Genomic DNA, 143,854 nt, shown 5'->3' with positions numbered 1-143,854 from the left:
CTTTGGAGTACTATGCACCTGCACTCTCAACTGCGTGGAACAAGGAAGAGATGGAAAAAATACATTTAACTGGTAAGAAGGAAATGCTGAATAGCGTGAAAGCATCTACTTCATTTTATCTCCACTTTTTTATTTCATACTTTTGTATCTGTATTGTTTCTTCTGTTTTAGCTTGCATTTTTTGCCTGAATAATAATTTATGGCCGTCTTTTCTCTTTCTTCACCTCTAAAGGGTAGATCCCATACCCAGCAGTAGAAGGACAACACAAAGTGAACTCTGCAGCGTCTTTGGAGGTATTTTAGTCTCATAATGTTGTCAGGGCTTTTTTCACATTATAAGCCCTTTGCATATATATGACAACTTCTGGGTTTGTGTTTTTCTGAGATTCCTGTGGGAATTTGTGTACCTCTATGCCTATATGTGTTTCTTGGGCTTCTTCTTTGGCCCTCTTTCTTGTTTGGTTGTTTGGTCCTATAACAATGTATTTGGTTTTATCTTATTTTATTATTATTCTGTAGATGCCTGTTTGTTTTCTATCAAGAGACAGAAAGGGTATGGGTCTGGGTGGGATGGTGGTGGTGAGGATCTGGGAGGAGTGGGGGGGGACAATCATAACCAGAATACATTATATGAAAACACCTATTTTCAATAAAAGAAAAACAGAATAAAACAGGAAATGGAGCAATATATCAAATTAAAACAAACACCGACAAAGGTATCATCTTTTGTTGACACAACAATAGAGATGGATAGAGACACAACAATAGAGATGTCTCTCTCCAGCAATAAAGAGATAGGTGAACATGCCCACATGTGCAAGAACTTTGGAATATATTCAATAAAACAAATATAAGAATCCGTAAAGTATCCTGTGCCACAGCACTCCATACCCAAATACCACCGAGAGAGACCAGGTCTTCCAAGAGTGCTGTCAATCTGTGAGCAGAGGTAAAACCACCACTTCTGCTCTGAGGAACCCACCCAGAGACCACAGGACACAGGAACCAAGGAGCAACCTGGAACAGGATCCTTCTTGTTTCTGTCTGTGCCCAGAGCTGACCCTGTGCCACAGCACCCCATACCCAAATACCGCTGGGAGAGAGATGGTCTCCCAGAAGTGCTGTCATACCTGTAAGCACAGGTAAAACCACCACTTCCACTCAAATTTCTGGCCCAAGAGTGACCAGCCCAGAGTCATCAGGACACAGGACCAAAGGAACAGCCAGGGACAGGATCCTTCCAGTTTCCATCTGCACCCTGGAGCTGACCCTGTACCACAGCTCTCCATACCCAAATTTATCCCAGAGAGAACTGGTCTCCCGGGAGTACTGACACACAGGCTTGCTGGAGGGACAAGACACAGTCAGAGACAGCAAGACCAGCTAACACCAGAGATAACTAGATGGCAAGAGGCAAGGGCAAAAACATAAGCGACAGAAATCAAAGCTACTTTGCATCATCAGAACCCAGTTCTCCCACCACAGCAAGCCCTGGATACCCTGACACACCAGAAAACTAACACTCTGATTTGAAGTCACATCTGATGATGATGATGATGATGATAGAGAACTTTAAGAAGGATATAAATAACTCCCTCAAAGAAATACATGAGAACACAGGCAAACAGATAGAAGCCCTTAAAGAGGAAACACAAAAATCCCTTAAAGAATTACAGGAAAACACAATCAAACAGGTGAAGGAAATGAACAAAAACACCCAGGACCTAAAAATGGAAATAGGATCAATAAAGAAATCACAAAGGTAGACAACTCTAGAGATAGAAAACCTAGAAAAGAGATCAGAAGTCATAGATGCAAGCATCATCAACCAAATACAAGAGATAGAAGAAAGAATCTTAGGTGCTGAAGATACCATAGAAAACAATGGCACGACAGTCGAAAAATGCAAAATGCAAAAGGCTCCTAACCAAAAATATCCAGGAAATCCAGGACACAATGAGAAGGCCAAACCTTAGGATAATAGGTATAGAGAGGAGAGTGAAGATCCCCAACTTAAAGGGCTAGTAAATATCTTCAACAAAATGATAGAAGAAAACTTCCCTAACCTAAAGAAACCCATAAACATATAAGAAGCCTACAGAATTCCAAACAGACTGAACCAGAAAGGAAATTCCTCCTGTCACATACTAGTCAAAACACCAAGTGCACAAAACAAAGAAAGAATATTAAAAGCGGTAAGGGGAAAATGTCAAGTAACATATAAAGGCAGACCTATCAGAATTACACCAGACTTTTCACCAGAGACCATGAAAGCTAGAAGATCTTGGGCAGATGTCATACAGACCCTAAGGGAACACAAATGCTAGCCCAGGCTGCTATATCCAGCAAAACTCTCAGCATAGATGGAGAGACCAAGATATTAAATGACAAAACCAAATTTATACAATATCTTTCCACAAATCAGCCCTACAAAGAATAATAAACGGAAAACTCCAACATAAGGAAGGAAACTACCCCCTAGAAAAATCAAGAAAGTAATCTTCTTTCAACAAACCTAAAGAAAGAAAATAGCCACACAAACATAATTCCAACTCTAACAACAAAAATAACAGGTAGCAACAATAACTATTCCTTAATATCTCTTAACATCAATGGACTCAATTCCCCCAATAATGCGTAAACAGGACGCAGCATTTTGCTGCATACAGGAAATGCACCTCAGTATCAAAGACAGACACTACCTCAGAGTAAAAGTCAATTTTCCAAGCAAATGGTCCCAAGTAGCCTTGGTTTCTGTTTCTTATGTTCTTGCCCTTGCCTCTTGCCATCTGGTTGTCTCTGGTGTAAGCTGGTCTTGCTGTCTCTGACTGTGGCTTGTCCCTCCTGTAAACCTGTGTGTCAGCACTCCTGAGAGACCAGTTCTCTCCAGAGGGAATTTGGATATGGAGAGCTATGACACAGGGTCAGCTCTAGGGTGCAGACAGAAATCGGAAGGATCCTGTCCCCAGCTGTTTCTTAGTTCTTGTGTCCTGATGGCTCTGGGCTGGTCCCTCTTGGGCCAGGAATATGAACAGAAGTGGTGGTCTCACCTGTGCTCTCAGGTGTGTTAGCACTCTTGGGAGACCATCTCTCTCCTGGTGGGATTTTGGTATGAAGAGCTGTAGCACAGTCATCTCTATGTGTAGACAGAAACCAGAAGGCCACCCTCTGTTTTTGTTTGATATCTTAGCTAGAGCAGTAAGGCGACAGAGAAATAAAAGAGAAAGAAGGAGAAAACTAAGTCAAATTATCCATATCTTCATGACAGAAATCCTATATTAGAGCAGTGGTTTTCAATCTTCCTAGTGCTGTGACTCTTCAATACAGTTCCTCATGTTGTTATAACCCCCAACCACAAAATTATTGTCATTGCAACTTTATAACTATAAACTTGCTACAGTTATGACTAGCAATATAAATATCTGTGTTTTCTGATGGTCTTAGGTGACCCCTGTGAAAGGGTCACTCTACCCACATGTTAAGAGCCTTTGCCCTAGAGACTCTACAAGAAAACTCTTAAATATAGCAAAATCAGCATATAAAAATCAATTGCCTTTCTATGTAGCCATAATAAACACATAAAGAAAAAAACAAAAAAACACCTCTCAATAACTTTTTCTTTATAAATGCTAAGGAATATATCTTTCCAAGAAGGTCAAAGATTTCTATAACAGTGAACTTAAAGCACTGGCAAAGACATTGAAGAAGACACCATAAGACTAAAAGTGTTTCATCCTTGTGGGTCAGTAAAATTAATATTGTAGTAGTGTCTAGAAGTGTCTGAATACTAAAAGTTATCTACAGATTCAACATGACCTTCATCAAAATTCCAATAAAATTTCTCACAAAAATAGTAAAACAATACTAAGACTCATTCAGGATCACAGAAGACTCCAGATAATCAAAGCAATTTTAGGCAGAAAGGGCAAAACTGAAGCATTTATAATAATAATCTTAAATTATATGGAAAGTCATAGTAATATAAATAATACAGTGCTGGCACAGAGGCAGAAATGCTGATCATGGAATAAACCCAGAGAGCTACAGATACCTCAATTAACAAAAATGCCAACTTTCCAACAAAATAAAGACTCTTCAGGAAAGGATGCTGGGAAAACTAGATGTCTGAGAGTAGAAGATTAAAACTAGATATGCTTCCCTCACCTGTACAAAAATCAACAAAACATGGATCAAAGATCGTCATGTAAGATATGAAACTGAAGCTACAGAAGAAAAATATGCAAAACACTCCTGCATTAAACAAAGGCCAAGACTCCCTTACAAAGTACCCTACTCTCAAAGGAGATAATCCCCCAGATTAATAAACGACGTTACAGGAAATTAAAACTCTCCTGCACAGCCAAGGAAACAACCAACCAGAATGAAAGTTTCATTTATACAGTAGTAAAACTTGTCGCCAACTATGCATCAGACAAGAAGTTGATGTCTAGAACCCATAAAAATTTAATTCCAAAAATAAAAGAGAAAAATCATCTATTTAACAAGTAGACCAATGAACTAAACAGATCATCCTCTAAAGAAAAATCGCAAATGGCTGATAACCATTTGGGAAAAGTGCTCATCATCTTTAGGCACCAGGGAAATGCAAATCAAAATTGCTTCAAAAGTCTGTCTTACTCCAGGCAGAATGATTATCATAAATGAGATGAATGGCCACAAATATTCGATGAGGAAGCAAGGGAGAGAGGCTGTAATGTAGAGTGATACAGTCACTGTGTATGTGGTCCCTCCAAACATGCTTATGTATGGATATCCTTCTAACACCTAGACTTGGGAGACTTCTCAAACACCATATGACCCAGCTGCACTCCTCCTGGGTACAGGCTGAAGGGCCTTCTGTTGGTAGATCACAGAAATATTTGGGATTCCAAAGCAGAGAATATTCCAACCCTTTTCTTAGATCTATCACAGACCTAATATTTATACAATTTTTTGATTAGTCAATGCAACATAAACAATTCATTACTAGGGGTTTTTTGTTTGTGTTATGGATATATGTTTCATTCATTTCTGTTTTGTTTTATCTTGTAGCAGCAAGGAGGATGTGGGCTGGTTTTTGTTGATGCAGATGTTTTTGCTTTGAGACAGAATCTCACGATTTAGACTTAAGGCTGGCCTTAAAGTCACTGTTCTCCTGCCTCAGCCTCCCAAGATGATGTAAACTGTGTTTACAAGTATGTACTACTTCACCCAATTTATTGCCATAAAAAAATACTTCCCTAAAACCATAAGGCTTCTGATGATATGTGATAAAGTTAACAGAATCCAGTGAAAGAATCCACTATGGAGGCCATCTGTGCTTATGCACGTCCATATTCCCTGAGCTCAGGACCCTGAAGCAGGAGGGTGAAGGGTTCAAGACCAGCCTGGTCTGCAAGTAAGACCTGTCATGAAACCAAGACAAAATAAAATCCAAAACAAACAACAACAAAAAAAAGCCCAGAACTGTTATTTTAATCAGAAGAAGTGACGGGCCACAGTCTCTTCGACGAGGTGGAGACTGTGCTGTAGCACTGGGGACTGTCTGGCAGGCATCCATTCTTGAGCATGGGCGAGTTGGGGTGGGTGTTCTGGGCAAGCGTTTGCCAGACTGAAATATTTTCACCCTTTAGTCTGAATCCGTCTCATCACTCTCAGAGGAAAAACAACACACTACAAGTGTTTCACCTTCCGTCTTTTAGCAGCATCTCTCAAATATCTTATAAATCAACAATTTCATTTCAAACCTACAAAAGGCTATCATTTGCTTTCATTTTATTTTTTAATTGGTTTACGATGTACCCAGTTTCTTACTCAGTTCGGTTGTTGTCTTTTACTTGAAATGGTGCCTGTGTTCTATGAGCGAGCCTCAATAAGATTAATTAGTCATAAACATGTCTTGTCTCTTCAACAGATTTTAAAACCAAAACATCTTGTCATCACTTCTCATTGTCTGCTGTGCTATTTTTAAAATCCCCTGTAATGTAGTCTTCACAAGGTGGTTATAGGAAATGATGTAGAAAGTTCAATCCTAATAAAAATCAAAATGAGACCAAGCAGGATAAAATTAAAACTCTCTCTCCCTGGGGTCCGTCACAGACGGTTTTTCAGTTGCTCACTGCTGTCGGTCTTTATATTGTCATGGTCACACATTACGCAACCTCCCCTCAGTTATTTAGTCATGTATGATACAAGAGTGCACCGTACCATGTATACGTTGTACTACATCTGACAGCTATAGCGTAAAACCCACCAGTTTTGCCTGGATTTATGTCTGCTATTCTGTGTATTTCCCAAAAAACATATGTCTATGAAATAGTTCTTGATTAGAATAAATTTAAGTTGTTCCAGTCAGAACAATGATTCAAAAGGCAAGTATATACTGTGTGCTCAAATAACAACAACAATCCCATCTGGCCTTAGTTGAAGTGCTCTGAATACACAACATTATACATATGGTCACAGAAGATCTTCAAGTAGCACCCGAGGCTTTCCCTCACCCTTACCAGAGCCACTAACTGATTTACATTACGATGTAGAATTTACAGCTCTGTGAGGATGTAAATATCACCCAACCAAGCTCTGGTGTATGTGGTTTGGGGTGTGTGTGAACACACTGTGTGGAAGCCGGGAGCTGATTTCAGGTGTCCTTCCTCGGTTTCTTCCCACATTATTTTTGATGCAGGGCCTCTCACTGAACAGGAAGCTCGCCGAATAAGCGAGGTTGGCACTCACTGGACAGGAAGCTCGCCGATTGGGCTAGGTTGGCACTCACTGGGCAGGAAGCTCGCCGATTGGGCTAGGTTGGCACTCACTGGGCAGGAAGCTCGCCGATTGGGCTAGGTTGGCACTCACTGGACAGGAAGCTCGCCGATTGGGCTAGGTTGGCACTCACTGGGCAGGAAGCTCGCCGATTGGGCTAGGTTGGCACTCACTGGACAGGAAGCTCGCCGATTGGGCTAGGTTGCTGGCCAATGAGTTTCAGGCATCCATTGCCTCTCGCCTCAGCAGAGCTTGTGTAGATGGTGGCTAGATGGTGACGCTGGGACCGCCTTTTCCATGGATGCTGGCCATCTGAACCCAGATCCTGAGGTTGAGCTGCAGACACTCTATCAGCCTGACCTATCTCGGTAGCCTCCCATAATTCATTTTGAGGATAAGAAATAAACAAAATCCGAAATTTTAGTCTTTTTAAATATTTCTGCCATCACAGAAATATTTCGGAGATGCAGTACGTATTTCTAAGGATTCTTTCCACTTGGAAAGAGGCTTGTGAAGTGGCTTATTTTTGTCTGTCTGCAACAGGGAGTGTGACCCAAAAAGAGTAAGATGCCAGGAATGCTTCAAATAAGTCAATTATATCCGAACATCTTCGTACATTCAATGATGATCATAACAAACATTAAAGAGCATGAAAAGTTATGTGTGAGGTATACCAAATTAAACAAGAATAAAAGTTTTTATTCCACATGTGAGATAAGCCAAAGACTAGTGCTTCTCATCCTATTTCAAGAAATATTTATCAGCTCTTCCACAAAATTTTCCCCGCTCAAGGGCTCATCAGCAGTTTCCAAATTGCACACATAAATTAAATGATATGAAGATATTCTTAAGGCTGGCAAAAGGGCTTAGTAGGTAAGCGTGCTTGTTGCACAGACTGGACAACCTGAGTTTGATCCAAGGACCTACTGTGGTATTAATAATAATAATAATAATAATACCAACATGCAGGAGACAGAGGCAGGCAGATTATTCTGAGTTCAAGGCCAGACTGACCTATATATCAAGTTTCAGGCCAGCTGACTAGATAGTATAACTTTGTCTCAAAGAAGGAAGGAAGGAGGAAAAGGGAAGGAAAGAGGGAAGGAGGGAGGGAAGGAGGGAGAAAGGAAAGGAAGGAAAGGAGGGAGGGAGAAAAAAAGGAAAAACTGCTCAGCAGTTAAGACCTCTGCCTTCTTTCCCAAAGGACCTGAGTCCAATTTCCAGCACCCACATCAGATACCTCACAATCACCTGTGACTCCAACTCCAGGATGTCTGACTCCTGCAGAAATTTTCTTGTAAAACACACACACTCACACACACACACTTAAACTAAAATTAAATCTTTTTAAAATTTTTTAAAGTATTTTTAGCATCTCTGGTGGCTTGAATAAGGATGTCCCCCAAAGCCTCATATCTTTGAATGCTCAGTTATCAGAAAGTGATGACTCTTTGCTAGGATTAGAAGGATTAGGAGGTGTGGCCTTGTTGGAGGATATGTGTCACTGGGGGAGGGCTTTGAGGTTTCAAAAGCCTAAGCCAGACTCAGGTTCTCTATCTATCTATCTATCTATCTATCTATCTATCTATCTATCTATCTATCTATCTATCTCTATCTCTATCTCTCTATCTATCTATCTCCCTCTCCCTCTCCCTCTATCTATCTATCTCCCTCTCCCTCTCCCTCTCTCTCTATTTTCCTCTCCCTCTCCCCCCTCCCCCTCTCCCCCTCCCCCTCTCCCTCCCTCCCTCCCTCTCTCTCTCTCTCTCTCTCTCTCTCTCTCTCTCTCCCCCTCCCTCTCTCTCTCTCTGCCTACAGATCAGGATAGAGCTCTCATCTGCTGCTCCAGTGCCTGCATGTACACCACTATGCTTCCCACCATGGTGATCATATGCTAAACCTCTGAAACTGTAAGCCAGTTCCAACTAAACGCTTTCCGTTACAGGAGTTACTGAGGTCATTTCATGAAGCTGTTCAGGTGAAGCCTGGATTGCCTTGGAAACACCAAGACGTTGGAGATGCAAGAGTTATGGGATACCTACCAAGGAACGGTGTAGACCCAGCCCAAGAGAGAAGTGTGTTGCAGTCAACAAAGCTGAAAGGAGTTAGAGATCTGAAGACCACTCTGACGTTAGACATTAGAAGCAGAGTTGGAATTTGCCCTGCTGGTTCTAGGTCTGGCTTTGTTCCAGCATTTCCTCAGTTTGCCCCTTTCTTCCCTTTAGGAATAGTAGTGTGTGTTCTCTACCATTGTATGTTGGAAGTATGTGATATGCTTGTAGATTTTTCATGCTTGTACATTTAAGAGATTTCTGTGAGAGATTTGGGACTTTGAACTTTTAAACAGTGTTGAGACTTGTAGGCTATGGCTACTTTTGAAGTTAAACTGGATGCATTTTTGTGTTATGATATGGCTACAAGTCTATTGGAAGTAGGCGATGAATGGAGTGTGATGGTTTGAATAGGAATGGCCTCTATGAGCTCATATATTTGAATGTTTGATCATTGGGGGGGGGCGATGCTCTTTAATGGGGATTAGGAGGTATGGTCTTGTTGGAGTATTAGGATCTGAAAATTCAATATAACCCAAGCAGGCATGAGAATCCACACAAAGTAAGGCCAGGAAACCTCTTCAAAAAGAGGGTTGTGTAAGACATAAAGGATCATGACTATGAGGGACAGCACCCAGGACAGAGTGGGATAGAATTCAGAAAGATACCATCACCTTTTAGAACTGAAACTGTCAAGGTGAACCAAGCCAGAATGTTAAAGAGTTTTTATGCTTGAAAACCATAAACATCTGCAGCAAATTACAGTCACAATTTTTTCATTAATCATAATCATTTGTTCTTTCAAGATTAGAAACAACCATTATGTTTTGAGGAACAGAAGAAATTGAGGAAGAAATTGGCTAGTCATCTGAAAAGCACCCCTAGAGCCTGGGGACTTGAAGTTAATTTCACCTTATGATCAAAATGGAGTCTGAAAACAAAACGGCAGTACTTGGGATAAGTATCATTTGTTTGATCCCAACAGGAGGAGATATAGTCATATTGAAGTAAATGTATCACTGGAGGTGGACTTTGGGGTTTTCATAAACCCAAGCCAGGCTCTATGTCTCTTCCTCTTTATACATACATACATACATACATACATACATACATACATACATAATCACTGACAACTTCAAAAAGAAACTTCTCTGACAAAGCTGACAGATAGATAGATAGATGATAGATAGATGATAGATAGATAGATAGATAGATAGATAGATAGATAGATAGATAGATTAGATAGCCCTAACCCTAGCTCTAACTTCCTGTTGCCTGCAGATCTGAACATAGAACTCTTAGTTCCTTCTCTACCACCAGGTCTGCCCAACCTGACATGCTGATAACAGACCAAACCTCTGAATTTGTAAGCCAGCCCCAATTAAATGATTTATTTTATGAGTTGCCTTGGTCATGGTGTCTCTTCACAGCAATAGAACATTGACTAAAACAGTGTCCCCAATGGTTAAATATTGGCAAGTCTGTTGTGGGAGAAGACAACCACTTTTTTTTTATTAGATTTGATTTCTGTTATTCACATATAGTACTGTCAATCTGGCCAAAAGCCCATGGCTCGGGATATCATAGACTATAATTGTGAAGCTATTGCCTTCATATTGCTAAAGGGACATGATGTGCACATCAAATTACCTCCTCAATAACTATGTTTATTTAAAAGGCCCACCGATTAGTCAGCACGTTTATCAGCCTTTGTCAGAGAGCTTCCCTGTGAAGTTGCCAGTGGGTACTATAAAGACTCAGAACAGGCTATTTGGGGAATAAATGACTGTTGAACACTCAGTCACAAATGGGACATCCAAGCCACCCCCCTCCAAGGCATAGAGAACATCACTGAAGAAAGGACAAAAGGAGTGTAAGAGGGAAAGGGAGAGCAGCATGGAACCCCGACCTCTGTGCATGGCATGGCATGCCTGCGGCACTCTCTTTTCCCCCCCACAATATTTTTATTGATTGTTTGGTATTTTCACATCATGAACCCTGATCACACTCACCTTCCAGTCCACCCAGGTCTGACCCGTAACCCTTGACATCTCTCCATCCCAAGAAGAAGGAGAAGGAGAAGGAGGAAGAGAAGAAAGAAAAGAAGGAGAAGGAGGAGGGAATTGGAGGAGGAGGAGGAGGGGAGAAGGGAAAGAAGAGGAAGCAAAGGAGGACGAGGGGGAGGAGGAGAGAAGAAGAAGAAGAGGAAGCAAAGGAGGAGGGGGGAGGAGGAGAGAAGAAGGAGGAGGAGGAGGAGGAGGAGGAGGAGGAGGAGGAGGAGGAGGAGGAGAAGAAGAAGAAGAAGAAGAAGAAGAAGAAGAAGAAGAAGAAGAAGAAGAAGAAGAAGAAGAAGAAGTTGTTGTTCATTAGTGTTGTCATATATTCAACTGGAGCATAGTCAAACCCCTTGTGGCCAGCCCCTTAAATAAAACTGAGTCCTTCCCCACCCACAGCCACCATCAATGGACAGCTACACTTTAGCATTTTTATCACGTTTTATAAGAGTTCTCTTTGATGGCTTTCTATATAAACTGTTACTTTAAGGAGGGATGTGGATGATAGATGTTGTCACAGAAGTCTTCTATGTCCCTGTGAGTCTGAAGTTATCAACACCATGGCAAGAGTAGTTTTGTTCTGTTTTTGCTCTTTACAGTCAGCAGGAATACAGATCATGGACATCCACATGATCTCCAGTGTCAGCTCCTGCCATGGACCTCAACACTATTTCCAGTGGAAGCACAGACCATGTTCATCAATGTGGCCCACTGCTGCTGCCATTGGACATCATTACAGCCCCCAGCAGCAGCACAGCCCAATGTCATCGTCAATAAGGGTTCAGGCTACAGGACAGACCAAGGACATCCACATGGACTTTGGTAGTAACATAGGCCATGAGCATCCACACAGACTCTTAAGTCAACTACGTCAGGTAGGAACATAGACCTAGACATAGCCCTGGGTAGCAGTGTGAACCCAGACATCATGAACTCAGGTGGCAGCACAGGCTACTCACATCAATATGGCCCAGGGCAGCAGCACAGCCCATGAACATAAGGCTGTTATATTCTTGAACTCACAGTAGCTATTTACTAAAATCTTTATAGGACTGAGTCATATGCCTAGAAACTGTCTGAAGGCTTAAGGAATGATGGGGCAAGGTGAGATATTTTCTTCAGTTGTCTAGGGGCTGACCAGAAACCCTCACCTATTTTCTATAAACTACATAAACAAAGCTCATAGAGTCACACACACATAAGACATAAACCAAGAAGGCAGGCTAGTGGGGAAGAAAGATCAGCAGGAGAGGGAGAGAAAGAAAATAATGAGTTAATATAATTGAAATACATTTTGTAGCTGTATGAAAATATCATAAATGCATTAGTATATAATTATTTTCTACCAATAAGACATTTTAAAACTAAAACTCACATAATAAAGATAAGGAGGAAAAGTACAACGAATGTAGCAAATAGAACTTCTGAGGCTCTATGTACTTATAAAATAAAATGTAAAATTCATGATAAGTGTAAAACCCATGCCAAGTTTCTGTAAATGTTTAGATCCAGAAAAAATGATAAATATCAAAATAGTTATCTGTAACAGTCTGTGGTGGTTTGAATAGGAATGGCCCCAACAAACACATGTGTTTGAATGCTTGGCCCATAGGGAGTGCCACTATTAGGAGATGCGGCCTTATTGGAATTGGTGTGGCCTTGTTGGAGGAAGTATGTCACTGTGAGGGTGGGCTTAGGGGCTTCAGATGCTCAAGTTAGGCCTAGTTTGGCATTCACTTCTGCTGCCTGCAGATTAAGATGTAGAACTCTCAGCTACCTTTCCCACACCATGACTGCCTGCACGCCACCATATTCCCACCATGACGAAAATAGACTAAACCTCTGGAACTGTACGCCAGCCCCAATTAAATGTTTTCCTTTATAAGAGTTGCCATGGTTATAGTGTCTCTTCATGGCAATAGAAACCCTAAGACACTGTCACCAGAAAAAAACCGAAGCTTTCTGTCCTCTAGTAATGGCTATTACAATAGAACTCATTTAAGACTAACCACAAAACTAGCAAAGAAATTCTATACCCAATAATAATTATAAAAATCCTTTTTAAAAAGGAGAAAATTTTAACCTACTTCCTGAAATTTGGCATGTAAGTACTGCATCAATTCTTTATTTCTAACGAGTAATGAAGGGGAATCCCTCATGGACCAGCTGATCATATTATCCATGCACTGTTCTTGGCACTTTTCCCTTGGAATCTTCAAATTCTATCTACTTGCCCAGAGACTTTATCCTCCCTCTGTATAAAGGCTTCCTCAACTTCATCCATTCCCCTTGCTCAATTATCAAGTGTTCTCTTTTTGTACAAAAAAATATGAGTTAAGCTTACCACACTGTCCTGCATACTTAACAGAAGACCCTGAGGCTCCAGGACCCAGATCCAGGGCTTTGACTTGACCTACTCCAACATCTACCCCAACTGATAAAATGTTAGAGCACAGGAAGGAGCTGGTCCTGAGGATACAAAGCTGCAAGATCCCTATGACACAGGGCAACGACAGGATATCCAAGAGGAGTTCTGATGAGGATCCAGTATTGATAGTGTAATAGAACCCAGAGGCCTCAAACCACACCAATGATTCATTGCAGTGAACATTCCCAAGTAAAGATGTGTGCACAGAAGAGTGTACTATGTGACACCCTATAGCGTCCACAATGAGTTTCTTTTTGTTGTTGTTCTCTTAGAGGGGAGGTTGCAAGGGTAGAAGGTGAGTACAATGGAAAGGATAGATGAATAGGATTGGGATATATGATGTGTAATTCACAGATAGTTTATATAAAGTTAAATATAACTTTTTTAATTTTTTAAAATTTAAAAAATTAAGATTTATTTATTTACTTATTTTATGTATGTGAGTGCACTGTCACTCTCTCAGTCATGCCAGAAGAGGGTATCAGATCCCATTACAGATGGTTATGAGCCACTATGTGGTTGCTGGGAATTAAACTCAGGACCTCTAAAAACACAGTCAGTGCTCTTAACCGCTGAGCGATCTCTCCAGCCCCTAAGTCATAATTTCTTATTTTGATACAAAATTTATTTTGAAACACAATCAAGGTTTCCATTGGTATAAATTTCTTCTATTAATACAAACTTTTTAAAAGTACAAGGCTTAGACCCAGTCCTTCTATAACTGCCATTACAAACTGATCTGAGATGTCTAAACCTGTGAGTTAAGGGCCAGATAGCAAATTCATGGCTCTAAGTTTATTGTTAAGATGTTTTCAGATATTTTAATTAGAAATAGCTGAGAGTAGTTAATGGACAAGAGTCCAAATTACTTTACATAAATAGTTGGTTTTCAAAAACATCAAAAATCCACAAAATGTGACATTTAATGTTATTTATTCTTTTGTTAAGACATATCTGCTCCTAGCAGCTCCCCTTTTGTAGATTCAAGGAAAAAAAATAAACATCTCTACCTCCAGGTGAGGTAGTCCATTGTGGCTAAGTAGCCACTGGACAAAAAAAATGCCTATTCATCTTCAGACAAAATACTGTCCAAAAAAAAAAAGACACACTATACAAAATAGTCAACTGATAGTCTCTGCCAAGTCAGGGTAATTAGTCCTTTAAAATTCTGTTCTACAAAGGTCTGTAAGATGGTCCTGGGCCAGAAGGCTGAAGACTGATGCTCCAACTTCATGATATACAGGAGCTATATGGGTAAATAACTGTCTCTACAACTTGTCTCAGTTCTAGAAACTATGTTAGGTTTCCTATATTTTCAGATAATATTGGCCATTCTCAGATTTCTGACTAGGATTGAAGACTAGTTATAGTCTCATAGCCAACCCAGGCCATTTAACATTGAAAAATGCATTTTAAAAACTAATTTTCAGGGCCAGGCAGTGGTGGCACACACCTGTAATCCCAGCACTCTGGGAGGCAGAGGCAGGTGGATTTCTGAGTTCAGGCCAGCCTGGTCTACAGAGTGAGTTCCAGGACAGCGAGGGCTACACAGAGAAACCCTGTCTCAAAAAAAAAAAAAAAAAAAAAAAAAAAAAAAAAAAAAAAAAAAACCCTAGTTTTCAGATAATACACAAGCTAAACAAGGGCATAACAAATATAGATTTATAAGCCTTTTTAATCTAGGATAGATAACAGTGTTCTATTTAACTGTCAAAAATGAAGGACTAAATGTTAGGTGGATCTTATAATTTGTAATTTACAAAATAGTAATAGTTGTGCTCAATTTATATTTAAGAGAAGTGTTTTTTTTTTATTTAGACAGAAAGGGTGAAGTGTAGCAGAATTTTCCCCCAAATTAATTTAAATATTAATACAAGAAGCCTGTGATTGGACAGGGAAAAGGGGAGTGGAGCTAAGAGTTTCAGAGACGGGGACAAGAAGAGAGGAGGAGGACAGAGATGGATGAAGAAGAGGATGACCCTTATCCACGAGGCTTTAAATAGCCACAGGTAGCTATGATTATCATAACGGACAGAATGATTGGGAGGACTTGTCTAACCTAGGTGGGCAACTTGTATCATTATCAATTGGCTCTAAAATTAGTGCATGGGCATCTTATGAATTGAGAATTTATTGATATAAAAGCCTGACTAATAATTATAAGCTTCTAGAGTCTTGATTTATGGGTTAAGGGAATTTGGGACCACTAGCCACAGGGGGTGTATGACTGGGAAGGTTCAAGCAGCTCTGAGGCAGGTGAACAGAAGCTGAGAAGACCACCATCTGAACGTAACCATGGAGGCAGCAAGACCACTGTGGCAGACAGTAGCTGGCAGTATCACGGGATGGTGCCTTTTATAATGTTTTCTGCAACAGGGTGGGGAGGAAATCTTGCAAAAGCCAGAAGTAGGGGAGGGACTTGGGTGAAATTGTGTCTTCTGGACATGACATGGCCACTGCATTCATGAAATCACAACAGCTAAAGTGACCTGCATAAGACCAAACCAGTCACATCCCAGCATAGATGGGAGAGGAGCTCACAAGACTAACATTAGCAAAGAACCTATTGACACTTGATATCTGATGGAGAAGGAATAGTTTATTTTCTTTTAAAGTATAACCTCCAGTGAATCACCATATTCTGGTAAATTTCCCTATATGGGTAATTGTCTTAGTCAGGGTTTCTATTCTTTTTTTTTAAGATTTATTTATTTTTATTTATACTAGTACACTGTAGCTGTCTTCAGACACACACCTGATAAGTGCATCAGACCCCATGACAGATGGTTGTGAGCCACCATATGGTTACTGGGAATTGAACTCAGGACCTCAGACCCCATGACAGATGGTTGTGAGCCACCATGTGGTTACTGGGAATTGAACTCAGGACCTCTGGAAGAGCAATCAGTGTTCTTAACTGCTGAGCCATTTCTCCAGCCCATCTTGGATCAGGATTTAAGTTTCAGTTGCTATTCCATTTTTCTGCTTGCATGCCTTCTTTGTCCCTACAACAGTGACAATGGACTAAACTTTTTTTTAAAGATATATTATTATACATAAGTACACTGTAGCTGTCTTCAGACACTACAGAAGAGGGAGTCATATCTCTTTACGGATGGTTGTGAGCCACCATGTGGTTGCTGGGATTTGAACTCAGGACCTTCGGAAGAGCAGTCAGTGCTCTTAACCGCTGAGCCATCTCTCCAACTCCAGGGTTTCTATTCTTACACAAGCAATATAACCAAGAAGCAAGTTGGGAAGGAAAGGATTTATTCAGCTTACACTTTCACATTGCTGTTCATCATCAAAGGAAGTCAGAACAGGAACTCAAGCAGGTCAGGAGCTAATACAGAGGCCATGGAGGGATGTTACTTACTAGCTTGCTTCCCCTTTTTTTTTAATCAAATAAGTTTAATTCATTTCCTTTTCACATCACATTTACATTTCTGTTTGGAGACATCATTACATCCACTTTGTTACTTTGAAGCATTTTATAGTTATACATTACTATATAATAAAACAAAATTGGAATCATTCTAGATGGTACAGAGAATCCACCACCCTCTGGTGGACTGGAACTGACAGAGAGCTTATAGACTGGTTGCAACTACAAGGATGGATGCAAATACAATAGAAAAGGTAAAATTCTAAATTTAAGTATTCTTATGATATTATTGAAAAGCTGCTTATCCAGGACCACCAGCCCAGGGATGGCCCCACCCACAATGGGCTGGGCCCTTTCCCCTTGATCACTAATTCAGAAAATGCCCCACAGCTGGATCTCATGGAGGCATTTCCTCAACTGAAGCTCTTTTCTCTGTGATAACTCTAGCCTGTGTCAAGTTGACACAAAACCAGCCAGCACAACTGACCCCTTGTCAACTTGACACACAAACACATCACTGTTAAGCCTCAACCCTTACTTTCTTATTCATCCCCAAGTTCTAAATAACTTTAAAAGTCCCACAGTCTTTACAAATTCAAATATATTAATTTTTCAATCCCTTTAAAAATATCCAATTCTCTTTTGAAATACAAATTCTTACTGTGGGCTCCACTAAAATCCTTTCTTACTTGCAAGAAGGGAAAAATATCAGGGCAAGGTCACAATCAGACTCTAACTATTCAATGTCTGGGCTCTTCCCAAGGGCTTGGGTCACTTCTCCAGCTCTGCCTTATGAGGCACACAACTTGTCTTCTAGGCTCCAGCTGCCTCCATCCACTTCACTGCTGCTGCTGTCCTTGATGGCTATCCCATGGCAACCACCATAGGAAATCTCCAATTCTGCTGCAACTGGACTACACCTTCACAAGCACTTCTCATCAGCTCTTTTAACAGTGACAAGCCTCAACTTCTCCGCACGACCCCTTCAGTCCTGGGTCTTTAACTGCCACTGAAGCTGCACCTTCACCAATGGCCTCTCCTGGCCTCTCACAGTGCCAAGCATTAGCTGCTGCCCCTTCATAGTTTCAAAACCAGAACCCCCCTAGGTAACTCTTATAAATTACCAAGTCCGGTTGCATAGTGAATTCCAGGACAGCCATGGCAGCACAGAGAATCTCTGTCCTGAAAAGAAATAGTGAATCTATAAGGCTTCTGCTTACACATGGCTGTAGAGACACTTTAAAATATTTTTTTAAACCAGAAAATCTGTATGTGCTTATAATTCCATCATTCAGGAAAATGAGCCGGTAGAATGAGTTCAGTGCCAACCTAGGGTCTTGCATAACACTCTCTCAAAACACAGACAAATAAAAATTATAATTTTTCTAAGTTGAGAGTCATAAGGACCAATTGTTTGTTTAGAAGCAACAGCTCAGAATGTGTAAGAACCAGATTTTTCCCCCATGGGTCTCTTACCGATGAAAAAATGCTACTACAAATCTAGATAGGAATCATTAAAATAGGTCTCGCTAAATTCCTACCTAGACTTAATAGCAAGTTCTTCCTAGATTGGAGCCTTAGCCTGAAAAAACACAAAGGGAAGCCTTTCATGTGAGTGTGGGCTCCGTGGCACTAATGACAAGCTTGGCTGACACACTGGTATATCTCAGTGGAAAAGAGAGCATCTTGATAAAGCCATCTGAAGTCATCTGTTATTCCTAAGACAGACTCAGATCTCTGGATCCCAGCCTCCTGGGAGTGAGTCCCATAGGACCCTAGGTTGGCACTGAACTCATTCTACTGGCTTATTTTCCTGAGTGATGGAATTACAACCACATACAGATTTTCTGGTTTAAAAAAATATTTTTAAAGTGTCTCTACAGCCATGTGTAAGCAGAATCCTTGTAAATTCAGTTTTCTCCTCCCATGCTATTACATTGGCTCTTACTTATCCTTTCTGCTCAGTCCTCTTTCCACATGCTTCAATCATCCCAGGCTGGACAACAAAGGTCCATAAGACTCCTGAGGGACTGAGTCACAGGAGCCGAGCCCTCAACTATGTGGTCCTGATGCACAGTGTCAGGACGAATTCAATTCGCTATCACCACCCATGTCTACTGCAAAATCAACTGTTTGCTTACTAGTGGGTGGAAATTTTCAAATTTTTCAGAATGTGATGTGTGTTGAGAATATTCACTAAAGTAAATGGATTACAGGTTGGCTTTATCCTCTGCTTGCACATCCTTTTTATAAAACATCGCTAGAGAGATCAGTATCTAACCAAGCTGAAACATTTTACCCTATATGAAGATTTCAAAGGAAAATTGGTTAAATACATAGTTTACTATAAGTTACAAATCCAAGATGATAAAATCCATAAACACAAAAAGATGTGGTCAGTGGGTAGAATGCTAGTCTAGCATGGATGGACCCCGGATTCAGTCCTCAGTCACCTAGAGTTCAGCCCTCGAGAAGTGGAGACAAGAGGAGGGGAAGTGTAAGGTCCTTTCAGCTATATAATTAGTTTGAGGCAAGACTACATGAGTCCCTGTCTCAAAGAGAAAAAAGCAAATGACCGGAAATATTTAAATGTAACCAAAAACAGCACATGGAAATAATTAATATTAATAATAATAATAATAATAATAAGTAATCAAAGCCAGACACTCTGAAGTTAATAGAAAAGAAACTGGGGAAGACCCTTGACATCGGTACAGGGAGAAAGTTTCTGACCAGAACACCAATAGCATATGCTCTAAGATCAAGAATTGACAAATGGGACCTCATAAAATTACAAAGTTTCTGTAAGGCAAAGGACACCATCAAGAGAACAAATCGGCAACCAACAAATTGGGAAAAGATCTTCACCAATCCTACATCAGACAGAGGGCTAATATCCAATATATATAAAGAACTCAAGAAGTTAGACTCCAGAAAACCAAACAACCCTATTAAAAAATGGGGTACAGAGTTAAACAAAGAATTCTCACCTGAAGAACATCGGATGGCGGAGAAGCATCTTTAAAAATGCTCAACTTCATTAGTCATTAGGGAAATGCAAATCAAAACAACACTGAGATTTCACCTTACACCAGTCAGAATGGCTAAGATAAAAAAAAACAGGAGACAGCAGGTGTTGGAGAGGGTGTGGAGAAAGAGGTACACTCCTCCACTGCTGGTGGGGTTGCAAATTGGTACAACCACTCTGGAAATCAGTCTGGCGGTTCCTCCGAAAACTGGGCACCTCACTTCCAGAAGATCCTGCTATACCACTCCTGGGCATATACCCAGAGGATTCCCCACCATGTAATAAGGATACATGCTCTACTATGTTCATAGCAGCCCTATTTATAATTGCCAGATGCTGGAAAGAACCCAGGTATCCCTCAACAGAAGAGTGGATGCAAAAAATGTGGTATATCTACACAATGGAGTACTATTCAGCCATTAGAAACAATGAATTCATGAAATTCTTAGGCAAATGGATGGACCTAGAGAACATCATACTAAGTGAGGTAACCCAGACCCAAAAGATGAATCATGGTATGCACTCACTAATAAGTGGATATTAACCTAGAAACCTGGATTACCCAAAACATAATCTACACATCAAATGAGGTACAAGAAGAAAGGAAGAGTGGCCCCTTGTTCTGGAAAGACTCAATGAAGCAGTATTCAGCAAAACCAGAACGGGGAAGTGGGAAGGGGTGGGTGGGAGGACAGGGGGAGAGAAGGGGGCTTACGGGACTTTCTGGGAGTGGGGGGGCTAGGAAAGGGGAAATCATTTGAAATGTAAATAAAAAATATATCGAATAAAAAATAATAACAATAATAATAATAAGTAATGTAGAAGAATAGAGATGCTAATTTTGGAGGATGCTTTTTAGTTTCTGAAATACTTTAAAATTCAAGGTTTTATTATCTTGGCATACACACATATACCACATATCATTTTTTCAGTGGGTGAAATATGCTTGTTGAGTTCATGTTAGAATAACTAACGATACTTGTGAGACAACCATCAGCTTATCATCCAAATCCTTTTCCTGTGAATCGGTGCTGAGCCATGAATCCTTCAACGTGAACAATGAGTTTATTTTCTGATTTGCTTCTACCCCATGTACTTTTCATCTTGTTAGACTGCTTTCACTCATCCTGTCTTACTTATTTCTAAACTAATCATTATTTGGTGTGCCTATGTATGTAATAACCTAGGGCTTATATCAGGATAAAGCAAATAACATACTTATTTAGGGCACAGATTCCGAAGGACACCAAAACATTCAGGAATCAAACAATGACATTTCAACATAGTATTTTAAAAATTAAAAAATCAATGCAAATAAAATCCATGATAAAATTATCAAGATTGTAAATGTAATGTTTCTTTGATTGTTTCATGACCTTGCACCATCATTCTCAAAAGGTTAAAAATAAATCTGACCATGTGACCCAGCTATGCCACTCCTTGGCATTTACCTAAGAGACTCACCATCCTGCTCCACTGGTTCTTCCATGTTTATTGTGGCTCTTTTTATAATAGTTGGAGAGTGGAAACAGCCTCAATGTCCTTCAACCAACAAATAGAGAATGGAAATGTAGTACATATATAGACCACGAAATACTATTCAAATGTAAAGAGAAATGAAATCAGGTGGAGCAGAGTCTGAGGGAAAGACCATCCAAGGGCTACCCCACCTAGGGGTCCATCCCATATACAGTTACAAAACTCACAAGTGCTTTGCTGACCTGAGCCGGATATAGCTGTCACCTGGGAGGCTCTGCTAGTGCATGAGAAAAACGGCCAACCATTGAACTAAGCACAGCGTCCCCAATGGAGGAGCTAGAGAAAGGACCCACAGAGCTGAAGGGGTTTGCAGCGCCACAGGAGGAACAACGATATGAGTCACCCAGTACTCCTAGACTTTGCAGGGACAAAACCATCAACCAAAGATTGCACATGGAGTTACCCATGGCTCCAGACACAGGCAGCAGAGGATGGCCTTGTTGGACATCAAAGAGAGGAGAGGCCCTTGGTCCTGGAAAGGCTTGATGCCACAGTGTAGAGAAATACCAGGACAGGGAAGTAGGAGAGGGTTGATTGGGGAACAGGGGGAGGAGAGATGGCTTATGGGAGTTTTAGGGGGGACCAGAAAAAGGGGCAACATTTGAAATGTAAATAAAGAGTATATCAAAAAAAAAGAAGAAATGTTAAATCCTCGATTAACATGGAATACAAACATGGGAACAGATTTCCACATACACAGGGGATTAATAAGGAGAATTATATAAGGGGGATTTAAAATCGATTTATATAATAATTGCAATTTCTAACCAGTCAGCAACTGTCTCCTCTTCCTCAGGTCCCACCATTTGGTCTGCTAGTTTGTTTATGGGACATTCTAAAACAAAAGGACTCTGGAAGTTTTCTGATAAATTGCCACAATAAGATACAAATTACACTTCTTTATGATAATACGAAGGTTCCCTTTGATACGGCCATATAATAATGTATTTAGTCTAAAACATATAATTTCGTGCTCTTTTAGCCAGAATCCCATTCCTGCTTCATTTTTGTAACATTTAACTTAGATATCTCCATATATGGCCCAGCTAAAATAGAATATGGCATCTTTCATATGGTAGGAGCCAAAAAGGAAAACATCCCTTTAACTCCCCCCTTTTTTTTTTGCTTTATGGTAAGTATCATGAGTAGAATGCATTTGAAGATCATTTCTAGGCAAACTGCGGTGCTAACAGCCAACCTGTTACCACCTATACTCACTTTGTTTTACTAGATACGTGAATCATTGCCTCTTGAAGGAGAAAAAGTCATCATTCTGCATTTAGCTGCATCCATATGTTGCGTACCTGCATTTTTTGGTGGCGTTGTAAAAAACAAATCAAAGAGTAAACAATGTTGTGACATAACAGGAAAAGAAAAGAAAAGAAAAGAAAAGAAAAGAAAAGAAAAGAAAAGAATAGAAAGTAACCAAGACACTTGCCAATGTGAAAAATGAAATATCTTAGTAGTACTACAATTTTGGTTGTAAGATTCATATATTGCAGAATTTATAGCTCTGACGGGATTCATCCACAGGATGCTGAAGTGACCTGCTGTTCCCAGCTCCCTGCTTACTGATGCTGTCCAGAGACTTGCTTCCAGGGCAGCTTCAGGAATTACTGCTGATTCCTGGTGGACTTTAATCCAGTCAGACCTTAAACAAATGCTGAGCCTTCTAAGCATACAGAGACTGGATAACAGATGCTACAACTAGCTTTCTTAACTCTAACCAATTTTCTAATTTTCCTATCCCTTCTCGCCCCTTTAAAGAATTTTCATCGCCCCTATTTAGCAGGAAGAAGTAGAGACTCATCATCCTGATCCCTTATATTTGAGGATCTTGTTATGGTTATTTTACAAGTGATAGATAGGTTGTCATTTTAAGGGATAATTTGGAAATGGTCATAATTTTGAACAGAGAGGAAATACATGAGATAGATTACCATATTCATTATTTTTTAAGATTTATTTATTTCATGTGTGTGGGTACACTGTCACTCTCTTCAGACACACCAGAAGAGGGCATCAGATGCCCATTACAGACGGTTGTGAGCCACCATGTGGTTGCTGGGAATTGAACTCAGGACCTCTGGAAGAGCAGTCAGTGCTCTTAACTGCTGAGCCATTTCTCCAGCCCCATTATATTTATTCTTAAACAATGCACTTAAACAGCCACAATCTTACATTGGTAGAAATCTTCATAATTGATGCAAATTGAAGTTATAATTTTTATATTGGTACAGAATTTACAAAATGATGCAGATTTAAGGTTCATTGGTATAAATTTCTTATATTGATACAAAAATTGAAATTAATATTGTTACTCTTAGATAGGCATTGGGCCTATGCAACTCATTTAAGAATACAAGGCTTAGACCCAGTCCTAATAACTGCCATTGCAAACTGTTTATAGGATGATTAAGTAAGGCAAGTTAAGAACCAGATAACAAACTCATGGCTATATTAGATTCTTATCTAATTATATTAAGTTGCTTCTACAATATTCAAATAGAAATGGCTAAGAGTAGCCAAAGTTTAAAAGTTCAGATACACTTTATATAGTCTTCAAAAACATCAGAAATTCACAAAATATGACATTTAACATTAACTCATTCTTAAAGATCATCTGACTAGAGACATGTCTGCGCCTGACCGTACCCACTTCACAGTTCAAAGAAGAAAATGAGCATCAAAACTAGAAGAAGAGTTGCTCCAGTTATGGTAAAATAGCCACTGGATAAAAACTACCCTAGTTCATCTGCAGACAAAAAAATACTGTCCGGGAAAGGACACAAGATGCAGGAGAGGAGACAACTTATCTCTGACAGGACAGAGTGAGCTGGTCCTTCATAGTTCCTGCCTCATTCAAGGTCTGTTAGATGGTTCTGGGCCAGAAGACTGAAGATAGATGCTCCAACATTTTGAGTGATTCGGTACTGTCCAGGTAGTCAGCTGTCTCTACAAGTTGCTTAAGTTTTGGAGGCTATGTTTTTGTGTTCCTATATATTCGGGTAATATTTAATTCATTCTAGGATTTCTGATGTGGTTGAAGACTAATTATAGTCTCACAATCAAACTGAAGTTGCTTAGCATTGAGGAAGATGATCTAGATTTAAAGGGATGGTTTTCATACAGTAATACAAATTAAAGTCAGAACATGATTCAGGTGTAGAATTTTAAACTCTTTAAGTCAGGATAGATGATAAAGTACTTTATCTAAATTGACATATATGATAGACTAGATGTTTATTATATATCATACTTGTAATTTACATAATTGTTATGGTTGTGCTCAATTTATGTCTGAGAGAAAAAAAGCCCTTTTTATTGGACACGAGGGTGAGATGTTTGGGGTTTGATTTGTCTTTATGTGGGAATTCACATGTTCACTGCAGGTCCCTTCCAACAGCTGGGTTTTTTGTTTTTTTGTTTGTTTGTTTGGTTGGTTTTGGTTTTTTTTTTTTTTTGATGGGTCAATAAAGAACCAGCAGCCAATGGCTGGGCACAGGAAAAGAGGTGGAAGTTTTAGGATTCTCAGGTAAGAAATGCAGGGGAGAGAAAAAAGGGATTCCACCATGAGAAGGACATAGGACATGAAGGGGCAGGGGAGTGAGATAGCCAAAATGTAGGTGTAAAAAAAAGAGGCCCCAGGGGAGGGTTGCCCAGGAGGAAACAGGGCAGCAAAGACAAAATAGAGATTTTGAAAGTGTTAACTCAGGAATACTAGAGAGGAATGTGTGCGAGCTGCAGGAAGGTTTGGAAGCATCCAGCCATTGACCTAGTTACAGCTATTAAATATAAAGGTGGCACGTGCGTGTCTTTCATTGGTGAATCCAGAGCTCTTGGGAAGGTCCAGAACCGTGCGCACACCCACCAGGCTTTTAAATGTTTACTGCAACGCTACTGTTCATCACCAAAGAAGTCAGAACAGGAACTTAAGTGGGCAGGAGCCTCAAGGCAGGAACTGATGCAGAGGCCAAGGAGGAGCTGCTTGCTGCCCATGGCTTGCTCAGCCTGCTTTCTTATAGAACTCAGAACCACCAACCCAGAGTTAGCACCACCCACAAGGGGCTGGGACCGCCTCCATCAATCTTTAATTAAGATAATGCCTTATAAACAGAAACTTATGGAGGCATTTTCTAAACTGAGCATCTCTCCTCTCTGATGACTCCAGCTTGTGTCAAGTTGACTTAAAACTAATCAGTATAGGACATGTCTACTGTTTGAGTGTTACGACCCTGTTAGTTGATATAATTACAAAGAAGTTCATAGTACGAAGTCTGTTTGCTGAATGAAATATTTTTAAAATTATCTGAAAGCACCAATCTCTGGGAGCTACCCCTCCACCTTATTAACTTTCCTGAATGAAGGAGACTATTATAACATAATCATGCCATCTCTCTCCGTGAGAGTCTATTTGGCAGCCTGTCTAAGCATTCCCAGTTTGCTGATCCAACAAAGCCTGGAACATCAATACTTAAAATTAAGCCTCTGAATTAAATTCTCAAGTGAAGTAGAAAGACATGAAAGGAAAAATCCCACCCTACTCCTGTGGTGTGACAGGAGTGGTAATTGTAAAATCATTTTCCATCTCGAATTCAAGACAAAGATTTCCCTGCTTTATCTTGATCCCTCTACTGCATCCCATCTTTTTTTTCCTGTCAATAAATCTCATCAACTAAGTTTCTCCAAAGGTCTCAATTCTGTCCTCTACAGTGCATCCTCAATATCAGTATAACCCCATTGTTATATTTATAAGCCAAATGTAAGCAAATATCTATTTTTAAGATTGCATGATCTTCCATATATAAATACAGGTTCATTTATAAATAGATATGAATTGTATTATACTTATACATCTATATGATTTTTCATGTATTTGCTTTATATCTTTAAATTTATTTTTTATTTTTTGTATTTTGTGCAGTGAGAATTATGTTAACTGTATAAGTAACTAGAGGATTTTATAAACCCACATAGCTTGAAGTTTGCACCGATTTTTCTTATATGCTGTGTCAGATACCTGCTGGCATGCATTATTTTCAGATACTCGAAAGTACACAAGTCTACACTAACAGTGATTTTTCTGCCCTCTCTGTTTTTATCAGTAATGAAATTGTATGCTAGTTTTTAAGAGAAGCCATTATTTTGTTATGTTAAACAAAAAATAAGAGTGACAATATAAGATGTCATGAGGGCTTTTAGGCACAGTCTAAATTACATGTATAAGCCCTGAGTGTCCATGATCTGCAACACTAGTGATTAGAAGGATTTAAAACGTCAGAGTTTAGTCGGACTATGACAGTCAGACAGAAAGGATTCATATGCATAATGAGGCCATTAGGGAATGGAACTCAAGTCTAAACATCACACACACACACACACACACACACACACATCATATATATATATATATATATATATATATATATATATATATATATATATATATCACATAGCCTCAAGGATATTCTATGTAATATTTTCAGTAATTTTGTACACAAAACAAACTTCCATAATGCAGAATTTTCAGCTGAGGTCATCATGTTGGTACCCAGAAAGCTTCAACTTTGGGAGCACTTTGAATTTGAGATTTCAGATTAAAGGTCTTTTACTCGTATCAAGTCTAAAATCCTCACCAAGATGGTTAGACTAAAGAATACGAGGAAAGATAGGAGAGTGGTACTGAACTCAAAGTCAAATGTAGCCACTTAAAATCTTGGTGTATTGTCGACAGCCCTTCCGCATTTCCTACTGACCAGTGTTCCAAACAGTCCACTACACTCTCCTTCCTCCAAATTCTTCAGATGTTGCTTATGCAACACATTCAAAACTCAATCCAATATGTGCCTATGCTGGTATGTTCTTGTCATATGTGTTAGACCTTTTCCAAAGAGAAATTAAACAAAGCAAAGTCAGATAATATTATGCATGAGCTCCTGACACAATGCTGTGTGCAGAGCTAACCAGTTCCCTGGACACAAGCGTGAGAAGATGGTATCTTCACACTGGAACATGTTCAGTTACACTCAAATCGTGAGACATCCAGCTTCCTAATAACTTTTGCAGTCAATGTTACTGAGCAACCTTGCACTACTCCTGCACTTACACCTTTCAGTCCTCAGTCACAGCATGTTTGACAACGACAGTGATGTGCAGAATCCATTGTTATGTACAACAATTGTGTCGTACCTGATAACCATAGGCATGTTGCTTGATTAAGCATGAGATGCTTTATTTAGGAAGTACATATGAAAAATCAAAACTAAAAGTTACATTTAGAGCAGGCTTCCTTGACATTTGTTTTGAATAATAAGGAGTTATTAAAATACTCTGTTTAGAAAGCAGACGGGAGGGCTAGAAGATAGAGTGCTTGTCTGAGGTCCAATTGAGGTCCAAGGGTTCAATTACCAAAATCACAAAAAAGGGACAGGGTGAATCCTTGGCTCAGCAAGTAAAAAGTACCTGGCTAGAAAGCCTCGTCACGTGAATTTGATCCCCACAAACCACATGGTAGAAGGAAAGGACCATGAAGTGGAAATTTCTGGTTTTGTCAGAGACTCAATTGTGTCATGTGATGTTTTTCTGGAAGCTGCCTTGTGAGAGGATGTTTTATGGAAACTGACACACGAGAGGATGTTTTGATGATAACAGACAGGTGGTGTTTTCCTGAAAGCTGTCTAGTGAAAGGGCGTGTGGTGATTTTGCTAGAGCAGACGGACGCTTGAGAGGACACATGAGGTTTGGAAAGAATATAAGTATAACCCAACAGACAGTGGACGACATTGGTTCACCTTGCTGGTCTTCCGTTGGGCTCTCCTAATGCTGGACTTCACTGATGGATGACACTAGTAGTTTGGCTCGCCAGCCTTCTTCACTGATATCCACTTGTTATGACTTCATAGAGAGGAGTACACCGAAGAACTTGTTCCGGGTGCTTCATGCCACTTTGGCAGGCCAATTAGTGGAGTCTCTTGGTTTCTTCTGGACCGAGACACTGCTGCTGATTCATGTTTGGTGTTTTGCTAGTAGCCTGGACTATAGACAACAAAATTGGAATCGCCCCAAGGAATTTCTTCTAAACAGGTCCACATCTCCTTGTCCTTTGGTCAGTGGGCTATAAGGGAGGTTAAAGCACTCAAGAACACTTATTAAAGTAGGTTTTAAAAAATATAAACCTACAGAACCAACATCTGAAAGTTGTCCTTTGACCACTACACATGTGCACACATGTGAACCCACACTTAATTTTTTTCAAGAAGAAGATGACTGTGATGATGATTTCCATGAGAGAATAAGAATGAAAATATTTCAGCAACTCTTGGGGATTAACATTGAGGCATTGAGCTGAATTTTTACTAGTTTAGCATTTCTCAACAAAATTATCTTGTCTTGTGACATTTAATCTCATCTTTCAAACATACTTTAGGGAATGCAGATTGTGAAACTCATAATTCCATTCCCTCATTCTTAAAAGTCATATTAAACATAACACTTTGTTGGTAGATTACTACCATATGGTTTAGGGGTTAATTAGAACACCTAAAACTTCTAAATCTTTTGTGTCTACAGTTATCCTTTGGTATCTGTTGTGCAGGTCTTACTAAACCTTCATAGTCTAGGGAACCAACTATACAACCTACATATACTGAAGTTCTTAACTGAGAGTCATTTCATTTTGGCTGGAAACCCTCCACTGACTCATATGTTCCTCATATGCTGTTGCTTTTCTCTGGCTCAAGAATGGTAATACTTAAAATATTCTACCCAAGAATGCATCTATCAACACCCAAGGATGCTGTGGATTACGCAGCAATACTACATACACACAAGGGATGGGGGGGGGAGCAATAGAAAAGAACATCTATTTTGATAAAGAACAAAACCTCCTGGCCATACTTAAAATATTAAAATCTGATTTGCAGCTGCCTCTATTGCTCTAGGAAAAAAAAACAGAAAGACAGTAAAAACATAGAGCTGGAATAGGGTTCTGGATGCCATAGCAACGGTATATTCCACCGTGGCATTATGTACCACCTGGCATGCTCCTAACTAAAGTGTGATAGTTTGTCTCAGGATTCGCCAAAATGGAACAAAGCATAGACATTATATAGACAACAATCACATTAAAGCAACCTAGCAGTTGGAGCATAAAGCATCCATCATTTTTATTTTCCTAATAATGCCTTTTGTGCTACCAGGTGTTAGCACCATATCAAGATTTATGAGTAGAGCCAAACTTTGAAGTATTTGAAAAGTAAAAGAAAAATGTGTGCTATAAATGTGCTAAGAAGACCTCACGGAAATGTATTTCAGTAAGAAATTCTAGCTAAACCTTCCGTTTATGTAATCCACAGAAGGGATGAAACAGAGAAACCATAAAGGAAGACTGGCTATGACCTTGAGCTAGACAGTGTGTCAGTATTCCCCTACCCCCAAACACAGGGCTCTTATGACAGAGATACATGGAATTTCACAGCATTAGTATGAACCGTTCACAAGCTAAAGGTCTTGATAATTTTCTATCTTCAGAACAAAATTAGCCCTTTTATGATTTAGACAATTTAGAAAATTGTAGGCTTAAAATTCAACCCCCGAAATATTGATAGGTATTCACTGAGAATGTGTTGTATATAGAAATACTACAGATGTCATGAGCCATATATGCATTGTCAATCAACAAACATCTGCAGCACTCTCCTTTAGGAATACATAGCGTTCACTCCACTTGCTTATTTTGAAATTAAGCATGGACATGTGCTTTGCTTGGAACAAGAGAATGTGAGTAAGAGGGAAGTGTGTCACTGTTGGGCAGACATCATAAGAGCAGCATCATTTGCCAAATTGCTTCTCTACTGCTCCTATGATCAGAGAAGCACATGTGGAAGTGGGCCACATCACTTGGTGTTCTTGAGTCAGTCCATTAAACGTTAGCCAATGTTAGACATGAAATCCAAAAGGAAAAATCCTGGTACGTGCCAGGGAGTTGGGCTGTTGATTACCATAGCATAATTTTGCCTCTCTTGTCTGATTAAAAAAAAATTATAATCACCTTAAGCACAGATTCCATGCCACATTAAATGCTATTCTACCTTTGCTTCAGCACAATTTCACCATCAAATGTCTAATTTTGCTTATAAGAGAGAAAATTGTGTGTCAGAAAGGTAAAACAACTTGTCCAAGAAGAAGCAGATGGAAAATGACTGAGCCTCAAGTCAAACCAAGTTCTGAATCAATGCTTTTCCACCACTCATAGAGCCTACTCTTGAGAAAAATTGTAGTCACATTAAAATTTTAAAATATGTAACACAAAATTGTGATAAAGCAACTACTTAATTTCTACCCCAAAAAAAAACACTTTATAAAAAATCCTTCCATAAATACAAGTATAAAAAACAATTTCTTGGTCATCTGTGACCTTTTGTTGTCTCCTATGAGCTCTTGGCTTGGTTTTTCTACATATGTGTAACATGCCACGAGAACCTTGGTGAGCAGGTCCTGGAATCTGTCGATTAAATTTGGTAGTATACTCATTTTCACAATATTAATTCTGTCAATCCAGGCGAATGAAAGTTCTTTCCATAGTCCTGAGTCTTTCTTAACATTATATTACAATATCTTGAAGTTGTGTCATAAAAGTCTCTTCACTTCTTTAGGCCGATTTATTCATTGTTACTTTGTATATTTATTACAGCTATTATGAATGACTTATGCTTTCCTAATTCCTTTCACTGAGAGCTCATTGTTGGTATATATATTGATTTTATATCCTGAAACTTCACTGTAATTAGTTATTAGATGCAAGTGTTTCTAAGCAGGAAGAACATATCTGTGAACATGACAGTACCTGACCTTAAGTTATACTACAAAGCTAATAATGACAAAGACATTATGATAGTGACATAAAAATAGATCAGTGTACAGAACAACCCAGAAGTAAACTGACAAGCCTGGCTCCACTAACTCTTTGATAAAGATGGCAAAAAACATATAGTGGGATAGAGATTCAACAAATGCTGCTGGTAAACCGGAAAACTGAGTATCTACCTACAGAAAAATCTAATTGGATCCGTATCTTTCACTGTGTACAAAACCCATATCTTCACTCAAAGAAGATCAAAGACCTTAATTTAAAACCAAAATTATTGAAACTTCTACCGGGAGCATTCCTCAAGATGGCGGGCTAGGAAAACACTCTGAAAAGAACGTGGGAGCCGCCATGCTTGTGAGATGCTCATTCCTCTCCCACAGGCCCAGCTCCGGAACCATGGCTTTGAAGACATCTTTTCCTCGACCAATTAAATGGCTCACTCACCAGCTTTGTCCCACCCAGCTCTAAACATGCAGCTCCTACACTGGCCCAACCTGTGGAAGGACAGATTCTCATACCCGGCACGCCGCTGATTAAACGAAGTACACATTCCCAGGTCAAGTTATAAAAGCAAAAACAGCATTAGTGATGAAGTCAGCATGTCTTCCATCAAAGTGTTTCCTAATAAGAACTACCAAGATGAACCCCAGGACACAAAATTTAAAAGAAAAATTTATTTAAAAAAAGAATTCAAGGAATTTAGGAGGACATAAACAAACACTTCATTTAATTCCAAGAACATAACCAGAAATGCATTTGTGATGTTTAGGAAAACATAAATATTGGGCTCAGCAGTTAAAAGCACTGACTGCCCTTCCAGAGGTCATGAGTTCAATTCCCAGCAACCACATGGTGACTCACAAACATCTGTCATGTGATCCAATGCCCTCTTCTGGTGTGTCTGAAGAGAGTGACAGTGTGCTCATAGACATTAAATAAATAGATAATTCTTTTTTAAAAAGAAAGAGAAAAAGCACAAATACACAGCCAAGTTAAATGACACTTGAAAACCACATTCAATAAATAGATAAAAAAAAATCCAAGAGACTATAAGATGAAATGAGAAACTTAATATTCCAGTTAGAAAACTTAGTTGAACGAATCAAGCAGAATATAGAATATGAAGATTTGAAGATAAAGCTAAGAAGATTTAAACCAAATAAGCAGAGAATGTTTTTTAAAGTGTTTAAAGCATGGGGAAAGAACATTGAGAAAATGTGGAACACCATCCAAAAATATCAAATCTTTGTAATCTCAGAGGCTACACCAATATAAAGTCTCACCAACATGACTGTCCAAACATGAGGGGAACAGGAGAACCAGACAAGACATGCCAGAGTGAACAGAGGAAGACGAGGAGGTCTCATCCCTATACAAGGAACTACAAGGAGCCAAGGAAGGCTGGGGTGGGACACGTAGTGCATCCCCTAGGGAAGTGCACATCAATGGGGTAACCATGGCCAAGGGGTCATTGATGAAAACATACATCTGAGATTGGCGCCTGGCCCAAACGCCATCAGAGAGGCTTCCTCGGGCAGCTGATGGGAGCAGATGCGGAGAACCACAGCTAAACATCAGGCAGAGCCAGGGGAACCCTTTAGAAGAAGACTGTCAGAGCCAAATGGGTCAAGGGCACCAGGAGAACACAGCCTAGAGAATTAACTAAGCAGGACTCATAGGAGCTCACAGAGACTGAAGCAGCAACCACGGAGCCAACATGGGTCCACACTAAGTCTTCTACATATATGATGGTTAGCCTTGGTGTTTTTGTACGGCTCCTAACGGTGGGAGTTGGGGGTGTCTCTGACTCTTTCATCTGCTCTTGGGACCCTTTTCCTCCTATTGGGCTGCCTCACCCAGCTCTGATATGATTGATGGTTTATTGTCTTATTGTGACTTGTTATACCTTATTCAGTTAATATCCCTGGGAGGCCTGCTCTATTCTGAAGGGAAATGGAGAAATGGATCTGGGGAAATGGTGGGGGTGGGGCAGGGGAGACTGGAAAAAGTGGAGAGGGGAAAAATGGCAGTCTGGTTGTATTGTATAAGAGAAGAATAAAGCTTTTAAAATAAAAATATATACAAGTAACATTATACAGATTGAGAAGGTCAAACTTAGGAATATTATGTGTTTAAACATTATATATGCATGTAACTACAATAATGAAAAATAGGCTAATATTTGAAAGAAAGCAGAGAGGAATATATAGGAGGGCTTTGGTGGAAGACAAGGGAGGGGTAAATGATGTAATTATAGTATAATCTCAAAAGTAAAATAATAAAATAAAATAAAATCTTTGAAATGAAGACATAGAAGAGGGAAAAGAATCCCAGGACAATGGCAACAAGATGATAGGTGACACCTTCCCCCAAACTAAAGAAAGAAACACCCATAGAGGTACCAGAGGAACACAGAATCCCAACCTGACAAGACCAGAAAAAGGTCTCCCCAGGACGTATTATAGCTAAAACACTAAATATACAAAACAAAGAAAAAACACTGGCAGCTGAGAAGAAAATATTACTAGTCTGACCCTACACAAACACTGTGGTGCACACAGGTCCATTCTCACACCCTCACACAAAGAAGTGCTTTGTTCAAAGTCTATCTTCACCTCAAAACAACATGTGTGCAAGAGACAGCTGTATTTTGACTTAGTGGAAAAGTAAGAAAAGTGCTGTCATGTTCACTTTGAATCTGTGACCTTCAACTCTGAGTGCAGTCTATGCACAGAGAGTCAGATTCGTTCTCAGGAACCACCACAACACAGGTTGTCCTTATCTGTCGACATGACCTCCCTTTGGTCTTCAATGGTATTTTGAAGATATTTTTGTTTCATGATGCTTTAAGCATTTTTTTTACCTTATTGGTCTTTTGTTTATATATGCTATGTTTTTTATTTTATGTTTGTGTATGTGTTTGTGTGTGCGTACACATGTGCGTGCACACACACATGCATCTTACTGTCTGCATGTATAAGTGTTTCTCATGCTTTTTTTCCCATTTATTTTATTTTATTATTCTTATTATTTGATTGTTTTATTTGTCGGTTTGTTTTCTAAAGAGAGAGGAAGCACTGTGGAGTTGGATGAGTAAAGAGGTGGGGAATTTGATGAGAAAAGGGAAACTAATCAGAATATACGGTATGAAAAAAAAATCCATTTAGAACCAAAGGCTGTTCCTATTTAGCTTGAAATCCACTCCAGGACACAGGATGTGGTACTGCTGGCACCTAGTGTCAGAAGGAAAACTTCCCCGTGTCCTGAGTCACTGTCATCAGGCTAAGAAGTGCACTGTATAGAGACTTGCAGAACCTGGAAGCTCTTCTTCCTATGAAAGTGAGTCTCCTCTGCCCTCTGGTGGCAGAGATCTACATCACACCTGCTATTAACAGTGGCAGGTGAAGGCTATTTTGATACAGTGTCGGGGACAAACCTTGGGGCAGAGTGATGTCCCTAGGGAGCTGTCATTTGAGGAGAGAGTCTGAGATGCACAGTTCTTCTTGTGTTTGTGAAACAATGGCAGGAAATCCTAGAAAGAGGCAAAATGACCCTGTGTAACAGAGAGAGACAAGGGAAAGGCGCGGTGACTAGGGGGATATTTCCAGAGTGTATATTTTCTCTTCTTTAGAACTTAGAATGGAGCTAGAGAGATGGCTCCATAGTTTAAGAGCAAGCACTTGTTGCTCTTGCAAGGGACCCAGGTTCAAGTCCCAGCAACCACATGGTGGTGCACAGCCGTCTATAGCTCCAGTGGACACGAAAAATAAAATAGGTTTTTAGTTGTAATTTACAAATACACAAAAGCAAAATGCATTTAGTTATATTTGCCAGTGTCAGCCTGAAGCAACCTTTCTACATGGAGAGAGAGTAGCTCAGTGCATTCGCCATGTCAGGGCCACCAGGAACAACACCTTGGAAGAACAGAGCTCTCTGCGCAGGTGGTACACACAGGGTCGGAGGGGGGGGGCGGGCAGGGGCAGGGAGAGAGATAACTAATACAAATAAATTTAAAAATAAAAATGGATGCTTTCCAACCATATGCAGCTAAATATGATTTACCTTTTTTTTCTGCTCTTGTGTCTCTGTATTAGGAAGTATTAAATAAAGATTTCAATATAACATTGTACGATAGAATAGGGTCCCCATGCCAACTTCTGATTCGTGCTTAGTTACAGGGCTTAACACATCCCCTTCCTCCACTCTGACTACAGCTCTGTGCTGTGAATAAAGATGGGTCTCATGGAATAGGTGAGGGCCTGGAGGATGGCGTTTCTGCGACCTCTCCTGGTAAAAGGTATTTATGTCCTTGTGCTGGGGAATGAGGATATACCTATCAGGCCTGGTGTGCCACCTTGTGGGGGTAAGAATGTAGTGCATCTGAACACGTGCTAACAACTTCCGGGCCCACCAGAGTCGCCCTCACCCTCACCGCAGGCACATTTCTTCTCTCAGAAAGAAAGTCAACCCCAGTCAAGAAGGAAAGGCACGTTCACTCTCCAGTGAGATCCATGCTACCCCTCAATCTGGCAAAACTCTGAAGGCCTTTCAGACCCAGGATATGGCTAAGGAGTCCCAGGGCACGATATCATCGGACAACTCAAGCCAGTGTCTTCCGTCTCACCCTTTGTCCTGCCCAGGGTCTGATGTGCTCTTTACTGAAAGAGGCTTACTCTTTTAATGGTTATATTCGGGAGACCATCTCCCATTCTCCCCAAACTCTGAGATATTTCCCAAGCAGAAATGTCTAACCACGTCCATCTCAAGTTTTTACAGGCTCCGCAAGAATCTTGCCAGGCCTCTGGCCAGACTGTCAAGGGAATCCTGCTATCTCCCACCTCCGAACATGGCGGCCAGTTCCAGCCAGGAGACTTGGTTTGGATAAAGAGTATCCCTCTCTAGTCCACCACCCCAACTGCTGTGAAAGTGATTGGTGTCATCCTCTGGATCCATCATTCCCAATTAAGAATAATTATTAAGAATAATAGACACAGTGGTGGTGCACTTAATCCCAGTGCCTTTAATCCCAGCACTTGGGAGGCAGAGGCAGGCGGATTTCTGAGTTCGAGGCCAGCCCGGTCTACAGAGTGAGTTCCAGGACAGGCAGGACTATACAGAGAAACCCTGTCTTGAAAAACCAATAAAGAAAGAAAGAAAGAAAGAAAGAAAGAAAGAAAGAAAGAAAGAAAGAAAGAAAGAAAGAAAGAAAGAAAGAAAGAAAGAAAGAAAGAAAGAAAGAAAGAAAGAAAGAAAGAAAGAAAGAAAAGACACAGAGAAGAAGAAGGCTCCAGTTGTTAGGATGAAGCACCTTGGCCATTGGGGCCAAGGTGTGCCACCAAGAGATCACACCACACAACAGAGCTAATGCAAGAGGTTTACTGGGGAGGGGGGAGCAAAAAACTGTCCCAGAGTGAGGACATGAGAGACAGATAGAGACAGACACTCAGAGTGACACACAGACAGACCAGGAGATGGAGAAAACAAGAGAGGGGGGGAAGGGAAGGAGGGAAAGAGGGAAGGAGGGAGGGAGGGAGGGAGAGAGGGAGGGAGGGAGGGAGGGAGGGAGGGAGGGAGGGAGGGAGGGAGGGAGAGAGGGGAGGACTTGCCTTTCTTATGCCTGCAATTGCTGCAGATCCTGTTGAAAACAGGGGAATGTGAGGCTGGGGAGATGGGCAGATGGATCGGTGGATAAAGTGCTTTCTGTGCACATAAGGACCCCCAACACCGAGTTTTAAAAAACAAAAAAAGCTGGACTTGTCTCTAACCTATATCCACAGATAAATCCAGTGAAGTGTGGGATGGCAAATGCTTCCTTTGAACTCAGCACTCAGGAGGAAGAAGCAGGAGGGTCTGGGAGCTCTGGGGTGCTCTGCTCTACACAGTGGGTTTCAGTCAGCCACAAAACAAAACAGGGGAAGGAGGTGAGGAAGAGGGGGGACCCTGACCTGCTCGGTTCACTTGACTCCTGCTTGGTTATCGAATGCTGCCTCCGCATCTGTTCTATACTGTGTTGGGGTGGAGCCCAGCCAGGGCTTCTTCATGCATGCTCCTGAATGAGCGAAAGCTCTCTCTACCTGACGATGTCTTGTTTGTTTTTTTAATCGTGGCATCCACCACGTCATGCTATAGAATATGTTTACATTTATCTTACTTCTTAAAAACAAAAAAATAATGAGTTTAGGGGCTGGAAAGTTTGCTTAGTGGTTAGATCACTTGCTGCACTTAGAGACAGTCTGGATTTAATTCCCAGCATTCACAAGACAGCTTAAAATTGACTGTAACTCCAGTTCCAAAGGACACGACAGCTTCTTCTGGCCTCACCAGGCACAGCACACACATAGTACAATTACACACATGAAGGTAAAATATTCATAAATACATGCATAAAAATAATGTGTACCTATATTATATATACATATGGAAATTTTTGAAAACACTAAATACATTTAAATGCAAAAAAACTAAATACAAAAATGTATTTACACAAACATAAAAATAACATTTTATTTTATTGAAGTGTGTGTGTGAGATGTGTGTGTACACATGCAAAGTTAAAGGATTAATTTTAAGAACTGATTCTGTCCTTCCAGTGTGGATTTTGGGGGCCACACTCAGGTCCTTGACCTCTGCCATAGCACATAAAACTTATGTTGCCAGTTGAACCATCCTGCCCACCATTTTTTGCTTCCTGCAAAGTTAGTTCTAAGCCATCCAGGATTACACAGGGAGACCCTATCTCAAAACAAAAATCCAACAACCAAGGGTGTTGTGCACGCCTGTGTTCCCAGCACTCAAGAGGCAAAGGCCAGGAGTTTAAGATCAGCCTAAGCTACACCTCAAGTTCTAAGCAAGCCTGGGCTACAAGAGATTTTTCTCTCAAAATCGAGCAGGAAAATATCTACAATGTTTACTATTTAGTGGAGTACTAAACCATAAATAGAACTGTACTGGCTGGTTTTTGTGTATCAACTTGACCTAAGGTGGAATTATCACAGAGAAAGGAACTTCCCTTGAGGAAATGCCTCCATGAGATCCAGCTGTAAGGCATTTTATCAATCAGTGATCAAGGGGAAAGGGCCCAGTCCCTTGTGGGTGGTGCCATCCCTGGGTTGGTAGTCCTGGGTTTTATAAGAAAGCAAGCTAAGCAAGCCAGGGGAAGCAAGGCAGTAAATAACATCCCTCCATGGCCTCTGCATCAGCTCCTGCTTCCTGACCTGCTTGAGTTCCAGTCCTGACTTCCTTTGGAGATAAACAGCAGTGTGGAAATTGTAAGCTGAATAAATCTTTTCCTTCCAAACTTGCTTCTTGGTCATGATGTTTTGTGCAGGAATAGAAACCCTGACTAAGACAAGAATGAATCATGTTTCTTTAGAAGAAAAAATGCCAATGACCACTCTGCAACACTGGCCTCAGTATCACGTTCTCTTGTTGGCAGATGGAAGAGAGCTTCTCTTGTGTTCTGCTTCCTCAACCTCAGCCTCAGCCTCAACCTCAATGCTGACCCGGGTGCACACCCATTTAGATTCCCAGACCTCAGAAGAACGGTGAATGAAATGGCTGGAGAAGAATTGGCTTAATGCCAGAACATTTGGACAGAAACCCTGTTGGGCAAGTATCAAATGTATTGAGGCTTTTTTATCCTAGGCATCAGAATTGACAGATTTATTTATAACCAGGGTTATAATCAAACTGGGGCCATCTGGCCAGAGTTGTAACAACTCTGATGGCACAAGTTCCCATTCCTCTATTAGGATGTCAAAGCCAGCATAGTGGCACCCATCCGCAGTCCTACTAGGGAGGGTGAAGCAGGAAGATCAGAAGTTCAAGGTCGTACTCAGCTACAACGAGTCTAAGACTGGAATATTGAAGACCCAGGGGAAAGGGTTAACATCAGAGTATAAATCCCTGAATTATTTTGTACTTTTATCAATCTGTAAAGGCAGTTCTTAGGCTCTGCCGCCACCTAGTGGTCCACCGCTGTCGTCTTGAGACCCTGTAGTCCTCAAGGTATCTATTGCCTTGCCAAAAGGGAAAAGAAATGGTGAGTATTACTTACATTTCCATACCCATGAACCACCAATGAAGAGATGCTGTACAGCATTGTCTACAGCCCACTCTACTGGAGGTATTTGTTTCCTCCTTGAAGATGATTGTAGCTTTATGTCAAGTTGACATAAAACTAGTCATCACAGAACCTAAATGGGCAATCTTGCCCTCCATCTGTGGTAACTGCCACAGTGTCCCCATTTCAGTCCCTACTTCAGAGAATCATCAGATCTCATCCACACACCATTTTTGTGTCTTTCCTTTTCATTGCTAAGAATATTACAGCTGCCATGTTCATCCCATCAAAAAAAAAAAAAAAAAAAAAAAAAGAGGACTTGAGTTGTCTTCACTGAGGAACCATTTAGTTATCCACACTCTCGGGCCTTGATTATCTCCAATTTTGGATAAGAATAGTAACAGCTGCCTAGTAGAGTTATTATCATTAAATTGATTAATGAGATCTGGGGAGATGACCCATTGGGTAAAGTGTTTGCCTTACAAGCATGAACTCAGATTGACAGCTAGGTGTGACAGCACATGCCTAAAATCCCAGCACTTGGAAACTGTGATGGTTTGTATGTGCTTGGCCCAGGGAGTGGCACTCTTGGTAGGTGTGGCCTTGTTGGAGTAGGTGTATCACTGGTGGGGGGGGGGAGGGCTTTAATACCCTTGTCCTAGCGACCTAGGAGTCAGTCTTCTGCCAGCAGCCTTCAGATGAAGATGTAGAACTCTCAGCTCCTCCTGCACCATGCCTGCCTAGATGCTCCCGTGCTCCTGCCTTGATGATAATGGACTGAACCTTTGAACCTATAAGCCAACCCCAATTAAGTGCTGTCCTCATAAGAGTTGCTTTGGTCATGGTGTCTGTTCACAGCAGTAAAACCCTAACTAAAACAGGAACCAAGACAGGTAGATCCTGGTGACTCACTGGCATCCAGTCTAGCTAAAATGCTGAGCTCCAGGTTCAGCAAGAAAGTCTGTCTCAAAAAATAAAATTGATAGCTAGAGAGATGGCTTAGCAGGGAGAAGTGCTTATCTTACAAGTCTCTGAGTTCTCTTGTTCTCTCTTTCTCTCTCTCTCTCTCTCTCTCTCTCTCTCTCTCACACACACACACACGCACACACACACACACACACACACACACACAGTTTTAGAAGCTACTAATGACAATATCTGGACTCCACTACCCCCAACCCTTTGAGTGGGCAAGCACACACACAATCATCCAATACACACACACACACACACAGAGGGCAGGGTAGAAGAAAGGAGAGAGAGTGGTGGAAAGAAAGGGAGATAGAAGGATAAAAGGGCAAAGATAGAGACAGTGTGAGAGACAAAGGAAAAGTTATTTAAATGTTTAACAAGCTTACAATAGTACCCAACACACACAAACATTAAACAGCACAAAACACTATGAATTACTGTCTCATATTTCCTATTACACGAGAGCACTGGTGCTTTGGCGGAAACCCAAGGGTTCAACTACTTCTTACTAGTTTCCTTTTTTCTTTCTTTAATGTTTTAGTAAATTCTCCACTGCAACTCACTGTTGGTACCAGGACCTCCGAAACCTGTGACATCACATAGGTGACAGCACAACCTATATGCCTGTTGCCAAGGCAACGGCCACTATATTCCCAGAATTTGCTGGGCTCACCTTTACTTGCAACCACGTCATCATCCATCCGTGTATATACATAAGAGAAGCACCCACTTCCCCTCTTCTCTTTCCACCATCGTCACCTTTGCCCTTTCCCTTCTCAATAAACTTCACGTGGAACTGTTTGGCCTGGTATGGTTTCTCTGGAGCTGCCGCTGCTGCCGCCCACTGACCCCAGCACTCGCTATATAACTAAGGATAACCTTGAACTCCAAATCCTCATGCCTCCACTGTGCACAACCATGACAGGTTTTTGTGGCGCTCAGGGTGGTGCCCAAGGATTCAAGCGTGCCAGACAGGCACACTTCCAAGATAATTAATCTCCAGTCTGTTTTCCATTTTTGTTTTGAAAAGGATTCTTCTCTATAACCCTCAAAACTGACCTCAAAACTCTCCATCCTTCTACCGCAGCTTTCTGGGAACTACAGATGTGCAGCACCCAGCCCAGCACTAAGGAACCAAAACTTGCTTTATGGTGTCACAGTAAAGCATTGCGATATAGTATTCGAAGATCGTGACATCAGAAGAAAACATGGGATGTTACAATCTGGTTCTCCTATATCACGATCATGATTTAAGATCTCCCAGTTCAGTTGTTAGGATAATGGTGTGTGTAGCGTCCAGCAGCTACATTCTAAAGGCAGGTTCTCTGGAAGGAGAGATGGGAATTGGACTGGATGGCAAAAGAAAACACATGGAGACAGACATGGCTTCTGGTTCAAGTCTCAACCTTTACAAAGGCAGGCCAGGCCCCTCCCCTGAAGGCTGGAAACCAATTCTGCTTGTTCTGCTAGCTGCTATTCTTTGAGGACAACGGGCTGGAGGAGATCACAGGTGCACTGCGATATCATAATTTAAGATTGGGATGACAAACTCGGTATTGTTGTGCTACAATCACATGGTGATGATGCAATGGGGTATTGTAACTTTATTATTTTCAAAACCTTATTTTTAGTGATGGTTCTTAAATGCTTTAACCTCCCTTGTAGCCCATCACCCACCAGAGGTAGTGGGAAAGAAAGGATATGGGCTGGGAAGTGGGACTGTTTAGAAAGGTTCTTTCAAGCAGCTCCTGTCTTTATTGTCTGGAAATTGGCAGTTTAGTTCACAGGTTAGCAGGTAGCAGCAGCTCAATCCACTTGCAAACACTTTGCATATTCACCAGTAGTCCAGTTCAATAGAGTCAGGATAGCAGACATGAATTGACAGCAGTGGCATGGCCTATCTATCAGCAGGAGAGACCAGGAGAGATGATGCCAGGAGAAGTTCTCACTGCACCTCTCCCAGGGAAGACTTGAGACCCACAGGCGTTGCACAGCTGTACCAGCAATCCCAGCTCTGTTTCCATCACTGTCTGTGCAGTCCTATCCATACCCTCCAAACATCGTGCATCCTTCATGGGTAACCACGTGCCTTATCTCAGTACCTGCCTCTGTCTCGGCTGCCAATCAGCCCAAGTCCACAGAAGCAGCAAGAAACTGCAGCACACCACCAAAAGGTTTTTGGTGTGTTTCTCTCTACAGAGTCCAGACAAATGCAGCTCAACTACACAATGTAAGGCAGACTAATACATGCATGTTGTTTGCAAAGAATCCTTCATCACGTGTCCTTTCACGTGCTTGCTTTAGCAGAACATCCTTTTTCCTGTGTCTGCTTCAGCTAAACATTCCTTCGAGAGTCTGCCTTAGCCTTCCACCTGTGTCCACTTCAGAAAAACACACCTTCACGTGATTGCCCAAGCAAAACACCACCCAACATAACTGACTTTCCAAAGAACCCTTAAGTTTCCACTTCAGGGTATTGTACTGGAACAATGGAGCATAGTATTGGTCCAATGGAACAATGGGGCATTATGATGATATGACGCATGTGTTGATGCACACAATAGCACATTGTGAGGCACTATACTGTCATAGTGGACATTCTGGTGTCCATGCGGCATTGTGGTATCACAATATCACATGATGGTACAATGGAGCCTTGAATTATCTCACTTTACCTTCTTGACATCACAAGGAGTCCTGTGACATCACATGGGAGTGCTGTTGTGACACAATGATACAATGCAATTGCCCAATGCAGTGCCGTGATGGCATGCAGATATGAGTCCACCATTCACATCATGGTGTTCCTGCTTAATTTTTACACGTATGAGCAGTTTGCCTGCACGTATGTCTCTATCCCACATGTATACCCAGTACACTCAGAGGATTCCCCCCTGAAACTGGACAATTGTAGGGTGTCATGTTTGCGCTAGGACTCGAACCCAGGTCCTGAAGAAGAGCAAGTACTCTTATCCTCTGAGCCATCTCTTCATCTCCCCTTGTTGTTTTTTACAGTAGATGCTATAAATACTAGCATTTTAGTTTTTGTAGGTGCGAAAGCATTTCTTGTTATCCAAATCATTGGCAAATATTAGCCTGTTGATATCTGTGGTGGTTTGAATAAGAATGTCCCCCATGGGTTATATATTTTGAACGCTTAGTCACTAAGGAGTGGGACTACTTGAGAGGATATTAGAAGATATGTCCACCTGAGAGATACGGGACAGAGAGCATAGCTACCATGTAGAAGCCAGGGGAACACAGCCCAAGAGGACTGCAAGTCTGGTCCAGGGCAGCCAAGATGGTAGATAGGTTTTAGTAAGTAAGATGTGTTTATCAAAAGATAAAGAAGTATGAGATATGTTCTATGAGGTGTGGTGAGGCGTGGGGGAAAGGGGATATCTCAACGGGGCCATGCGCAGGCATCCTTCCCCCTGAGGGACCAGCCACATGATGGTATAATATAGAATAGAGTTTATTCAGGACATGGGAGGGGAGTTAAGAGGGTAGCAGAGGCAGAAAGAGGGAGAGAGTAGAGAAATAGAGGCCATGACCACGTGGAGGGAGGAGGGAAGGGAACGGGGAGAGAGGGAGCAAGACAGAGAGGCAAGAGGACAGGAGAGGGAGGAGGGGCAAGCAGCCCCTCTTAGAGTGGGTCAGGCCTACCTGGCTGTTGCCAGGTAACTGTGGGGAGGAGCTTACCGGGCAACGGCGAGGTAACTGTGGGGTGGGGTTCAGACAGAGTGCTAACAAGTAAATAACTCAGGAATATTGGACGGAGGTGGATTAGCCACCTAGAGGTTAAGAAGTGGCCTAGCCATTGAGCCGTTTAAGGCATGTCAGAATATAAAGGCTGTGTGTGTGTGTGTGTGTGTGTGTGTGTGTGTGTGTGTGTGTGTGTTTCGTTCGGGAACGCAGAACATTGGGACACCTCCCTCTAATGTTACAAGTAGCAAGTAACCAGAAAGCAAGTATGATATTTACCAGATGTCCACAATCATCCTCGACATCACACCTCCCTGGAAATTTTACCTTTAAACATTTTTCAATCCAGCAGCTTCTAATAGGACCCAAAACAGACCTGGTCATAGGCTCCCTCCCTTAATCTCTAAGGGAGATCTTTTTTCCTGATCTCAGGATAAAAATGGAGCCACTGGGTGGTCAGGTGTTTCTTCTGACTCAGTTGAAACTATCTCCCTCTTTCTCTCAAGCTGTTTATTACGAAGGCTTTCTGGCCCAGATGTCCATGTATGCTGTGTGCTCTGCCCTGTCGCATCTGGTCCAGTCCTCCAACCTTCTCTGGGACCTGACAGCAATCTTACACCCCTGTCAGTTACTCTAGGAGGACTCAGTAGTAGTAATGAGGGAGTACATACTGTAAGGACTACTTTCACAAATATCTGCCAGGTAAACCCATAACTGCTCTGGGGCAGGATGGGGGTCTTCTCCTAATTTCTGCTCACATGAGGTCGTCTAGGCCAAAGCTTCTTAAATTCTTTCTGCTCATGGCCCCTTTCACCCCAGAAATTTTAGGTGAGCCCAGACATATAGGTATATAATATAGGTAAATAACTCAAACATTTACCCATGATAAACCATATAGAATTTTATTGTAATTTTTATTGTATAACAATTCTTTGATATTCTTCTAATTTTAGAAGCATAACTGGAGGTGGGAAGGGGGGGCTATCCCTAAAGCTGATGCTTGTCTGTGGAATCCATTCCTCTGGCTAGGCTGCCTTATCTGGCCTCAATGGGAAAGGATTCACCCAGCCCTGAAGAGACTTGGTGTGCCAGGGTTGGGGACTACCCAAGGTCGGGGAGTGAGGGCGGGGTGCTCCACCCTCCCAGAAAAAAGGAGGAGATGGGGGAAGGAACTGTGTGATTGGGAGTCGGGTGGGAGGGGCAGCGACCGGTATGGAAAGTGAATAAATAAATTAATAGAGAAAAGAAGTCGAGAAAGTTGCTTAGGTTTATCCTATCAAAGCATCATATACTGCAGCAACCTATTGCTGGTCAGATGCCTCTCCAGCCTGCGGTTCCCACTCCCACCCCAGGCCGGTAGCCCAATGCACCATTACGTCATCCCCTGGTCAGTGGAACAGATGTGCATCCTGGAAAGTGCCAGACAGACAGGCACTTCGCTAGCCAGCCCGCGCCTCACTGGGGTCCTTCGGGCCATTGCCGGACAGCCCAGCTCGGGGTCCTGGTGCGGTCGCGTAGCAGCGGCAGAGACGCGGCCGAGCCGCCACCGGACTACGGTCGCCTGTAAGCGGGTAAGCCGGCTTGCGTTTGCGGTCCAGGGACTGTGGCGGGCGAGCGCACCTGCGGTGTCCCGGGTCCCTCTAAGTCTTCACGAAGCCGAAAGTGCCTGGGGAACCCGACCGAGAGGTGGGGCGGAGGGAAGGCCGCGACCCAACCTCAGATCTCGAGTCCTTTACTCCCGGAAAGATGGTTAGGCCTAGTGGGCTCCCGAAAACGTTTGTCACACGAGAGAGCCTGACCCCGTAAGCGTAAAGACATTGACAGTCACTGAGGGGTTTCATTGTGAGTCGATAATCGGGGTTTGACTTTCGAACGGACCACTCCCTGTATAGGCTGTAGTGTCTTTGCAGTGCGCCCTGCTGGCGAAGAATCTGGATTATTGTACATTCGAAGCAGTGTTTGCCGAGATGTGTTTGGGTGTGCGGCGAGTGGATCAGGCTAGAGATGATGTTATGCACCAGTGTAGACACTGGGTAGTAGTCATGTCTTACACTTGTGGAAATACGAGCGAGAAGTGTGCACAGAACTAACGTACTGTTTATGTTTAGCGTGTAGCATTCCAATATGCCCTAGTCTCCTATTGGGAAGGCTGAAAACCGCTGTACTCGAAGTTTAAAAAGAAGACCCACAAAAAAAAAGTTTTAAGGACTTACCAAGGCAAAGGGACTGTGAGGCAGATGCTGATGGCAACAGGGGGCAGAGAAGGGGAAGGTGGTCATGAATATGGGTCAGGCATCGTAGACTGTGTGGTTAATGTCGACTTGTTTTTACCAAATATCAGATTTCCCGTGTGACTTGGGTACTCTTTGTTGTTGTTTGTAGTTTGTGTTTTACAAGTAAGAAAATGTGTATGTTGAACTTGTAAATCTAGTATGGTGGAAAGAGAGGTGTGATCCAAACACATCTGCAGTGGGAAGTGACAGGAGATTCCAGAGACAGAGATAGAGCCTTCGGGCTCAGCTTGTGGTGACCAAGTCATCAGGATGTGTGTCCTTGGGTTCGTTCTCTCTCTCTCTCTCTCTCTCTCTCTCTCTCTCTCTCTCTCTCTCTCTCTCTCTCTCTCTCTCTCTCTCTCTCTCTCTCATCAGCTGTTCAGAAAAAAGAAAGTAGATTTAGTTGAGAAGAGTCCTCACCTCTAACAGTGGACTCTTGCCCGCTTTTCCAGACGGTGACAAGACCCTAAGACTGGCACTTGTCTGCGGACAAGAGCTGATGGCAGGGGACAGAAACAAGCACTGTGAGTTGGACCAAGAGAAGTATGATGCTCATGAGAACGTGAAGATCATCTGCCTGGGGGACAGCGCAGTGGGCAAGTCCAAGTACGTCAGAGAATCAGGGAAGAGACACAATCCCAGAATGGCTCTGGGTAGATGAGAAAGGTCCTCCAGAGATGGAGAGAGCGTATGTGGTGTCTGAGCTGGTGAGAGGGAGCCGAGACTGGAGCCCGGGTGTGCTGCATGGACAAACATCAGAATCATGGCCGCAACTGTGTTCGGGAGGAAATGGGAGAGAGTCAAAGAGATAGAAATCAGGGAGCCTTCTGAGTCCTTACAGGAGCTGTTGAGTGGATCACCCTGGAAATTACTGGTATAGTAGAGGGGTAGCAAGTGGGCTATTACTACCTGTGTGAGGTTGAGGCAGTGGGATGGAGAGGAACAGGACAGGTAAGAATAAAGGCAGGAAAGATGCTTCCTTGGAGGGACTCCCCGAGGTTGAGCAGTAATCATGTGAACGACTGGATTATTCCGCCTGTGCAGGTAGAGAACTCTCCACCTGGAGATCTGCACTCCTTTCAGCGTCTCGCCCATTCAGGGTGGGGCGCTGAGGATGCACTCTCATTTCTGCTTTCAAAGGATGAGGGGAGAGTTGCTCCTATGTGAATGTCCTCTTTAGTGTCCCATCCCTCAAGTCCTCAGATCACTCACACTCTGCATCAGACTGAGAGAGCGATGAGTAGTCCCCAGGAGCCTTGCTAGCTTGGGGCCAGCTTCCTGAACTGACTCCCGTTTCTCCACCCTACATTGAAGCTCAGCTGACGTATTTTACAGACGCTCTAACCTCAACAATATCCCACGCAATAAAAGTAAGGATTGGGAAGACTACCCAGTAAATAGCAGCCCTTTGTCCACACAGAGAGCAGAAGTGTCAGGCAAGGGAGACCAGTTGTTGGCTTAATAATTGATAGGCCTTTGGGGAAGCGTGCACTAGCGAGAAGCCCAGAGAAAGCCTAAGTCAGCACTAGCCTGCCTAATGCAGTTTTTTAAAAAATCTAAGTAGCTAACAGAACATCCAAAGACTAACACAGTTCTGGCCTCCAGGACATTTAAGGACATAGAAAAGTTGCCACCCTTTTCATATCCTAAGCAGAATGTTAGAGACCACGATAGAATCTGTGTCTGGAGGAAGGTTGGTGGGTGAGGAGACCTTGTTGAGTTTCAGTGGGGCTGACGAGTTCTCTCCAGTTTCCAGTCGATGCCCAGAGGCCCCTCTCCCCAGTGAGTCTAACCCTCATTGTGTTGACGTTTGACATTATCCACCATAGGAGTGTTATAATCTGGTTTCTCTCTTATTTAAAATGTATGTGTGCTATTTTATACATATGATTTTAATGTCCTTTGGGGTTTGTTGTGTTGTTTTGTGTGTGTGTGTGTGTGTGTAGATTTGCTGTATAGACTGGTTGGTAGTGATTATAATAGCAAGAAAAGGTTTCAAAGCTGCCCCGTGGCTGCAAAATATGTACTAAATTAAGTTTATTAGCTGCTCACACTCATGAGTCCAAATTCCAGCTGGCGGCCAGCGCCCTGCCGTGGACATGGGGACATAGCATAGACTAAAGATTCACAAACTGCTGCACCATGCACTTTGTTCTGATTGATAGCGTCACTACAGTAATTTAATGTTCGTGTTGAACTCTGTCCAGGACAGAGAGGGAAGAAGGAGTACAGGCGGGGTGGGACTTCATACCTGTCACAGAGTCACCATCCTGCTCAGATGACATCTGAGCAGAGCCCTAAGGAGCAGCATAGCCATGAGAAAAATGAATATTGGATGAAGAATACAGTCTTCCAGGCCTCAGTTTCCCCATGCACTGGCAGGGGTGATTCTATGTGTAGCATATGTGAGGTGGATGTGATGGACTGGAGAGCCCCAGGCACACTGACCGCTGGGATGACGCCAGTAGTTTAGCTCTGTGGACTTGGTAACGGTGGTTCCCATGTACAGGCTTGGCCAGAAACTGTGACAGAGATTGAAAGAGACAGGAAGCCTCAGGTGGCTTCCAAATTGTTAGCCTGGGGGTGACAAAGTAGGGACAAGAAGCTGGAGATGGATGGTATGTGACCTGTGACCGCACACATTTCCCTTACAGACTCATGGAGAGATTTCTCATGGATGGATTGTATCCTTGAAGACTGCAGTGTCCTTTGTCCCTGTGGCCTTTCCCACTCTCAGCAGCGTAACCTCCAGTCCAGCAGCCCAGGGAAGACCGTGGCTTTCCGCCACACTGGCTCCCCATGGGTTGACCCAAACCATGTCATACAGTCCAGGCTGCTGCTGTCAGACATTACTCACATGTGATTTCTACCAGGAAGGCAGGAGAACAGCAGACAGCACTTTAGTCTGCATCAAATGCCTGGGTACAAATTTTGCCTCCTCATTACTGGTTCTGACCTTGGGTGAATTATTTAACCTCTTTCCTCAGAGCCTAAGATGTTTTCAGTCAGAATATGCTTTATAAATCATGGGGTATCGGCTTTTCCTTCATCCTGTGAGCTGTTGTGTCGTGCAGATTTGGAATAAGGGGCTGCAACTTAGAGCTTCTTTTAAAGTTCCCCAAGCAGACCCCTGAGGGCTACATTTGAGAACTGCAGAGCTGTCTGGACCTTAGCCCCGGACACTGGTGCCACATTGCCAAGCCCACTGTGTTGCTACAGCGTGCCTCATTAGGCTGCTGTCCAGCATATTCCAGCCCAAGATGCTGCTCCCCAGGTGTTTTGTTAGTGTTTCTCACACACACACACACACACACACACACACACACACACGAGCTTCCATTTGTGATGCTTTGTCAGTTGCCAGGTTTTTACCATGGGGCAGTTGTGATGCTCTAGCCTATTAGAACTCTGTCTGTGAAAGTCTTAAAGCACCCACAGTTACACTTTAGAGCATCGTGACACCACTTCTCTGTAAAATCCTGCTTCTTGTGACCTCACACTCGCGTATCCAGGACATTCTCCCAGCCCCCTCCTTAGACCTTGTGCCTGAAGCTGCCTCTGTCTGTAGAATTCATTCAACTTGAAACTTAACTTCTTAACAAAGAGGACAAAGTCAGGATATCCACAGTTGAGGCTACACTGGAAAACCTATCTCAACAAAAAAGGGCCAGACATGATGGCACACACCTTTAATCCCAGGCAGAGCTCTGTGAGTTTGAGGCCAGCGTGATCTACATAGTCAATGCCAGGCCAGCCAAGACTACATAGTGAGACCTGCCTCAAAAATTTAAGAAAAACTAAGGAGAGGACCCATCCCCTACCCCATCCTCTTGCCTCTCCGTAGCCACCTTTGCTCCTTAGCCTGCCTCCAGCCAGCCCCAGCAGCTGTCCACATATGCTCTGACTCTGTACAAGCACACGGCCACAGTGGACGGCAAGACCATCCTCGTGGGTGAGCAGCACGGGCCCTCGGGCCTCACTGAGTGGGGGCAGGGTGGGAGGTTCATGGGAGAGAGTGGGGAAGTAAAACTGGAAGTTGGGGAGCCGAAAAGGAGGTGCTCATGGGCACGCAGTCTCACAGCACCCAGGCCAGGGCTAGCGTGCAGGGCGAGCTTTAGGAAGGCAGACCCTGGAAGACTGTTCTGCCAGAGGGAAAGGAACACAGGCCTTTGACAGGGAGTGAATTTCTCATTGCAGGGGTTAACATTTGGCTAATATAAATAGATACATCTGAGGCCTAACCACTTCTCAAATGTAGGACATGACCTTCCCTTGGGGTCACCAGGCCATATATCCTGACTGCCCACCATCTGTGGAAATTTAGATCTTGAAGGGTCCCATCTTCAATTTGAGGACAAGGGGCACCTATGCTCTGCCTCATGGGATTCCCTATCTGCACTGTCCTACCTTCTGGTTCTGTCTTCCTCCACATACCACTGCATACACACACCTCACGATACGCTCATGTTTCTGCATAGAGACCTGCATGGAAATGCTTGACACAGATAGGGGGTCTTCCTGCCCCTCAACCCCACTGGGCAGACAGAGTTGTGTTTTTGTTGCAGACTTCTGGGATACAGCAGGCCAGGAGCGTTTCCAGAGCATGCATGCCTCCTACTACCACAAGGCTCACGCCTGCATCATGGTATGAAACCAGCGGGAGTTTAAAAAAAATGGCACTGGGCACTCTGGCCTGAGGGGTAAGGAGACAAGGGATCAATGGTCCTCAGCCCACTGCTAAATATAGATGTGTAGGAGATGTGTTCAAGACCACCCAGCTGTTCACCCCATAGCTTCTGAACAAGCATAAGCCAGAGGAGCTGCCCTCAGACGGACAGATAAACAAAAACGCAGACGCTGGGCTCCCCTAGCCATGCGCTGTTGTTCAAAGGAAACATGGCTGAGACAGGGCCACCACCGGTTACTAAGGAAGCACACCCGCAGGGAAACTTCAAGGGCACCTCGGCTATTACCCACAGCTTCTGAAAGATCGTTCCCTCTCAGACCAGCCCTCACCTCCCTCACAGGCTCTCACTGTGCTCTCTAGGATAGTTACCATGAGTCCACGCAATAATGGCTTCGGGTAATAGGCTGCACAAAAGTCCCCAAAAGTCACTTGTGCATAGGGCTCTAGCAAGACTAAAAATCTGTCTCCTGGGAGTTCCTGCCTCTGAGCTCCCGCACTCATTTTCTAGGCCACCACTCTTACATGCTGAGAAGGAATATGTTTTTCTTTTAATCCACAGATAGAACATTTTCATGACTACCAGGCATCTGTGACACATGAGTCAGTAGGCTGATTTGAGGTTTGCTTCAGTTTGGTTTTGATTGGGTTTGGTACTAGGGAATAAACAGGACTGATATTTGTGCATAGGTGTACGTGTTCTACCCTGAACTGAACACCAGTCCCCGTAGGCTCATTCTTTGAATTAGGAACCTAGGGACTGTCACCAAGTGAGGACACTTTGTCAGTAAGAGCCGATGTGGATAGCTCACAGAACGGCAGCTAGACCTCAAGACTGAGTCTATAAACAGACCCAGGTAGATATTGTATTGTTGTGACAGCTCTGTAAGTCATTCTGGCCCTAATCACAAAGGAAGGAAACACAAGTTGACACCATTGTTGTGAGTCTGCCTACAAAATATGTTTGCCCTGGCGCATTATAGCATTTGACAGCACCTACCCCTCCTAGCCCTACCTCCTCCAATATGCACACCATTGCTCTCATTATGGGTGGGTACCGTCTCCATTGAATGAGTCTACACTGCAGAGAGTTAAGGGGAGCACAAGTGGGGAATGGTGAGCAGATGGACCAGCCTCTGTGTATCCCTTTTGTGCCACTCCTTACGGATGAGACATGCCACTGTCTGTGCAGCCTCCTCTGATGTGTTATCGTTACATTTTCCTGTGTGCATGCACAGGACTCTGAGTACTGGTAGCACATAGCGGTAGTCAGATAGTGCTGTGTGCACATAAAGGCCGCCTGGAGGGGCTTGCCAGCTGGCGGATGAGAGCAGTGAAGGGGTCAGGGAAGGGACTTGTCACCTGTTCCTCCACAGTTCTTTAAGCTCAAAAAGCCCTTGAGAACTTAAAAAGTCTTAATTCCAATAACCAAGGGTACCAAATAAAAGAGTGTGAAATAAGGCAAATGAAGCAGTGTAACCAGAAGTCTACACACACACACACACCACACACACACACACACACACACACACACACACACACACACAGCAGGTAGGGAGTGGCCATTTTTGTTTCAGTCCTGCTCTGGCATTTGTATTTGAACTTGACCTCTTTTCTGTCTGGGACTGACTTCCGCTTGTGATGCATGCCCATTAGTTTCTCTCTGACTCTGTTCCGAAGGTGCTGGTCTGAGTTCGTATACACCTGTTTGGGTGTGTGTTGTGCGGAACTGATAAAGTACTTTGACGCATCTAAACTGTCTTCTACCCTCTGTAGGTATTTGACGTCCAGAGGAAAATCACCTATAAGAACCTGGGTACCTGGTATGCAGAACTTCGGGAGTTCAGGCCGGAGATCCCGTGCATCCTGGTGGCCAATAAAATTGATGGTGGGGCCCTCCCTGCCCCTGGGTGACAGTATCCTGGGGACTGAGCACCACACCTTTCCTTCTTTCAAAAAATGGGCAGACTTTGTTTTTCCTTCCCAAGATACTCTCTTTCTAATAGGGAGTCCAGCAGCAAGACCCTGTCCTGCCAAGACACAGACCCCTATTACCCATTTCGAGGGCAGTCCCTGACAGTCCCTTCCGCAATGATCCTGCCTCCAAACTCTTCCCTTTGCCTGGGTGAACAAGCCAATGTCCTGCTTCTCTCTGCAGCAGACATACAGATGACTCAAAAGAATTTCAGTTTTGCCAAGAAGTTCTCCCTACCCCTGTACTTTGTCTCGGCTGCTGATGGTACCAATGTTGTGAAGGTAATGACAGCCCAGAGGCAGTCTGCTGACTCCTGGCTTAGGAGTCCTGGAGTCACAGGGAGGAGAGTAGGGAAGGAGGAGGCGAGGATAGGGTGTGGCTGAGTGCAGCAGAGGAGAGAGGTTGGGAGGACCGCACTTGGTGACACAGTCACCTGTGGGACCAAGGTGAGGAAGGGGCCAGTGAGGGGTGAGACTGCGGGGTCCAGGGTCCTATCCACAGCTACACTTTCACCATTTCTGCCTCATCTTCAGCTCTTCAATGATGCTATTCGATTAGCTGTGGCTTACAAAGAAAGTTCCCAGGACTTCATGGATGAGGTTTTACAGGAGCTTGAGGTAAGTCAGGCTGTTTCAGGTATGATAGAAAAAATCAACGATTTCTTCAGATCTTACACATGGGGTTTTGCCTGCCTTTGCAACCCTAACTGCCTCAGAACTGTAATTGGATAAATGCAGGGTCAGGCTTCACCTATGACCTTGTTCACAGAACTTCAAGTTGGAGCAGAAAGAAGAGGATACACCAGGCCAAGAGCAGGGTGACATGACTAAGAGCCCATCTCCTTCTTAACCAGAGGACATCTACACATGGCAGAGCTGGGGTTGGGGAGCTATTTGGAACACCCTACATCTCTGGAGAACCTCTCTAGGCTACCCTGCTCAACTTCCTGCAAACCCACTGTTCTGTGGTACATGATGAGGTCAACACAAACTAGACGGGTGTGATACCCACCAGCTTCCTGCATCAGGATGAGGGATCCGTGTCTTTCACATTCCCCCTCCCCCACCCCAGCAGCCTGACAATGCAGAAACAGTGAACACGCTCATGTCTTCTTAGCAGACATTTAGGTGTTTGTTGTCTTTCTTCCCAAACTGACCTCAGGGACTGTCCCTTCACTTCTGCAGAGAGAATGATGCTAACCCTTGAGGACTATGTGTCCCTACAGAACCCATCTGGGATACCTCTGTCCCTGTCTCCCAGCCAACTTTCTCAACAATATGTTTGACCGACAACTATTAATTCCAGATTTGTTTTCAGCACCGACTGTTTCAGGAGCTCTTCCAGGTGTGTTGAGAGCACTGGAGCAGGACTCTGTTACAGTGCAGTGAAGACAAGTCTACCCATATCTGCTCATACACACCTTCCCGTTCCCCACCACGTGAACAAAAACTTCTTTTAAGGCCTCCATCTCAGGGTAGAAAGCTTTCTTCCACCTCTCTAGGGTGAGTTAAACACTGCGTCTTCTGTGGGTGGCAGCAAACAGCAGAGAAGAGCCCCCTTCTTTTCTGCAGCTTGCTAGATTATTTTTATGATTGTCCTGAGCATCATTTGCATTATCATTATTTTGTTTATATTATTTCCTTTTTTTACAATAAAGATAAAGTTTCATAAACACTGTCTTAATTACCTTTCTATTGCCATAACAAAATGCTGTGGCCAAGGCTACTTACTTTCTAGAAGAAAGCATTTAATCGGACTCAGTTTAGAGGGTGAGTCCAGGACCATCATCCCAGGAGGGGAGCGTGGCAGTAGGCAGACAGGAAGGCATGGAGCTGGGGCAGAAGTTGGGGGTTCACATTTGCCAAAGCTGAGAGAACCAGTGGGCGTGGTGAATGGCAAGGTCTTCGGAGCCTCAGTGACCCACCTCCAGCAGAGCCGCACCTCCTGATCCTTCCGCAACAGTTATGCCAGCTCAAGCACGGAAACTTGAACTAATGGGAGCCATTCTCATTCAGACCAGCACACTGAGTATCTGTGCTTTGTACTCTGAAGTAGACAAAACCATCGGCCACAAGATGGAGGAAGACTGCCTTGATCTGCTACCATGCCGTAGTCCAAATTAGCCTTTGGTTGCCTATAGAGACATTTCAGTAGAACTGTTTGTAGGGTTTGTTTGTTTTTTTTTTTAACTATAGATTTGAGATCTCAGGAACAAGTGTGTTTCACCTTTAAGTAGGTGATGCTCAGAGGTTCAACTTTGATTTCTGATCAGGGATGCATTACTCAGATGAGGTAAGATTTTTAGAAGAAAAATAAAAACTTCTTACTAAGCATAGTGGTGCATACCGTTAAGTCCTAGCAGTTGGAGGGGGCAGAGGTAGGTGGGTGAATTCAAGGCCAGCCTGGTCTACAGAGTGAGTTCCAGGCTATCCATAGCTACGAAGTGAGACTCTTTCTAAAGAGAAAAGCAATAGTTACTGTAAATGATTAACAGTCTGGGAGCGCGTGTGTGTGTGTGTGTGCGCGCGCGCGCGCGCGCATGTATATACTGCAATTTTGAGCACTGGACCCAGGACCTCATGAGCTAGCTGAGTAAGTGACCTACCTCAGAACTACACTCCTGCCAGTAGGTATTTCTCTTTATGCAAATACCTTTGTTGAGATAGATTTCATGTACTCAAAACTGCATCATTATTGGCTTTGCCACATCTGTTCTGTATTAGGTTTCCTTGAGCAGAGCCTGAGAAGACACTTTTTAGATGGTCTACTGCAGCTGCTTTATCAGCCAATGTGAGGGGAACAATGAGGTGAGAAACCAAAGAAGTTATCTCAGCTAGAGGCCAACTTTACTACCACCTCCAACACACACACACACACACACACACACACACACACACATGTGGAAGGACAAACTGTAGCAGATTTGGTCCTGCCTGAAGACCAAAGGACTGTCAGCAAGTGCACACATGAGGCACAGGAGATAGTCTATCCTCTAGGGCAAAGCAGCTCCTACTTGAGCTCAGACACTTCTCTGAGGAAAGGGAAAACTGCATTTCTCCATCAGCACTGGTATTGGGGTCAGAGGGCTTATAGATAACTACTGCACAACAGCTGTCATTAAACCACGTCTTTTATAAGTTTTAGGGGGTCCATTACTACACTTTATAATTTAATCGATTTTTGTGGAGACTTTCTCAAATAGACTAAATAGGGATGCAATGTCTGAGGTGAAATGCACATGACTAAGCTTCCGGTGCAGTTCATAGAGCCACAATGTGGTACACCCGCCAATTCTATGTGGTCCCATCCCTCCAAAGTGAAGTCCGTACTGGTGGTGTCTGTGTTCTCTCTGTGTGGATTTATTAATTCTGAATATTTCATATAAGCAAATTCATATAATGTGAATTTTTTTTGTCTAACTTTCTTCCACTTTCAAGATTCATCCAGAGTAGAGCACAGTGGCACATGCCTTTAATCCCAGCACCCAGGCAAAGGCCAGCCTGGGCTACATAGTGAGTCCCAAGACAGTCAGGACTATGAAGAGAGACCCTGTCTCTGAGAGAGAGAGAGAGAGAGAGAGAGAGAGAGAGAGAGAGAGAGAGAGAGAGAGAGAGAGAGAGAGAGAGAAGACAGTCAGAGGGAGACTGAATCACCCATGCATCATGTACATTGTTTCTTTCATAGCTGGACTGTGTTCCCTCGGGTATATATTCAACAATTTGTTTATTCATTCACTGATAGTTGACCTGTTTGCAACTTTTATCCATTGAGAGTACCATGGAGCGGGGGGTGGCGGCGCTCAGGAGTCAGAGGTGAGCAGATCACTGAGAGATCGGGTCGGTCTGGACCACATACGGAGTTCCAGGATAGCTATGGCTACAGAGTGAACCCCTGTCTCAAAACTCTTAACAAGAAAAAAATGCAAATTTTACAAGTAGATCAGTATAAACTTGAGTTTTCATAACTTTATCATCAAACATATCACCCTCAAGTCCCATTCTCCACAAACCTTATACAATATATTCACACCTTCTGTGACTTGGCTTTAACTTTGTTTTGATCTTTGTGGTTTGAATGAGAACAGCCTCCCTACACTCAAATATTTGAAAGCATGGTTCCCAGTTGGTAGAACTGCTTGGGAAGGGTTAAGAGGTGTGGCCTCGTTGGAGGAGGTAGATCACTGGAGGTGGGTGTTGAGATTTCAACAGCCCAGGTACCCTTCTCTCTGTGAGCCTCCTACTTGACAAAAAGTATATAAGCTCTTATTTACTGGCCTAATACCATGCCTGCCTGCCTGCCTGCTGCCATGCTCCCCACTGTGATGGTCATGAACTCACTATCTTGGTTATTATTTCTGTGATGAAACACCATGACCAAAGGAACTTGGGGATTAAAGGGTTTATTAGGCCTATGCTTGCATATCACAGTTCATCATCAAAGGAAGTCAGGGCAGGAAGTCAAGAAGGGCAGGAACCTGGAGGGAGGAGCTGATGCAGAGGCCCTGGAGGGGTGCTGCTTACTGGCTTGCTCCTTATGACTTGCTCAGCCTCCTTATAGAACCTGAGACCACCAGCCCAGGCATGGCACCACCCACAATGGGCTGGGCTCCCCCCATCAATCAATCACTAGGTAAGAAAATGCCCAACTGCTGGATCTTATGGAGGTGTTTTCTCAGTTGGGGCTCCCTCCTTTTCGATGACTCTAGCTTGTGTCAAGTTGACACAAGAGCAGCCAGCACAGTCACCCTCTAAAACTGTAAGCCCCGAATAAAGTCTTCCTCCTTCAAGGTTGCCTCAGTCATGGTGTCTCTCCATAGTAATAAAATAGTAACTAAACTTTAATTTTTCATTCTTAGGACAAAAATCTTGTTTTATTATATAAAATCATCAAAAATATGAACTCATACTTACATCCTTCTCAATAATTCTCTCACACACATTTACTATTTCTTTCCCTAAATAAGAGTCCAATCCAAACACATGGCACATTATAGAGAATTAAGATTACCTGTACCCATAGTTTTATTATCAAGCTCATGTCCTATTGCAGACATCAAGCAAGCATTTAATTCCCTTGGAACCTTTTTATTTTCCTTCCTATGGTTAGAAAAAAAATATTTTAACAAGTGCCTTAGCACATTATCAAAATGACCCTGGATGTGAGGGAATCATCCCTGAAACAAGAAAAGGCACAAAAGAAAACCCAGACAGAGCTAAACTCTCCATGTTAGCCCTGGGATTTCAGTTTGAGGTGACAAAAGGTATTTTATTAATGTCTTCTAATCCTCAGCAAAAGTCATGCAGGGTGTTATTTCTTATTGTCATTTTAAGATAGGGAATTAATTCCCTCTTGAAATGTCCCCTCTCCCCTCATTTCTGTCTCTAGAATCTTCTTCCTTTCAAACCTATTGTAACTTTTCACTGTGTTTGGCCAGCTGTTCCTTATAAAGTGTGGCTTCACCATCTTTAATGGTTAACCCCAAACACTTTTTTTTTCATCTGAACCTTTTGCCTTTCTAGAAACACTGTAGGCTCTTTTCCCTGTTGCATATTAATTTCCCTATTGTATATTAAATGTTTTACTCGTATCCAGTCTAAGACTAGAGTGCTGATTCCCCAGTCCCCTTTATGGCCAAGTTTCAAGATTCCTCACATGCCCTTGATGAGCCTCACTGTTATTATTCTGTTAAGTTGTTGGTTGGAATCTTTTTACCTCCATCATTGTTCCCCATCGAGCCATGACATTCCTTTTTTGTTGTTCATTTTGTGGTGGTAGTAGTGTTGTTTGTTGTTGTTGTTTTAAGATTACACGTATGAATACCTTGCCGGAGACCAAATCCAGGTCATCCACAAAAGCAACGGTGCTTTTAACTGTTGCGGTATTCTCCAGTCTCAAAGAGATTGTGACCTCCGCTTAAGCAGAAACCTTGAATTTTTTTAATATTTTATGTGTGTTTCACCTACATGTATGTATGTGGTGACAACTACTCTTATCATCCCCTATGTGCACTAGAGAAAGTAATAATGTCAACATCAACTCAAGCCAGGTACAGAGTTAAGGCCCAAGATATTGATGCATTAGAGCAAACGTGGTGTATGGTGTTTTCTCAAAGGCCTCAGTCCCCTTTGTAATGTAAGACCTCTGAACGGGGAAGGGGGGATGCTGACAAATGGAGAACATCCCTTCATGGGAACATCCATTAAGAGGATTCCTCCATAGATATAAAAGATTTTGGATGCCCTTCTGCCATTGTTCAAGGTTCATTCTTAGACTAGAGACTAAGATATACAAAAGAACTGGAACTTGAACTGACAGTTCAGAACTGGGGCTCCCAGCACAGAGACAGGAAGTGATCCAGAGGATCCCCCTTAGAAGGTGGCTCTCTTTTCTCTCCTTTACTCTGTTGCTGTTGTATCAGAGTAAAGAGAATCCTGGGTCCTTTCTCCAGCAAGGATCATAATTGTCTCCCTGAGCACCCTTCGCCTTTTATCATTAACATGTTCTGTAAGTTCACACACACAGTATGCTAGTCCTCAACCTGACACAACGCTATTCATTGCTGAGAAGAGAGAATCATGAGAAACACCTCCATAAAATTAGGCTGGGGTAAGCCTAGATGCTATTGTCTTAATGATTGGTGTGGAAGAACCCAGTTCACTGTGGGTGATGCCACCCCTGGTGGTCCAGGTTGGTATAAGAAAGCAGGCTGAGCAAGCCATGAGGAGCAAGCCAGGAAGCAGCACCCCTCCATGGCCTCCACTTCAGTTTCTGCCTCCAGGATCCTGCCCTGCTCTGACTCCCTCGATGATGAAATACCAACCTGAAAATTAGAAGCTAAAATAAGCCTTTTCCTGCCTGTGGAAAACTCCGTGGCCATGGTGTTTCATCACAGCAATAGAAATCCTAAGACATCCAGCCTTAATCGGTTTTCTTTTCCCTTCCCCCCCCCAATACTGTAGCATGTGCTTTGAGAGACAGATTACTCTGATTGGTCTCAGATCTTTTAACCCTCTGCTTACCCAAAGGGAGCCTGGTTCCCCATCCTTAGAACTGTGATATCTGGATGAGAGAGAGGTTCAACCTTCTCTTTTCCTATGGTGATAACCCTTGAAGAGCAACGGAGGCCCTTTAACTATTGCAGTTGGTGTGGACCCTCTATACCATCCAGATTCTATCCAAACTGCTTTTTCCCTCACAGGAAACTGGAACTGCAGATCGGGAGTCCACACTCACTTCTCATCGGATTAAACATGTCAGTTGCGCTCAAACGACCTTCCAGATGTCTCACCCACCAAAGCAGTTTTCGCATTTCCAAGTTTCGTTTTGCTGTTTTTCTTCTCTTGGTTCAGAAGTTGTCTTCCCAAAAACCTCAAAATTCATCCTAACAGACTAAATGGGGAGCATCAGACAAAGGATCTTCATTCCTCCCTCCCCAAGTCCTCCAGGGAGATACTCAACTGCTCTGTACTAGTTTCATGTGTTATCCCTCTGGACCTTTTGTTTTCCACTTCCAAGTAGCCTGTGACCAACATCTCAGTCACAAAGCCCAACCATATCAGAACTCTAGAGCTCAATTTTCTTGCTTTGGTTTTTGCTTGGACGTTACCTAGTTGCTGCCACACTCCTTCAATGCCCTTATCTCAACCGCTGCCAATTCAATTTTCAGATTTGGGGTTCCTGTTAGTTCAGGACCCTGAGATATTTGTCCAATACGCAGGACTGTGGCAACCAGGCAACAGTGTGCACCTCCCAGGATGGGACTCAGTTCGCAGGAGCCTTAGTCACAGAGAGCTCTCACACTGGGTGCCAAGCTTTCAGAGATAGGTCTAGGGTCCCAGGAGAGGGACCACACCATACAAAATACGCTAGTAAGGCAAAGTGTTACTTCTGCACACTGAGCAGGCATGGCCAAATCAAGCCAGGTTGGTGCCCAAGTCCTGCTGGGTTTTTTTATCCCTAACACAAAGGGATTCTTGTGCCTCCCTCTGAGTGGTCAGAGAGGCCTTACACACCTCTGGACCCAAAGCAGCACAACTGGAGAGAGAGCAAAGTGCAACTTTTGGGAATACATGCATCCCTTGAATACATTTTGATTTCAGGAAATGGTGCTTCTCTCTGCCCTACTATCTTTAATAATCACAGTGGTTAATCCAAACACCAGACTTGATTTCCTTTCTTGGCCAGAATGAACAGCTAAACAGAGCCCATCAGGGCGTCCTTCTCAGGACCAAGCAAACAAATGTAGTCAGGCTGAGGGCTGACCCCAGCCTCAAGCAGTGTGGGGCGAGGCTGGTGACCTAGACCGAGTGCCCAGCCGCCAGTCTGCGGAAACTTCAGAGCATTCCCGTACCTTGCTGGGACCACTGCCCCTTGAGAATGCTTCTGACCCGTTTCTATTGGTCCTGCATGTCTTTGTATCATTAAAAATGTTCAGACTGATTTCTGTTCCTTACAATGGAAACTCTTTTGTTTTGTTTTGTTTCGTTTGTTTTGTTTTGCTTTGTTTTGTTTTTTTTTTGAGACAGGGTTTCTCTGTATAACCCTGGCTGTCCTGGAACTCATTCTGTACACCAGGCTGGCTGGCCTCAAACTCAGAAACTGCCTGCCTCTGCCTCTGCCTCTGCCTCTGCCTCTGCCTCTGCCTCTGCCTCTGCCTCTGCCTCTGCCTCTCTGCCTCTCTGCCTCTCTGCCTCTCTGCCTCCCTGCCTCCCTGCCTCCCTGCCTCCCTGCCTCCCTGCCTCCCTGCCTCCCTGCCTCCCTGCCTCCCTGCCTCCCTGCCTCCCAAGTGCTGGGATTAAAGGTATGCACCACCACTGCCTGGCTACAATGAATATTCTTAAACATCTAATGATTATAAAAACCATTCCAGACTCGGGTGCAAGTCTGTAAGATACCCTTTCCCCGGCTAGTATCTTGGAAAGCTTTAGCAAATGAGTTCTTATGGGCTTGAATCCCAGAACTAGTAGATTTAGCTACAGGCCAGTAATAACCCTGAACAGGTAATGCTTGATCAGCCACATGTAAAGACTGTTTATGTGGTGGCAGACACTTCTTGTGGCTACCAAGCAGCCTGATCATCCCTTGTCCTCTGAGGATCCAGGCCTTTGACACAGATGCATCTCTCTGGGCCAGTCTCATGGTAGCATCAAGAGAATGGCCTCCTAGGGGGAGCCCACCCCCTTCTTTTCTGATCAGCGTAGCTGATAGAGCGAACTCTCTCACCCCATCCTTTAGCTACACATACAGAGGCCTTTAACACCTACCAGTATCAAAGTATGAAGTAAAACAATGAAGGAAGGACCATGGTTGCCCTATGGTCCAAGTTCGCTTATTCAAGCATTAAAATTCAACGTTTTAAAAAAAAACAATGAGCAATTCCATTTTATTGGAGCTGAGGAGGGAGGGTGTAAATTTGACGGAGGAAGATTTGGGTTGCGTTGGAGAAAATATTAGTCCAGAAAGCATGTCCCCACCTGTATAATATATATTTATATACAAATATATGCTTTATTCCACTCATCTTTCTTTTCTCAGGAATGGAGGAGGGAGTCAATAGGTTTGCTGGAAAGGGGCTCAAACGTGGAGAAGCGGTGGTGGTAGTTCATTGGTCCACTGTACCGGGAGGGATATTTCATAGGGTAAGTTCTCATCTTCAGGGTTTCTATGAGATGCTGTAGACGTCGAGCAAAAGACAGCGTTGTGCGTTGTCTCATGTGCTGTGTAGCAACAGTAAAGGATATAGGTTGGGCTGGGGAGGTGAGTGGGACTAGCGTTACGAGTGATGGGGTTTGGGCTGAAGACGGCCGATGGAGCAGAGGCCGAGGCGGTCGTAGGTGAGGTGGTCGAGGAGGCAGGTGTTGGAAATACCAAGGAGGACGAAGAGAAGGAGACTGGAAAGAGACCACCGGTTGGCCGGTAGTAGGCGGGTGAGGGGTAGCTGGCTGAATCAAGTGCAAGGCGTTAGGGCCGATCTTGGAAGCAATCCAGTCCAGGTAGTCCCAGGTTGCCGTGTAGACTCCAGGACGCTTAGCACGGGCACAGCCTACCCCCCAGCTCGTGATTCCCACGACCACAAAGGGGCTGTCGACGTTGTCTCTGCACATGAGAGGCCCACCACTGTCCCCCTGTCCAGAAGGACAGAGGGGTCACTTTCAGCCTGAACCACTCTCCCTTCCCAGAAGGCTCACGGGGCTATGGGAGAACACATGTCTATAGCCACATAGTTTCCTGCTGCCTTGGACACAACTGGTAAGGTTAAGAGCTGCAAATATCCATTGGGATGTGGAGGGCGGGTGGGGGAAGGGCCCTGAGATGCCTTGCAATAAAAATGAGTCCACAAATACAAGCATGTGGCTTTACCTGGTGGCTTCTGGGTGCTTGGTGTTATGGGAAAGAGAAAAGCACTATCTTCAAGGACTGGGTTTGGGCAATGTGTTCTGTATGCTAATGTTGGCGTCAAATGCTACATGTGTTCTCAGTAAGAACAGATGGTAGACACCATCCCCATTCTAGTTGTAATAGTGGATGTTAAGGAAAGGTACCAGGGAACAAGTCACTGGAGTTGTTGGCCCTTGGGCAAGGGGAGGAGAGGATGGAGATCCGGGACCTAAAATGAGGTCTTTCTCAGGGGCTAGGATCCCTGGAGGGACCCAGAAGGTCTGGGGTACCAGAAGGAAGTTACCTGGCAGGTGTCAATCTTGCCTTCAGGATACCCTGCGCACACATTAGTTGATGTGACACGCCCATTGTACCACTGGGTTGAGTTACACAGGTCGAGGTCAAGGAGATCCACACGTGCCTCCATCAGGACAGGTGATGGTCTGGGGGCTGCAGCCAGGCCACACAGTCAGTGGTCAGTGCTGGGGAGGAGCCGGAGAAAGCCCTGCCTCCTCCCCCACGTGAACTTCCATCCATCCTACGCAGTGCTCTGGTTAAACAAAGATCCCCTCAGGCTCACCTCACACTCCTGAGGGGAAGAAAGGCACAGTGAAAGGACAGGTGGGAGTAGAGGTAAAAGAATTTTGCCTGGAGGAAGAAAGGAAGGAGAGATGACGTCTATCTTACACGATGGAGGAGGAATTGTGTAGGCTAGCTGTCGCTCTAACAAGCACAACTAGTGTATGCCAAGCGCTAAGTCTGTGGTCCTTTTCCTCCTGTTTTTGGATCAGGGACTGGAGTGCTGCCCACCTACTTCAACAATTTGGCCAGGCCTGCCCGCTCCGCACCCACACTGAGACACACCTTTCGCTCTCCACTGTGTGTCTAGAAGTCACCCTCCCCGCTTTTTAAATCCTCCATTACGACTCCTCCACCCGGCTTCAGACAGGACCCTCCCATGAGTCTCAGATCTGCTTTGAGGAGAGTTTTGGAAGAGGAAAGCTGGGTCGAGGCCTCATTCACACCACAGACGCTACCGTGGGGTGGGGGTTGGGAAAGACGAGTTATGCTTCAGTTCAGGCGGCTCAGGCGTGCACCTGACTTAAGACACCACCTCGGAGCCCGCACGCCCCGTGCCTCTTCGTCACATGCCTCGGCTGGGACAGCCCCCTTCCATGGCACCGTAGGTTTGGATGTCACGGGCAGTGCAGAGGATAAGACAGGAAAAGCATGGGGCCAGTTATGCAGGGCTAAGCATTCAGCAGGCAGGCAGGCGGTATCTGCCTAGTACATGTTTCCTGAACTTTGGGTAATTAAAAGATTTTTTTTTCCAAACAGGGATTGTCTTATTTCGTTTTCTGTTTTCAGTAGAGCTGTCCCCTGCCCTCACACCCCAGCATCAGTGAAAGGTTTGTACAAGCACTGTCCCTGGGGTGGGAATGACACTTAAATAACACTAACAACCCGAATTTGCTGGCCATTATGATAAGTAACCTTTTTAGGTCTATGGCTAAGGTCATAGTCTTGAAAATCATAAACCTCTGGGCTGGAGAGATGGCTCAGTGGTTAAGAGCGCTTACTGCTCTTCTGAAGGTCCTGAGTTCAAATCCCAGCAACCACATGGTGGCTCACAACCATCCATAATGAGATCTGACTCCCTCTTCTGAAGTGTCTGAACACAGCTACAATGTTAAATAAAAAGAAAGTCATAAACCTCACTGTGAAAAACCAGGTGTCCTGCAGCAGAATAGTCTTGATATCAGACCACTGAAGTAAGAGGCCTATAAGAACTCAAAGTCCCAGCTAAAGGAACAGTATCCGGGTAGTGCTTCCAACCCCAAAGCAGACAAACTCAAAATGGGGGCAAAAACCAAGCATATATAAACAGGTCATGGGAGTTTGGGGCCTAGGGATTTTTTTAAAGACTGAGGTCTTTATATAGGCAACATGTGTTTGCAGGACAAAAATGACACCCCCACCGATTTAAGAGGATTGTGGAACCGGAGACCAGCTACCCAAGGTCTACAAGAACACAGGCTGTGTGTATGATCAGAGAGCAGACAGACAGAGCTGCGTCATGTGTGTGCTCACGCTTAGGCAGAGCCAGCGGCACCAGCAGAGGGCATGTCCACCCCTGTCAGACGCTGCCGCTGCAAGCTGGAAAGAGCAATGGAAAACCAAAGTGGCGAGGGTAAGGCCCCTCCCTTCCCCTGAAGGCTGGAGGGGGTCAGGTCACACACCTCTAAAAACGGTGGTTCTCAGCCTTCCTAAACACTGCAACCCTTTAGTACAGTTCCTCTGCTGTGCTAACCCCCAACCATAAAATTATTTCCCTTGCTACTTCATAACCATAATTTTGCTACTGTTATGAATCATAATGTAAACATTTTTAAGAGTCACTGCTTTAAAGACTTAGATCACCTCTAGGAAAGGAGCGTGAGAAGATAAGGGATTTAAAAAAAAAAAAAAAAAAAAAAAAACCTCGGCCTTGAAAGCCCCAAATGACCAAATTGTCTCAAGTACAGAAGCCCAAAGTTTCCAAAAATCAAAGAAGAAAATGATGTCTCCATTAATTTCAGTCACATTTCTCATCCCTAATGAAGCAATAAAAACATGTACTCATAAAGCTGAAAGCACTGTTCGTGAGCAGGGAACAAGTTCTCTTTGGTCCTGTTCCACGGATGCCCTGCTGCCTACTGTTGGGACTTAAGAGGGTGACCTGTTACTTCTGGTATTGACAGTGGCCCTAGACTTTAAGGACGCGGGAAGGTTGTCTGGGACTCCAGGTATAACTGTGGAGTCATCAATGGCTCTAGAACACTTCCTGTATCCCTGTGTCAGCTCTACTACAGAAGACATCCCTCCTCACCTGGTGCTGTGCGGGCCAGGGAGCAGTGATACATGGATAAAGACAGAGCTCGAAAGGCGGCTATACTCATCTTGAACGGCAAAAGACCTACTGGTCCATCCCAGGAGTCTTGAACTAACCGACCCAAAGGAAAATATACTCACCGACTACATCCCTCCCAGATTACAAAAAGGACGTCAAGTCATTTGGAAAGAAAGGTGAGTCTTGGTGCTACGACTGTCCTGTCCGTGGAAGGGAAAACGCCTGGGTACCCACGGCTGATGGTGAATTAAGACATCCCTGAGATCTCAGAAGTCGGAGATGCTTCAACCCCGGAGGCCAGCACAAGTGAGGGAAACGCCTTATGTTTCTCGTGGCAACAAAGCCAGATCCCGGGGTCTTTTGCAAACGGTGCTTCGGTTTAAGTTTCCAGTGTCCAGAGGCCATCAGCTGGGCCTCCAGCTGAGACACAGGCACAATTTGGCTACATTCTAAAACTTGTCAAGGTTCTACTTGTCCCTGCCATTCAGCCTTTCCATGGGTAGCCAGGCTACCGGCGGCCATGCCCTCCGACAAGCCGGACACGGCGACCTTAGACACAGGACTCAGCTTCTCTCACACTGAATTCTCCGGTCATGAAAGGGTCTGTGCCAGACTCTACTCATGATCCCGTGAGGAGGACTGACACAGTCCAGCCACACACATCATGACCCCTGCCACGGAAAGACAGCCAGCAAGGAGAAGGGGCGCAGGCCGCCCGCCCACCGAGGAGCGCCCCCACATACTCACCCTTCTCTTTTATGTATCCCCACCCGGTCACGTAGCAGGTGTGGGGGATTTTGGGAGGACCCGCCTTAAAATGAGGTAGGCAGCTGGGCCCGATGAAGTTCCCGCAGTTAACAGGAGGAGTGATTTTCAAGAGGGCAATGTCGTTGCCCTCCGTCACAACGTTGTATTTCTCGTGGATGACAATTTTCTGCACGAATCTCTCCTGCTGGGGCTCTTTCACTGGCTTGTTTCTTCCGTATTCGATCTCATGGGCTCCGAAAACCAGTCTCCAGTCATAGACTTTCCTGCAGAGACAAAGGTGCTCCAGTCGGACTCAATCACAGACTGGCCCGAGGAAAGCTTGTGGTGAGCGGGACCCTCAAAGCCCTGTCAGAGTCTGGTCCCAGAGCTCCACAGAGACCCTGGCTCTGGTCACAGCCCCCTGGGGGATTCCCCTTTCCATTAGGCGTACCCTAGAGACCTCCCTGTCTGAGCCCCACACGCACCGCACGTACTTTTTGTTATCGAAGCAGTGAGCGGCTGTGAGCACCCAGTGGGAGTTCAGTAGGCTGCCTCCGCAGGCGTGGTACCTGCGGCTGTTATGGGACGTGAAGATCTGTAAGCTGACCATCCAGGGCCAGGCCCCGGGCTGCGCAGTCTGCCCTCCGACAATCCGGATACCTGCTTGTGGGTTCTGCCTGAATCGTAACCCACAGGGGCCACTGAGGAGAGACCAGGAAACTGCTCAAACCAAGAGGAGGCATCCAGTCTTTGTACCTCCACACCTGGGGGGAGGCAGGGATACAGGGTTGGGAAAGATGGGGAGGAACTTTGGGGACAGAGGGGCAGCCTAGGGTATGCAGGAGGTCACAGTCTCCAGGAACTAGATGGGTATTGAGGGAAACCCTGGTCATAGTGAAAGCTGAACGGGCTAAGGAGGGGTATAATAGTTTTCGAACCAATCCTGGTTGGGAGATTCAAGCAACCATTACATGACTAAGAAACTGCAAATAACTGCAAGCTACTACTGTGTCTCATAAGCACCGGGGTCACACTAGAAGCATAGGGGATCCTGAGCTGGAAGTTCTGTACCTAGAGTTTTGGAGTTGTTTGCATTGTGAGTCCCTCGGGGTTGAGAGTCTTCAGATGGAGATGCAAAGAAAGGCATATGAGGCCTTTGAATTCACACCCAGGTGATTTACCTCAGTTGTCCAGAGGAGAACAGGGGCTCCTAAAGTTTAGGCCCCAATACCTGACAGGCAATGAAGCCAGCCACTGACATAGAAGAAAAAGATCTAGGAATAATGGGTCATCCCTCTCCCCTGGCTCCCCTTTCTGGGAAGTCATGGGCAGCTGGAAACCTATGATTCTAGGATTACAGGTTCTGGAAGCAGGAAGGATCTGAGTTGGGGGTGTGGGTCACAGGAACTGTGAAACTATCCAGAGCCTGCTAAGGCTCAGTTTACTACTCATTCTAACCCTGGACAAAGGGAGTCTAGATAGGACCTGTTATTCATGAGGAGCCTTACCCTACCAAGGTGCCCAACACTTACTCACACGAGGTGTTATCCTTGGCAACCACGGAGGCTACCAAGACCAGCACAGCGACAGTTGGCAGCATCTCTACCATACTCCTGCCCTAACCTGGCCTGCAAGCTGTGACCTCACAAAGTTCCTCGGCCTTCTGGCCAATCAGCAGAGTGATTTCCCACCCCCACTCCAGCAGTTAGGCCTGGCAGGCCTCCTCAATTAACTGATCCATGCTGAGGTGCCATCCGAACTTCCTGCGTACGTTCTTCTGACCTCGGGGTGGTGAGGCACTCGGGTGCAACCAACCCATTTCCCCTGTCCGAAGACCTTCATTCATCCTTGGTGAGCCTTCTGAAGTCTCACTTTGTGAATGCCTGGGGTATGCTCTTTGGGGGATGACACCTCAACAGGCTCATGGACTGAAGAGCAGCGTGGCCCTTCTGTACTAAGGTAGTACATATGATATGTTCACAGCTAAAAAAAAAAAAAACAACAACAACAACAACAACACAGGTTCTGCTGGCTAATAGATCCTCAGTACATGGTTGGTGGGTTGGGAGGGTGGGAGAAATATATGTCACCAGAACACTTTCAAGAAGCCATTTTGAAGTTTCTTGACTTATGACTTCAAAGCCTACCTTCTTGCCCACTGCTGAGTTTCACGTGCTTCTTGAAGTTCTCCGGGTCTCCTCTTTTGAACCTAAGTACAGTCACATATTTGAGCAGAAGGAATTCTTGTCACGGCTATCTGCATATCAAAAGTCTTTTTTTAAATATCTGATTATCGGAAGATAGTATGACAGATGTGTGTCACATGCTATGATGTTCCTCCTTCCCTGAAACGATGTGAGAAGGTCTCACCTCCTCTGACTAAATCCCCACCAGCCTGCTATAGTATGGAAAGGTTACATTTTCTCCAGGGGGGTGTCACAAGATGCCGACGCTCCTACCCATCCAGACACTTTTATTTTCCCCTGTATGTTGAGTTTTATGGGATGACCTTGATTTCTCTGGGTACCTTTAACTGAATGTCATACTTTATTATATAACTTTCAGGAGGTCACATCTCCCAAAGCTGGCCAATAAGGGCTTGAATAACCTACCTAAACATCAGAAAGCTGACTTCCTTTCTCCATATGTGAGAACAACTGTTCTTTTCCACATCGGGGCCCGAGGTCTCATTTCTTCCATCTGAGTGGTACCTTGTCACATGTTCTATACCAGAATCAAGAGATCTTATATCCTCTGCCCGAGTAAAGACCGTACCTTAACTATATGAATGTTCTGTGAGTCTCAACTCCTATAATGAAGTGTCAGAAGTATTCATTTCTCCTTAAAAAAAAAAGTCTCCTCTCCCTGCTTGAGTATAGTCTCATCTCCCTACCTAAATGTCAAATACTTTCCCTCTTTTCCAAGAATATCATCTCAACTTCATTTCTGTCTTAGTCCCTACTGCCTAAGGGCCGCAAAATTCCCTACCCTCTGAGTGTGAGGAGGTCTTACATACCCTCTCAGAGTGTCACAGAGCATTAGAACATCTTGTCTCTATCCGACAATCAGGACCCATTACCTCAGCCATGCACCTGGAGCAGTGTGTTTTAACCTATGTTCTGTAAACCCTTTTTTGGGGGTCGCATCATCAGATAGCCTGGTTATCAGATATCTATATTACAAACCGTAACAGCAGCAAAATTACAGTTATGAAGTAGCAATGAAATAATGTTATTGTTTGGGGTCACCACAACATGAGGAGCTGTATTAAAGGGTCACAGCATTAGGAAGGTTGAGAACCACTGCTTTGGCGGTTTTGTCTTTTCTCTGTAAGCGACTAGGTCTTATCCTCCCTCTTTGGCTACAAGCATATCTCCACAATTAGAATGCTAAGTCTTATCTTTCCTACCTCAGCACCAAGCATTCTCATCTTCCAATGAACAATCAGAACATCTCCCCCTGCCTGCCTCCCTCTCAGGATGTGTTCTAATGTCTCAACTTGTAGTTTCAATGCTTTTTCTAAATTACTCTTTTTGTTTAATTTTTTAAATTTTTATCTTTACTTATGTGTATCTGTGTGAAGACAGGCTATGTGTGTGAGAACCCCGAGGCCAGAAGAAAGTACTAGAACCACTAAAGCTAGGGTCGCAGGCATTTTCGACTGCCAACATGGAAACTGGGAATTGAACTCAGGTCCTCTGGAACAGCAAGTACTCTTAGTCACTGAGCCATCTCTCTATGTCAGCCCTCATGCTGTGAGTGTCTTGGTGCCTATTCCCCATCCGGGTCAAATGGCCTGGGCCAAGGCATCGCGTCTACCTTTACCAGGAACTCATAAGACCTCATCACCACCATCTGAGTGGCAGGATGATGTAACTCTTACCTCAGTGTTGAATCATGTTCTCTCCCTAGATTCTAACAAGAGGTCTTATTTCTCCTAAATAAAAAGATCTTAGTTTCTAAAGCAAGTCAGTGGGCCATGACCTCAGGGGCCTGAAGAACCTCCTCCCTAATGCATGCACTTTCACTTTCTCAGAGTAATATGTACCTGATCAACTGCTAATGGGACTGAGAAGGCATTATATAACTTTAGATAGCTAACATGAAGAATGAATATGATCTCTGGCCACGATTAACATCCCTTCTAACATCCCTCATTAATGTGTAGAAATACTGAATGTTCATTTTCCAAATTTACATCTCCAAGGAAAAATGGGAAGCAATGCCCAGCCTTCAGACAGCAAATTCCTCAGGTTCTCTTACTCACGGCTCTGCTCTTATCCTACTTGTTAGGAACTAAATCTTACGATATAAATCAAAACGTCATCTGTAACATAAATATCCGAATGCTAGTAGAGCTTCACGCAGAAGGTTCGTAGGTCCAGTTACTCAGGAGACCGGGGCAAGAAGAAGAGCACAGGTTCAAATCCTGCCTGGGCTACAGAATGAGTTCAAGACCAGAAAGGGGTTTGGGGTTCAGGATAACTTTACCTGAGGGCCATGAGATTTGTATCTCTGCTCCCTGCATGTCATAAAGTGGTCCCTCCTCTACCTGAATATACAGGAGTACTTAAGTCAATTTCAGGCCTCTCAAGTACTTCTAACCATCATCAGGAGCTTTTTTTATCTGAATCACAAAGATATTTTTCTTCTATGTATCAGGAGGGTTCTTGCATCAGCGTGTAAGGCCCCTCTTTCTTATCCTTAGGTTAGATAGTAAGTCTTATTTTCTCTATATGGAGGCTTAAAAAGTTCTTTTTCACCAACCTGAGAGTTATTAGTAAGGTTCGGCCTGACCACCAAGTATTAGAAGGCCGACTGTAAGTGGGTGCCAGCTTGTACCTGATAAACAGCCCAAGGCTTGGGCAATAGTCAAGAAAGGGGGACCAGAAAGGAGAATCAGCATGGAAAGGTACCTACCACCAAGTCTGACGAACTGAGGCCAATCCCAGAACCCACACGATGGTAGGAGAAGAAAACCAACTCCCACAAGTTGTCTTCTGACCTCCACTTGTGCAACATGACACACATGCTCACACACAAACACACAAAACAAATAAAAAATGCAATGATATACTTTAAAAACCAGAGATGTCACCGGGATGGGGGTAGTGCACATCTCTAATCCCAGCACTCCAGGGGCAGAGGCAGGCAGATCTCTGAGTCTGAAGTCAGCCTGGTCTACAGAGTGAATTCCAGAACAGCCAGGGCTATCCCAGGAAAACCCTGTTTCAAAAAAAACCCCATAAACAAATCAAAAAACAAAAACAAAAAAGGGCTGGAGAGATGGCTCAGTGATTAAGAGCACCAAGTGTTCTTTCAGAGGTCCTGAGTACAATTCCCAGCAACTACCTGATGGCTCACAACCATCTGTAATGGGATCTGATGCCCTCTTCTGGTGTGTCTGAAGAGAACAACAGTGAAATCACATATATTTTTAAAAATAAATAAATAAATAATATTTTTTAAAATATGGCAAGATGAATTCAAAAAGTGACATTAAACTTCAGTTTTGAATGTTAAGGCTGTGTATATAGCTCAGTTACAGAGCACTTGCCTGACATGCTCAGGGCCTTGGGCCATCTCCACAACTGCAACATCAATAATTAGAATAACAAACATCCGCCTGGTGTGGTGGTTCACACCCTTAATCCCAGCACTCGGGACGTAGAGGCAGATGGATCTCTGAGTTTGAGGCCACCCTAGTCACAAAGTGAGTTCAAGGACAACCAGGGCTACACAGAGAAACCCTGTCTTGAAAAAAAACAAAATAGGGCTGGAGAGATGGCTCAGCAGTAGGAACACTAACTACTCTTCCGAATGTCCTGAGTTCAAATCCCAGTAACCACATGGTGGCTCACAACCATCTGTAACAAGCTCTGATGCCCTCTTCTGGAGTGTCTGAACACAGCTACGGTGTACTTAGATATAGTAAATAAATAAATCTTTAAGAAAAAGAAAAAAGAATGAACCCCGTTCGTATAGCACATAGCAGATAACAATAATAAGACTACCCAGGCATTTTTAAAGATTTTTAATGGGCATAAAGTTACAAATTTAACAAACATTTAGAAGCTGTCTTTTTGCTAAAAAGCACTGACTCCTCTCTTAGCCCTACAAAGTAACTTAAAGCAGAATGGAAGCCTAGCATATCTGCCTTTGTTTTCTGTGTCTGTTCAATTTAGGTCAGACACCTGCCTATCTCTGCCCATAGGGATGTCAGAGTATCTAAGAACCTCTGATAGCTTCCTATCTCACATCAGCCTTTAAGGCTGAAGGCACAAATACTCACTGAGACGTGTGTGTGCGTGTGTGTGTGTGTGTGTGTGTGTGAGAGAGAGAGAGAGAGAGAGAGAGAGAGAGAGAGAGAGAGAGAGAGAGCGCCTGAATAGTTCCTTTGTGTATGGCCACTCAAATGTCCCATCGTATGTCTCAGCATCAGAGGACAATCCCAGGCAGCAACCCTCACCCTCTCCCTTGTCTGAGAGTCTTTCTGTTGTCCGCTGCTGTGTACGCTAGGGAACTAGCTGGCCAACAGGCTTCTAGGACATCACGTGTCTCTGCCTCCCATTTCTCATTACAGAAGAACTGGCATTACAAGCTCATGCCACTTTGCATGGGTTCTGGAGTTTGGAACTCAGGTCTTTCCTGCTCTCAAGTCATAAACTTTACCCAGCGGCCCATCTTCCCAGCCTCTTGATGTCAGTTTTATGGTGTCCTGCTATGGACCCCAGAAAGGGTCCCTTAGGGTCTCCGGCCATCGCTGTAAACCTACAGCCACTTTGGATGCCCCAAAGAGCAGAGCACTGCAGACAGATCAGTCATGAAGGGAAGACATTTGTCTGTGGTGGCAAAGGCTTCACCCTAAAGCTGGAATGGCCTTAATGTGAGAATCTTTACACTGCTTCTCTCACTCAGTAAGGACTTGTTTTGCCACCACAGAAAAATTAGAGACAGTGATCCAGTAGAGCCACACTTGACCTGGACTGCTTCATATACATGTTTCTTCCCTCCCGCCCTATTTAAAGCTCATGTCAGGCTTGATTCCCCTTCCCAGTATACCACGTGATTAAATCTGCTTTCTCTAGTTTCCACCACTACCCATCTCTTTGATTGGCATATGGGGGCAAGCAGCCCAACCCTGCCTGACGGGCCTCCTGGAGCTGGGGTTTCTGCTCTATATCATTATTGAAAATGTTTATTTTAAATGTTTGTGTATACCATTTTGTGGCATCACGGCCTTGTTGACTCAAGTGTGTATGGTCATGTGCTGAATCAAAATCAAAGACCAGTTACTTAGTTGAAACTATTCAGCAAGTGTGTAAGGACTGAGGCTGGAGACCCAGTATCTACTCTCCAGGTGACCGCAAGAAGTCATCGATGAATGAGCCCTCTCCGACCAGACCGCCAGACCTCACCTGCTCCTTGAAGCCCCCTGAGGCACCTGCCTTCCCTAGGTGAAGAGGCCAAAGGCATCCCTTGCTATCCAGGATTACTTCTGCTCCCTTCCTAACCGGCTCCTCCCTGGCCCCATCCCGGACTCCAGGATAGACTCTGTGGTCTGTATCCCTGATGCCAGAGCCACTCACCAGATTGCCTTCTCAGAAGCTCCTCCCTTCAGGCTTGTCTTGATCCCTTGACTCTCTCCAACTTCCTGTTGGGCAGGAATTCCGCCTGCCTGCTCACCTGACTGTGCTCTGGCTAGCCACCCCTCCCAAGGCCACAGTGTGGGTCCCCTCCCCTCCCCCCCACGCCCCATCCCCCTCTATGTGATTGGCTGGCGCCAGCTGGCCGCTGGCCTTGTCTGTAAATGTGCTCTTGAAGGTCCAGTGTGTGTTTTAGTGCAGGGCTCAGAGGAACAGAAAAAGGTAAACCTTGAGTCTTTGAGAAGCTAGCTCTCTCTGACCCTTAAGGGAGCAGACACAGTGAGAGGCACCGTTCTCCTCTAATTTGAGACAACACTTGGAACCCAGAGGATCCAACCCGGACCTGAGAGAAGCAGAGCAAGGAAGGCTCCCTGGGAGAAGGGACATTGAAGGGCTGGGGTGGGGGAGGTTACAGCAAAGCTGGGAACAGCAGGGGAGAAAGTATAGGAGGGGCTAGGAGGACATAAGGGGACCCCCTCACTTGTCTGGTGGGGGAGGAGCAGAAGGTAGGAATGGAGGTGGGAAACCATTGCAGTAAGGCCACACACGGTGAGCAGCCAAGGACCAGCACATAGAAAGGGACATGAGGTTTGAGATTTAAAGTAGATTTTTATAAACAACTAGACACCGCAGGAAGATTTCAAGTCCTAAGTCTAAAAGTGGAGTGGGTGTATCATTGAGTGCTCAAGTCCCGGCCCGGGCTCCATCCCCAGCACCAGAAAGCAAAGAACAAATGGTAATGGGGATCCCAGAGGACCTGAAGTCTACAGGTTGCTACCCAGGGCTGGAGAGATGGCTCAACCAGTAAGAGAACTTGCTGTTCTTGCAGAGGACCAGAGGCTGGTTCTCAGCACCTCCAGTGGGAGCTCACACCTGCTGAACACCAGCTCCCTCCCAAGGGCGCCCTCACAGACGTCATACACTTATGCAGACATAGTTAGACATGAAAAAAAAATTTTAAGAGAGAGGTGCTAAAAGTCTGCAGAAAGCCTGAGCCAGGGTCTAGCAAACCGGAGGTCGGTCTAGCAGGAAGATCCAGAAAGACTTGCTCCATAGATACTGCTGAGTCCACAGCACAGGGAGCCAAGGCTGTGCGTCTGTGGGACCTGTCTGAGAAGCAGGCCCTATTCCCTAACCCTAAGCAACCAAACCGAGACAGGATTTCATTTCTTATAAATTTATTACATAATATTATAATAATTATTATTAATAATAATAATAATATAAGAAACATAGATCTCTGTGGGGTGTATCACAACGTCAGGGTCAGGAGGCCTCAGGACTGGAGCAGGGGGTTGAAAGCCCCCCAGATGGAACTCCATACAAAAGGGGGGTGAAGCGGAACTGACCCTGTAAAGTTAAAAACCCAAATTGAACAGAACCAAAAACCCACAGGTAAATGTGAGACTGTGTATGTGGCAGTCTGTTACAGTGACTGCTGCTGTGTGTGTGACCTGCTCTGTTGGTAAGAGGGTTAGTGGGTGTGACTCTGTGTCTAGGGAATGGGGCCGGTGGGCCAGGGCGGGGCGGGTGGGCCAGGGCGGGGCCGGTGGGCACAGACCGGCGTGCCAAGCCCCTGGGCCATGAAAACACCTGTTTTCTGTCTTTTTTATATATATTTCTTTTATTAAAAAAAGCTAGAAATAGAAACAGAAACTTGTGAGTGACGTGGATGGAGCTCATAGTCCAGACTCCAAACCCTATGTTTAAAAATGCCCCAGGGCCCCCCACCCCACAGGTCATTGCTGAGTGTGAGGAGTCACAGTAGGGGGGCCAGGGTACCCTCAGGAGTCTTTGCCTCTCTCCAAGGGCTGTTGTGGCCTGATTTTAGTGGTCCCCACAATTCCCTTAGAAGCCCGAAGGGGCACTGCCTGCAGGGGAGCCCTCGAGGCTTCCCGAAGCTGGAAGGATTCACCAAGAACCCCGGCTTAAGCTGGGTGAGGCTCAGGGAGAACAGGCTGAGGAAGGAGCGGGACAGCCTTTCTTTGGAGAAGACAGGGCCCCTTCACAGGCACACACCCATGCATGCACCGTGTGCAAGCTTCCGCAACCTCCCACCCATCCAGTACAGCCCCTGGGGACCACTCCACAATCAAGCACATACAGGGCACCCATGCGCTCAGCCACACCCAGTTTTCACAAGCACACAGGCGTGCACACACATACGTGGCGCGCACACACAGGGCAGGAATTAGGGAGTCTTTGGGGTGCGAGGCAGGGAGGCTTCTCTGCTGTAGTTGCCCAAGAAGTGGGAAAGGTTAGACCCCTCCTTTGGGAGAGACCCTGTGAAGATGATGGCTGGGGTTGGGTTACCGGGGCCCAGCCCCAGGGCAATAATCTCCCAGGCCACCTGGCCCTGCTAGTGCCCAGCAGGCAATGCCTGCCACCCGTCCCCCCTGAGCAGCACCTAAAGGGTGGGTGGGGCATACTATAGCTCAGCGAGGGAAGGGGGCTGAGCCGGGGTCCCCAGGGTGGGCTGCCAGGACCCTGGCTAACCCCAGGCCAGCTGGAGTGTCCCCTGCCCTGTATGGGGTGGCAGTGAGGGGCCGGAGATGGAAGACTGGGCAGCTGTGGCGGGACCAGCGAGAGGACTTGAGGGGAAGAGGGCGGGAACTGTTACGGACAGAGATATTTGTTCCTTTTCTCGTTCCAAATATAGAGTGGATTAAAATATGTAAAGCAGGGGGCTCCTTGGCCCCTATCGAGAACCCCAATGTCTCCCCCCTCCCCCCAAGTCACCAAGGCGTGTCCTGACCTCGCATGCTGGACTAGGTTCCCCCTCTGGAAGATTGGCCACCAGGAGCTGTGGAGGAGGTGGTCAGGCCAGAGCACCCTGCCCCAACCCCCTTCCACCCAGCCCCCCTGGTCCGCGCCCTTACTGTGTGCTGGGTGGGGTTCAGCGGCAGGGGAGGGCACTAAGCAATGTACAGGGCAAGTCTCCAAGCAACAGCAAACAGGACGATTCATGCAACATTCCTGGCCCGGGCGCCGTGGTAGGGGGCGAGCCGAGCCTGCGGCCTGGAGTAGGGGTGGGGGCCCTGCCGGCAGGGCGCAGCAGGAACAGGAGAGGGAGTGGGGCGTCAGCTGCCATCCAGCTGCCTGAGCGCACGCTCGATGTTCATGCGGTGGCCAACGCGTGTGACGCCCAGCTCCACGAAGTCTTCCTTGGTGAGCGCAGGCAGGTGTGCGCCTTCGATCTCATGGTCCTCGAAGCGATCTCGGTGCTCGCCTAAGTGGATGCTCTCCAGCCAGTCGCCCACATCGAACTTGCTCCAGAGCTGCAGGGGCTTCTGTTGAAACGGCCGACGCGGGCCAGCACTGGGGCCAGAGCCGGGAGAAGGCGAGGGCAGCGGAGATGGTGAGGGGGAGCGGCTGCGCGCACTCACACTTCGCACCACGAAGCGCACTTCCTTGGGTTCGTGCGGGATGGAGAGGCTGGACGACTTGAGGATGGTGGGAGGCGTGAGGCCGAAGGGCCGCCCCGCGCCTCCCACGCCCGCCCCCAGCCCCTCCACCCGCTCCAGCGATGCGGGTTTCACTGGGCTCGGGGCTCGTCTCGCCACGGGGTACCGGCCGCTGGGCCGCACCGAGTAGGAGGCCCCTCCGCCCGGGCCCCCGGGGCTGCGCTGCGCTGAGATGGTGCTCAGCTCACCGAGGCTGCTGAAGAGCCTGCGGAGGGAGAGTGGGTGAGGGCCAGGTGAGGGGCGGAAAGTAAAGTCGGAGTGGACAGAAGGCAGCAGAGCCAGGAGGACTAGGGCTGGAGGAATATCCTGTGGTCATTCTTTTTGAAAACAAAAACATCCTGGGACAGGACCAGTGCCTTGCTCTGGGGGATTCTTAAACTGACTGCATTCTAAGAAGTAAAACTGCCCCCCACCCCACGCTGCGCTCCATGGAGGCCCCAAGGGCAGTTCACCAAAGGAAACTTTCTCATGGACAAAAGCTGCTTGCCCTTCCCTGCCAGCCTCTAACACAGCCTCCATCCACAGATGCTCAGGACTATAAGATCTGAACACGACCTTCAGCACTCCCCACATAACAGCTCTGTTCTCAAGCCTGAAGAGACACAGAGCAACCAAGGCCAGTTCCAGGGATGGGCGGAGTCATGGTAAAGGCTGGCAGTAGCACAAGACGTGATAGGTCCATGAACACTGAGGACAAACACCAGGCAGGGCTCACACCCACAGGAGGTGTGAAGCAGCAGCACACGGTAACAGGAAGAGAGCCTCCTTGCACGGGAGAGCACACCACAGCAGCAATGGCGACTACATGTGCTGCGGACATGCAGCAGGGCTCACAAGAACGTGGTAGCACACAGACAAACACACAAGGCAGATGGTACCTCACTTCCCAGCCTCACCTGCCAGGATCCTGGACTTCCAGCCCTGCCCCAGCCTGCCTGGCTGGAGGGAGGGAGGCCGGAGGCAGGCAGCTGCTCTAAAGGAAGCCTACTCCTCCCTTAGCCCCTCATCCCCATCCCTACCCTTCCTATGTCCAAGGACAGCCTCAGTAGCTGTCAGTAGCACCAAAGCCCCGCATAGCCATGCAGAGCAGCCAGGGCAGCCAGGCACAGCATGTGAACTGCAAGAGGCATGGGATGGGCATGCTCACTTACACAGCCGGCACTCGGGACCACCGCGCAGCTAGACAGAGCAGCCACATGCAGATGGGCAGGAGAGAGCAATGAGAGAGAGTGTTAGCAGGCCAGGCCCACAATGCCTTCAGTCACAACCACACAATGGGCAGCCAGGTTCAGGGACCCCTGTGGGACACTCTATGGAGGTCGGAACTCAGAAGGTAAGGTAAGGACAGCGTTGGATAGAAGGCATCCAGTCTGCCTGCCCTGGAATAGCTCGCTGCCTCTCTCCACTGTGTGGCAGATCGTAAGTGTTGCTTAGCAGTGCCTTGCAGTCTGATAGTCACTCTAACGTTTGACCAACTTCTCTCCAGCGGCCATCTCACCCCCACAACGCCCTCTCTCTCAGGATGGCCTAAGTTCCTGCCCACCTGGCCCAGAATCCCACACCAGCAGGAATCCCCTCAACATGCCCCCCTCCTTGTTACAAAGTTTGGCTCTGCATTATCCCCCCAAAAGGTTTGCATTCTGAAGGTATAGTGGTGGACCACTGAGAAGTAACTGGACCATGAGAGTGCTGCCCTAATCAATGAATTAATACACTGATTGGGTCGGGGTGTGGCGGTGGCACACACCTCTAATCCCAGCACTCAAGAGGCAGAGGCAGAGGCAGAGGCAGAGGCAGGCAGATCTCTGAGTTTGAGGCCAGCCTGGTCTACAGAGCAAGCTCCAGGCCAGCCAAGGCTACATGTGGAGACTCTGTCCCTCTCTCCCCGCCCCCAAAATGAATAATGATCACAACAACAGTACATCAATGACTTCATGATTTGATGGTCTTATTCATGCCCCCCTCTTTTCCCTTCTTGCTTCCTGGCTGTCAGAAAATGATCCACCGAACCTTCCCTGTTCTGACGCTCTAGATAGCAGTGGGGCCCAAGCCACCACGGAGACTGAAATCTCTGCAACTATGAACCAAAGTACACCCATCCTCCTCAAACTGTTGCTGTAAGGTGAAATCCGTTGCAAAGAAGAGCAAGCTAAGGAGCATGTTCTCTTCAGCAACCTTCAACTTGTATCCTACACAGTGCAAGATCAGCCCTTCCATGCAGTCCTCAGTTCCATCACTTTCAACAGCTTCTCAGATGCCCCCACTGCTTCCTCCCAACCACTCAGACCCAGGGCAGAGCTCAAAACAAGCCCAACAGCGCCACCAACACAAACGATTCCAGAAACACCTGGGATCTACACAAGGGAACAGGCAGGCAAAACCCCCGTGGAACCTGGCCTCATGGAGCCATCTTGGCTTTGGGACAAGGTGTAGAGGTGGGGTGGTAAGGTCCTCAGGGAGGAGGTGCTAAAAGCATAGTTGTGAGGTCAGACTGTGGCCACCTACAGAGTCCAACAAGGCCAGGCATATCACCTTCGCCGCCTTTCCCTGAGTTCACGCTGACCCTAGCATGGCCATCTGCATCATCACTGAACAAATATCTAGGCAAGGCCTACCCCAGACGGCAGCAGCATGGCGCTGAACTGGAGGGTACGGAAACAGCCGTGAGGCAGTGAGTGCAGTGGGGCGGTCTGGGTCTAAAAGATCTAAGCTAGGACAAGCAGCTGTACCTGTCTAAATGGCACTGAAGCCTGCCTGCCATCCTGGCAGGGGTGACCTGGAGGACTGAGCTGAGGGCAACCTAGCCTCAGAGGTGCCCAGGAGACTGGGAGCAGAGAGCCAGCCAGCCATATACCTCACAAACTCCACCAGTGTTGCTGATGTCGGGAGGCCCAGGGGACAAGCCCAAGGAGGGGTGTGTACAGGAGTGGCCAAGGTATCAGTGTGTGTTCCCCACCCCCACTTGGGGAAGAGCACTACCCACACTGTCCCCAGGGCAGAAACCCCAGCATGTGCAAATCTGACTTTAACACATTTTACACACGCTAAGCATGTTTAACGTGTTAACACATCCCTGCATACCCATCTCCGGCCACCAGGAGCTGACTGGCCAATCACATTCTGCTCAGGTCATGTCCACAACAAGGTCACCTGCCAGCATCCACTACATCCTCCAAAGTGCTTCTGGCTGGCACATCTGGCTTTTCAATCTCACCCGAGGAAGTCAAAGCCACCAAGAGCTGGCCTTTGCTCCTGGCAGCCACCAAGGCAGTACGCAGGGGTCCCCTGGGCTGTGTGTGTTTGGAGGAGCCCTTCCCACAGCATCCTCCTTCCTGGATCACTTCTCCAGCCCACCATGTCCCGTGATCTGCACTTTCTCAACCCTCGTCATCTACCCATTGTCTGCTGTGACCTACAAGCCCAGGACTGCCACATGTGAGGGCCCATCGGTGCCTTCTGAGCTCAAGGTTTCCACTGGGCTCTCCTAACACCTTTTAACACACAGGATGTCCAGCCGTGCCTCAGTCGGCAGCACCCACAAGAGGACTGCAGCTCCTCTACCTTTTCAGCCTTGGGGAATGTCATCAATTCCTCCCATTAACCCAGGTCTTCCTCGTCACCTAAGTCCAGGACCCTCATAGTTTCAGGGTCTTTCGCCATCCACCCTCCCTCCCTTCCTCTCTTCTCCTCATCCCCCTCTTCCTCCCCCTGTTTCTCTACTAGGGACAGAACCCAGGCCTCATGCATACCAGGCAAGCCCTCTAACCACTGAGCTACATCCCGGCCCATCACTTCCTTCTCAGCAGCTTCTCTTGACTCCCAGGGCCTGGCACAGACTCGGGAATATAATTCACACTGAAAAAAGTGATGTCATCCTGCAAAAACCATCCTGGGATGGCCTTACCTCCGTCAGCCCACAGTACCAACAGTCAAGAAAAGGTTCCTTCGTGCTCCGGCCTGGCTCCTACATCAGGATTGCCACCTCTGCACTCACGTGGGTCAGATCTAGGCCTGTAGCCCTTGGCAACTCAGAGGCCTCATTACAGGACAGGCAGGGCTCGGGGGCCTCTGCACGTGCCCCTCCCACTGCCTTGCCCTCACTCCTCAGTGCCCGGCCCATTCGACACTGACATGCCGAGGGTCCCTATGTCTATTCTTCTATGATCTCTTTCTGTTCCCTAGCAGAGTTTGGGGCTTTAGCCAATGCACCTGCAAATGACTTCATGCAAGTGGCTCTGCAGGGACACAATGCATCCTGTTCCCATTCTCCAACTGCACTCAAAAACCTTCATGTATGACTGCCCCAGAGCCTGGGCTTTGTCCATTCCCTTAACATGCAGGCAAGCCCTAGAGCAGGCAGGGCAGGGCTCTGTGGAGCGATCTGATTGGAAAGTAGGTCTCCTGGGAAATCTCAGCACTGATCAAAAGGTCTAAAGAACAGGGCACACTTTGACCACCCACACACAAGCATGTGATTAAAAAATAATAATAAAAAAAAATTAAAGGTTCTGTAAAGTACTGCAGCAAATATTTCCAAAGCCATTTCACCTTATTTTTAAAAAAAAGAAAAGAAATGTGATAATCAGGTGTAAAATTGAGTCAGCCAACATCCCAGCATATATCAGTGATAACAGCGCTTGGGAGGCAAAGGGTTTATTTTAAGCTGAAGGCCAAGTTGAGCTACACAGTGAGTTCAATGGCAGCCTAGGCTCTATGGAAAAGCTCGTATCTTGAGTTGGTGAGAGCTCAGTCGGTGAGGCACTTGCAGCCAAGCCTGACAGCCTGAGTTAATCCCCGGAACCCACAAAATGCAAAGAGTACTGACTCCCGCAAGCTGTTCTCTGACTTCTACATGTACATCATAAAGTGTGTATAATGTGCACACACACACACTAAACGTAAGAAAAGAAAGCTCTCATATCTCAATAAAACAAAGCAGATGTAACGCAGTGGTTGACGATTTGCTTAGCATGCTGAGAGCCTTGAGTTTGAACCCCCAGCACCCCTACCCAGAAAGACCCTGAAATCCAAAGCAAAACAGCCCTGTTTTGGTTTCAAACCACATGTTAGATTCAAGTCCAAACATGAGACCCAGAAGACAAGTGGAACCAGACACAGGCGCAGGTCGCACGACTGACAGGCGGAGCTCCACAACCAGGTGTGGAGCCCAAGGTTGGGCTCTAAATGATGAACAAATAAGGTGCAGCCCAGGGCTCTCAGTGGACAGATGGTCTGTTCAGCAGGGGTGAGACCTGCAAGCTGAAATGAAGGACAGGCGGATCACAGACCTCAGCAGTAGCACCAAGGACAACACACCTTCCAGCTTCAGCCCAAAACCCAACGACGGGCCAACGTAAAAGAGCTGATCTATAAGTTACTGAGCTTTTTCCCATGAAACATAGGGAAGTTCAACTTGTCTACCAAAAGCTCAGGCTACGTGAACACCTGGGGGCGGAATGTCTCCTCGCCTGGCCTGAGGCATCTTCACAGAAGGTGAACAGAAAGGGCCATTTCCTGGGTGGACTCCATCACGGGAAGAGAAAGATGAGCCTGGTAGGTAAGACTCAGGAACCATGCACAGACCAAAGATGTGGCTCGAGGGTGTGACCTCTGCCAGGACAGGTCCTGAGAAGGACACAGTCACACCTAGATATCAGAACTTCACACACTTTGGACACTCCTCTAAGGGAAAGGCTCATTAGTGATTTTTTTTAATCCCAAAGTAAGACCCGAATGCTAGATTCCAGCCCACACTGGCTACAAAGCTGGAGCTGAGGCCCAGCCCCAACAGACATCAAAGGAAGGGTATCCACAAAGACCGGACAAAAGACCAGGCTGAAATAAACGAGATGCACACAGAGTCACAAGTGGCCCAGGCCTGCAGATGGAAACGAAAGCCTGTGGTAGGCTGCAGGACACACTCTAGATGGCACGTTGTTTCATCCAGGTACTAGGATGTGATAGCTCACACCATGGAGACAGGTAGGAGGATCAAAGCCAGCTCAGACTGCATAGCAAGACTCTGTCTCCAAAACCAAAACCAAAAAGAAAAAAAAAAATGGGGAAGAAAAGTGAGTGAGAACAAAATGGAATACAGAGGCAAATGGAAGATCAGGGTGCAAGGTGCTTCAGTGATGCTAAAATGAACTTGATAAAATGTATCACGTATATGCCTAAGAAATGCAGTAACTGTGCTAAACAGCAGATGTCTACCTTTGTACCGTGAAATCACTGAGCACAGACAGAGTGTTACGGAAAGGTGCTACTAGATACCCAAGAGATCTTTGCCCATCTGTGCTGCCATGAAATTTGCCTTAGGACACAGCACTTGTATCAAGCCTCCTCTGTTCATTGGCTTAATACACGTTTATTGAGGCTAGGCAATAAGTGACATTTAAATTCATCAAGAAAAGAGGCAGAAAGAAACAGAGGGGCTGGTGGTGGGGGAAAAGAGAAAGAAGGAAGAAAATGGCCCGAGTAAGGTTGTATTAGGATGCCTCTATCTTTGAAGACCCAATTCGTTAGACAAACCTGGGACCCCCAGCCGCATGTCCTGACTGGTCCACGGTCACTCTGCCCACTCTAAAGGTGCAGCACTGAAAAGGGCTTTCAGGCTTAAGAGATGGAAGAGGCCAAAAATGGGAGAAAGTCCAAGAACAGGTTACTTAGAAGGACAGGGATGTTCCTGAACCTCTCAGAGAGCAACCCGAGCTCCCACTCGTCTAGTGGACACTAACCTGGAAGACTGGAAGACTGGGAGGCCCCCTGAGAGAGACCTCGCATCCTCAAGCTGTACGCTGCTCACTATTCTGTGAACTCTGTCCTCCACAACCAACAGTGAAGAGCGTCTAGGAACCAAGGAGTGGGGCATCAGGAGCGGCACCCCTCCCAAACCCAGACTAGGAGAACCCTAGGGCAGAGGCAGAAGCAGCTAGAGAAACACAGACAAGAGGCTGGCCACAAACTGGTCAGCTATCACCAGCACCCATGCAGTCCACATAGGAGCCCTGGGGAAGGTGGCCACGACAGAGCCTGAGGGGTCAACCCAAGGCTCTGGCAGCTTCTGCCTACAAAGTCTAACAACCTTAGTAGTAGCACCCAGACTTCCTCCATCACCTCCCTCTTCTCCATCACCATGGGGGAGGGGGGTATGGGGCAAACAAGGCAAGAAAGAAAAAGTAGGTGAGAGATAAGACAGTGGGATTTCCAACTCCTCCTGATGGAGCTCTGTAAATCCAATCCAGGATTCCCTTGAAGAGCCCTGGGAGGTGCCACAACAGGAAAGGAACCGTTTCTAGGACAGGACGTAAGAAATTTGTATCAAGTCCCTAAAGAAAAGGAACCAATGTACTCTGGCCTGAAAAAGAATCACGGGAGGGGCTGCTCCAGGAGAGACACGAGCCACATGGGGCAGCCATACTATCAGAAAGGGAACCAGAATGGAGTCAGGGGGCAGCAGACTCAGGGTCAAACAGCTGCAGCTGTGGCTCCAGAGTACAACGTGAGAAGAACCTCACCTAAGGCCAGGGCAGCTGAGTCAGAAGCTGGAATACAAAGTTGCAAGCCTCCGGCAGGGCCTACAAGATCTCATGACATGCCTGGGTCTTAGAGGTACCCAGTCCCACCACTGCCTGCACCAAAAGGGGTCCACAGAGCTGCTGTCCTAAAGAGCCTTCTATCAGACTGCGAAGCAAAACCAGACAAAGATAAAAAGGTGGACGGGGAGAACCCGCGCCATGGACAGATGAGAGATGGGACAGAATGAAGAAGAGCGGTGGGAAGTCTGTAGATGGACAAAAGGAACAGAAGACAGGGGGACGGGCCCCTCCCCACATCACCCTGCTCACCGAGCTGCTGCAATGGGCGACTTCTTAGCAGGGTCCAGCAGGCTGCCCAGGCCACCAACTGGTTCCTCCCCCAAGGAGCGCGTGTCTTTATTCAGCTGCTGCAAACGGGAGCTGAGCTCACTGATCACAGTTGGCTTGTCATCTTCTGGCCCAGGGAGCCCCCGACTCTCCACGGGGTCCCCCCACAACTTGGACCTTCTCTGGAAGAGGTAGCGAGGGCGGGCAGGCCCAGCAGCAGAAGCCAGCCCTGTAGAGGCGGCATGGTGCTGTTGGGCCATGAGCTCACTGTCCGAGGATTGCTTCAGCAGCGGGTCCCTGAAGGTCACCGGCCCCTTCCCCAGCGGGGACTTGAGCTTGGGCTTGGGAGGCACTGGTGGCTTCTCGAGTAGAAAAGTGTGTCCATCGGCAAAGGAGGTGTGGGTGTCCGTGAGTTCCCCACTCTCCGAGCTCAGGGTGGACATGCTGGACACTGTGGAAATGGTGCTTGTGGTCTCCAGGTGGGGGTCACTGGAGCTTCGAGTGTCAGCCTCCTCTACTCCAGAGTCAGCTGCAGACTCAGGGGCAGGGGGCAGCTCACTGCTGGGCTTCCCTGAGGCCGGGCTGGGTACCGTGGTGGGCAAGGGGCCCGGTCCTGGGGGCGGGGTGGCCAGCAGGATCCCATTGGCAAACTCTTCAGGGGGTGGCACTAGCCCAATGCGGGCCAGCTCCTCTCTGGTCTCCTCATCGCTGGAGGACAGCTGAGCAGGTGGCAGGTTCACAGCGAATACCAGCTCTGGCTCCTCCTCTGAGCTGCCTTGACCTGGCCCGGGATCCGCTGGGATGCTGCCAGAGGGCTGGGCTCGTGGGCTTGGCATGGGCTCTGCCACAGCTGCTGCCTGCATGGGGGCTGGGGCCAGCTCCGGAGTTCCGGGGCGCTCCTCTTCAGTCCCCAGCCTGCTGGGCTCCTGTCCATTGCTGGTGGCATGCACAACAATGAGGCCAGCTGGCCGTTGCAAAGACGTGTCCAAGACGCTGAGGATCATGGATTTCTTGTCCTCTGGTGACTTCCGCTCTTCCCGAGGGGGCTTCTCTGCCTCTCTGCGAGCAGGCACTGGAATCCAGGCTGGACTCCGAGGGGAGAAGGCTGGGGAGGCCAACGGTCCTCTCTCGGAGTCTCGGGTTTGCACATCCACAAAGAGGGGTCCAGGGCGGTCAGCATCAGGGCTGTGTACAGGTGTGGGGGACCGGGAAGGTGCTTGCGAGGCCAGAGCCCGCTCTCGGGCAGCCAGAGCAAGAGCTAGGGGTGAGCTAGGATCCAAGGGTTTGCCAGTGAGAGGGTGGATGAAGGTGGAGCCTGAGGGCCCAAGGCTGGGACCACCGACCAATGGCTTCAGAGCAGAGACAGGGGAGGGGAGCAGCAAATCGCGGCCAGTGGTGGCGCCAGTCCCCAGGAGGCGCTCATCAATGGAGCGGGAGGGCTGTAGGGATGGCAGATCTGCGCTGGGAGGGCTGCCCTCGATGGCACCCACAGAAAGGAACACAGTGGACCGGCGACGCTCCTCCAGGCGCCGCTCCTTGACTGGGCCAGGGCTAGGGCTGCCAAAGGTAAGCCCCAGGCCTTCTCCAGAGCTGTAGTCAAGGCCGCCCGGGCGGGGCCCGCGGTGCGTCGGGGAGGGTTCTCGTGCAAAGCTTCCACCCACTGGTCCCGGGCTACCCACGGCCAGGGCCGCGCGCTCCTGAGCGTCCTCCACCTGAAGCTGCTTCACCAGCGGGCTCTTGCGGCGCTGTGGTTTCGACGGAGCAAAGAGGCTGGCACTGAAGGCGCCCAGGTTGGCGTAGGGACTATCAGGGCCTGACGGCCGAGGCCGGCGCTTGGGGCGCTCAGGCGGTGTGGCTGCAGGTGCAGGCCGGGGGACATCACCCACTTCGGGCGCAGAGTCCTGCAATATGATCATGGAGCGTGCACGCTTCTGACGCTCAGGGTAGGGCAGCGGGCCCAGAGGCGTGCCAGAATCATACAGGCCCGCCGCCCCTGCACCCAGACGAGCCTCCAGGCCTGGTTTGAAGCTGGAGCGCACAGTGTCATAGGCCCGGCCCGGTGGTGGTGGCGGTGAGAAGGTAGGGGGTGGCCCGGAGTCGAAGTAGTAGGGCGCGGGTGGGGGTGGTGGGGCGGTCTGCGGTGGGGGTGGAATGCCTCGACCTTCACGCACTGTGTCCTGCATTGATGTGCTGCGTGGGAAGCGCCCCTCCAGTAGGGATGCCAGCTTCTCATCCTCCCCTGGGGATGGAGGGGCCGGGTAAGTCTGGCAAGGACGCTGGCCCTTGAAAGGCTTCTCTGGACCCAGCGCCACTGGCTAGCCCTATCCTCCACCCCAGAATGGCCACAGCCCCACCAAGGAAGATGGAATCAGGGTCCATGAAAGGCAAAGGGACACAGCAAGAGCTCAGAGCAGGACACCCACACTCCACCGCCAAGTCCTGTTGCAGGTAGGGAGAGCTCTGAGGGAGAGTTTGGGAGGGACCCCCACCATAGTGTAGCAGGCTGCTCCCACAGAGGATCTGGAACAGGACCCGAACTCTGACTGCCTGAACTGAAGCCAAGATCTCCCCAACCCCTATGGGCATGGAGCAGGTCATGAGAAGACACCAGAAGGGTACAGGCAGCTCCCCCTAAAACTGTTGGAGAGGACCTAGGGGTTGCTTAGAGGTTTCCCATCAAGGATAAGCAAAGCAACTCAGAAACATTCAGTGTTGAAGAAGCAGGGGTCAGTGAAAATCCTGATGGCAAGCAGAGACAGGAAGAAAGAGGGTCAGGGAGAAGGGCCCCTCCTCCAGACGTAAAACATCAACGAGGGGACACAGGAGAGTAGGCTCATGCATCTGCAAGAGCTGGCACTGATGGCCGCGGGGAGGAGCTGGGGAAGAAGGCTCATTGGTTCCTCGGAGAGACAGACTCTCACAGATGGGCCTGCAGGAAACTAGAAAGCTGGTACCCTAGCCAGAGCCTGGGCAGGAAGAGGGAAGGAAGAATGGATGGGTAACTAAATTGGAACTGAAGGTCGAACACCCAAGGCATGTTCCCGTTTCACTCCTACCGTCTAACGTTACCTCAGGCCAAGATATAAGCCTGTTCTCTTATAAGCTACACTTCCCTGAAAATGAACCCCATCCTCTTGTCTGGAGATGTCACTAGATCCTTACAGAACCTCCAGTGTCATTTCAGACAGAATGTAGACACCGGTGCAGAGTTCTACCCAGTGAGGCTTGAAAACGCTATAGAGTGGCCTGACCTAGTAAGTGGAAGGCAGGCGTGGTGGTGACCCGTTTTGTCTCTGGCGCTGTGTCTTCGGGACTAGCAAGACTAGGTGTGCCGCAAACTTGAGCTTGAATTCCAGCTACATACAGGCTGCCTTTAGGAGTCTGTTTCACCACAGGACCTAACTTGCCCCTTTCACGGGGCTATTTACAGATGGTAGCTCAAGGCTGCAGGTAGTGACACCACAAAGATGGCTAACCTCAGATTCAAGGTCTGCCTAGCTGCCCTTGGGCCCCCTCCCGATGTCATTCCTACACAGCACAGGAACATGTACTGAACATTCACAAGCCTGTGTGCTAGGCGAAGCTATGTAGGAAGAACCTGCAGAGACCTCAAGGTTACAGAAGACAGGAATGATGCGTGACAGTGAAAGAGGGGGTGGAATTTAATACCATTGGCATGGTAGGTTGCGCCTGAGGAAAAAAAAAGTCACCTGCCTTGCATGGAACAGCGGTCTGTGCTGACACCAGACTAAAGAAAGGCCCTCTCTATCTGCTAGTCCGAAACAGGATTGTTTCCTGGGTGCTGACTGTGTGTGCTCCAGACACAGCCTGGGAAGAGGGGCTGTTGCAACTACTGCAACAGTGTTTAAGGAGAAGCTTCATCTGTCCTTATTGGCTATATCCATGTTTGCAGACTATAGCCCTGGGGTCCCAACAGTTGTATTACATGCCCAGAGACACACAGCTGGAACCTGAGGTGGAGTCCAAGGAGCCTAACAACTCAGCCAATGCTCTTGCTGGCACTCGGCAGTGTGACAGCCACAGGGAACTAAAGTTGAGCACCTACTAGCCCACTGGCCAGCTGTATTCAGGTGGGAGGGGCTGGTAGACTTGCCAAGGAGCTTGCGGCTTATACAACAAGTCCACAGGTCTGGGTCTACAGTAGTCAGCTCTGGGAAAGGCCATCCAGGAAGAGAGAGGGCAGAGAGGCAACAAGGAATATGGAAAGACTCATGCCCCAGAAAGGCAGAAGCAGATGCCCCAGAGGAAGCAGGACAGGACTGTTGCTCTGCGGACCCAGGACAACAGGAGCCCACACTGGACCAGCTGGAGGGACACCAGGTTGTAAAGAGATTGCAAAAAGCTTCCTTTCCAGAGAGATGGACTAGAGAACAGATCCGTGGCGAGAGGACACGGGGACTACAGCACTGGGGACCAGATACAAGATACGCCTGCTACAAGATTTGTAAGGCAAGAGATAAAGAAGCCATGGCTTCAGAAGCTCAGGGCACTCGGAAGAGTGTAAAGTAGCATCTCTTGGTTTCCATGGGAACCGCAGTCTTCACCACCTGCCCTCCTCCACCCATCCGCTTACGGAAGTACCACTGCCAGCACATGAAGCACTCTGTCATAGAAACATGTGTGTGTTTTTTAAAAACTGGCCTCTGTCACACATTTGCCCCAGAGTCCCCAGGAAATGTCTGCTTGCCCCATTGTTCTAAGTATAAATGCTGATGTGCCTGTGTGTCTGAGCCTCCCCAGGACGTCTCCATCTATATGTGTACCTTGACACCCACATTATAACTGCTGAACTGACCTCACTGTACACATGTCACCTTCCTACTGAGACCCAGATCCAGCCCAGGGCCAGCTTATAGTAAGCAGGAGTCCTGGGATGGGTACCAGGATAGCTGTTTGGCTTAAGAATGTATGCATTCCTAAGGAGGTATAAGCAGAGCAGCTATGTGACTTTGGGGCAAGCCATTTTTAACTCCCCTTAAGTAAAATAAATGGTTCCCACCCCCACATGGTTACTGTGGGTATTAAATGAATCCGTGTGCATGTAAGGAGCTCATGTCTAGCCTGTAACTGGGCTGAGCGGGAGCTTACTCTGATGTGGAACAGATGGTGAGTGTGGTAGGGTATGTAAGAACAGGTGGATGGATGTGCGGGTCAAGGAGACCAGATACCTGAGAAACACGCAGACAACACTGCTTGTCAGGGATCCTGGCCTGCGATTAGGAGAAGACAAGGCCAGGTGTGGCGTGTGATGGCAGCCAGGATCTGAGAAAGCTTCGTGGTAGGATGGACAGAAGAAAGGGAGCCCGAAGATGCAGCCTTGAATTGACCTACTATTTGGATACGCTGAGCAGACACAGTGAGGAAAGAGGGGAGGGCAAGAAACTTGCTCACACAACACCAGGAATTTCACAGAGGAGGGAACAAAGAAACAATGGCAACTGAGGTCAGCTGAAGGAAAGCGGATGGTGCCTGCCACGGGGGATGCCCCGAGGCTGCTGTTGACCCTAGCGGGAGAAGCTTCAATCTGGCTGTGGAGAGACCCAGCTGCTTCAAATTCATGAGCATCCGGAGAGCAATTACTGGTGACCTTTTGGGTCCGACTGTGAAGGGACCGGGAGAGGATGCTACCTGGAGAGATGGAGTAGGTTCAAGAAGAAGAGGAATTTTAGGTTGAGAAAATGAACCTGTGCTCTGGCTGACAGGACAAGAGGAGATGGCTGTGCTGGTGTCAGCTGTTATCTGTGCAAGGCAGAAATGAGAGTCAAGAAGAGAAGGACTAGAGGGGTGGCTGGGGATGGGGAGCAGCAGATGGGAGAAGAATCTCAAAGGTGTCTTCCCACAGCACACCTCTGGGTAGAAGAGCAAACTCAGATCCATAAACAAAGAGACATCCTTGAACTTTTGCAGAGAGAGATGGGGTCCTCCAAGCCTGAATCCTCCCACCCCAGCCCAGCCATCCCTAACCCCAAGCAGTCCCTCAGCCCAGCCATACCTACAGATTTGGTCCGTGGAATCCCCTTCCGCAGAGAGCCCGGCAGCTTCTCCGGGCCTGGGAGGCCCTGGCGCTCAAACAATGACTGTGGGGTCAGGGAGGAACATGGAAGGTCCAGGCACTGGAACACCCAGTTCTCCATCCAGCCCCACCCATCCTAAACTAGACCAGACACACCCAAACACAAGACACCCCAAAGGCACTGGTGCCCATGTTCAGTTGGGGTCTGCAATGTATGGGTAGTGAGATGAACACACAGTAGAAAGCCCAGATCCTGGGCATAGTCTGAACAGAGAGGGAGAAAGCGTCTAGGGATGCCAGGTCAGATACCTTCTCAATAGGGACATGCTATACCACAGGCTCAGCAACATTGTGGACCTTCCTAATCCCAGAGTAACACAGAGTCTGACTAAGCTGCAACCAGAGAGGTGAGCTGAACTACAGCCCACCCTATGGGCTGAAATGGTCCCCAGTGTCTCCCAGAGAGGCCACGGAGAGCTCCACCTCCTATGGAGAAGCGATCCAGATAAAGAAGTCTTACCTCAGAAGAGAGGTGCATGACCCTCTGATCCCCAGGCCCGGACCTGACCATCCCAGAGCCCTGGCCCACGGCTGGCTTACGCTGATCTCAGCAGGGGTAATCCTCCGGCTGGTGGGCCGCTGCTTGACAGTGGCTGCCCTCGAGTCTGCGTCTGCAATGTCCGGCCTCAGTGTTGGCTCCGCAGCAACTGCCAGGATCTCATCCAACTTCTCTGCACAACCAAAGAGATGCCACCTCAGCCCCAGGGCCACCACACCCACCTAGGCCAGCATCCTGGCACTAACAGGAGCTGATGAACCCTACCCACCCCTAGGTCTCTCGCTGCCTGAGACCTAGATCTTACAGCCCATCTGTGTTCCTCAGACCCCAGGTTCCAGTTCCTTCATCAGCCAAACTCTGTCCTTAAGAAGACCCTGGGTATCTCTATGGTCACTGCAAGTCACAAACTTACATACACCACACACTCCCCTCAAAAGAGAGAGAGAGAAAGTGGTACTTTGGCTTATCAAAATAGATAGATAGATAGATAGATAGATAGATAGATAGATAGATAGATAGATGGATGGATGGATGGATGGATGGATACATAGATACATAGTGACATAGATACATAGATAGATATGTAGATACATACATACATACATACATACATAGACACATAGATAGATATATAGATGGATGTACAGAGTTCAGTGTGGCAGCGCACCATGTCTGACCATTACTGCTGTCAACCTGACATAGAATTCAATCACCTAAGGAGACCAGCCTCCAGACACGCTGCAAGACACCTTCAGTGACCACAGAGATAACCACAGGGAGATCAGACTGGGGACAGGCCACTTAGATCAATTCCCCTCACTCTCACCCCACACAGTGCCTTTTCTCAGCGTATGGCCTATCTGCCACCACTTTTCCATGGTAAGCTCTTTCTAGTGGGACCGCTGCCCCAGGGACAGACATTAAGCAAGAGATGCTGAATGGATAAATAAGATAATAACCAAGGACTGGCCTGGCAGAGGGGAGCTATTTCCTAGGAAGAAAACTCAGGCTGGAGATCTAAGACGGCCTCAGTACAAAACAGGAGGCTACAGCTCCTTCCTTCCTCCTTACCCATGCAGAAAGGCAGCACGGATGGAATGGGAGGTATGGAAGGAGGAGAAATCGCTATAGTGTGGAAAGGACCCTCCTCTCCAAAAACCTACTCAAACTCCAGATCTATTTAAGGCTGATGCCCAAGAAGGACATGGTTGAGAGGTACCAGGCGGCCTTGGGCATATTCTTGTCACATCCGCTATAAAGTGAAAACCTTTGTGCAGCCATTTTTTTTTTTTTTGGTTTTTTTTTTTTTTTGGTTTTGTGTTTGTTTTTATTAAAGTTACTGGTTTTAAAATGGGACTCTGAGGGCTGTGGAGATGGCTCAGTGAGTAAAGTACTCACTGTGCAAGCATGAAGACGGGAGTTCAGACTCCCAACACCCACATAAAAAGCTGAGCATGATAGTCTATGTCTATACCAAACAGGTCCTAGGGGCTTCCTGGCCAGACAGTCTAGTCAACATGGCAAGCTCTTGATGCAGTGAAGGAGCCTGTCTCGAAGGGTAAGATAGAAAATGACTGAGGAAGACACTCAGCAGGTAGAACTCTAGCCTACACACGTGCCTATACAGGTGCACACACATGTGTGCACACACATACACCATACACTCTCCTCAAAAGAGAGCAAGAAAATAAATGGTACTTTGGCTTATCCAAAAAAAAAAAATGTACAGAGTTCAGTGTGGCAGCACACCATGTCTGATAATTTCTGTTGTCACCTTGACAGAGAGTTCAGTCACCTAGGAGACCAGCCTCCAGACACACCTGTGAGGGGTTATCTTGACTCTGGTGCTTGATGCGGGAAGGCCCACCCTAAACTCCAGTAGTCATTTCCTTAGCTCTCATTCCTTCCAAACTGCTCAAAAACAAAACACTGGATGCTGACCACTCTCTTCTTCCCAACTTCGAGATAGAAAAGCCTTCGAACTGGGAGCCAAATAAAAAAATAAACCCCTCCTTCCTCAAACATTGTCTTTCATTGTGTTTTATCATGGCAGAAGGAAAAGAAATCCTGTAATCCCATTCTTTGGGACGCTGAGGGAAGATTACAAGTTTGAAATCAGACTGAAGCTACAAGGGAAAAGCACTGCAGCAGGGGGAAGGGCTTCAGAGACCTTTAAAGTGTCTGAAGGCTGTCTGAGATACGGTTATCTAACTCTTGCACAGAGTCCACTCAGAATCAGGTCACAGGTGTACACTATAGGTTGGGGCAGTGTTTTCCTCTGACTGCTATACTAACCTCACTCAGCAGCCTCAGGCTTTACCTGTCCCCAGACCATATCCAATTCTTGAAGGCTGTGTCCACCCTCAGGGAACATTTGTCCTAGACACCCTTCCAATCTCAAAGTACCACTGCTGAAGAACTATGATCAGCCTGAACACCTATTCTTTTCAAACCCACCCCCCAGCTGCTCACCAGCACCTACTGTTTCTATCTAACAGTTGTATAGAAGTTAATTAGCTCCCAACCCGAGGCTATCTTATTATGTAGCATATTGATACCCCCCACCTTGTACACTGACTCTGCTTAGATGTATAACTCTGAGAGCCAGTGTCTTCACCTAATAACATAATAACACAGTCATGAGCAGTGTCTATGCCATTTAGGTCTAGGGGAAATTAGCACAAAGAAGCTCATACCCATGCTGGTCAATGCAACCCACACTGACCAATGCAGTTCACACTGGCCAGTGCAGTTCACACTGGCCAATGCAGTTCACACTGGCCATTACAGATGCTGAGGAAACAGACAGGACATTTACCTCATCCTCACTAACAATTCATGGGTTCCTCAGAAAGTGAAAGCTCTGTCCCATTGGAGGCCTGAACAATACAGTACTTAGCCAGCAAAATTCGTTCCCACTGTAGAGAAATTGGTAGAGCCCAAGCATGGCTTCCGGTACCACCAGGTAGCAATTCAGAGACAGACACAAAAGGTCTCATTTGTCTTTGTAATGAAATAACTTCCTTTTGGAAAGGCGAGAAAGCACTACCCTGGCCAAGTCCTTGGTGAAATGTGCCAAGTTTTACATGACTACTGCTGTAACCACCTCAACACCCTATCTCTGTCCTGGGTCCCGGGCACAAAATGTTGCAAACAGAGCATCACTCCAGATCACAGACCTTTAATGCCATCCAGTCCAGAAACCACAAAAGTAAAGACAGGAGAAGAAAGCAATGCACAACACAGTGACGTTTCCTACCAAGGCACAGTCACCTGAGCTATGGACTTAGAAATCACTGTGTCTCTAACTAAAAAACCTAACAGATCCAAGAGATCCAAGCAGCTTACACACAACATCTAACAAAGCAACTTGTTTAGGGTTCTGGTGCAATAGTGCTGAGGCCAAGCACGAATTGTTTCCAAGAGGAAGAATTTAAGAACTGAAAAGCGGAAATTACATATGAAAAAAGTTGAACATTTTTCCCAACATAAATCCTCCACAAATTTTTTTTAAAAAAAGGCATAATCCTAAATTATTTTAGATATTTAAAAATTAAATAAAATCCTTTAGGAACCAAATATAGGCACTCCCATCCGCCTTCCACACCCACCTCACCTTGGGTGCAGGGCAGAGAGTGTTGGGAACCCAAGCAGGGATGAAAAGAAGGGTCCGTGGAAGTAACAAATCAGCCAAGTCTCCTACTGCTGGAGAAGTATATGACCACAGCCTAGCATCCGGCAAGCCCTACCGTTACAGAGCTAGGATACGGGTCTTAACAAGAAGAGATTGGAGGGGCACTTTCTGGTCATCTGCTGTGAGCGCCTGAGATAGTCCCTGTCCCCAGGCAAAGTTCAGGACATCAGAAGTAAGAGCGAGAGGATGCTGGATGCACAAATCCAGACACCCTAGGCTTTGGGCATAATTGAGCCTGACTCACGTCCACTCAAGAGGCAGAGGCAACATTAGAAGCCAGGTAAGATGTTCCTAGATATTGGACCTCAGTACCCAGTCCAGGTCCCGGTGTCTCTGACCCCACACAGACATTGTGATACTTAAGACTATGCTAGACACACAAGTCATATGGCAAAGGGCCCCAAAGGATACAGGGGTGGAACCTGAAGAGGAGCTAGTGAACTCAACAGCTAAGGAGTGGGGCTGGGGTTCTGCGTGGAGGAGTCCAGCTCCTTTTCCAGAGCCACCAGATTCAAACTCCTATCTGAAGCAGCTCTGCTCTGGCTACAACTCACCACTCACCAGCATGAAACTGACTCAGGGGAAGGAAAAGATAAAAGATACAGCACAGAGCAGAGCTGCACACCCTGATGCTCCCATCCCAACAGAGCCCAAGCACCTCACTCCTCCAGACTCCATAGCCTGACCCCCAGAGACCATCCCCAAATCTGGGCCTCGACACTTGTAGGGACCCTCGCTGTAAGTTCTCTCTCCTTCTCCCCTATCTTCAGGGTTACATCCCTCGTTCACCTGAATCCACAGGGACTGTGGTTCTGCTTCCTATTGGCCCCTATTGCTCCCGGGATACCCCTGGGAACTTCTTTACCTTGTCTCCACCAGATCCCCAAGCAGGAACGAGATAAGTATGCCAGATTCCAGACCACTCTGACTTGGACTCATCACACACCAGCACCCCTTGGTAGGGGACAGGCAAACCAGGCCTAGAATCACAGCAGTGGACTTACCCCCTTTTCTTCTCCGAATGGAAGCTTAGAATTGAGAAAGAGAGGAAAGGGAGTTAAGAGGAAGACTTTATAGCATGGCCCCTGGGCCATTCTGCACAATGACTTCTGGTTCCTCAACTCCACATCCCCACCTCCCCAACAACCAGGTCCCACAGGTCTGTCCCCATGTATACCTCCTTCTGAGACCCGTCGAACAAGCCTACTGATGCTCTATACCTCTAGAGGAGAACAAGCAAAAAGCAGGGAGACACACCGTGCACACATGCACACTCACAAGCATGCACACACACACACATGTGCACACATGGAGATATGCACAGTTAAACTATACTCAGAGCAGCCATGTGTTCATTCAGAGCAAAGATATAAAAGTACAAAAACAAAGTTTCAAGTCTGCTATTCACCGAGTGGTCGCCTTTGAACACTCTGTACTGAGATTTGTGTTGGGTTTTGTTTTTGCAGTACTGCAGATAGAACCCAGGGCCTTGAACATGCTGGACAAGTGCCGCACTACTGGTGCACACCTCCAGATCCCAAAGCAGGTCTGCAACAGCAAGCAGGGTCTGTATTTGGTTAAAAAAAAAATCTTCTCTAGGCCAAGGCAGTAGCAGGGACCTAGGCTGACCTCTTATCACAAAAGAAAAAACCCAGAAGCTGAGGGAAGTCTTCATTTCACCTACATAAATGAACAGAAGAACTTGACCATACTAGGTCCCTGATGTAGGTCCCTGTTAACCCATGTCCCTGACTCAAGCTGGCCACAGGCATACTTGGTGAAGGAACCCCCAGACAAGGAGGAGAATGGAGAAGGGGGTGATCTGTGCTTCTTTCCCTCCCCCTGCCTCCTATGAACAACCTATCGTCTTTCTTTGAGATATGTCCAAATTGACCTTGAACTCACACACTCTGTAGTCTGGAACTCACAGCAATCCTCCTGCCTCAACCCCCAGAGCGATAAGTATGTGCCACACCACAGAGTTTTCCTGATGATTTGTGCCAGGCACCACCACTTCCATTTTATTTAATTAATTAATTTAATTCGGATCAACCTCTCTCTGCTCACTCTGTTAGTTCCCAGGAACTCCACCCTCTTCTTCCTCCTACCTTACCCCGCCCCCTCCTCTACACAGCATGAGCCTCAACCGCTGTGCCCACTTCCCCCTCCCCTCACACTGGTTTCTTCTGCCCAAGTGTTCAGGTTATCTTTTTGACAAACACTGGCTCCTAAAGGGTTCCTCCAGTGACTGGCGGGCTAGGTATGTTTATAACAGTAGTGACTCAACATGTCTTATTTCTACCTTGTAAAACTCACAAAGAAATCGAGGCATGGTAGAGCAAGCAAGCCTGTGGCCCTAGAACTCAAACGGCACAGGAAGTTCAACAGCTGCCTGGATTACAGAGTCACCCTGCCTCAAACAAACAGTGGATTATGGGGTGTTCGGGGACTTGGAGAACTCTATGCTGGTCTGCCTTCCTCGAATCAGACATTCCCAGAAGGACCAGGTCACCTCCCAAGACAGTTAGCAGCCAGTTTGGCTAGGATGATTTTCGTCATCTTCTGTCTCTATCCTGCTGATGAAGCCTGAAGTCAGACATCGCTCATGCTGAACCACTCACTCCCTCTGCTGGCTCTGGTATTTTTAAACATTTTCTCCACTTGTCGGTGGCATTTTAAATTTCTACTCTGACAGATCATATTTATCTTTGACATACTTCTTCAGAAAGGAATCTCATATTTCTGTTTGCTTTTGGGAGATCCTCAGCCTTTCTATTAATTTCCTCTGGAATTCCTATCAAGGGGATGTTGAGGTCTCCTTGTTTGTTCTCGGGCCCTCTACCTGGTCCTTGAGACCTACCTCATCAGCTTCCTAAGCTGATTCTGGGTGGTCTCGGGTTGATCTCCTCGCTCGCTCGCTGTTACAGTTTTGTTTTGTTTTGTTTGCTTGTTTGTTTAGTGAGTCCTGGATTCTGTGTCTCCAAGCCACAAACTCTTCTGTGTGCAGCTTTCCGGTTTTATGTATTTCAATACATTAAGGACCATCCCAAACTCGCTTGCTGCTGCTGTTTGGATTATCCTGTTAATTTCACTAATTCTGTACATTTCCTGCCTTTATAGAACTAAAAGCTTTTACTTTACCCTTATGCTCTTATCTCAAGTTCTTTTCCAAAATAATATTTTTAGATTGCTTTGAGGGTTTCTGTCTGCACGTACGTATGCACACCAAGCTCACGCCTGGTGCCTCAGAGGTGAGAAGGGTTGGAGGGTTGAGACCCGCCATGTGGGTGCTGGGAACCAAACCCAGGGCCTCTTCGAGACAAACAAGCACTCCTAAGTGCTAAGCCATCATTCTAGGACCTCCTAGTTTTTTTATGCTAATCCCAGAGTCTACGGTTGCTTCTGGCTTTTACAAATCCCCAGCACATCTTCCAGCCTCCCAGGGGCTTCAGACCACAGCACTGCCCTTGAGACCCGCCATCAGGGGCTGGAGGCACCAGGTTCCTGTTCCTTTGGCTTTGATTTTCTGCTTCATTTCTGAAACCACAGGATTCCTCCTCCTTTACGCTCTCTATCATTTTTATTTTATTCAAAGTTTTACCTTAGAAAAACCCTGCTCACATCGGCCCCTTCTATCATGGTAACTGTTTTCCAAACCAAACTAAACTTCAGGCAAGGGACCTGTTTGGAATGTAGCAACCCAACCTACAGCCAGGACACGGTCAACACTGAATAAAAGACATGGGGAGTTCTGAGGGCCAGGATAAGGGTTTCCTTTTTATGAATGAAGCCAGAGGAAAGTCTGGGAACTTGACTAGGCTTAGAGCACAAAAGCAAAAAGTGTTTCAATCTGTCACATGTATTGGAATATAGCTCCCATGGGACTGTTGACAGTTGTGATGCACCCACCATAAGGCTCTTAACAGTCAAACACATTAGCACATGCCCACAATAACAATAAAATCACATATATCTGCACATGCCTGTGATGAGACTAATAACAGTACTATGTGTCAAGATGTGATCATGCATATAGGACATACCTATGACGAGGCTGGTAAATGTCACATATCAGGACATGGCTGTGAATATGAGACATGCCCATGACAAGGTTAACTGGCATACGTGTCAAAATATGTCACGCATATGGGACATGCCCATGACAAGGCTGGTAACTAATATACTTGTCAAGAGGTGCAGCTCATGTACATGGGCCATGTCCACGATGAAGCTGGATAGTTCTATACATGTCAGAACATCATAGTCATGTACACGAGACATGCCTATAACAAGGCTGGTGACTGTCCGACATGTGCACATGCATACAGGATGTGTTATGACTATTGTCATAATTAAGCTGGCACCTGCCTTATGTCAGGATGGGGTCCTATGGACCAGGACATGCCCACGTCTGTAGTCAGCCTGGGACTGTGTCCACTAGAGGCTAACACACTTTTTGACCACCTCCTGCAGCTCACAAGGCCCCATCCCCTCACTGTGCTCGAGGTGCTCATGAATGCCTCTAGTGGGTCAGCAGACTCACTCGGCAGATAAGTGAGCAGGTAACCAACAGAGAAAAATAAACACAGAGGTGACCCGGCTCGTGCTAGGCAGATCCGGCAGGAGCAGACTCTCGGTTGCTCGACCACTGCTCTCTGCCAGCTAAATGGAAATGCAAAGACTCAGTGGAAAAGCACAAACCGGGGACAGCGCTCACACACACATGCATGTGCATGCATGCGGGCATGCTACAGGGCCAGACCTTGCTCCCCAGACATCTGTCCTCATTGTCCCTGCCCAACTCTGGCTCCTCGCGCTGCCCTGAGTCCTCACCGCCCCCCACCCCCTGCTATCACACTCCTCACCCAAGGCACCCACCACTTCCCCATCGCTCCAGTCCCACCCCAAACTGCTGATCTGTCTCCAAACCCATCTTTGCTTCCTTCTGTCTGAGCCCCAGTTCAGTACCACCACACTCCCATACTACCTGCATCCGCCTCACTCTGGCCAACCACCCACTGTCCACCCGAAATACTCACCGAGTTCCTCCAGCTCGGCCGTCATGGACTTGGACCGCAGAGTCAGCGTGGTGCTGGGGGCCCTCTTTGGGGGTGGGGGGGCTGCAAAGAAGAGGGAGGCCTTGGCCCTCCGGTCCAGCAGCAGGCGGCGCGGGGTGGCCAGGTGCAGATGCCACTTGCGCTCCACTGCCTGGACCTCCTCGTACTCTCTTGAAGACGAGTCACACTGTGCCAAGATCTTGTTCAGGCTGCGGCTAGATGCAAACTTCTTCATGGCGTGAGGTACTCAGGGAGCAGTGGCGCCAGGGCAGTTGGGCCCCTAGGGCCCTTAAGACTCCCGGGACCAAGGCCTCAGATGGTAGTAAAAAGCACCAGAAAAGGCTAGGACGCTGGCTGGTTCTCCTCTGAGGATCTACCCTGCGGGCCCCAAGGCCCCAGTGAGTGGGCACCACCCATGGGGGCTGGGTAGATCTGCCAGACTATCTCCTGCTGCCTAAAGCACCCCAGGCCCAAGTACCACTGCTCTCTGTGAGACCCAAGTGTGGCCTGGCAAGCGGCACACCTGGGCTGGGCCGGCAGCAGAGCCTCTTAGGCCCAGGCTGTGCCGCGTCTTTGGCGTCGGCGCCGGGAGAAGACGCTTTTCCTCTTCCCTCAGGTGCCGCCTCCCCCTTCCCTGCACAATAAGCAGCAGCAGCAGCAGCAGCGTCAACCTCACAGTTGCCATGGCAACCCGGCCTCCAGGCAGCTGCTGGCGTCGGGAAGGAGGGCTCCGCCACACCAGGGCTGGGGGATTCACGGGAAGAAGGGGAGATGGATCTGAGGAAGGGTAATCTAGGATCAGGGGTCAAAGGCCTGGTCAGAGGTCAGGCATCTAATACCAAAGACCTGTGCAGCAAAGAAGAGCATTTTATCTAATCTCAGGCAGGAATGTGATGTCAGCTGTGTAGGATCAGAGACAGGAAAAGGAATGTGGGCCTGAAGTCAAAGATCTGAAAGGCCGGTAACCGGCCCCTCACCTCTGCGCCGAGCACTGTCCTCCTCAGGTTTCCTAGTCACAGACACAACCTTCATGACCAGGCGGTTGCCCCCCTGACGGATGAGACCCACCACTTGCTTGTGTCCGACCTTCACGACGTTCATCCCGTTCACCTGGGATAGACAAGCAGCCGGGTAGTGGGCCAGCTATGCCCTCCTCAGACAGAGGTAGCAGTCCTCTCCCTTCCTGCTGGGCAGGGTCAGGACGGGCCTCACCTCAATGAGGAAGTCCCCAGTTCGAAGCCCAGCCCTCCAGGCCACACCTTCCACATCTACAGACTCAAGGTACTGGAGTGCAGGGAAGGCAGGTGTGGGCGTAAACTCCTCAATGGGGGTCTCTGCTGCAGGGAGAGCAAGAGAAGAGGCGTTCACACGCATAGGTCATATCAGGAAGCCCCGTGAAGCCACCTGACTACTCAGGCCTAGCAGTGGGGTGGGATAGGCAGCAGGTAGGGAGACCCAGACCACTGTACATCCCTCTGTGAACTCCTGAATTTACCCTCAGCAAAAAGATCTCTGTTCCACCAAGAGCAGAGATCCCCACAGGATACAAAAGGCTAAAAAGGAGAGGAACCCCATGCCTTGTACCCAGTACATTCCAAACCAAGACATACAACCATGGGGGTGGGGGAGGGGCTTTAATAGGGCAAAGGGGCAGAAGCAGGCCACAGAAGCTATCAACAGCAATGTGATACCCCCAAAATCCACATCCATTACCTTTGGCTCCCCGGAGAACAAAGCCAAAACCCTCATGGTCCCGTTTTTGCAGGATAGCCACCTTATCATCGATGACATAATCACTGGCAAAGGAAAGCAAGGTGAGGGAGTTTGCAGGGAGCCTGGCGGTCAGGCTGAACCCACAGGGTCCCACACACACTAGACAACTCACAATGACAAAGGCAGAGGAAGAGCGAGCCACCCACTCCTTGCCTACCTCCCACCTCCCCAAACCCTGACTTCCCCTTTCATTGGACACACTAGGCCCGGCTAGTGTCCCTGCATGTCCACACCCCTGCCAGTACCTGTGTGAAGTGAGGCTGTCATAGGAACCCACAGTGTAGTGACGGAAAAGACGCTTCGTCCGGTCCTCTCTGGTTTCTGGAGGGAGCATCAAAGACTAAGGCACGGTCGTGACCCTCCACCTAGCTGAATTTCCCCCCCAACTGTGCTAATCAGTCTCTGCCTAGATGTAGGTGGGGATGGGGATGGGGACAAATCCTAGGACCCAGAGCCCGAAAGTCCTAAGGGGTTAAGGCTCAGATAACCATACGTGGAATTCTGGCCTCTGGGAGTTAAAGACAAGGGGGAACCAATCCTGCCCATCTCTCCTTATTTAACACGCAGCTAGACCCATACAAGGCCAGGTTGGTCACAGTCAGGTACAAATGTATGTTGGTGCTTATGTGTGTCAAATGAGGGTCATGTCTGCTCTCCATATGTAAGCCCAGGATCTACACGTGTCTGTGTAACCCACAGTGTATACAGGTGTTGAGCTCATGCACACGCATGCGCTGTGCTATCAGCCTATATGTGCACCAGTATGGAAGCATCTACCAACTTCCTCACAACAGCACAAATTCAAGAAAAGAAGGCATTATAAACTGTTCAGTCCCCTGCCCTGACTGCATTCCACAGGACTATATACATATCTGTCCTTTGATCTCAAAGTTCTTTGTAGACACTATGGACCTGGCCAGGACACAGCTCCTGCTGAACCTCACTCAGCCTTGTAGAATTTCCTGAAGGTAACCGCTAGACCTTAAGCATCAGGATGGCACCGCGGGCTGCACTTGCAGTACCACAGATGGCCTCCAGATGGCACCACCACAGTTTTCAATTTCATTCCTCAGCACCTCTCCCTCCTTCACCCTCTCTTTCTATAGCATAGCACTTCTCAAGACTTTATTATTATTATTATTATTTTTAACTTCAACAACCATTCACCTAACAGGCACTGTTTATTTTAGAATAGAGCAAAGCCTCCGCCTTTAAGGAGTTAATAAGCTATTCTGAGAAGTGGAATCAACAAGCAATAAATATAAAACACCAGTTAGTAGGAGAAAAGCAGGCAGGAAAAGGGATGTCCAAGGACAATTCTAGGGATAGCGACGGCCTCCGCAAAGCAGAAAGCAGAGCTGAGCAGAGATCCAGACAGTCGAGGGAGCAGCCTGGAGACGTGAGGGTGCAGGGCTTCTTGGGGTGAGGCAGACATTGACAAGGCAGAGACCATGTCAAAGGTATTAATCTGGAGCAGGCAGGAACTGTGTGGGTCTATGCAGCAAGAACAGAGGGAGGCACAGCGATAAAAAAAAATTAGATGGGGGAAACCTGTTGGCCAGGCAGTGTTGGCAAACGCCTTTAATCCTAGCACTTGGGAGGCAGAGGCAGGCAGATTTCTGCATTTGAGGCCAGCCTGGTCTACAGAGTGAGTTCCAGGACAGCCAGGGCTACACAGAGAAACCCTGTCTCGAAAAAAAAAATGGAGGAACCTGCTAGTTTTTTAAGTTGTATTCCATATTGTTTTGAGTTTTTAAAGGATTTTTGTTTTCATTTCATGTGCTTCTCTACACATATGTGTATCCTATGTATCCCGTGTATGCCGCTGCATTCACAGGTCTAAAGAGGGAGCTGGATCCCCTGGAGCTAGAGTTATAGAGAATCGTGTGGGTACTGGGTACCAGAGTCCTACAGAACACTGCTTTGATTTGTTATTTTTGTTTTGTTTTGTCGAAACAAGATATCACTACATACAGTAGTGAGCCTGAGTCTTGAATTTAGGATTATCTGTCTCGGTCTTCTAAATGCTAGGATTACAGGCATGTGCCACCATACCCAGCAGAAATAGACAGCTCTTTTACGGCCTGTCTTCTCAGCAACTATGAGCTCCCTAAAGTAGAAGACCAGATGTAATGACCCCTGTGGTCCCAGTACCCAGCAGAGCACCTGGCATATAACAGAAGGCACACACTGGCTAGGTGAGTATGTGTGTGGGTGATGCATTCACAAATGGATGAATGTAGAAAGAGAAGGACGATAACCCAAAAAGCAAATGTGTCGACAAATGGGTAGCTGCTGAAGGTTTGAGGGAATATCGGATGAGCCAGGGGATATAAAGATCCCTGAGGGAATGGATGGATGATGAATTGATAGATGATGGATGGACTGATGGATGATGGATGGATGATGGATGGATGGATGGAAAGACACATGATGGATGGACAGACACATGATGGATGGATGGATGGATGGATGGATGGATGGATGATGGATGGATGGATGGGTGATGGATGGACAGACAGATGATGAATGGATAGATGGATAGATGGATAGATGGATAGATGATGGATGGACAGACAGATGATGGATGGATGATGGATAGTAGATGATGGATAGATGATGGATGAATGATGGATGGATGATGGATGAATGATGGATAGATGAATGAAGAATGGGTGGATGGATGGATGGATAGATGGATAGATGGATAGATGATGGATGGACAGACAGATGATGGATGGATGATGGATAGTGGATGATGGATGGATGATGGATGAATGATGGATGGATGGATGGATGATGGATGAATGATGGATGGATGGATGGATGGATGATGGATGAATGATGGATGAATGATGGATGGATGATGGATGGATGGATGGATGATGGATGAATGATGGATGGATGATGGATAGATGAATGATGGATGGATGGATTGATGGATGATGGATGAATGATGGATGGATGATGGATAGATGAATGATGGATGGATGGATGGATGGATGGATGGGTGATGGACGGATGGATGATGGATGGATGATGGATGGATGGGATCTATGAGCAGAGAAAAGGGGAAGCTGGGTGGGCTGGGTAGGCTGCTGGATAAGTAGGTGGACAGAAGGATGAGCAGGTAAGTTAAAAGACAGATGGACAGAGACAGGGTATAGCAATGGTTAGAGGACCTTCACATCAGATGACATGGCTATCAAGAAAAGTACTAGTCCAGACTTCAGGTCCCTCCCTCTCTGTGTGAGACTGTGATAAGTTAACTGTAACATCTGAACCTCTCTTTTCCACAGTAGGGTGTGTCGTGTTTGGAGGCCACTAGGTTCCAATAGCCCATCTGATTAGGTTCTAACAGCCTCATTCAGACCACATCGACTGGCTTACTTATCCCTTCCCATCTGTCCCACTCGACTAAGAGACAAATGTCACACTTGTCACCCAGTCCCGCGACCAGTGCAGGTGAAGCCTCACCATAATGTAAGTGGCCCTCCACAAATCCTCCTAACCCTAAGCATACCCTTCTTCAGGATGACCCAGTCACAGGTACACTATGCTAGCTGAACTATGCCTGGGAGCCCTGCCGTTGGCAGGAAGCCCCTGGTTCTACCAGCCTCATGCTAGCATGACCTTGGCTCACCTCTCTGCCCTGCCCTACCCAGATCTTAACCCTAGAAGACATGCAGTTAAGCAGCCTCATCCTGGTCAGGTCCTATTTCAAAGCATCTTGTTTTTAAGTTGTTATCAACCAGACAAACTATTTATTATATAACACAGATTCATGTTCTGGTTTTATTAATCACACGCAGGAAAGCCAGCTGAAAGGAATGTGCCCAGCACCAGCCTCCCAAGTGGAACATTCTCTCCAAGTGGAAAGAAGGCGAACTGTATGGGAGGGTATGTCAGGTCTTGAGAATCTTGCACTAGCTGGCCTACCCAGGATCCCCTACCCTTAGCATTCCTCAGCTCCCCCAGCCTGCTACAGCACCACAAGAGGCCAGCCTCTTTGATCAGGGACAGACCAGGACCTGTGTCCTAGGAGATGCTGACCTAACCTCTGTACTAGCACAGCTTCTATCTGTGGTCTTTCAAAGTCCTCCTTCATTCCCACTCTGGTTCCTGAATCAGAGTCTGGGGGGTTGGGGGAGGGCAAGGGCTGTTGGAAACAGGTTCCTGTTGCTAGGATGCCCTCTGCAATCTGGCACGATTCAGCCTAAGTCCCAGACAAGAAGTTCTGCCCAGAGCGCCAGGATGGACTTTGTAGCTGGTGTCAGAGGGAGGCCACTATTGTTCCTATGCCCTCCCAAAAGGCAGCTCCAGCATGGCCCTCACCATATGTCCATTAAGGTAGCTCCCAATCACCTAGGTACTTTTGAACCACACTCTCTCAGGTCATCTATGATAGCAACGGTCCTATTAAGGGGTCCTGGGGTTGCTAGGAAGCCTCCAGCTCCATCACCCCCACATCAGCTGCTCTGTGATCCTTCTCCTTTCCCTGTGACCTTGACATACCCTACTCACCTCTCTGCCCTGCCCAGATCCTCACCTCTGCCCTAAAATATCCCCTTGGTTAGCTCCTACTACAAGTTCATTCTCTACCTTGATTCCGAGGAAAGGTGACTAGACTCCTGCTCCCTGCCCCAGCCTTGCAATTCCTCTCAAAGCTAACGACTTATGCAGCAAAACAGAGAACAAACATTCCTGCCCCTTGTGGGTAAGGACATCCCAGAAACATACTGTAAACACTGGCCCCCACCTCCCAGGATCGCTACGATAGGTCCACAGCTTCATTCACATAAAAATGCTAAAAAATCATGTCTGGCGCTGCTCAAATACAGAAATTGGCAACGGGCATAGTTCTAGAATGCTGTGTTGGATCTCTATAAACATGAGGAACCCATCTGCAAATTACCCAGAGAATTCAACCTAAACAACACCTTTGCTTTGAAAGCCTTTTTTTATTTTTTATTTATTTATTTATTTATTTGGCTTCCTCAGGCTAACTCTGGATCTACACACACACACACACACACACCCCTCAGTGGCCTGTGCATCGGGGGTACACTTGCCAGAGCACTGACAGCCAGCACAAGGTCCAGCTTTAAGCACAACTGACAAACATCTACTCCTCTTGGATTCTGACTCCAATTCAAACCCCTCTCCTTCCTCGGCTTCAGAACGAGGTCCCAATGTTCCTGGATCCACGGTGCTCAGAACCCTACCCCACCCTTAGGGAAAGCACAAGACTGGCTCCTATTCAACAGGTGTGCAGCCCCTGCCCTTGTCCTTTACTCTGTCCTGCTGGAACTAGGCCCCAAAGCTCTGAAGTCATTTCCACCCAGATGCCACATCTACCCTCCACATTCCGCAAATGAGCACAACAATCCCCTTCTCCTCTCCCCAGTCACCAGCAAAGCCATCAAGGCAGGAAAAGGATAAGCCGTGTAAGAAAGCAAGGCACCTCGCCAGCAGCAGGCCAGTAACTGAGCTCCTGTATAACCTAAGCATCCATCAAGTCTGACACAGGGCCAAGGTTCCTGGCCACATGAATGTGGGCTCCCCTGGGAAACTGCCAACTTAGGGTCGAGGCCACCACAACGCAGGGCCCAAACCTTCTAAGTACAGTGAAAGGGGCACACATCCCCTGATGCAGACATACTGCTGGTAATCACCCCCACTGTTCCTTTGTCCTACCCATATTCTGGGCTAGAAAGATCATTGATCTTGTGGCTTCCCCGAATACCTGAGGGCTCAATGAAAGAGCAGACCCCAGACATGAAAACAGCCCAGCCTGAGGGCTCCAGAGGACCAGCCACTGTCTTCACCAGCACCTAAAGGGATCCTTCCTAGAAGTCAAAGCAGTCGGCAAGATTGGACCACAGTTCCTCAGCAGCCCTAGGAGCCACAAGCTGCACCCCACATCTCGGGAAGAACAGAGGCCATCTTTCATCAGCTGCCCTCAGACCATACCAGCCCCAGGTACCCCAAACCACTCCTTGGGGCCCAACTGGCCTCATTTCCTCCTAGCTGGCCCAGGCCTCCTGCTCTGCCCACTCGGACAATCTGGCCACTTTGGAAAGATGCCTCTTTTCTCACACTGACCTCCTTACTTATGTGCCAGCCACACATGAATCGGGAGCTCCACGAACCCCGTATTTCCATGAGGAAATGTACCAGAGGGGTGGTCACTGTCACCGGAGACGCGTGTGCTAACACGCAGACGCAGACAGAGGATGACCGTAAGTGTATCCCTCTAGCCAGCGTGGCAAAGGCTCTCTGCTGTCAGATTCACATACTCATGTTCCTAGGGCCACGCACGCACGCACGCACGCACGCCTGCCCACCGTGTGCATGTGCACATTTGAATGTATCTTGAGTGTACTGAGTTTGCTTCTCAGTCTTAGTGAAATGTCCGGATGTGTTTACCAAGAAGACCAAAGGGGGAATAGAAGCGCCCGCCCTTTGGAAGGTATCTGAGCAAAAACTGGGGACACTTACCATGCCTGGTGTCATACTGTCGCATCTGCACTTCTTCCACACAGTCAGCTGGGAACCAGCCTGTACGGCCCTTCACGGTTCCCTCCCAGAATCCGCCCTCCCCAATGCTGAGCACTAGGAAAAGAAGCCAGACAGGTTGTCAAGGCCAGGGAGGCCAGCAGGGTACCCGCTTCCCTGCCACCTGAGGCTCAGGTTTTGCCCACGACCCTGACCCCTTGCTCTCTCTTTCCAAGCCAACATCCCTCCTAGCATTTTCCCTGGGAAGATTCTGGGATCCACGCAGAAGACAACTGAACAGATGGCCTCAGCAAAGGATGGACATGTGGGAGACAGACAGACACAGATGGACACACTGGAAGAGGGCAGAGGCAGAAACAGGGGCCATACTCTTCCTCCTGCCCACAGTGACCGCTTCCCCACCCCGCCCCCAACCATGGTAACTGACATCCACCCAAGAGTCACTGCCCAGAGTGCAGGGTCATGGCGAGGCAGCCGGTAGAGCGAGCCACATTATATACCAGGAGGGCTGGTCTCCACAACTATTTCCACCTCACAGACAGAGTGCTAAAGGTAGGAATCCAATAACAGCAGAGAGCCCCATGATGGGAGGGGGACTCTCTTCCCCATCCATGGAAGAAATGTGTGCTGTACACAGACAACCACAACTGTTCCAGATCCCCCGAAGATGGCAAGCCCCCCTCACCTGTATCCCAAGGATTGCCAGTGAAGAAGCCCCAGAAGTGACACAGGAATCCCACAAGGCGTGGGAGCTCTGCAATGGGTTAGGGTCCTTCCAACGCAAGGACCCAGTTGTCGTTGGCCCCCATCGTAACAAGAACCGCCCCAAAAGAGCCAAGCCTCTACCATGACAGCGCTAGAGCTTCATGCCAGGAGCCCATAAAACCAGGGCCAGAGACTGAGACCCCGGCACAGAAGCTTGCTGGAATGGCTCAGGGACACCCCAACCACAGAGATCCCCCTGAAATGGCAATGAAATAGGCCGCGTGCCCAGGGGCCCGCCCCCCAACCCGGCTCGCTCCCCTCACCCCGCCCGCGCCCCTCACCCTTCACGGCCTCGCCGCGGTGCAGCGGGATCTCGCCCTCGCCCTGCGGGCTGTGCGCCTTCACAGCGATGAACTTGCGGCCGGGGACGGCACTGTAAAGTTTCCGCTTCGGGCCCCGGGGCGGCGGCGCGGGGGGCGCGGGAGACGCCGGGCCGGGGCCGGGCGCGGGGCCGGATCCGCCGGGCCCGCTGGGGCTGTAGACGAACACGTAGGTGACGGACGCGATGCCGGGGGGCAGCGGGCACGCGAAGCCGGCGCCCGGGGCCTCCATGGCGCACGGCCCGGCCCCGCCGCCGGCCTCACCGCAGCCGCCGCCGCAGCGCCCACCGCCCGCCCGCCGCCGCCGCCCGCCCGCCCGCCGGGGGCCCGGCCCGGGGCCGCTCCATGGGCCGCGCCGCCGCGCCCGGCCCGCTCCCGCCAGCGCACGAGCCGCGCCCGCTCAGGGCTCCGGGGCCGCGGGGCTGCGCTCCCGGGCGCGCCGGGCTCGCTCCATGCCACGGCCGCTCCGCGCCCCGCCTCCTCCGCCAGCTCCTCCCTCTGCGGGCGGCGGCGGCCGGCGCGCCCTGAGTCCGCGGTGCCCCCCGCAGACCCCACGCGGGCGGCTGGAAAGCAACAACGAGGGCCAGAAGGTGGGCGCGCTGGGGAACGGCGGGCAGAGCTGCCAGGTAGGAGCTGGAGAAGGGCTGGCACCCAGGCTTTGGGCATCAGGGAAGGGCAGGCGGGGCGCAGTGGTCCGGCCTCCTCACACCCTGACCAGCAACATGCACTGGGAGCCCCAATTCTCCTGCCTCTGGGCTTGTCTCCTGTGGTCTTGGACACCTGTCCCTACCCCCATGTCAATCTATGAGGACCACCTTCCCCAGACCACTTCTCCGGCTTAGATATAGAGTCTGAGGTCTTCTCCCCTAAAGCCTGCCTGGGCTCCCTAGTACCCAGACAGGCTAAATTCCCCTACTCTGCCAACAACCAGGCTCTCTGAGACTTAGAGAGAAGCTACACTGTTCCCACCACCTAAACAACTGTGACCCTACCCTTTTGGCCAGAGATTAAGTTACTGCCTCGGCTTCAAATTTGCCCTTATAGGTTCCACTCTGGTGCAGGGGGCGGGGGCAGGGGGGGGGCGCAACCTGCAGACCATATTTCTGGGCTCTATGCCAGGCTCAGCCAACAGGGAACAACAAGGAGCCACTGCAGCCCCGCCAGGGTACATGAATACCACTGGGGTTGGGTATTTATTATTATTATTATTATTATTATCTTAACAGGCAAACTCTGCCTGAGGCTCTCTTCCTTCTCAGCACCCCCAACATGCTCTGCCATACCCTGACTGGCAGACCACTGTCACACCAGGTCAGCCCCCTTAACCTGTACCACAACTCAGCTAAGTGCTTCTCAGCCAGGAGCCCAGATGGCTACCTCCTCAGAACCAGTCAGGACCCCTGCTGTGAGATAGGTAGAGGTGGGGAACCAGAGGTAAGTACACACACACACACACACACACACACACACACACACCTAGCATTCCAGTCACCTAATGAATGCGGAGAAGGAATAATTCTACTCTCCCAAAGAGCAGGTAAACTGGACAGCCTAGACTAGAGGAGCTTATTCTGTGCCGGCTGCAAGTGCAACAGACACAAATGAAAGGGACGGGGACCAGTGGCGGCCACACAGTTCCACTCGCACGCAGCCCTCCTGGCAAACCGCGACATCCTAAGATGCATTCTTCCAGCTGCCAACCCCGTTCAGTTCTTAGAAAACTCAAGGGGCCATGCAAAAGCTTCATGGGAAAAAGGTGATTTTGCAACCGGACAGACAACCTTGGGGGTTCAGTAAGTCTACAGCCTGGAAATCAGGGTGCACGAGGAGGGAGATAATGCAGAAAGAAAAGCTTCGTATATGCTCCATCAAAGGCCTTCTACAAATGCCTGTACCCACGAAAGCTGATTCCGACTCTCTGACTTTAAACGAGTCTCTGACCCAACCTGGACATGGGGCTGGGGGACCAGCCTGTACAATGGTGTCGACAGGCCCAGCCTAAGTGACGGAGGTTAACTGAGTGGCAGGCATTTGCTGCTCAGCCCAGTGGGTACATCAACCCATCGGGCTCTCAGAGCTGGCCGACACTGCGAAAACAACATACTGCTTATGTAACACTGTATCCAACAGGCTTCCAAACACCTTCTCTATACCTGGCTCTGGAGAAACAGCAGGGAGCAAGAAAGCGAGCTCCCGACCTCAAGGCTCAGGGAATTTAATACAACCAATGGTTAACATAGGCAGTGCCTGAGGGTCTGAGAAGACTACGCCTCACAGGCACCCAGGAGGGCTTCTCAAAGCAAACACCTTACACTGAACTGGTAAAGGAGCCAGTGCAGTGGCCACCCTTAAGCCTACAGAGTCCATTCTTTGCTTCCAACTCTTAGATTATAAGGAAGCCAATACTGCAAATATCCTGGTTTCTCAAGGTTCCAGCACTCAGGAGGGAGGTTTAAAGTACTGTTACTATACAGGGCCAGAGCAGATTTGTGGGGGTTGGGGAGGGTGGGGGACGGGCAGCCATAACCCTCACCTGTAGGCTTTGAGCCTACCCAGAAAGGCATTTCCAACCAATTCACCACCAGTTTTCATGCTGTAGTGAGCGTCCTAACCACAAGTTAGTTACCCGAAACTCTCTCGGCTGCCCCCTATTCTCAGAAGGAGCCCTCGCTTCTTCCAGAGATAAACATAAGTAAAACCATCAAGGAGCTCCACCCCTAGCCCCAGCCCATCACCACACAGGTACCATGAACTACCCATCGTCCCCTGCCTTCCAGCTCAGCTTTGTGACAGCCCTCACCCATCCCAACCCTTCCATTTCGTCCTACCTGATCTTGTTGTGGCCACCCCTGCCTGCTGAGGGGCCGCCGATGTCATTCTCCTGCTCGCCCCCGTCCCGGTCCCGGTCTTTCTCCTCCTGAAGCCTCTGGAGCAGCAGCTGATGAGGGAGGCTTCGGAGCGTGGGCCCAGGAGAAGCTGCGGGCTGATCACCTTTCAGGTTGATATCACTGGCAGAGCGCTGTAAGGGCCGAGGGGATGCCAAGCCGCTGGGGCCAGCCAGACGCCGTCGCTTTGCATAGCTGGGGGTTTCCCTGAATGGTACTGGAGTAGAGGGGCAAGAGTAAGATTCAAGATTGATTGATTTTTTTTTTGAGATTTTTAATAATTACAACATTTCTCTTTTTCATCCCTCAAAACCATCCCATATCCCTTTCCTTGCTCTTTCAAATCCGTGGCCTCTTTTTCATTAATACGTGCACATGTGTATGTGCACATATACAAGCTGCTGGGTAGATATCATGTTACTTGTATGGATGATTTCGGGGCTGACCACTTAGTATTAGATAACCAATTGGTGTGTTCTTCTCTGGGGAAGACTGTCTCTCTCACTCCCAGCATGCCTCCGTTGCCCGTAGTTCTTTGTGTAGGGCAACAGATCTTTTAAAACTAAAATGCTGGGCTAGATAGTGCAGCCGTTAATCCATTTTGTGTGCAAAACTAGGGACCTGAATTCAATCCCCAGCACCCACATAAAAATCCAGGAGTGTTGGCATGTACTTGTAATCCCAGTACAATGGATGTGGGGACGGAGAGATCCCTAGGGCTTGCTGGCCAACCTGCCCAGCATAATCGGTAAACCCTAAGCTCTACCAAGAGGACCCTGTCTCCAAAATCAATTTTGGGTAGCTCCTGAGAAAAAAATACCCAAGGTTGACTTCTGGCTCCAATGCTCATATACACTTACCTGCGTGTGTGTGTGTGTGTGTGTGTGTGTGTGTGTGTGTGTGTGTGTGAGTGTATGTGTGTGTGTATGTGTGTGTGCACACGCGTGTGTGTATGTGTGTATATATATATATATATATATGTACACTATACACACACGCGCACATGCGCATACACACACACATGAATGAATCTAAAATGTGTTCCAGGAAGCGCCCCAATCCCAGGAAATCAGAACAGTTAACTACATTAATGAAGTCACCACTGGGTGACCACATCCCAGTCCTGCTCCCTGCAACCCTGACTTTACAGATAGAAGCTTGTTCCTCTTCTCAGCCTGCTAAGGCTTTGGAAGGCCCAGGTCTGTGGTCAGAGCTTCCCATTCTGCAAACTTCAGGATAAAGCAGGCTACATGTGATGAATCTCATCCGACTATTGCTACGTGAGACTATATACTATTGACTCTAGCCAGAGAAACTAAAAAAGGCATTCTATCCCAGAGCCAGAAAACAACCTAAAAAGTATCAGGCAGTAACTATTTCAGGCTCTGCAAATCACGGAGTCTCCGCTGCCATATCGCAAACTCTATCTCCGTAGCGTGAAAATTGCCAAAAACAGTATGAAAACAAGTGGGTTCACCTATGTTCTGATAAAACTTTATTTTAAAAACACATAACATATTGAACTATAGGATGTTTAGAAGAGAATCACTTTTGATCCAAAGTCATAAATGTATTGAAAGTTAGAATATTTTTGATTGTCTGCTTGCTTGTTGTGTTTTGAGACAGGGCCATACTCTATAGCTCTGGCTGTCCTGGAACTCACTGGCCTCAAACCCAAAGGATCTATCTGTCTGCCTTTGATTCCTAAGTGCTAAGATTAAAGACAGGTGACACTGTGCTTGGCAAAAATTAGGATATTTAAAATAATAATAATATCAATAATAACTCATATAAATAGTAACCAAAAGAGCTGAGTAGAGACTAAACTTTAAAAGAAAACTTTTTCTTTTAAAGCCCAGAGAGATAGCTCATATAGTAAAATGCTTGGTATACATGCACAAATACTTGAGTTCAATCCCCAGCACTCACATAAAGTCAGTGTCATTGCCTGCACTTATCCCAGAGCTGAGGAGGTGGAGATAGAAGCTCCCCAGAATTTACTAGCCAGCCAGCCTAATCTAACCAGCAAGCCAGTCCGGGGAGAAACCATGTCTCAACCAGCAAGATTCAGGATGGCTACCAAGGAATACCACTGGAAGTTGACCTTGGGTCTATATAGGCATACAAACACATCTGCACACAGACAGGCGCACACACACACACACACACACACACACACACACACTACATACATATATGTATACGTATACGTATATAGGTACATATAGATACTGATGTATAACGTATCTTTCTAACTTTTGTTACAGTAATCCATCAAGGTTAACTATTATTAATACATACACACCAAAGACCATAAAAGCAAACCATACTAAACAAATACCACTGATTAAAAAAGAGAAATAGGCAGTTCGACAATAATATCCAAAACCTTCAATACTCATTCCCAATAATGACTAGAAGATGGAAGAAGATGGACGAGGTCATAGGAGACAAGACAGTTAGACCTGACTAACACATCTAGGACATTTCACTTAACAGCAAACACCTACATTTAAAAAGCAGTAAGAAAGTAAGGATCGGTGGTAGTTTGTCTAGCATACCCGAGTGTCTGGTTCTAGTACCAATTTTGAAAAAAAATAATTTTCCTCCTGCGAGTATTTTGTTCTCCCTTCTAAGAAGCACTGAAGCATCCACACTTTGGTCTTCCTTCTTCTTGAGTTTCATGTAGTCTGTGAATTGTATTTTGGACTGACATCCACTTATCAGTGAGTGCATAGCATGTGTGTTGGTTTGTGGCTGGGTCATCTCACTCAAGATGATATTTTCAAGTAGAAAGACCCAGGCATGCTAGCACATGTCCATTATCCCAGCACCGGGGAGGCAAAGACAGGAATGTCCCTGCAAGTTCAAGACCAGTCAGGACTTCATAGCAATAGTTTCTCAACAACAACAAAAGCATTGCCATACTGGGCATGACGGCACACACCTTTAATCCCAGCACTGGAGGCAGAGGCAGTTGGATCTCTGTGAGTTAGAGGCCAGTCTGGTCTACATAGTAAATGTAGTCATTTACTATGACTACATAACTGGCAGGACAGTCAGTTACATAGAGAGAGGACCCTGACTGAAAAAAAGAAAAAAAAAGGTGTGTGGGGGGAGATGGCTCAGACATTAGGAACACTTGTGGCTGTTGCAGGGGACCCGGGTTCCATTTCCACCACCACATCTCAAATTCTTCCAAAGAGTCAGGAAAGAAGAAAATAAAAGCTGATTCTGTATTACTGATACCCAAGCTAGGTAAGGCATTCCAACTTCAGTAACCAATGTAAAATATCAGAACAAAGAAGAAAAGCCAACATCAATTCAAATAGCTTACAACCATCCAAGACTCCAGTTCCAGGGAATCCGGAGATGCCCTGTGGCTTTTGTTGGCAGCAGCCACTCACAAGATGCACGGACATTCATGCAGGCAAAATCTTTGTATACATAAATAAAATAAACCAAGAAGTCAACACACTTTTAGCCAGAGTGACTTTTTAAAAAGGATCTGGAAAAAGAAAGCTAAAATCAGAAGTGATTCAGGGCAGTGGTTCTCAACCTTCCTAATGCTGTGGCCTCTTAAATATAGTTCCTCGTGTCGTAGTGACCCCAACTGTAAAAATGCTCCCTTTTCTACTTCATTAACTGTAATTCCACTACTGTTGGGAGTCATGCTGATGTAGAAGACACCCATGAAAGGATTATTCGACACCCTCGAGGGAGTTATGACCCACAGGTTGAGAGTATTATAACCAATCTCTGAGAAATTAAATACAAGATGATATTATGAATAATCACTTGCCAACAAATTACATAAGCTAGGTAGGTAGGTAGGTAGGAATTTTTTTAATCCACAAATTGCAAAAACTGACTCAAGAAGAAACAGAAAAGTCTAAACAGACCTGAAACAGGCAAAGAAACTGAGAAATCACAATCTTCCTACCAACGACAGGAAAGTGATAACAGATGGTATCACTACAGACACTTAGGAATCAACACCCATCCTTCTCAAACGCTTCCAAAGAGTGGGGGGGGGTAGGAGAAAACAATTCTGGGCAGATTCTGTCTTACGGATACCCAAGCTAGATACCCAAGCTGATACCAGGACAAAGCTAAAGACCAGTAACCAATATAGTGCATCAGTAGAACAGAGAGAAAAATCAACATCACTAGGTGAGCTGATGCTAGAAAGGCATCTGCTGTTATCACATGTCCTTTAGTGACAAAACATCAGTTAACTACTGACAGGAAGAAACATACTCGATATGTTAAGGGGTCTTTATTTATAACCCACAGCTCACATCACACTCAATGCAGAAAGACTAAAAGCTCTCTCCTACCATAAGGAGCAATGCTAGGATGCCTTCTCTCCTCACTCTGTTCTGCATAGAGAAGTTCAAGCTAGAGCATTTGGGCAGCAAAATCAAATACGGCGGCTGGGCATGACGGCAATGCTTTTAATCACAGTGCTCAGGAGTCTTTGAGGTCAGCCAAGGATAGTAGTAAGACTCCACCCCAAAGAAAGAAAAGGGGAAGGGAGGGAGGGAGGGAGGGAGGGAGGGAGGGAGGGAGGGAGGGAGGGAGGGAGGGAGGGAGGGAGGATAAAAGAAATTAAATGTATCCAAATTAGGGAGGGAAGTAAATCCGTTTCTACTTTCAGACAGAATGATCCTATGTATAGAAAATCCCAATAATCCACCAAAAAAGCCACAAAAGCTAATAAGCAAATACAGCAAAGTTGGTCCAAGACCTGTGTACAAAAGGCAGTTTGTTTCTGTACATCAGCAATGAATAACCAACAAAAGAAAACTTTCTCCAACAAATACCGCCAGACAACTAAATATCCACACGAAAACTGATTCTGAACTCACAGAGCATACAAAAACCAAGTTACAATTGATCCGTGACCTAAATATAAAAGCTGACCACATGAAACTTAGAAGAAAACTCAGTGACTGGAAAGGGGGGAAATGTTATTTGAATGCTGTTAATGTGGTGACTCTCAAACTTTAAATTCCACCTGAACGAATCAACAACTAGTGTAAGCTGCAAACTGAAACTAGAAATTAGACCAGTTAGAAAACACCCACGAACTTCTAACCGATCAAAATTGTATTTCTTGGCTTGCTTCTACAAACTGTGTTTCTCCCTTCTCCTCCTAGCAGAGTGAGCCTTGCCCCCCCCACCCCTAATTCATGACTTACGGAATTCCATAAAATGTAAATATGCATAAGTTTTTCTTCTATCAGACCTAGTATAAGAGCGACTTCTTAGAGCCACTGAGAACCTTCTTGTGCTCTACATTTTGTGTGAGATTCTCTTGGTTTATTTGACAGTGTTTTGACTCTCTGTGGCTCCTAACATCATACTAACTTCTGAAGTTGAAATAAAAACTGTCATGGGTCCTGTAGGGAGCCTTTGGGTGTCTAACTGGGTTTTAATAAAAATATCTCAGTAGGAAATCTCCAGGAAGACAGGAAATAATACATTACTTCAACCTGGCACCCAGGATTCTATCTCAGGACCTGGTGTTTTCTAGAGAAAGGATAAATCTTAACGAGAAAAATTATCAGCTTGGAAACCACAATGGCCGTGTTGTGTTTCTGTGTGTGTGTCTGTGTGTCTGTGAGTGTGTCTATGTATGTGTGTGTATCTGTGTGTGTATGTGTCTGTGTGTGTGTTTGCACACATGTGCATGCCTGTCTGTCTCACTTTATACCACAATAGACAGTTTGTATGTGTGTGTGTGTCTTTCTTTGTCTCACTTCATACCACAATAGACAGTTTATATGTGTGTCTGTGTGTGTGTGTTTGCACACGTGTGCATGCCTGTCTGTCTCACTTCATACCACAATAGACAGTTTGTATGTGTGTGTCTCTCTTTGTCTCACTTCACACCACAGTGGGCAGTGGGTTTTGTGCATGTGTCTCACTTCATAGTCCAGAGTCTCTTATCTCTCTACCTCTACACCCAGAATTAAAGCATATCCGGAAATCAAGCTCTTTAACCACTGTTAGACTGATCAAATTCTTGAGTTCAGAAATAGAGGTATTCCTGTCTAAGGAAAAATAGTTTTGGCCTTTCTCATAGGTTCCAACCTGAGCTCATGTGTAATCTAACCATGTCGATAGAACCTGGGTATGTCACCCTAAGGATCACAGCCATGGCCACAAGCCCCCATGAGGTCCACACGTAGGCTACATATGAATTAGAAAAAGCTAGAAATCTATGGAAAGACATTCCTAGTGTGTTTCCCACCCATGCTACTGGCCAGCCAGACCTTAGGACAAAAGAAAAATCATGTGACTGATTTCAGAGAGTACACTAGGTAATTTTGGGGTTTGGGAGTTTGAGGGGGGGCGTTGTTTGTTGCTTTTTGTTTTTATTTTTAGGAGGTTTTTGCTTTGTTTTATTTTTTGGTTTTGGGTTTTTTTTTTGTTTTGGGGGGGGTTTGGTGTTTTTGTTTTTTTTTTTTTTTTGGTTTGGTTTGGTTTTTGGTGTGTTGTATAGTTTTGGTTGGTTTTTGGTGTGGGCTGTTTGTATGTTTGTTGAGACAGAGCCTCACTGTGTAACCCTGGAAGACCAGGAACTCACAGAGATCTGCTGGCCTCTGCCTCTCAAGGACTGGAATTAAATTCCTAGGGCATCATGCCTGACTCCCAGATTTGTTTTTAATCCTAAACTAACTTTGGGACAATCCAGAAAGGCCCCTGTAATATTAAGAGATAGTAAATTAATTAAGCTTGTTTGATTTGTTAAATTGTCTGAAAACATTGTCACACACATAATACTAAAACCTTCTTTTGGGGTGGAGGCTGGGGGTAAGGGCAGGATAACTCCCAAGTTATCCCCAAACTTGTCACTATCCTGCCTTGGCCTCCATAGTACTAGAAACATAGGCATACACCCTTCACGTATCAAATTTTAAACTGTATTTTCACATACTTTCCTGACACAAACATTCTAAAATTGTCCAGAATTCCTAGAAGCTTGACCTGTCTTGGTATCATCTTTTCGGTCGTAAGTCTGGCTGTGATAAAAGTCTTGTAAGCCGTAAGGAGTACCACAATCGCTTGTCCGCTGACCTCACCGTCAGATCTCAGCCATGCCTGGCTTCCATCTTGGTGAGTAGAGTTATTCTTGTAGCTCTTTCTAAAGGTGTGTGCAGTGAACTGCAGGCCATAATTACCTCTCCTTCAAAGAGAGTGTCTCACTTAGACAAGTGCTGTGGAATACAGGTTTCCAATCACTTCAAAACCGCACCGTTAGCGTGAATAAGAAATTTCAGAACTGTAATGAAGAAATGAAAGCCAGGAATGGCAGCACATGATCCCAACTAGTTCGGAGGCTGAGTCCAGAGGACTTGGTGAACCCAGGAGTCCAGGGCCAGCCTGGGCAATATTGAAACACTGAGAAGAGGTGGGGGGCGCAAGAAGAGGAGAGAAGGATAAATGAAAAGTGAATGAAAGGGGAAAAGAGAGAGAGGAGAGAAAAAAAGAGGAGAGAGGAAGAGGTGGAAGGAGAAATACTCGTGGGTGGTTTGGGGAGACTTGCTAACCAAGTTCAAGCAAAACAAGACTTGGAACAAGGGTTCACACCTGCAATCCTGGCACTTACAGCTGAGGTAAGAAAGAAGATCACCATTACACAAGGCCAGCCTGGAGGAGAAGGTGAGGCCCCAGGCTTCTAGGATGCAGAATAAGACTCCGCCTCAAAATAATAAACAAGCAGAAAAAAGAAGTAATAACACAGACTGGAAAACAAGTGAGTTCTCCCAGAGTGAGTTCAGTTAATTTCAGCATATGGATTCCCTTTTTCACTTCTTTTTTGTTTGGTTGGTTTGGTTTGGTTCCAACTGTGTAACCCTGGCTGTCCTGAAACCAGCTTTGTAGACCAGGTTAACCTTGTACTTCCATAGATCTGCCGGTCTCTGCCTCCTGAGCACCGGGATTAAAGGCATGTGCCGCCACTGCCTATCTTTTTCAACTTTTTTAATAAGAGTTTTTTTAAGAAAAAAATATAAGGTGAGTGATTGTATGTGTATTTTGAGGGTTTGTTTTTTTCCATTTTAATGTTGTAGATTTAAGGAAATCTGCTTTCCCTTGTCCTCTAGGCTATCTGTGGCCTGTTGGTTACTTTGTGAAAATTAAATACTGAAAAATATACTCTTTTTCCCAACCTGATCCTTCAGCACTGGAAACGCTTTTTTTTTTTTAACGCGGTCATATAATTGTCTGCACACACTCAGTAGGAAACTTAAGTTTTTTAATAGAGTGCAACAGGAAAAATCGATTCTACCACCAAGGCTTTTTGGTTAGAATGTGATTTGAGAATCAGCATAGGATGCCAACCTGCAAGAACTGTCCCAAGCTTTATTGTGAGTAAAATCTCACTTCCTGCCAGGTTTCCTCCAGAAACTTGAAGGTATTTGAAAGGCCTAAAAAAAATTTAATTACTGCAGAGAAAGTCTGAGGTTTGTCCTGACTTTATTTCTGAACCTTGTTTAAAAGTCCAAACTGAGGCTCCTTGTCAAGCATTTCAGCAAAACAAACTTAAGAAGAGCCTACATGATTAACTATTTCCTTACAAAATGGGCTGTTGTGTTGTTATTGCTGTTGCTGGGAGATAGTCTCATGTAGCCCAGGCTGGCCTCAAACTCACTTTCATGAGGATGACTTTGAACTTCTGATCCTCTGTCTCCACTTCCAGAGGGCTGGGATTATAGGTGTGCTCTACGACAACTGTCTTATTCAGTCCTGGTGATACAACCCAGAACTCTGCACAGCTGGGTAGGGAGCCTACCAATTTAACTATGCTCTAAGCCTTTCCTGCTAAATTTGTATAAATAGGCTAAGGTTCAAGAGAATGATGCGGCTACGGAGAAGAAAATTATGCTTCAGAGAAAAACTACAGTACACTGTTCTCAGACTGTGGGCCTGCTAACTGTTTTTGGAGTGCTATTACTACTATTTATTACCTAAAGACCAAACTGGATAGTGATTTCCATATTCCTCCGTTCGAATTTTCCCCCATATTTCCAACTTAGAATCACTAAGAGCAAGAACTACTCCGTTCCTGAAACTCCAAGACATGTTGATGCAATTCCAGAGGATAACCCTACCCCTGAGTGCTGGCCACTGGACACATTGATGTAATTCCGGAGGATAACCCTACCCCGAGTGCTGGCCACTAGGGGAGGCAGTGCCAGAAAAAGGGCAATGGAGAGGCAAGCCAGGAAACGCACTTCAAGCTCAACTCCAGAAATCTTGGCTAACTCCTTTCTGGACGCCAACTGATTTTGTTTTCTTCTAATGATTTCACTTTGCTATGCTTTTATCTTATAGAAATATTATCCTGAGCCAGACACAGTGGCACACATCTTTAATCCCAGCACTCGAAAGCAGAGGCAGGTGGATCTCTGTAAACTGGAGACCAGATTGTGCTACATAGTGAGTTCCAGGATGTACAGAGACCCTGTCTTAAAAAAAATTTTTATACACACACACACACACACACAGATATATATACATATATACACACACAAACGTGTGTGTGTGTGTACATTTTTATATATAACAATAAATATATATAAGTAATATATATATATGAATAAAATTTGGGTTGGTAGAATCCCCAGCTAAGGACATACTCTCGTCCTGGGCATCTGCCTGATACTCCTCTAATTCTCCAGCATTCTGCATTCTTTCTAGGGTCTCAAAAGTATCTCCATGGCCATCCACAGTATGCTCACACCAAAAATGAGATTAAAAAAAAAAAACTTCAACATCTTAACAATATGATTTGAGTCAAAGACATCTTACCCATGACACATTATGGTTACAATTATTCCCCAAGTTCTAGTCAAAGTGGATAACTTGTTCTAAGTACCAGCACTTGGGTCTGTCTGTGAGTTTGCAGCCAGCATGGTCTATGTAGTGAGCTCCTGGCCAGCCACAGTGAGACCCTGTCTCAAAAAAATAATAATAAATTTTACAAAATCATCTCATTGCAATGCCATCAATAAGAGTGACTTTAAATTCCTACCAACAAGCCAGGTCAACAGTGAACCATCAATGGAAACCAGAGACCACACTAATCAGACTACCAACTAACACACACACACAAAAAAAGCTTTTCTTGTCTTATCTCTGCAAATATATGACCATGACCTTCTGCTCCTTCACAGAGTACAGCCTCCACTTACAAGTTGCAGAATACTCAAAATTCTTTGTGGCTCAATGGTTTAGAGCACTAGCTACACCTCTAGAGGACCCACATTCAGTTCCCAGAACCCACACAGCAGATCACAACTGTCTGTAACTCCAGTTCTAGGGGATCATCAGACCAAACATATGTGCACATATATGTGGTGCACATATATGTGCATGCAGGCAAAATACATATAAAATAAATAAATAAACATTCTTTAAAAACTTAAGAATGCTTACGTATTTCTTATATCAATGGTGAATTATGTGACCTTATATATTCAGCAATGGGTTCTTTGCTGCATCAAAAGCATGAGCAATTAAATATTTTGATAAAAACAAAAGCAAGCTGGTTTTTGTGTCTGTGAAGACAAGTGCCTATGGTCCTTTCTACTCAAGAGACTGAGGCAGGAAGATCGACTGAGACCAAAAGTCAAAATGAATCTGGCAAGAGACAGACCAGTATACAGAAGCTCTTTCCTATAACCCCTGTCCTCGAGGCTAAGGCAGAAGAACTGCCAAGAGTTTGATGCCAGCCTGGGCTACAGTAAAAACCTACCAAAACATATATTGTTTTCCTACTTTGTTACATCTATTTATTTGTGCATGTATACATACGAACACACACATGTTTCATGGCCCACATGTGAAAGTCCTTCCACCATGTGAGTTCCCCAGGAATTGATCTAAGTTGCCAGGCTTGGCAGCAAGCTCCTAACCACTAAACCATCTTGCTGGCCCTATAGTCCACGTATATTCGAAATATATAAAGAATTCTTATAATCCAACAGTAAGTAAAATATTTCTTAAGTTAGAAAAGGCCTTTGCTTTTCTCCAAAGACACACGAATGAACAACAAACTCGTGTAAATTAGCTTAATATCACTGGGCATTAGGAAACCACAAAACCACACTGATATATCACACCATATCCAACAGAATAATGATGATTAAAAAATAAATAAGCACCAGACAGGCTTCAGAAAGAATGCAAAGAAGTTAGGAAGTTAGAAGGTTGTGCACAGCTGATAGTTTAGTGGGAAAGAGTTTGGAAGTTCCTGGAACTTCATATGACAGTAAGAACTGTCATATCACCTTGCAATTCCACTCCTCAGGATAAACCCAAAAGAAGTGTAAACACGTATTCATATAAGTACATGTGCAAACATGTTTGTGACAGTGATAGTAATATTCATATATCAACAAATAGGAGAGACCAGCTGTTAAGAAGGTGTGCCACTCAGCCCAGTGGTGGTGTCCCAGGCAGGAGACAAAGGTAAGTGGATCTCTGGGTTTGAGGCCGACTCGGTTTTCAGAGCAAGATCCAAGAGAGCCAGAACTGCACAGAGAAACCCTGTTTCAAAGAAAGCAAAAGGGTCCTGGAGAAATGGCTCAGAAGTTAAGAGTACTGACTGCTCTCCCAGAGGTCCTGAGTTCAATTCCCAGTAGCTACATGGTGGCTCACAACCATCTGTAATGGGATCTGATGCCCTCTTCTGGTGTGTCTGAAGACAGCCACGGTGTACTCATAAATAAAATAAAAATGAGTGTACGCTCCTCTTGCAAAGAGACATAGGTTTGGTTCCCAGTACCCAACTGGGCAGGTCACAACCAGCTATATTTCTAGTTCCAGGGAATCATATACCCTCTTCTGGCCCCCAAGGGTACCTGTATTATGCATGTGATGCACATACAGGCAAGCAGGCATGTGCATGTGAGAACACACAAACACATACACACACACAATATGTTTTAACAGAAACAACCTGTATATCCACCCACAAATAAATAAATAAGCCAAATACCATGCAAAAAGACAATAGAATGTTTTTTAGCCTTAGGGTAGAATGAAGTGACATGACCTTACAAGGCAGATGAAACTCAGAAAGACGAAGAGGAAAAGAAACCAAACACAGAGCCATATTATAATCCCATTGATATAAAACAGCACTAACAGCTAAATGCACAGAGAAATTATGCTCTCCGTTGGCAGGTTAGCAGAAAAGGGTAACACGGAAGAATTGCCTAACATATCAGATATTCTTTGGAGCAATGAAAATATTTGAGGATTCAACAAAACGGGCATACAAGATTGTAAGTGTAAGGAATGCCCCCTAGATTGTCAATAAGAGTCATCAGTTTTAGGTAAGGAACATTTCGCCTTAATTTAAAAACAAAAACTACATTGCGGGCCGGCTTGGGCCTGCAGCACCACCTGCTAGCTTTGTCTATAAAGAGCAGAGGTGGGATGAGCAGAGCAGGCTTCACTGACGACCAGTGTAAAGATGCAGGCTCCATCCAAGCCCAGAGTCAGCACCTGCCCTGAACAAGCCCTCCAGGTGACATCACCACATGAGGCGCTTCTCCTGAGGCACTTACCGAAGATGAGATAGACAGTCCGTGAGAACATATATACAGAGAATGTTTTCGTGTGCCCAGGGGTGCTTGCCTGAAAAAGGATACCCCAGTGACAGAAACAGGAAGCAGAGAATGCCACTGGCAGGACAGAGTCCCACCCAAGGTCTGTTGGTCCCTAAAGAGAAGACATGTCCTGTCTCTTGAAGCATGACATTAGAACCTACCCTACACTACTCTGAGGAAGGAAGCAGAGGATGAACAGGCAGAGGGTTCCACATAGCTCTCCATGTGCGGGCTTCTGCCGGAAGACCAGAGTGAGATGCAGGAAGTCACAACTGTCACTTAAGAAATGTCCCTGGAGTGAATAAGTGCAGATGGCAGTGGGCAGATGTGCAGATGTGCAGATGACAGACTTGAGTCCCCACATCTAAGGATGGGTTTTTGTCATTAACCCTCTGCAATTTGGTCTCCTTCTCCGCAAAGAGGCCCAATAATCAACTTCACAAAAGGAAACTGGGAAGATAAGCTGGAATAAGAAAATTCAAAGTAAATCATCCTACACAGGGACAACTGGTTATATGCTGTCTAGTTTTTTGTTTTGTTTTGTTTTCCTTGACAACTTTACACAAGACAGGGTCATCTAGGAAGAAGAAACTTCCATTGAAAAAATACCCCCATCAGACTGGCCTAAAGGCAGGTCTATGGGATGATGATGATCATGATGATCATGATCATGATGATCATGATGACAATGACAACAACAACAATGATGATGACTGACTGACTGACTGACTGACTGACTGACTGAGGAGCAAGCCAGGAAGCGGAGTTTCTCCAAGGCCTCTGCTTCAGTCCCTACCTGAGGTTCCTGCCTTCTGTTCCTACCCTGACTTCCTTCATGATGGACTGTAAGCTGAAATAAACCCTTTTCTTCCCAAGTTGCTTTTAAAAATCATGGTGTTTTACCACAACAATAGAAACCTAACAAGGCTGGGCTTGTAACATCGAGACATGTGATGGTGTAGAGAAACGAAAGCAATGACAGAGATGCCTACATCAGGACCGGATGACATGCGTGCCCACTGCACTCAGCAACGATGTGCCTAGCCCCAACTGAGCACACACACTTGGGTAAAACTCAGCTGGTGATCCCCAGAATCCTAGGATGAAGAGAAATATTTCTACCCCTCATACTAGACACTATACAAACTCCTCATCCTTTGAAAAAACCAGTTACAAACAGGCCACGTCCTAGAATTCGTACCCTTCCAGGATCAAATGCTATAGACGACCAAGGTGAATGAAGACTCAGTAACAGTAACGCTGGGATACATTTCACCTATGGCATGGTGAGGTGCCGCAGTGGTTGACAGTTCTCCTAAGATAGACAATCAGGTAAAACAAGACCCCCAAAATATCCACAAACCGGTGATCCTAGCAAACACTGTCTCTAATACTTCTACCCTCAATCAAGCTGTACCTATCTCTTGCCCCTTTATAAACCCAAAAACTATGCCGCTCTTTGTACATGAATCTGGGCCCAGCCTTGAACCACAGATCATGAAGTTACTCAGCTCTCTTGGTGAAGCTGCCCACGCTCAGTTCAACCATCATTATGGCCCACCTCGCAAGGTTCAGGGGGCCATAACCATGCCTTATTAGCAGAGAGCAGCTCAAGGAAGAGCCCTAAACATGAAACTGACCTTAATCTTAACCCCATATAAAAATAACCTCCGGGCCAGACTGTCAGAGAACGGAGGAAAATTCTAAGCTTGACGCCAGCCCCAGCCTTTTGCTGCCCAATGTCACTGAAAATTGAAACAAAAAAAAAAAAAAATGGGGACACTTCAAGTAATACTCACAGAAGAAAGGGAAGCCTGGGGCTCTATGTTCCAGAAAGAGTCCCAGGCAGAAAAGCCTACCAGGACATGAAGAGATCCCTACAGCTAGAAGGCTTTGCTGAAGCTAGACAGCGACCCTTTACTGGAGGAGGGGCCCACAGCACCCTGCACACTTAGTCACCAGTACCTAGTATGAACCAGCCTGACTCCAGAAGTTCTCTCTCTCTCTCTCTCTCTCTCTCTCACACACACACACACACACACACACACACACACACACACACACATACACACACCACCTCACACATGCACGCACACATGCACATGTACACTGAAACATAGGGAGGACTCTTCTGCCGCGTCTTGGAGCCAAAACTATCCATGGCAGCTTCTGGTCCTCCTGCTAGGACTTACGCATATGCCAAGTCTGTTTTAAGCACTGCCTCCTGGGAGCTCAAACGTGCTGGCCCAAGTACCAGTCACAAGCCTATTCCCACTTCAGTCTTCATCCTTACCCTTGTGATTTTTTTTTCTCCTCGGGTATGTTCATGGGATCTTGTCACATAGAAAGCCACAGGAAGCTAAACCCAGTCACGTTCCAGGATGGAGTGAGACCTACCACACTATGGTCCCAGAAGATCCTTCCTAGCACTTAATGGGAAGCACAAGCCCTGATCTAAGTGCTAGCCCAAGGCTATCCCAGCCTAGAGCCCAGACCTGTTCTAGACTCTGACCAAGAATTCTGTTCAGTCCACACAGGCCCTTTTTCCTCTCATCCCCCGTGTCAGCAGAGGTCACTAGGTGACGAGGATACTGTTACACCACCATTGCTTATGACAAGCACAGCACATCGAAGAAGGATCTGTGAGTGGGGCAGAACTCACCAACATCCGAATCTTTGTGGGTCTTGATTACCTCAGCAAGTTCGAAGTTCCCCGCAATAATGGCCGTCTGAGAGAGGGGGGGGAGACATGGAGATCAAGGAAGGAGGTTCAGCAGCCCAGATGTGACCCCACCCCAGCTGCTCCTACTGGGATCCTCTGTAGAGCATTTCCTCCCAAAGCCGCTCTCCCCTCAAGTCACAGCCGCAATGTCTACTAGGACATCACTTCTTGGGATGTTCATGGGATCTTGAGGCAAGGATGCCGGTAACTACAGTTGGCCCACTACCGTCATCTGCCTAAGTCCTGGGGTGCTTCTGGGACACAAGGCTTAGAGCTAAAATGTGAATAGATCTGCTCACACTAGTAGAACATTTAATCTGCCCCTGGATGCAGCCACAATTCCTATCTCAGTCATGGCCCCCATAGCTGTCAGTCTTCATTCTTCCTGAGTCCCCCAAACCTGGCCATCTAATAGGCCCCGAGTATATCTACCTCAGGGTGTGCTCAAACCCTCATCCTCTGCCTCACACCCCCAGACACGGCCACAGCGGCTTGCCTTCCTGACACCCTCAGGGGCCTCTGCTCCAACTAAGAATAACAGACACCCCCTTCCCTGCTGCTTTCATGGTCCATGAATCCCCCACGACACCTTCGACTCCTCCAAAACTCCAGGCCACAGTGATGATGGCTACCTGGTTAGCCAGTGCCAACCAGCCTGGCAGACAAACAGCTCAGAAATATAACCTGGGTCAAGTCAGGTGTCAGGTGAGATCACACCCACCTCAGCCTTCTTCCCTGAACCCCTGCCTGATTCTGGGGAGTCAGGCCTACCACACCTCTCTTTCTGCCCTCTCTGTTTGGCTCTTCCCCCACAGTTCTGGAGTTCATAGGATGTTTTTCTATGGCAGGAGAAACCACCACACCAAACACTCCCTCAAATTCTGGGCACCACACTAGCCCGTTCACAGGTCCATCTTCCGTGGCAGTACTGAGAGTAAGCACTCCCGTTTTGCCCTCTGAAGAAGAGTCAATTGGCAATAGGGACACATAAGCAACCTCCCCCATCTCAGCCTGTACCTGGAAGGCTGTCTGGCTGTTGTAATTGCGGACATCCTTGTTGGCACCACGGAAAAGCAGGACACGTGCGCAGCTCTCCTGGTGGGAGGCAGCAACAATTACACTGGGCACCAGGAAAGGGAGGGCCAGGCCATGGCGGGGACACACGTGGTGTACAGGGCGCAAGAATCACTCACACACAAACTCACACCTCTTCAGTGCATACCTGGGCTAGGTAGAATTATGTTAAGTAGCTCTCGTCCGAGAGCTAGTTGGTAAGAGCATACATGTGGACATATTGCCACCTATGGGGCATTCAGAGAACAGATGTGTTTTGAGCGAGCCACCCAGGAACCAGACTGGGCACAGAACATACACATGGAGTGTCACACAAGCCAGGATGTACAGTCACCTGTGTGCAGACATATCCACACATGGAGTGGCACTTTACCACATACAGAAAATGTAAGTGAGCCCTCAGAGGGGTGAGACTCAGGGCGTACCTGGTTGTACAGGGCGCAGATGTGCAGGGCTGTGTTTCCCGAGGCATTCTGGGCGCCCATGTTGGCCCCATAGAACAGCAGGTGCTCCAAATGCTGCACATGTCCGAAGCGGCAGGCCTGAGGAGAAGACAGGTACTGAAGCAGCCCAGACCGAGGCCAGGGCCACACCCGGACATACAGCCCGGACCCCGCCTACGCCCCCTCCTCACCTGATGGATCTCTTGCCAACCATTCTCATCAGTGGTCCCCAGCTGTGCGTGATCATGGAGAAGCAGCTCGCAGCAGAGGGCATCCCCGCCCCCTAGGGCACTGTGGTACAGGGGCGTCAGGCCGCGGCTGTCCTTGTAGTCAGGCGAAGCCCCCAGGTCCAGCAGGGTCTGAGGGTAAAGCACCTCAGAATCCATGCCAAACCCAGCTTTCTGCACGGAGTCCCCTCCAGACCAGGGTCCTGCCCTCACTAACCGTCAGTGCCCCTGCGTTCCGCTGGCGGGTAGCACAGTGGACGGCTGTTAGCCCATCTCGCGTTCGGAAGTCCAGATGAGCACCACCATTGCGGAGAACCTTCAGGAGGTCAGTGGCGTTGTCCAACTGGGCCGCGAGACTCAGAGGGCACTCTGGGTTTGGACATAAGTAAAGGTTAGGGTCCCAGCCAGTCAAAAATACAGCCCCCTCCCCATTCTTCTCCTCACCTCCTGAGTCAGGGTCATGGAAATTGGGGTCCAGCCCCTTGTCCAGCAGGCGGGCCACCTTGTCTGTGCTGTGTAGCTGGACATAGTCCATGAACTTCTTCAGGTTTGCCTAAAACATGAGCCATCCATTCCAGTCAGCTGGATGTTATAGCTAGGGTCATCTTTTTTTGTTTGTTTGTTTGTTTTGGTTTTTGGTTTTTTTCAAGACAGGGTTTCTCTGTGTAGCCCTGACTGTCCTAGAACTCACTCTGTAGACCAGGCTGGTCTGGAAATCAGAAATCCACCTGCCTCTGCCTCCCAAGTGCTAGGATTAAAGGCGTGCGCCACCACTGCCCGGCTCAGCTAGGGTCATCTTACCATCACCCCCTTCCTCCAGCCAGCTCCAGACCTCCTTCCTGGAAGACATGCACTGTCCCCAACCCCAGTGTGTCTAAGCTGTCACCTAGCTTGCTCATCCTCAACCCCATACTCTTCCCTCAAGTCTCATCCCAGCTCTCCTGGACCCCAGCCCTTCTCTAAAAACCCTCCACAGCTGTCAGCCCGAGCCTCACCGCTCTCACCCCAGCCTGGTCACCCTGGTCACGGACCAACTGAGTCCCTTCCCTCGGCCCAAACGAACACTGAGACCATCCTGACAAGTGTCAAATCCTAACAACTCTGGTCTTATTCCTCCGCCCCATCTTACCAGCTCCACCTACAACCCATGGCACACCTATGATATGTCTGACTAGGTGCCTTCTAGTCCTTCACCCCGCTAAATTTCACTGGCTTTGTCTGGTGGCACAGATGCCAGCCACACAGGGCAAGGGGGTCCCAGCCCAGGCACCTACAAGCAGTATGGACCATAGACAGAAAAGGGTGCCCCATGGACCAGAATCATGGGTCAGGGTGATGAAACCTTAGGAGAAAAGATGCACATCCTCTAGGAAGCCCTTAGTCAGCCCCAAGGTAAGAGCGGAGGGAAAGCTGGACCCCAGGCAAGCCAAGGGGCAGAGCTGCCATTGGAAACTCAGATCCATCCGAAAACCAAATGAACTGCTGAGAAGCAAGTGGCTCTGTGTCTTATAGGCCACCTGAGAAAGGAGTTGGAGAGCCCAGGGTCACACAAGAGCCAATGGAGGGAGACCTCTCTGACATGGTCTCTACCCTGCATAGAGCCTTGGCCACTGACTGTCACCTGTCCTGGGGCAGCAGACAAGTCTGTCACAGAAGCCTAAGGATCTAGGACCACATACAGACTGGGTCACAAAGACTCTCCCTAAACTCCAGAGCCCATCAAGGAAGTACCCCATGAACAAATTCCCCTTGGCCCACAGAGCTGGGCCATGTGGAAAGGAGCTATGACACCCACCTTGCCCCTGGACACCCAGAGGAGGAGTTTAGTACCCCCCTCAAAAAAAAAAAAAAAAAGCAAATGGAGTCAGGTCCTACAGGGAGTAGGTCCCAGAAGCAAAGACACTGTATAGGTAAGTGTGCCCAGGCCACAGGTCTGAGCCGGCTTCACCCCCGCAGTCATAGCAGGTGACTCAACCCCTCTGCCTCACCTGTAAAATGTGCAGCAAATCCCTCCCAGAAGAGAATCGATGAGATACCTAATTGTGTGTTCCTTATACTAGGGGATATTAAGCATTCAACCTCTTGCCCTCAGTGCCAACACAATGGATACTTCTTTTCTTCCCTCCGCTTTTCCCCTGCCCCCAGCTTCTAATAAGGCTCTCACCCCTATACCAGCCAAAATCTGATTAAGCCGCAGCCTGTCGATGGACCAGTCATGGGTATGGAACCTGTGCCCAGCTCCAGGTGAGGTCCTGAAACCCACTTCAGGGAAAGCAGGCTGGGCCAAGCCAGTATGGGGACAGTATTCATGGGGTGTCCCCTCCAGGGACAGCCTCTTTACCTTCGTGTGTAGCTTCGCAAACTGCTTGTCATCGATGAGGTTCTGGGCATAAACTCTCCGCTTGTATCGAAACTGCTCAGATACAGAAAAGGTGGGGAGAAGGCACCCACACAGGCCCATGTGAGCGAGTGGTGGCTGCCACCCTGTGCTGCTCACCCCCCCTCCTGCCCATACTGTCACCACGGCACAGACATACATGTCCCAGACACACACTTGCAGAGTGGACAAACAAGAAGCGACAGCTATCGACCATCTACTACACAGAGATGATGGGCGGTCCAGAGAAGTACTCGGCCAGGACCTGGAAGACTCGACTGCTTTCCCAAGATCGGAAACTAAGCTTCTCTTCCTAGACACTTCCACTCTGAGTAGAAATAACCTAATTCCTGGTGCGCCCATGAGGGTCAGACCAAGACCTTTCTATTGAGATAAGTCTCCATCCCTATGGAATGACACTCAAATCACCTTTATAAATGGTGTTAATATTTTGGGCTAACCTCAGAAGACTTGGGCGTGAGAGACAAGAGGCAATTGTGCACACAAATGACACTGTTCACACCACATGACCCCTAACTCACTCACTCCTTCGCACACTTCTCCCTCCAGTGCTCAAACTGCTCACACCACACACACACACACACACACACACACACACACACACGAGTGCATGCGCTGCCTGTGCTCGCTCATTGTGTGCTGTCCATATTGCTTGCTGCACGCGCTCTCTACACACGCGCGCTCGCTCGCACCGGTCTCCATGCTTAAGCTGCAGCACGCCACTGACCGCACATGCAGTTCGCACTTCGCCCTGCCCACTGCACTCCGTGTACCCACCTCGGCCTCTCAGCACACTGCTCAGGCTGCACACAGCCCCCCACCGCTCCTGTCGCCAACTCCTCCCGGCCTGCCCTTCACTGCTCCAGCCACCGAGCTCAAAGATCACACCCCTGAGCGCTCCATTCCACCCCCAACCCTGGTCTGCCCAGCACCTCCAGATAGGGCAGGGGCGTGTCCAGGTTAGGCGGGTAGTCCTGTAAGAGCCGCTCTTCATCCAGGAACTTGCCGGCGCGACCCCGGGAGGGAGGCTGGAATAGCCCGTAGTTGAGCGCGTCCTGAAGGCTGTGATTGAGGGCGCAGAGCACACGCTGCTTGGCGGCCCACACGGGCGCGGTTGGGTCCAGACGCAGGCACTTCTGCAGCGGAGCGAGTCGTGAGCCCGGACCTGCGGGCGCAGGGCACCGCGCCCCGGGCCCCGCTTTGGAGGGCTAGTTGGGGAGCGATAGCAAGGACCCCGCGCCAAGGCGCAGAGGCCGAGGCCCCGCCCCGAGGCTGGGCTTCCAGGGCCCCGCCCCGGCGATGGGGAGGGTCCCGCGGAGGCGGCGGGGGAGGGGCGAGTGGCCACGGCCGGGGGTCCTGGCGCAGGGCGCGCCCGGCGGGGGTCACCGCGAGCGGGCCACACATGGGTACGGCGAGATCGCGAAGGCTCACCGTTTGTTGCAGGTCCGGGATGCCGACGCGCACGACCACGGCGCTGGCCCCGGGGCCGTCCATCCCGGTGCTAGCGCCCGGGCCCGGACTGTTCCCGGCGGAGAGAGGAGCGCACGGGGACTCCGCGCGGCGCCCTGGCCCCCCCGGACCCCCCGCCGGAGCCCCGCCGACCGCGCTACGCGGGAGGGGGCCGGGGGGGGCCGGGGCTGGGGCCAGCGCGGGGGACAGCGGCTCCGGGGGCTCCGCAGGCGCAGCGGCGGCGGCGACGGCGGCACGGTTTAGCTGCATCGGCCCCGGCTTCGAGCGGCGCCTGCCTTCCCCGGGGGCGGGGGCGGCGGGGGGAGGGGGCCCGAGCCCGGAGCGGAGCGGAGGCGGGGAGGGGGCCGCGCCGGAGGCGGGGATGGGAAGCCCGGGGCCGGGAAACTGGGGTCCCCCGCGGGGTCGGGGCGGCGTGGGCGTGTGGTGCAGAGGGCGGGGGCCGGGGGCCCGCGCCAGGGAGGGGGGGTTGGCTGTCGAGGGGGAGTGGCTGACACAGCGTTGGGGGGGGGGATGGCACGCCTTGCTTCCGCTGCAGGCGAGCGTCGCAGACCACCGTACTGGGGTGACGGAGGGTTCTGGAGCTGGGTGGGGGACGCGTCGGGGCAAGAGGACCCACAGGCCGACTGAGAGGGAGAGACAAGCAGGAAAATTGGTGTCCCGGGGTAGAAATCTCCCCAGTCTGCCGACCCCACTCCAGACCCCAAGGAGGTGGTGTGGTCACCCGGGCACCGTGCTGGGTGGGAGTTGGAGGGCTGCAGACCCCAGGCGCGAGCAGGGCGGAGCTGCAGGCCACCGAATCGTCCCCCTAAACCAACCCTTCTAACCGCGCCCAGGGTGTTCCTCTCGGCCCCCACCGCAACCGAGTTTAGGGAGTCTGTTCGGACTCTGCGGCCTCCCTCACCTTGGCTGGCCCAACCCTGCAGCTGGTCGCCCCCTCCCCGTCACCTTAGCGACAGCAGGCTGGGGGCGCGACCTACGAGGAAAGGCTTAGGGGAGGGGGCGCCACTAGTCTCCACCTGCGACGGGGAACTGAATTTTAGTTTCACACGTTGTCGTGGCAACGCGGGAGGGGATGACGAGTGGGCGGGGAGGGGAGCGCTGCGAGTGAACCAACTCAGGCGCCGCCCGCGTGGCGTGCCAGCCTTAGCCCGGCGCTGCCTCGGAAGTGCCCAACGCACGGGGGCCCAGCTCGCAAGGCCCAGAAAGGTGCAGCCGCTGAATGGATGAATTGCCCTACTCTCAGGGTCTACTGCCTTCCACTGCACTCTCCCGCATACCTAGACTTACACCTCACCCCCCTAACGGCCCCAGAGAGCCACTCGTCGGTGGCGTGGCGGCACAAAAACTGGACAGCTTTTGCGGAGCAGCCTGGCCGGGAACTCTGCCAGTGGCAGAAAGCATCCCCTCAGCCACAGCCTCTCCTACCCTCTCCGTGAGCAACCCTGGATCGCCCACAAAACTGGCTATTCCTGCGCATCCCAGGAATAACCCTGGACTGCCCTGGTCCTAGACACGATAGAGCCTCCCCAGATCACACCCCCTGACCACCTGGGTCACCTTAGAAATGCCCTCACCCCACACAGAACAACGATTGGTTAGACTCTCCCCACACCCCCAGAACAGCCTGCACTCCCCCACAGATCCACCACCTTCCCAAAATGTTTCGTGACTCCATGTAGGGCTCTCTGACCAATCGCAACCACACAGCGTTGTCCTCCGTGGACCACCTGGCTCTCTCCCACATCACTACCCCTTGAGGAAGAGCCTTCTCCCTAAAGAACCGCTTACCCGGCAGACCTTAGACTCCAGCGCTTCTGTGCCTCTGTTCCCGGCTACCCTCAAGCCGGGGTGGACCCCTGTGCTTAGGGAAGTGAAGCCCCAGTAGGCTCTGACCTCCAAGCCCCTCCCAAGGTGCGTCTGAGTGGTGCAAATTCGGGTACCCTAGGGGTTAGGGCAGGATGTAAGAGGGGCAGGAGAGGAAAGAGTCTCCCTTATCTCCAGGAAGCACCTTGGGAAGCTAAGGGCTGGGTTTCCTATGTTCCAACCCAGAGAGGAAACTCTGCTTCCTGACCCTGGAGTCTCTAACATCTTCCTCCCTTGCCTCTTTCCTCTCCGCCTTGACCCCTGCCCCAACTCCCTCTGGCTAAACCCAATCCCTCCCATCAAATCCTCCACCCATCTTTATTTCCAGCCTCCCTTTCCTCTAAACTAGCTGTCTGCTGGTGGAAAATGATGGCCAGAATCCACCAGTGATATGACAGGAATGGAGGAATCCCGTGTCCTCGATCAGGCAGCAGGCGAGCCCTGGCCCCCTGTAAACATGTCCTTGACCTGAATGGACCCAGAGCCCTGGGTCTTACCCTTTCAGGCTCACTATCCCACACTGGGACCTCTTGGGAGCCCTTAAGCCTCCCTAGCCGACAACCTTGCTGAGTGGAGCTAATTATGCATGGTCTTTGTTGCCAAGCTTTGGGGGAGAAGTCTCACATTTTGTGAACCAGCTACCTGCAGACTGACCTGTCTCTGGCCTCGGCTAGCCTTCACACTCCCAGGGTGACATCAGGCCTGTGGCCTGCACAATGCCTGGCCAGTGCTTAGTGACTCTCACAGTACCCCAGCCTGCTTCTTATTAAACAGCAGCAGTAGCAAATGCCCAGAAACACTGAGACATGGATGTCTTCCCAATGCGTTCCTGGAGAGCGAAATAATGGGATAGAGGTGTTTTTGCAATTATTTGGTTGAGAATAATTCCAGGTTCCTCCTTACCTCTTCCAAGCCTCTTGAGCAGCCCCAGCTGATCCTCCCTCAGGCCCGTCAGACCCCATCTCCCAGGCAAGGTGACACTGCCTTGGCTCTACCTTCAAATTACCAGGGCGGTTTGCTTATTCCTCCCTTTCTTTCACCAGGGCAAAAATTCTGGAAAGATCTTATTTTGGCTATCCACACTCCTTCCCCACCTCCTGGTGCACTTTCAGTTACACGGCTTCAAAAGGCTTGGGGGTGGGGAAAGATCTGTGACTAGTGCATGCAGAACAGTGCACTGCGTGCGGATGGGATTGGGAGCACATGCACAAGGGTCGAGGGTCGGTTGCTCTCAGCCCACGGCTCCTGCAGCTGCTCCCTGGGTCACTGCCAAGGGTCCACTACTTAAGCATCCCCCGGAGACACCCAAGTCTCCAGTGATGGTCTCCATGCTCAGCACGCCCACTTCCTAAGTATACTCTGGCCTGTGATTCACACTTCCATCCCTACCCACTGGTCCTCTGGTTGACCCTGCTTGGCCCTGTAGGCTCCTCTGTTTGCTAGGTAATTTGCCTCTCTTCCACTCCTGTGTATCCCTTTGTATCTCTCTTCCACTCTCTTTGTATCCCTTTGTATCCCTTTGTATCTCTCTTCCACTCTCTTTGTATCCCTTCCTTCCATCCTTCATCCCGCAGGCACCCTTCTCCCTCCAGTTACTCAGCTCACTCAGCTCACCCAGGCCATCTCTCAGCTGCCTTCCTCTCCCATGCTGCATCTCTCCCTTTGTGAACCCACCTCACCCCCTGCTTCTTTGCTGACTGCTCTCTCTTCTGTGCTGATTTGGTTTCTCTTTTGTAAAGCTGCCATTGTCTTTCAATGCACTGATTCCTTTTTTGCTGTTGTTGTTGTTGTTGTTGCTTAGCATCTGTCTTTCCCTGTCAGAAGGTGGACTCCCTGTAGAGACAGGTCCTATTAGCCTCTCTGGTTCTGCTGTGCCCAAGCCCTGGTACACAGTGCAGCTCAGCTAGTTTGCTATATAAGTAAGCCAGAGGTTAAACCATCATCTACAAGATTACGCCCAACGTCAGCTCAGACCTTCTTGCTGTAGAGTAGGTGAAACTCTGAGTGCTAAATTGACTGACTATAAAGCTGTCTAAATCCCCACTGTGTGAGTGTGTGTGTGTGTGTACATGTGTGTATTTATTACTTCTGATTATGTAATATCTAAAGGTATATTCATAGTCCATCTCATCTTGAGTCTGATTTTTCTTTCTCTAGGAATGAGAATCTCTTAAGATTCAGCTCTCTGCGCTTCAATGTTTGAGACAGAGACTTACTGTGTATCCCAGACTTCCTCAAACTGGGCATCAGTACGTCAGCCTCCAAGTTTGTCAGGTTTGCTCAGCTCTTTCATTTTACGCTATCATATTTTCCTCTCCATTGCCTTTTAGTTTTGCCAAACTCACTGAGCTAGATATTTATCTGATTCATTTCTAGTGTTTCATTTTTTTCTAAGTTCTTCACAAACGTTTAGCACAGTTACTCTCCTCTCGTCATTTGAGTTATAGTTGTTGATATGTAATATTTTTATTTCATTTTTAAATTTTCTGTTATACATTTTTGGCTCCAATTACAGGAATAAGCTTATTTACATTTTCAAATGTAGACTATATACTTATGGACTAACCATTAATGGTTTCCTCCTGCATTATGGCCCAGGAAAGAGGGCCTGAACAATACTCGTATTTGTACAGTTTGTGAAGATTTTCCTTGTATCTTGAAACCAAAGAAGGAAAGATGACACATTCTAGGACAACCTGGACTACATAATGAAATTACATCTCAAAAAACACAAGCAAACCAGGCATAGTGGTGCACAGTCTCTGAGTTCAAGACTAGCATGGTCTACAGTGAGTTCCAGGACAGCCAGGGCTACACAGACCATCCATGTCTCCAAAATCAAAAACAGAGCAAACAAACAAACGGTGGAGAGATGGCTCAGTGATTAAGAGCATTTACAACCCTTGCAGAGGACCCAGTGTAGTTCCCAACACCAACAGGGTGGCTCACAAGGATCTGCAACTTCAGTTCCAGTGATTCAGATGCCCCCTTCTGGCCTCAGTAAGCATCACATGTATCTAGTGCAAATATATAAAGTTCAACCAAAACACTCCTACTCATGAAATTGTTTGAGATCTTTGTTTAAGGTTTAATATACGTGATACATGTTTTTTAAGCGTTAAAAATGAAAAACAGTGTGAGCATTTGTGTGTGTGTACACTGATGATCATTTTTTAATTAATTTATTCACTTTACATCTCGACTACTGCCCCCACCCCAGTATGTTTCTGTGGTTCTGTGGGGCTAGACACATCCTCTCCCACTGAGGCCAGACAAGGCAATCCAACTAGGAGAACATATCCCTCAGACAGGCAAAAGCTTTTGGGATAGCCCCCTCTGCAGGTGTTCAGGACCCACATGAAGACCAAGCTGCACATGTGCTTCATCTGGGGGGGGAGGGCAGGGAGGGCCCAGGTCCACCCCTTGTATGCTCTTTGGTTGGTGGTTCAGTTTCTAAGAGCCTCAAGGATACAAGTTAGTTGGCTCTATAGGTCTTCCTATGGAGTACCTATTCCCTTCGGGTCCCTCAATCCTTACCCCCTACTCTTCCATAAAAGTTCCCAAGCTCCATCCACTGTTTGGCTGTGGGTGTCTACATCTGTCTGAGTCAGCTGCTGGGTGGAGCCGCTCAGAGGACAGCCATGCTAGACTCCTCCAGTCTGCAAGCATAACGCAGTATCATTAATAGTGTCAGAGATTGGTGCTTGCCCGTGGGATGGGTCTCTAGTTGGGCCAGTTGTTAGTTGGCCAGTCCCTCAGTCTCTGCTCCATCTCCCATCCCTACATTTCTTGTGGACAGGATAAATTTGTTTTGTGGGTGGGTTGGTGTCCCTATCACTCAACTGGGTCTCCTGCCTGGCCACAGGAGGTGTCCTCTTCAGGTTCCAGGTCCCCAAGGCTGGGAGTCCCAGCTAAGGTCGCCCTCACTGATTCTTAGGCACCTCCCCTATCCCAGGTCTCTGTCAAGTGTTGGAGATGCCCCCCACCTCCCTACCCCTGCCCGTTGCAGATTTCTATGCATTCTCATGGCCACCTGACCATCTCTACTGTCCCTCCCCACACCTGGTCTTGAACCTCCCCCATTCTCCTCCCCATACCCTCTTCCACCCAGTTCCCTTCCTCCATCTGCCCCTGTATGACTATGGTATCCCCCCTTGGAAGTGTAATTCAAGCATCCTCCCTTGAGCTGTCCCTCTTATTTAGCATCTTTGGACTGTAGCATGGTTATCCTGCACTTTACAGCTAATCTCGAGTTATGTGAGTTCACACCATACGTGTCTTTCTGGGTCTGGGGTACCTACTCAGGATGATAATCTTGGGTTCCATCCATTTACGGGCAAATTTCATGATGTCTTTGTTTTTTTGTTTTGTTTTGTATTTTCCGACACAGGGTTTCTCTGTGTAGTCAGTCCTGGCTGTCCTGGAATTCATTCTGTAGACCAGGCTGGCCTTGAACTCAGAAATCCACCTGCCTCTGCCTCTGCCTCTGCCTCTGCCTCTGCCTCTGCCTCTGCCTCTGCCTCTGCCTCTGCCTCTGCCTCTGCCTCTGCCTCTGCCTCTGCCTCTGCCTCTGCCTCTGCCTCTGCCTCTGCCTCTGCCTCTGCCTCTGCCTCTGCCTCTGCCTCTGCCTCTGCCTCTGCCTCTGCCTCTGCCTCTGCCTCTGCCTCTGCCAAGTGCTGGGATTATAGGCGTGCGCCACCACGCCCAGCTTGATGTCTTTGTTTTTAATAGCTGAATAGTATTCCATTGTGTAGATGTACCACCTTTTCTTTATCTGTTCTTCGGTTGAGGATCATCTTAATTAATTTCTATCATTCGTTTTGCGCTGTTCTTCCTCTGTGTGGCTTTCATCTATGCCTCCACTTTCCGTTTAATTGACCAAGCTTTCTTTGTTCCCCTTTCCTTCCTGCCATTGTTTCAGAAGTTATGCAGCCTTTCTTATCAGATTCACAACTACACTTAAATTACACAGTTAATAAACCTTACCCTAGTTAGTATCCTTGTTCATATAATAAAAAGAATTTATAGTGAGCTCCAATTGATCCTCTTAGTCTATAGGGTTTTGCCCACTTTGTTTAACTTAAAAATTACCCATTTTGTTATTGTTCCTGTGGTCAAACAGTGAGTGCTCCTTTAGACTTCATCTTATGTTGGCCAGTTTCCTCATTGGCTGTTTTCTCTTGCTTTTCACTCTTTAAGATCTCTGGGTGTTCAATTATCTTCTTGAAAGTACATCCCTTAGAAATTTCCCATGTCTGTCTTTTAATGTTAGTGCTTTTCATTAAATATCTTGTTTTGCCCTCGGCTTGAAATTTCAAGATTTATTTTATTAATTATGCATATGCTGTGTTTTTGTGTGTAGGCCTTTGCATGTGAGCATAGCTACCCCAGACATCAGAAGAGGGCTGTGAACCACACTAAACTCAAGTCCTCTACAAAGAGCAAGACACACGGTTGATTGCTGAGCCACCTCTCAGAGACAGAGACAGTTAAGTGTGGTGGTGTGAATAAGAATGGCCCCCAAGAGGCTCATAGATTTGAATTCTTGGTCAACACTGTTTTCAAGGATTAGGTGTGGCCTTATTCCAGGAACTGTTTCACTGTGGGTGAGCTTTGAGGTTTCAAAGAGCCTACACCAGTCTTTCTTCCTACTGCCTTAGGATCGTCTATCTTACAACTCTCAGCTACTTCTCTAGCACCATGACTGCCTGCCTACGCCATGCTATCCACCATGATGAAAATGGACTGAACCTCTGAAACTGTACGTAAGCTCTAAATAAAGGTTTTCTTTTATAAGAGTTGCCTTGGTCATGCTTTCTCTTCACAGCAGTAGAACACTGAGTAAGACATAGAGTCCTACCATACATCCCAGGCTGGCTTTAAACTTGCAATCCTCAGTGCAATCCTGTCTCAGCCTCAGTGATAGGCTTACCCATCTATATTACCATGTTTACAGATGTATATACCACAATGCCTGTGTCTTTATCTTTGCTTATTTGAATGACAACCAAGCCAACATACAATCCTAAACTGATAGTTATTTGGCTCAAAGTTTTTTTGAAGTCTTTCTCTCTCTCCCTCTCCGGCTCCCTTTCCCTCCCTCTCTCCTCCCCTCCCCCACCCTCTGTAGTACTGCAGATTGAATCCAAGGCCTTATGTACCTTAAGCAAGCACTCTACCACTAAGCTGCACCGCTAGCCCACCTTGAAGCATTTTTTTCATTCTGGATAGTTTTCACAATTCGGACTTCCATAGCAGTAATTCTGTTTTTGACTGTGTTTAATTTGCAGTCAATCCTGTTGTGTTTTTAGAAACTCTACGTGGTACATGCATAAATCTTCATGTTCTGTTTTTATATTTATATTTTACTTTTTGGCTATCACTTGAATTTGGTTTTGGGGTTTCTTGCATTCTTAGTCTTTTCAAATGTATCTGTGTTAAATTTTTAGTTTTCTCATGTGACTGTTTTGTGATGCTGCCCTACTTCTGCCATGCCCTACTGCGACAGGTAGGTAGTGCCAGGGAAGGCTTGATGCTTCAGGGTTAGAAGTTCTCACTCAGCTTGGATTTATGTGAGAATCCTGAGCAACTAGGATGCGTCCCTTCCATAGTGGACCACCAGTCCAAGATATCGTTCATGTGGCCCTAAGGAACACAAAGGGGAATCTCCCACTCCAAAACTAGTTAGGGCAAGCAATGGTCTCTATTTCACAGAGATCAACTTTTTCACCAGATCTCAATAAAACTTGGGGAAAACGACTTGAGTTAAGAAGAAATAAGCAACAGCAATTATGCCAGGCACTCTGCGTGCCATCCTAAGTATATTGCATGTATTAATTTATTCAGTGGCACAGATCACTGGGAAAAACCACTGTTATCGTCTTCATTTAACAAAGAAGATTAAGTCTCCTCCAAGCCACAGAGACAGGAGAGACTCCAGGGGAGGTCATTCATGGCAGTGCCGTGGAGGACGAGGCAGGAGGATCACAAGTGTGAAATCCTGGCAAACCTGACTACATGGACCTGAGAGTAGGGCTGAAAGGGTGGAAAGAACACATACTAAGAGAGACACAGGAGGGAGAAAGAGAAAGCATACATAATTTATATTCATTTGTTTATTTGGGGTTTTTGAGACAGGGTCTCTCTACATGGGCCTAGCTATCCTGAGACACACTATGTAAACCAGGATAGCTTCAAACTCGAAGAGATCCATTTGCCTCTGCCTCCCAAGTACTGGGATTAAAGGCATATGCCACCATCCCTGGCCCCCAAATAATTTTTAGAACCCAGGAAATAAACCTATAATTTCTCGCCTCACCTTTTCATGATAATGTTGTGCGTTTTATTTTAGCCATCTCAGTATGAAGCCCTGATTGGCCTGGAACTTACTATATAGACCAGATAGACCAGGCTAGCTTCAAACTCTCCGACGTCCACCTGTGATGGTGGAATTAAAGGTGTGCACCACCACATTCCACTGTGGATTGTGTGTGTGTGTGTACATGTGTGTGTGGGTATGCGTGGGTGTGCATTTATGTGCCCTCTTGCACACACACGTGTCTCAACACAGTTCCAGTATGTCTCACACTGCTCTTGAACCTGCGGTCTTGCCTCATCCCGGCGTAGGATTATTGGTTTATGCCACCC

At 47.0% G+C, this 143,854-nt stretch overlaps 3 protein-coding genes across 12 annotated transcripts; 1 reads left to right on the top strand and 2 right to left on the bottom strand.

The window, feature by feature from the left end:
- The first annotated feature begins 45,347 nt into the window (after nucleotides 1–45,347).
- On the top strand, nucleotides 45,348–54,458 carry Rabl2b (RAB, member of RAS oncogene family like 2B). Of its 3 annotated transcripts, none has more exons than XM_052161378.1 (9): nucleotides 45,348–45,425; nucleotides 46,580–46,733; nucleotides 48,782–48,811; nucleotides 50,000–50,079; nucleotides 50,693–50,772; nucleotides 52,588–52,699; nucleotides 52,973–53,067; nucleotides 53,320–53,403; nucleotides 53,555–54,458. In XM_052161378.1, the coding sequence occupies exons 2-9, from the start codon at nucleotides 46,627–46,629 to the stop codon at nucleotides 53,633–53,635; spliced, it is 669 nt and encodes a 222-aa protein (XP_052017338.1). In that variant the 5' UTR covers nucleotides 45,348–45,425; nucleotides 46,580–46,626; the 3' UTR covers nucleotides 53,636–54,458. The 3 variants fall into 3 exon arrangements, with proteins under 3 accessions (XP_052017338.1, XP_052017337.1, XP_052017339.1); XM_052161377.1 differs by having other exon boundaries at nucleotides 52,970–53,067; XM_052161379.1 differs by lacking the exon at nucleotides 46,580–46,733 and having other exon boundaries at nucleotides 45,350–45,425; nucleotides 52,970–53,067.
- Nucleotides 54,459–62,280: 7,822 nt separating this feature from the next.
- Nucleotides 62,281–68,409, bottom strand: Acr (acrosin). 4 transcript variants are annotated; one of them, XM_052160915.1, is made up of 5 exons: nucleotides 68,333–68,409; nucleotides 67,295–67,501; nucleotides 66,801–67,084; nucleotides 63,468–63,613; nucleotides 62,281–62,910 (listed from the first exon to the last, which is right to left on the bottom strand). In XM_052160915.1, exons 1-5 carry the CDS (start codon nucleotides 68,407–68,409, stop codon nucleotides 62,317–62,319), a joined length of 1,308 nt encoding a protein of 435 aa, XP_052016875.1. In that variant the 3' UTR covers nucleotides 62,281–62,316. The 4 variants fall into 4 exon arrangements, with proteins under 4 accessions (XP_052016875.1, XP_052016876.1, XP_052016877.1 ...); XM_052160916.1 differs by having other exon boundaries at nucleotides 67,295–67,375; XM_052160917.1 differs by having other exon boundaries at nucleotides 62,738–62,902.
- Nucleotides 68,410–75,607: 7,198 nt separating this feature from the next.
- On the bottom strand, nucleotides 75,608–136,260 carry Shank3 (SH3 and multiple ankyrin repeat domains 3). Of its 5 annotated transcripts, XM_052161782.1 has the most exons (24): nucleotides 136,133–136,260; nucleotides 134,306–134,967; nucleotides 133,807–134,010; nucleotides 132,818–132,889; nucleotides 130,921–131,029; nucleotides 130,694–130,845; nucleotides 130,441–130,608; nucleotides 130,232–130,348; nucleotides 129,750–129,827; nucleotides 128,673–128,739; nucleotides 113,325–113,598; nucleotides 110,458–110,651; nucleotides 109,394–109,507; nucleotides 103,138–103,213; nucleotides 102,833–102,915; nucleotides 102,332–102,456; nucleotides 102,097–102,229; nucleotides 101,102–101,182; nucleotides 97,067–97,090; nucleotides 92,410–92,540; nucleotides 91,789–91,873; nucleotides 85,758–88,014; nucleotides 84,648–84,758; nucleotides 75,608–78,115 (listed from the first exon to the last, which is right to left on the bottom strand). In XM_052161782.1, exons 2-24 carry the CDS (start codon nucleotides 134,591–134,593, stop codon nucleotides 77,527–77,529), a joined length of 5,532 nt encoding a protein of 1,843 aa, XP_052017742.1. In that variant the 5' UTR covers nucleotides 134,594–134,967; nucleotides 136,133–136,260; the 3' UTR covers nucleotides 75,608–77,526. The 5 variants fall into 5 exon arrangements, with proteins under 5 accessions (XP_052017742.1, XP_052017744.1, XP_052017743.1 ...); XM_052161784.1 differs by lacking the exon at nucleotides 84,648–84,758; XM_052161783.1 differs by lacking the exon at nucleotides 97,067–97,090.
- Between the last annotated feature and the right edge of the window lie 7,594 nt (nucleotides 136,261–143,854).

This window comes from Apodemus sylvaticus, chromosome 17 (genome assembly GCF_947179515.1).
Source record: "Apodemus sylvaticus chromosome 17, mApoSyl1.1, whole genome shotgun sequence".
Classification (NCBI taxonomy): domain Eukaryota; kingdom Metazoa; phylum Chordata; class Mammalia; order Rodentia; family Muridae; genus Apodemus; species Apodemus sylvaticus.
The sequence above is the reverse complement of the archived record's forward strand: the minus strand, read 5'-3'. Positions and strand labels throughout refer to the sequence as shown.

Bases quoted from the DNA above. Each gene is read 5' to 3' on its own strand.
- Rabl2b (XM_052161377.1), top strand. From the start codon at position 46,627: ATGGCAGGGGACAGAAACAAGCACTGTGAGTTGGACCAAGAGAAGTAT. The intron at 46,734-48,781 runs GTACGTCAGAGA...TTTCCCTTACAG, and splicing joins AGCGCAGTGGGCAAGTCCAA to ACTCATGGAGAGATTTCTCA. The intron at 48,812-49,999 runs GTATCCTTGAAG...GCCTGCCTCCAG, and splicing joins AGATTTCTCATGGATGGATT to CCAGCCCCAGCAGCTGTCCA.
- Acr (XM_052160915.1), bottom strand. From the start codon at position 68,409: ATGGTAGAGATGCTGCCAACTGTCGCTGTGCTGGTCTTGGTAGCCTCC. The intron at 67,502-68,332 runs GTAAGTGTTGGG...GTCTCTCCTCAG, and splicing joins AAGGATAACACCTCGTGTGA to TGGCCCCTGTGGGTTACGAT. The intron at 62,911-63,467 runs GTAACTTCCTTC...CCTTCTGGACAG, and splicing joins GCAAGATTGACACCTGCCAG to GGGGACAGTGGTGGGCCTCT.
- Shank3 (XM_052161782.1), bottom strand. From the start codon at position 134,593: ATGCAGCTAAACCGTGCCGCCGTCGCCGCCGCCGCTGCGCCTGCGGAG. The intron at 102,230-102,331 runs GTGAGGCCCGTC...TGTCTATCCCAG, and splicing joins CTGGGGACTTCCTCATTGAG to GTGAACGGGATGAACGTCGT. The intron at 78,116-84,647 runs GTTAGTGTCCAC...CTCCCTCCGCAG, and splicing joins CCAGTCTTCCAGTCTTCCAG to GCTCTTCAGCAGCCTCGGTG.